At 41.6% G+C, this 144,179-nt stretch overlaps 2 long non-coding RNA genes across 3 annotated transcripts; one reads left to right on the top strand and one right to left on the bottom strand.

Annotated features, from left to right (window-relative positions):
* Positions 1-29,827: 29,827 nt before the first annotated feature.
* Positions 29,828-106,046, top strand: LOC106978237 (uncharacterized). 2 transcript variants are annotated; one of them, XR_008295289.1, is made up of 13 exons: positions 29,828-30,045; positions 35,616-35,705; positions 80,497-80,635; positions 82,635-83,676; positions 83,784-83,819; positions 83,897-83,964; positions 84,087-84,181; positions 85,380-85,457; positions 85,716-87,063; positions 87,261-87,379; positions 87,657-87,739; positions 89,221-89,358; positions 105,910-106,046. It is a non-coding gene; the product is annotated as an uncharacterized LOC106978237 (long non-coding RNA). The 2 variants fall into 2 exon arrangements; XR_008295288.1 differs by lacking the exon at positions 105,910-106,046 and adding an exon at positions 90,913-90,965 and having other exon boundaries at positions 82,635-82,691; positions 83,616-83,676; positions 83,784-84,181.
* Positions 64,574-106,022, bottom strand: LOC113598246 (uncharacterized). The gene is made up of 2 exons (XR_008295290.1): positions 105,889-106,022; positions 64,574-65,202 (listed from the first exon to the last, which is right to left on the bottom strand). It is a non-coding gene; the product is annotated as an uncharacterized LOC113598246 (long non-coding RNA).
* Positions 106,047-144,179: the final 38,133 nt, after the last annotated feature.

Here is a 144,179-nt window from a genome sequence, read left to right as displayed (position 1 = left end):
GCAGCATGAGCAGGCTAATGCAGAGTTCATCTAATACCAAAATGCCTAGAAAGCAAACCCTCAAATCAAAACCCTCAAACCCTCCAAAACAGACTTCTTCACAGTGATGCCTTCTTTTTCAGAGGACTTCATAGTTAAAGGGTTTTCATATGTAGTATGTTATCCTATCCTTTTAACAGTGCTGAGAGGTAGATAGGACAGCAGACATATTCATTGCCATTTTACAGCTGAGAACAGAGAAGCTGAGTGGTTTGTTCAAGGTTACGATTAGTTTGTGCTTAGGCTGGGCTTGGAACTCAGATTTGACAGATGCTTTGCCTGCTAAGTTTCTGTCAGTTTTTTTTTCTTCTTTTTCTTTATAATCTCTGGGCTCAGTGACCATAAATAGCACTTCTTCTCTGTGAATCCATCCATAGACAGCATCTCTCACATAATTCTCTATAAATACTGTTATTTTATTAATAAAGTATGCTTTGAAGCTACACATATAGTTATCTGAATATTATAACAACTGCAAGATATAACTTATTATCACCCTTTTTCTTTTCCTTTTTTTTTTATTGAGAGAGGGTGCAAATGAGCAAGGTAGGAGGGGGGTGGGGAGAGAGTGAGAGAATCCCACGAAGGGCAGAGAGAGGGAGAGAGAGACAGACAGAGAGAGAGAGAGAGAGAGAAGGAGGGAGAGAGAAAGAGGGAGAGAGAAAGAGAATGATGGGCAGAGAGAGAGAGAGAGAAGCAGGGCTCACCTAAAGTGGGGCTCTTGCTCACCAGAAGCCGGGGTCCTTATGAACCGTTTCTAATGAACCCCAGTGAGCTACAAATCTTATTGCTTGGTGAGTGCTTGGAAGAAGTGGGTCACAAACTCAAATGTAATAGTGAATTTTAATTATATTAGTATCCTGCATTGTATGTTATTAAAACTGCTTGTAAAAATTATTTTCTCCACAATAGCTATTTTACTTTGTGAAAGTAGCTTTTTTGTGTAGCTCCTTTCACATCTATTATTTCCAGCCAATCCTCACTGCATCTCTATGAGGTGGTCAGGACAGCTATGAAACCTAAGAGCATCTGGGCGCTCCAGCCTTTTGGGGTCCCCTTCCACTTGAGTATCCAAATAAAAGGGCTCCAGTCTCCCTTCTGTCTGGGGCCAGCAGGAATTCATGGTTCCATGAATTTCCAGGGGATGCAAGCTTGAGGCAGAGGATGGAGCAATGATGAGCCCCCCTTGGGGCCCCGGTGAGGGAGGTTTTACAGCCCCGGGTAAGCCCACACTGCTGGTGTGGGTGCTTCAGAGAGCTGCCTGACCCGTGGGGGTGCTGCCCTTCAGCAGCCTTTCTTCATCCTGACCATTCACCGCTCATTCCAGATTGCCATGTGTTGCAGACTTTATTGAAGTTTGGGGGGAAATGGAAGGTAATTACACCACAGGCAAAAAACCACTTCAAATTCCATTCAGATGTTCTTGTTCATCTGAATGAAATATAGTGCTCAGAAATATACTGAGCACTTTTCACCACAGGGAAATTCCTTATTCAGCCTCTGCATATTGTCGGAACCTTCTTGCTGCCTTTGTGGACTCCATCTTTCCTTTCTCTCACTTCTGATGACTCTCTGCCCCTTTGCTCTGGGCTTAAATTTTCTCTAACTTTGATTTTCTTCAACCTTTTTTTTTTTTTCAGACCATGCTTTGGAGGGGCCTGGCTTTATTCTCAAAGAAGCTTATAAGGTATTTTCCTTAATAAAGAACTATCTTCCCAGATTTGAATTCCTAATTTCACAAAAGTGTCTGTAGGGGTGCCTAGGTGGCTCAGTCGGTTGAGCGTCCGACTCTGGCTCAGGTCATGATCTCACGGTTTGTGGGTTCGAGCCCCACGTCGGGCTCTGTGTTGACAGGTCAGAGCCTGGAGCCTGCTTCGGATTCTGTGTCTCCCTCTCTCTCTGCCCCTCCCCTGCTTGCCCTCTGTCTCTCTGTCTCTCTGTCTCTCTCTCAAAAATAAATATTAAAAAAAAAGTGGCTGCAGCTGGTTCTTACACTAATTTTTTAAATGTTTATTTATTTTTGAAAGAGAGACAGAGCATGAACAGGGGAGGGGCAGAGAGAGAGGGAGACAGAGAATCCGAAGCAGGCTCCAGGCTCTGAGCTGTCAGCACAGAGCCCTAGTCGGGGCTTGAACCCACAGACCGCGAGATCATGAACTGAGCCAGAGTAGGATGCTCAACCGACTGAGCCACCCAGGCATCCCAGCCATTTCTTACATTAATTCTGATTTTTCCTTTCCTTTTCATGGGTAATTATTTCCATTTTAAAGATGAGCAAACTGAGACTCTGAGTCTTTAGTTGGCTTGTATGAGTGCCAGAGTTAGTGATGGGTGGTACCAAGACCTTGTTCTGAGGCTTTTCCCTCTATCCTTGTATTTTTAAAGAGACTTCAGTGTTAATAGTGTTTGTTGTAATGATATCAAGCCGTATCTTAATTTACTTTTCTCCATTATAAGTGATTACCTCAAAGCACACTTTGCATTGACTTTCCACTGCTCAGAATTCAAGGAACTAAATCTTGATGCTAAGGAGCAACACATATCAGGGCTGCTGTTAACACAGCCAAGTCAGGCTGTTTATATTCTTGTAAAAATAATTGTCTCATTAATCTTCACCGTAACCACCTTGTCCTGTTGCCAAGGTCAAGTTAAAGAAGTGGGTGAATTGCAAATATGTCACCAGGCACACAACACTTGATCCCTACGCCAGGGCCATTTGAAGTGGCAATGAGTGTTGAGGGGTCAGAAGCTGGATGGAGATGAGAGAGATAGAGAGAGGTCCACCCTCAGTGAACATGCAAAGTGGACCAATTCTCAGCAACACCAGAAACATGTCATATATGTTAACCAGGCACAGAAAAGCTTTCCCAGCAAGGGAGGTCTAATTTCCTGTAGAATTCAGTTCTACAAAATCAGCTCACTTGTGAATTAAATGGTAAACTTTTACTCCCCTTGTAGGCAAACATTTCTCTTTTAGTGCACAGCCTGCTGTCATGAAGACAGTGACTTAAACACAGGAGAATCCATGCAGACAACAGCTTTTGCTCCGATGCACAAATTACATCACTGGAAAGTAACTGCAAAAGAATGTATCATGGCAGGTCATTAATTTATGAGCTAAGCTTAGGAGAAAGAAATGAAGAAAAGGACCCTTAGAGGTGATTATACATTTTTAGGAGCGAGGAACACTGTGTCTCTAATTTGATTGTCTTATTCAGTAGTTATTTACTGGGCAAGTACGGTGCTAGATACAGTAGAAACAATGGTAAACAAGGCACTGAGCCTATTTTTAGGAGCTGACAGTAAATGGGAGAATAAAGCAGGACTGCCCAGATGTGACAGGTGCTGTGAGAGAGGTAATAATCCAGGGAGCTGTGAGAACACAGAGAAGCAGTCTTGTGGTCAGAGAGCTTGCGTGAGGAAGTAAGCTGATACCTGCAGGATGAGAAAGAGTGCTTCAGGCAGAGAAAGGAGTAGGGGTTACTCCAAGCAAATGGAAGATCAGCGAAGTTCAGAGGTTGGAAGGAGAGAGATATGTGAGGGCAGCTAGGGGTGGTGTTCTAGAGAAGGGAGGAGAGAAAATGCGGGGTACACTTCAGACATGTTGAGGCTGTGGTATTTGGGAGAATCTAAGTAGAGATGCTCAGGAGAAAAACGGAGCAGCTTAGAGATGAAAATGTAGTGTGGGGAGTCATGAGCACTCAGCCTGGGAAGCACTGGGTATTGAAGCAAGCACCCAGGGTGCGTTGTGTAGACTGGGATGTGGAGGACCCCGAGAAAGCCCAAAATTTATGAAATGGGCAGAAGAAGTGCAGCCCCCCAAGGAGCCTGGGCAAACAGGTCACAGAGGTGGGAAGGAATGTGGCATGATGGTAGTCTGTCTGTTTTTCCCTCGGGGGAATGTGTGCTGCATCACCATAGTGAAGACCTTCAGACTGGCTAACCTGGGAGAATGCCATCAGACTCACGGGCTGGGAAGCCTAGGGGAAAGTCTGGGGACACAGCAGCTGCCACAGTCAGCATGTCTGCTAGTCAGATCCAGCTTCAGGTCTGCTGGTTTGAGACCCCTAAACTAAATCAGTTTGTCAGGTTTACATGAAGAAGTCAACAACGTGTTGTTTGGTGACTTGCTGGATGACTTCTCTTTGGTTATTGTCAAAATGGAGGCAGAATACGCCAGTCCAGGGCTTTTTACCATACACCATACAGCTTCAAGTTTGAGTAGACATCTGCAACCTGCAAATTCTGTGCTAGGTTTTATGTGTTGTGGGGGAGTACCAGATGTTCATTTTTCTGTAGGGATAAAGTCATGAAAACCCTCCGTGCTCTACTTAAAAAATGAGAGTTTTCATGCACCCCCTTTTATTTCTTTTGTAAACAGAGGACAGTGGTTTCCACAGCTGGAATCCTTTGATCACACAAGATCCTAAAAGTAGAAAGAGAGTAGCATTCCATTCAAGCCCACTAGCATCTTATCTGCTATGGCCTAGCACCGGGCAAAAAGTGTTTGTAGCGTGTGTTTTCCATTCCTTTTCACGTAAATCCTAGAGATAGAAGTTGGCGACGTGCTCAATACTAGGGCAGGAATGATACCAACTTATCTTTCACATCCTTAAAACTTTCTTTAGAAGCCACCACAGCTCTGGAGTAAATAGTATTTCTCTCCAAGCTTGTGCAGCGCAGCTGGGCTGCAGGCACCCCGTGAGGGAGGGGCAGCAAACAGAGCATTCGGCACCTGGGAAACATGAGTGGATGTAGTCAGTTCCTTCACTCTTTCATGCTTTGGATAACAAAGATTTCACGGTAGGGAGTTGCTAAACCTGGCTCACATGACAAAAATCTTTCATTAACTGGATTTCCCTCTGGCTCAGGCAGCACAAGTCCATTCCTCATGCTGCCCTGGGCACATTAAGCAAAGGGCGTTAGTCATTCCTTGTGTTTTCTCATCCTTTCTGAGTTCTGTCTGGTTCTTGTGCAGTTGGGCTTGGCCAAGAGGAACTAGGGGCATGAGGGTTCTAGGGAGAACCCTCACCTAGAAATGAGTATGTACATGGAAGCCATCACTTACTTTTCTTATGTGTATTTGAAAATAGCTTTGCTTCCCCCCCTCTCCCTCCCTCCCTCCCTCTTCCCCTCTCTCCCCCCTCCCTCCCTCCCTTTTTCCCATCCTCCTGTCCTATCCTTGCTTCCCTCTCATCACTTCCATTTCTACCTTCCCTTTCTTCTCACTACCCCTTTTCTCACTTCCTGTTCTCACTTCTCTATTACTGCTTCCATTTTCTTTCCTCCCTTACTTCGCAATTTTTCTTACTTCTCTTTTCATTCTTGCCTTTTCTTGCTAAACTTTCCTATGTACTTCCTTCTTTCCCTTTTTCCATTTTTTCTATTTTTTCCTTTTCCTTTGACCTCTTTTTTTCTTCTCCATTTCCCCTCTCCTTGTCTCCATTTTCATTGATTTTCTGTCTTTCTTTTCCTTTTCTTGCTGTTTGCCCTTTATTTTTATCCCTTTTCTTTCCTTCCTTTCTTTTCCTTATTTGTTTACTTCCTTCTCTCTCAGTCTTCCCTCTTCCTCTCTTTCCCCATCCTTTTTCCTTCTCCTCCTCTTCCTCCCCTTCTTCTTCATCTTTGTCTTTTTCAAGTTTACAATTGTGATAACTACAGGATTCCTAGCTACTGAAAGAGCATACACTTCCCAGTAAGCTAAACCAAACTTCACCTCCTATCTCTACCTCCTTTTTAAATTTTTTATTTTATATTTAGTTATTTTTGAGAGACAGAGAGAGACAGAACACAAGCGAGAGAGGGGCAGAGAGGGAAGGAGACAGAGAATCTGAAGCAGGCTCCAGGCTCCGAGCTGTCAGCCTAGAGCTGGACGCGGAGCTCAAAACCAACAACCATGAGATCATGATCTGAGGCCAAGTCGGACGCCCAACCAACTGAGCCACCAGGGCACCCCTTCCTTTTTTTTTTTAATATATTTTTGAGAGATAGAGAGTGTGTGCAAGTGGGGGAGGGGCAGAGAGAGAGGGGGACAGAGGTTCCCAAGCCAGCTTTATGCTGACAGCAGAGAGCCAGATGTGGGGCTTGAACTCACGAATCGTGAGATCATGACCTGAGCTGAAGGCAGCGGCTCAACCGATTGAGCCACCCAGGTGCTTGGTCTCTACCACTTTTTAACCATGTGAGCATGGGCAGATCACTCCATCCCTCTGAGCACAGTGTCCTCATCTTTAGGTCATCTAGTTGCCAGTTGAGTCACTCTGTGTAGGAGCGCTGACAGCATGGACTCCATACCTGGCCCTCCATCTTGTTCATGCCCACACAATGACCTCCCTCAAGGCTATGTGTTCCAGGCCCCTTGGAGGTTAATTATGCCCTGAATGAAATGCGGGAGGGCTTGTTCTGATCTTCCCTAATGTGGCATACAAGGGCCTTACTTTAGGTAACTACCCTGTGATCTCACCATCATGCTCCCTCACTCTACAGATGCTATGGGTTAAGGTCTAGGCTGGGTGGAGAATGGCTGCATGGTGGCTGGGTCATTGTCTACACTATTCCCCCACTGTCAGCAAGTTACCTTGAATAAAGCTGTGTGAAGGGTATGGAGTGTCTTGCTTCATTTATCCATCTTAAAGTGACTTCTCAGTCTGGAAGCTACTTTGCTGACCCTCCTCCCCGTTCTAATACCTTGCCTTCCAAATAAAATTGGCTGGAACCTCATCTGAAGGGCAGCGGGGGGGGGGGGCACATCTCTCCAGATTTTAGGGGAGACAGTTGCTTTGGCTTTCCCAGTGGATTCTGAGCTCCTGTGCCTGCCACACAGTTCAAGAGAGGAGTCTTACAGTCCCACACTCTCTATTTATTCTTCAAGTGTTTCTTCTGCTTTCCTCTGCAGACATCTCTCACACACAGTGTTTGTTTGTAGCAGTGCTTGTTTGTACTGGATTGCGGCCAATGAGGGGTTTTGCATCTCCTTGTTGCTGTTTGCATTTGGTCTCTCTCCGAAGTGGAGGTGGCAAGTTTGTGGCCAACAAGCTGAATCTGGCCAGAAAACAAAGGCAATCCATAGAAGTACTGTTTAGCTGGCCCAGTGTTGTACACAAACCTTTCCATTTGTTGCTAGCATTTGAAAATCAGGATTTCACATGAAGATTTAGCTTTCTGGCTGCTCTTGAAAAATGGAAGATCAGGTCATGCTGCATGACTGGGTGCAATGGTATTGTTTGCTCCCTTAGAGGAGCCTAGCCATCCAGTCTCCCTCACTACCCTGGTCTCTTCACTCAGGATGGTACCTGCCTGGTGCCTGGAGGCATTGTGGGGACAGAGGCTGTTCTCTTTACTAATGCTTCTTCAAAACATCTTGTTTACGATCCAAATCCTCTCAGATCCACTAAATACTTCCTTCCTGACATTATCGCCCTTGCAGCAATGAACCCATGACAGGCTATATCTCCTTAAATGGAGAGGAGGGAATCAGTTTATCAGGATTAAAAAATTATTAGGAAAAAAACCATTTTGCCCTGAATTATTCTTCGAAATAACAATTTAATTTTTTCATGTTTTTTTTTTTTTTAAGGGGGATAAAGTTTCCTTTTATTCTCATATCTTGTCAGGACAAAGTGATGTTTTGGGGTATGATACAAAGTCAGGTTAAATACAGTTCTTAAAGTACTTAATTTTTTTGTTAAAATGTTTAGCTTTGCCAACTTTGATATACTTTGGATTCTCTCTAAATATTATGGCATGTTAAATAAAGCCTTGCTGCCTTCATCCAGTTAGTCAAAATTTTTCTCCATGAATTTCCTGACATTTTTTTGATTTGGGGATTTTCCTTTTTCCTGTTATAGCCTGATGGTCACACGCTGCAGAAAGACAACCAGTCCTTCCTTGGCCATGTTATATCAGATTGAATCCCTGGCGTTCTCTGTTCTCCTCTCCTTCACCTTTGTCCCTTTCTCTATAGCACTTGTTGTGTATCTTTTATTGTCTGTCTCCCTTCATTGGATGCAAAACCCGTGAATGCAGTATGTTTTGCTGTTTTGTTTACCACCACATCCTGGTGGTGTCCTCTGTAGGCTCTCAGTAGAATTGTAGGATTGTTGTAGAATTGTAGAAATCTTGTAGAATTGTTGGCTCCTGAGCCAGGAAGGGAGGTGGCCTCTCCCTGTCTCTAGAAGAACACCCAGCTCTGTCAGGCAGAGTCCCATCAGGAAGCCTCCAGCACTTCAGTCTGGGTGATGTATGGAAAGTTTAAATGAAGGGGGCCTGTGGGCAGGGCTGAAGGAGATTAACAAGGTATAATGTGAAACTAGCAACAGCCATACCACCCCTATACCTGAAGGGAGCGGGGGACAGGAGCCACCCCCAGAATCCTAAAGGATAGCTACCCACAGATGTCTGCTTGACATGAGTGTGACCTGTTGACAAGGGCCTCAGACAGCTGAGGAAAGGCTCTGGTCCCCTGCCCTCCCTGCCAAGTTGATCAAACCTAATGGAATCAGAAGACAAAATTGCCCATCAGTGTGGTCCATCAAGTCAGCCCCTGGGACACATGGTCTGGTGCAGAGTATGGAGGGTAACCCTGGAAGGACCAATGGAGCATCCAGCATAAAAGCTCTCCTGCTGTGCTTCTTGATCAAGCATAACTATAATTAGCAACTAGCAGAGGAATTGTTGGGATGCTAGAAGGGGGGCCTCTTGCATCTAGATAGCAGTCAGTCTGGAGACAGTTAAGTAACCAAAAGTCAGAGTGCATAACTAGATGGCTGTCCAAAGACTATGTAAATAGCAAATTTGGGGGCAGTCTACAGAAGCCTAGTAAAAGTAGGAATAAAAGGATAAAGGTAAAATGAGGAACCTAGAACCTATAAACCATCTGCAACATGGGGTTCAGGGCACAGGACTCCATGGGCTTTCCCAGCCACAGGCCTGCCCACGAGCTGATGGCCAGGCAGCTTCCCTGCTTTTACCTGGTGCTTCTCGCTCCTCAGCCTGAGATTTTCTGATGTGTTGCAGCTAAAAGGTGGAGCTGTGAATGTGGATGTGGGTGGGGCTGGCAAATATGTTTTTGACTGGAAATCTACTGAGAAAAAAGGATGTTCTCTTTTGTGGAAAGGAGGCTGGGGATTCACATCAAAGAACCCTCCTTTGATTTGGAAGTGAGTTTGGTCCTCTTGGTCCACTGCTCCTACTCTCTCAGCTCTTAAGTCACTTTTTCTCTGAATAACATTCTCAGACCTAGTCCTATTTCCTCTTCTTAAGTTTGAATCAGTGGTTCCTTCATCTGTGATGACTTTGCTCTGGGAGTATTCTTATGTTAGGGCACTTTTTTCTTTGTTTAAAGTTTCTTTATATTTTATTTATTTTGAGAGAGAGAGAGAGGGAACTCATGTGGGAGAGGGGCAGAGAGACAGGGAGAGAGAGAATTTCAAGCAGGATCTGTGTGGTCAGTACAGAGCCCAATGAGGGACTCAATCTCACAAACCATGAGATCATGACCTGAGCTGAGATCAAGAGTCAGATGCTTAACCAACTGAGCCACCCAGGCACCACTAGAGCACTTTCACTTTGTAATATATCTGGTTGTTAGTTGATTTGTTTCCTCTCCTACACAGTCACACACGTGCGTGTTCACACACACACACACACACACACACAGGCCACACCTTCTTTGAGGGCTTTGTTCATCTCCATATTCCCATACATAGTGCCTTAAACATGGTAAAAATGTCAGTAATGTTTTTTGCATGAATAAATTACTAAATGAGAGTTGACCTACCTAGGATTGCCTTCCTCTGTGTTCACAGTGTTCTAGTTCCTACCTGTGTCCTCTCTGTCATGAAAGTTTACCCCCATGTTCCATTGTTTCTTCAAAGCCCTGCTAGATGACCGGCTAATTTGAAATTCCAAACCATGACAATGCAAGAGTGTGTATAACTGGTTATATGTTACCTTCTACTGGAAATTTTGTAGACAAGTGTCTTCATTTCTTGATCCAAATGGAATGATTCCCCCATGTGTGCCCTTTTAGCAATCTAGTTGTTGAGTAATGTTTCTGGTTGAGGGCACTCATAGCAGTCTCTTGAGTGACATGCCCATAATTAGTTGCCTACTTTGTATGATTATGGTATCTCCCTGATTTTACCTCCTACTGTGTATGTCTGTTCATCTCTCCTTTTATTCCACCTTTCTTAACACTGCCCCATTTCCCAAACCATAGCAGGTGCCTGGGACATGGTAGTTTTGTACTGAGCTTCCTTTCTTGTGTTTGCGTGAATGGAGGCTGAAGTTTCAACACCCCTGAAAACATTGGAAAGGGCCTTCTGGCATCTCTGAAGGTGGTGTGGGAGAAATGAATGTGTTTTTGTGCTTATGTATTAAACCTAAGCAACCTGTGTTCTAAAATTTTGAATGTGACCAAAGGAGTGAGCTCAGCATATGGAGAACAAAATAAATGAGTTAATGATTTCCTTTCTGAAATGATATCAACTTCAGAGTTCATCTGAATCAGTTTCATTTTGCTCACCCAGTTAACCAGAATTCTAAGACCTATAGCTGGTAATTCAGAATCTGCTGATTTGGAGACAGCTTGTGGCTACAGACATTTTAACCCACTCACTGTGGGTAGCTGGTAGCTCCTCTGCTCAGGTATAATCCCCCACAGGAGCCATCAGCCCTACAAGTGCTACGTTTTTGACAAGCCATTTTTGTGCATACAGGATTAAATTATTTCACAGGGGAAAGGAAGGAGCTAAGGATGGGAACATTGAATGCTGCAGGAAAGGGGAAAACAATGTCATAGCAGCCGCTTTTTCTCTTCAGGATGCTACGGGAATCCCTATGAATTTGCTGGTTTATAAAAATGACTCTGGTGTATTTGATCATTTTCCTACTGTCTTGTTCAAAGATCACAAGCCTGAAGGTTTGAACCAAAAGGAGAGCAATACAGTGTTTGACTGCTGGAAAATTCTGAGATAGTTGAAATCCTCCTCTGGTTCTCACAGCACCTTATGGGTCAAAGCACTTAGCCTGTTTATTTCTTGTTTGGGTTATGAGTTGTGTCCTCTAAACTTTAGATTTTTTGAAGACAGTGATTTGATTCCCTTCATTACTGTGATGAACTGTGGTTAACTGTATCTGCTACATAGCAAGTACTCAACGTTCCTTAGCTATAAGTGCAGTGATGAAATGTGTAGGTCAGGGTACTGACATACTTGCATTTTTAAGATGCTCTTCTAATACAAAGAAAATAGGGGTAAAATACACAGTGCCAGCATGGAGAAGAACAACACAAGAGGAGAACCTGGACTGCCTAAGGGTTTACATGTAAGGGAAATAGTGTGTGGCTGAGGCAAGTAGACACTGGCCAGGACATGCCCTGTTTTAGAAGCTTGTTGAGCACAGGAGGATACAGCAAAGCAAGTTATAACCTAACCTATGCTGAGAATACCACTCTGGTGTATAGTGGTCTAGGTGTTCAAGAGCATTGTCAAGGTAAATCACCACTGATATGTGTGGGACCAGTGTTCATTCATTGACTATATTCAAAATGGTGGTGGTGGTGGACAAATGGAACCTTATAGCTATCTCACTATTTGGCATTGGACGTCACATTGACCCTTGGGGTCTAGACATAGACCTCATACTTTTTGCCAAAAAATCTAAGTGACTCTGGGTTTGGAAACACATTTTTAGATATGATATAAAAAAAATCCATGAAAAAAAATGTTAGGCTTTGTGAAAAGAGAATCTTTTCACTGAGACATTTGTTAAGAGAATGAGGAGGCCAAATCACAAATTGGGAGAAAATATTTGCAAAACATTTATCTGAGAATGGACTTGTACTGAAAGCATACAAAAAACCCCTCTGCTCAACAATATTTCTCATAAGGGAAGTGCAAATTAAAACAATGAGATGCCACCATATAACTACTGGCATGACAAAAATCCAGAAAACTGTCAATACCAAATGCTGGTGAGGATGTGGAACAACAAGAACTCCTATTCATTGCTGGTGGGAATTCAAGATGATGCAGTCACTTCAGAAGATAGTTTTGCATCTTCTTACAAAACTAAACCTAGTTTCACCATATGATCTAGCAATCACACCTCTAGATATTTATGCAATTGAGTTGGAAACTGCATGCAAATATTTATGGCATCTTTATTTACAACTTCCAAAAACTGAAAGCAGCCAAGAGGTTCTCCAACAATTGAATGGAGAAATAAACTGTGGTACATCCCTAAAATGGAATATTATTCAGGGATAGGAAATGAGCTAGGGGTGCATGAATGGCTCTGTCGGTTGAGTGTCTGAGTCTTGGTTTTGACTCAGGTCATGATCTCGCAGTTGATGAGTTCAAGCCCCACATCTGGCTCTGTGCTGACAGTGCAGAGCCTGCTTGGAATTTTCTCTCTCCCTCTCTCTCTGCCCCTCCTCTGCTCGTTCTCTCTCTCTCTCAAAATAAGTGAATAAACTTTAAAAAAAAGAAAAAAGAAATGAGGCATCAAATGACAAAAAGACATGGGGAAGTCTTTAAATGAATATCACAAAGTGAAAGAAGCCAGTCTGGAAGGGTTACAAACTGTATGATTCCAACTGTAGAAAGTCTGGAAAAGGCAAATAAAGAAGGTAAAAAGATCAGTGATTGCCCAGAGTGAAAGGGGAGAGGTGAAGTATAGGAGATTTTTAGGAGGATTGAAAAATTCTGTATGATTTTGTAATTTTGTACATGACATTATGCATGTGCCAGAACCCATAGAAATTATAGCACAAAGAATGAACCTTAGTGCACACCAATTAAAAACTAGTTTAGGAAGTTCGCAGATTCTAATAAAGAATGTATACTGTAACAAAAGAATATAATTGCATTAGAAATGTACAAAATAATCCACTGAAAGGGATGGGGGAAAAGATGCTGACCTAAATAACTTTGGAAATTAATGTGGTTTGTAGATCAAAGGCAAAGGAACCACACATAAGAGATATAATCTAGTTGATAAAGTTGTTTTTCACAAGGAAACAGGTTGACATTCTGATACTACTATACAAATATACTGGAATTGAACAATTAAGCAAATGGATGGTGAATAGTGAGATCAAGGTTTCTCACTGTTGTAGTGGAAATTTACATACATGCAAGGGCAGAGGTTAGAATGACCTATGTGTGTGGTCAAAAGATGCAAAGTTCTAGTTGGAAAATAAATAAGTCCTTGGATGTTATGTACAGCATGGGGACTATAGTTAATAGTTACTATTGTTAATACTCTATTGTATATTTGAAAGTTGCTAAGAGAGTTGTCTTAAAAGTTTCATTACAAGAGAAAAAATGTAAATGTATGTTGTGATAGATGTTAACCAGATTTATTGTGGCATTTCGCAATACTCAGAAATATCGAATTGTTATGTTGTACACATGAAGCTATGATAGTGTTAAATGTCAATTATGTCTCAAAAAATTAAAAGAATAATCCATGTAAACTAGATTTGAAGATGGCAGTGGGAACTAATGTTTAACTTAATGTAGACATAAGTGGCTACATATAGAAAAGTTTACAGATAGTAGTATACATACATATATTTCTTTTTTAATTTAATTAATTTAATTTTAATTTCATTTTGAAATATACATCCAAATTAGTTAGCATATAGTGCAACAATGTTTCAGGAGTAGATTCCTTAATGCCCCTTAACCATTTAGCGCATCCCCCCTCCCACATCCCCTCTAGTAACCCTCTGTTCTAAATATTTAAGAGTCTCTTATGTTTTTCCCCCTCCTTGTTTTTATATTATTTTTGCTTCCCTTCCCTTGTGTTCACCTATTCTGTGTCTTAAAGTACTCATATGAGTGAAGTCATATGATATTTGTCTTTCTCTGACTGACTAATTTCGCTTAGCATAATACCTTCTAGTTCCATCCATGTAGTTGCAAATGGCAAGATTTCTTTCTTTTTGGTTGCCAAGTAATACTCCGTTGCAAATACATACCACATCTTCTTTATCCATTCATCCATCAATGGACATTTGGGCTCTTTCCATACTTTGGCTATTGTTGATAGGGCTGCTATAAACATTGGGGTGCATGTGCCCCTTTGGAACAGCATACCTGTATCTGTTGGATAAATACCTAGTAGTGCAATTGCTGTGTCATAGGGCAGTTCTATTTTTAATTTTTTGAGGAACCTCCATACTGTTTTCCAGAATGGCTGCACCAGTTTGCATTCCCACCAGCAGTGCAAAAGAGTTCCTCTTTCTTTGTACCCTCACCAACATCTGTGGTTGCCTGAGTTGTTAATGTTAGACATTTTGACAGAGGTGAGGGGGTATCTCTTTGTAGTTTTGATTTGTATTTCTCTGATGATGAGTGATGTTGAGCATTTTTTTATGTGTCAGTTGGCCATCTGGATGTCTTCCTTGGAGAAGTGTCTATTCATGTCTTTGCCCATTTCTTCAATGGATTATTTGTTTTGGGGGTGTTGAGTTTGAGTTGTTCTTTATAGATTTTGGATACTAACCCTTTATCTGATATGTCATTTGCAAATATCTTCTCCCATTCTGTCAGTTGCCTTTTAGTTTTGCTGATTATTTCCCTCGCTGTGCAGAAGTTTTTATTTTGATGAAGTCCCAATAGTTCATTTTTGTTTTTGTTTCCCTTGTCTCTGGAGATGTGTTGAGTAAGAAGTTGCTATGGCCAAGGTCAAAGAGGTTTTTGCCTGCTTTCTCCTTGAGGATTTTGATGGCTTCCTGTCTTACATTTAAGTCTTTCATCCATTTTGAGTGTCTTTTTGTGTATGCTGTGAGAAAGTGGTCTGGGCTCATTCTTATGCATGTCGCTGTCCGGTTTTCCCAGGATCACTTGCTGAGAAGACTGTCTTTATTTCATTGGATATTCTTTCCTGCTTTGTCAAAGGTTAGTTGGCCATATGTTTGTGGGTCCATTTCTGGGTTCTCTGTTCTGTCCCATTGATCTGAGTGTCTGTTCTTGTGCCAGTACCACACAGTGTTGATGATTACAGCTTTGTAATACAGCTTAAAGTCTGGGATTGTGATGCCTCCTGCTTTGGTTTTCTTTTTCAAGATTGCTTTGGCTATTTGGGGTCTTTTCTGGTTCCATACACATCGTAGGATTATTTGTTCTAGCTCTGTGAAGAATGCTCGTGTTATTTTGATAGGGATTGCATTGAATATATAGATTGCTTTGGGTAGTATTGACATTTTAACAAGATTTGTTCTTCCTATCCAGGAGCATGAAATATATTTCATTTTTTGTGTGTCATCTTCAATTTCTTTCATGAGCTTTCTATAGTTTTCAGTGTATAGATTTTTCACCTCTTTGGTTAGATTTATTCCTAGGTATTTTATAGGTTTCGGTGCAATTGTAAATGGGACCGATTCCTTGATTTCTCTTTCTATTGCTTCATTGCTGGTGTATAGGTATGGAACCGATTTCTGTGCATTGATTTTATATCCTGCCACTTTGCTGAATTCAAGGATAAAGTCTAGCGGTTTTTTTGTGGAATCTTTTGGGTTTTCCATATAGAGTTTCATGCCTTCTGCAAAGAGTGAAAGTTTGACCTCTTCCTGGCTGATTTGGATGCTTTTATTTCTTTGTGTTGTCTGATTGCTGAGGCCAAGACTTGCAATACTATGTTGAATAACAGCGGTGACAGTGGACATCCCTGTCTTGTTCCTGACCTTAGGGAGAAAGCTCTCAGTTTTTCCCCATTGAGGAGGATATTAGCGTTGGGTCTTTTGCATATGGCTTTTATGATCTTGAGGTATGATCCTTCTATTCCTACTTTCTTGAGGATTTTTATCAAGAAAGGATGCTGTATTTTGTCAAATGCTTTCTCTGCATCTATTGAGAGGATCATATGGTTCTTGTCCTTTCTTTTATTGATGTGATGAATCACATTGATTGTTTTGCAGATATTGAACCAGCCCTGCATCCCAGGTGTAAATCCCACTTGGTCATGGTGAATACTTTTTTTTAATGTATTGTTGGATCCGGTTGGCTAATATCTTGTTGAGGATTTTTGCATCCATGTTCATCAGGGAAATTGGTCTATAGTTCTCATTTTTAGTAGGGTCTTTGTCTGGTTTTGGCATCAAGGTAATGCTGGCCTCATAGAAAGTGTTTGGAAGTATTCCTTCAATTTCTATTTTTTGGAAGAGCTTCAAGAGAATAGCTGTTAACTCTTCCTTAAATGTTTGGTATAATTCCCCCTAGAAAGCTATCTGGCCCTGGACTCTTGTTTTTTTTTTTTTTTTTTTTTACATATTGTTGATTACTAATTTGATTTCCTTACTGGTTATGGGTCTGTTCAAATTTTCTATTTCTTCCTGTTTCAGTTTTGGTAGCGTATATGTTTCTAGGAATTTGTCCATTTCTTCCAGATTGCCCATTTTATTGGTGTATAATTGCTCATAATATTTTCTTATTATTGTTTTTATTTCTGCTGTGTTGGTTGTGATGGCTCCTCTTTCATTCTTGATTTTATTTATTTGGGTCCTTTCCTTTTTCTTTTTGATCAAACTGGCTAGTGGTTTATCAATTTTGTTAATTCTTTCAAAGAACCAGCTTCTGGCTTCATCAAACATACATTTTGCTGTATCCACTGAGAAGGCCTAGAAGTAATGACGCACCACTAACAGGGAACACACCTAGTACTGAGATCTTGGTTTCCAATATCATTCTCCAATGAGGTGCCAGGACTCTCACTGGAGAAAAGGCTAATTCTAGGACTGGGACAGAAAATTTACAAGATGAAGCTGGAGCGTCTTGTTCCAAAAAGTAAGGTAATGTACAAACAAAAAACAAAAAAAAATTGATGGGGTAAGTCAAAGAGACACAGGAGTGAACTGAAAAAGCTCCCAATGGCCAAACCTGGAAAAATTTGAGTAACAAAATAAAGTAATATTGGATTATAACTCAAAGTATTTCATGTATCCTCAAACTCAAAATTAATCGAATGCATTAATAAATTAAAAGAAGAAACTATTCTCCTATGTATACTTCCAGATAAATTATGTAGCTATTCCAGCTTCTAGGAGCATAATTCCCAACTCTTTAAATGTGGGTTATGCATTGTAAGTTCCTTCCAAAGAGTACAATATGGAAAGAGAAATAAAGGAGTAACTTTACTGTGTAAAAACCTGACAAACACCATCTCAGCCAGGTGATCAGGGTAAACATCAACAGTCATAAATTGTGTTGAGAATATATACCCTTGCAATGGCCCTTTACTTCTGTGGTCTTCCTCCCCCCAAATCCGTGACCTTAGTCTAATCATGAGAAAACATCAGATAGATCCCAATAGAGTGACTACAAAATCCTACAAAATCCCTGACTGTACTTCTGAAACTGCCAAAGTCATCGAAAAGAAAAGAAAAGAAAAGAAACAAAAGAAAAGAAAAGAAAAAAAAGAAAAGAAAAGAAAAGAAAAAAGAAAAAAAAGAAAAAGGAAAAGGAAAGGAAATTCTGAGAAACTCTAATAACCAAACAGAGCCTGAGGAGATATTACCACTAATGTAATGTGGTATCCTAGGTGGGATCCAGGAATAGAAAAAGAATATCAAGTAAAACTAAAGTTTGGAGGAAAAAAAAGAAATCTGGATCAAGTGTGGAATTTAGGTAATAATAACACATCATTAGTTCATTATTTTTACCAAATATTAATAAAAGGGGGAAACTAAGTACAGGATTATATGGAAACTCTGTACTATCTGCTCAGTCTCTCTGTAAATCTGTAACTATTCTAAAAAGTAATAGCTATTACTTAAAAAATAAAGCTATCAATTCTGTATGAATTGATGATCTTATCCCAAATGTGGGGAAGAACAAGTTAATATATCTTCAAGTTAGAAGACCCATATTCAACACCTTCCTTGCCATTAACTCTCGAGTGCTTTTATGGTGGTTATGAAATCTCTCTAAATCTCAGTTTATTTATTTATAAAATCATGGTAATACTATTATATTCATCAAGGTTCTTCAGAGAAAGACAACCAAAAGGATGTATTATATATATAATATATCATATATATTAAGTATAGTATATAATATTATAGGGTATATACATATACATGTATATATACATATATATATATAAATATAATACATATAAATAATACATCCTATTGGTTGTATATATGTATGTCGATTGTATAATATGTCATAAGAGATTAGCTCACACAATTATGGAGGCCAGCAAGTCTCAAGGTCTGCAAGGGTAAGTAGTTGGCAAGCTAGAGATCCAGAAAAGCTGATAGTATATTCCATTCTAAAGACTAACAGGCTTAAGATCCGGGAAGAACCAAAGGTTCGATCCAAAGGCATGAAAAAGCCAATGTCTCAGTTTGAAAGCAGCCAGGCAAGAGAAACTCTCTCTTATTCAAGGTATGACTAATCTTTTTGTTCAATTCAGGCCTTCCCACCCACATTAATGAGGCCCACCCACATTAGGGAGAGCAATCTACTTTACTCATTCTACCCAGTTAAATGTTAATCATATCCAAAAATGCCCTGAAATTGAAAGAAACATCAAGAATAATGTTTGATCAAATATCTTTGCAGCCTTTAGCCCAGTCAAGTTGACACACAACTATCTTGTCATGAACAGCTTTGTTATGACTAATAAATGGGATAATGTATGTTGTAGCACTTTGTAAAAACATGAAGTGATTAGCTATTGGTTTTGAATGACTATTCAGAATAATGGACAACTACTTAATTTGTTATCCCAAACTTTTTCCACTGATGTGTTTTAGGGATTTTAGATATTTCTCTATAATCATCCTTTTTTGTTGTTGCTATCTCATATTATTTTCCCATATCTGTGTAAAAAGCAACCTGATGAACCCATGAATTCCAAGGCCTTTGGGCTCCCCTGCCCTGTGTGATTGTCTAGGTCTCTCCTGTCCAAGCAGTTGATGGCCTTGGTTCCTAGTCACCCTCTGGTTCCCCTTGAGCCCCATCCATTTCATATTTATTTCCTGTGGGCCTATTTGTAACAAGTGCCCTCCTAGCCAATGTTTTGGTAGGCTCCTCCTGCCTTGAATACCCACATTGTTCTTTTATTTTAGCAGATCAATTCTGCCATTTTCCTTCTAGAGGGAAGAAAGAAAAAAAAAGGAAGAAAAGAATATTTGATCACTTGACCTCCCAGTAATTATGCTGCTGTGATGCTGGGTGTACCGGGCTCCCCATGCCCTCAGGCTTTCTCACACACCCCCCACCCCTGCATACATGGGAATCACCCTGAGGTCATGAATGAACACATGAGTAAGGGGGCTGCTCTGCTTCCAGGTCAGCAGTCTGCACATATCAGATACTGTTACAAAATAATTTCCTTCCCACTGACTGCTCTGGTTTTCAGGTAGGAAAAAGTTGTCACCCAAAGCAACTGACATTTGTGACTCTTCTTCTCAGACTGCATCTTTAAGAATGTTCCCATTCTAGCTTCAATTGGGTCTCAGCAGAATCCTGGAACTAATGGTCTGATACTGAAGACTAACAGCATAACTAATGTTGGTGTCTAATCAGTGGCCAGCTTCCCCAGTAGCTGTGCCTCCAAGTCCTTCTTTTAAGCTTAGGAGTCAGGCTCACTTTAGACCTCAGCTGGCTGCTCACATCTCTCGTAGCAGCTGCTAAGGGTGCAAATGAGACCCTTTCACGAAAATAGTTCTATGGCTATTATAGGCCCCTGCTCTTATCGCAGAGAGGAAATACTTATCTCTGAGTCTTATATAATTCAAATGAGAGAGCTGCATAATGTGGCTCTCTCCTTTAAACTACAGGGGATCAGTGGTCTGCTCCTCAGAAAGGTCCTCTCCCTCTGCCTGAATGAAAATGATCCAAAGTGGGGAATGTCTACTGATGCTTGTCACTAACAGGACGTTCAGCTCCTTACCAGGCAGGGTGGCCAGCAGGAGCCTCAGAAATTTCAGATATTTTTGCCGCTTGAGATCTCCTTCAGGTTCCTACATTAATTAGTCTATTCCTAACATTCATATCAGACAGATATTAGGGAGAAACACTTTGGTAAAAGGAGGGTTTTGGAATTGTCTCCAGTGAACGAGAAATTAGACTGAAATGCCCACCTGTTACCATTTGAGGATGAACCAGACTCTTTATGCAAAGAATATTACAAGAATGGCTGCTTTTCCACAGTATTTCCCAGCCTGAAGGCTACATATCAATTTGCAGGGATTTTAAAAATCTATGATTTTGGCTAGTTTGCTGATTTTTTTTCTGCTGTGCCTTCCAGAAGGATCATGACTTGGCTATACTTGTAAAACAGTTGTTAGGAACCTCAACATTGCTCAAGTGTTTTATGTCTGAATGCTGCTTAAAAAGCCAGTTACTAGTTATGTTTGTCGGGGGGGGGGGTAATTTTATTAACTTTCAAGTCACTACTGCAAGTCTATTGAATGTCACTGTTGGTGAACTACCCACTTCTAGGAACATCTTTATGGAAAGGTTTTATTTATAACTGATTTATTTATAACTGATATAAGTTAAGGGTAATCCATGCTTGGGATTTATATGAGGCTATCTCTCTAGGGGAAGAGCTTTGGGAAGGAGGAAGAAAAAAGAAAATCTATATGAAACTATGAGGGGCAGATGCTTTTCAAAAAAAAAAACTGAGATATAATTGATATATTTGATATATAATTTTGTATTTGTTTCAGGTGTACGACATAACAATTCCATATTTGTATGTCATGAAATGATCACGACAATAAGTCTAGTTAACATACATTACCACACATAGTTACTTTTTTTTATATTTTCTTGTGATGAGAACTTTTAAGATCTACTCTCTTAAACAAATGCTTTCTTGCAGTTCTCTTCTCAGGGTGCATTCTGGTATAGTTGGTAATATAATCCTGCTCTTGGAAAGGTGAACAAGAGTTGGTATGAGGTATGGGTAAGCAGGCCCTGAGTAGATTACTAATGTTGTGTCCACTCTAGGTAAACTGGTCACACCTCATGCTTCACATGCCTAGACAACTTACCAGGTAGATGAGCTTTGGTCCCAAAGCCCCGGCTAGTGTTTACAGAGCAGGGCTTTTCCTGGGATACTTTAGGTTTTTAGAGACAAGTTGTCTCTGACCATGGCAGAAAGCTTAGCAATAACAGGATTGTGGGCCTCAACCAGTAAAGGCTTACTATTTAATACCTCCTAATAAAGTGCCATATATTTACTAAGCTATGGGATAAGGTTTTGATGCTGAGGTGTAAAGTATGGGTTGAAATTCACATTCGCTGGTCCTCACTTTACCATGTGATCTTCTTGCTTGCCCTCCTTTCTGAATATTTATACAACCTTTTGATACTCATATTGGATAGAAATACTTGGTCTATATACCTCAACATGTTGATGGGGATAGTTTTCATACTTAAAACTCATGACAATTACATACTTTGTCTAAGTGCCATGTTTAGGAGCTCATCTATTTCAAATGAAGGGTATTCTTAGTTGCAAGCTGAAACACATAGTCTACCCTGTGGAGTGGCTACAAGTTCTTAATGTTGTAATGGGTTCCACTAGTAGATTAACTACCCTACACTATTAATTAACCTAATCCCAAGTTTCATGTGATTAAACAATCTGTGGAGCTAATTATTCAAAAGGTGTACATGTTGAAAACAATTTACTGAAAACAAAATTGAAAAAAAGGTTTGAAGATAGTAAATAGAGATCTTAGATAATTGACCCACAGCATCACGCAAGACCATTCAGAAGGATACTTTACAGGAGGGGAAGGAGTTAAGATAGAGGAATAGTAGGGGGACCCTGGGCTTTCCTCATCCCTCAAACACAGCTAGATCAACATCAAATCATTTTGAACACCTAGGAAATCGATCTGAGGATTAAGAGAACAATCTGCATAATTTGAGAGAGAGAGAAACTGACAGGTCTGAGGTGCAGAGACATGAATTGGGGAGAAAAGCCTTGGAGCAGTGGAGGGTAGGGGGCCCTTTCATGGAGAGAAGAAGAGAGGGGGAGAGGGAACATCACCTCCAGTTCATGCAAGAAAAGCACTCCCCCAAAACCGTTAACTGGGGAATTGGGAGGTGTGGAGTATCACAAATTTTTGCAAATAGTAGAGCTCAAATTACAAGATTTTGGAAGTCTTCTCCATTCACTAGAGTCAATCTGAGCATGTGGTGGTGCTCCTGGAAGGAAGGAACACAGAGGCCCTGGAGTGGACACTGTGGTGGGGGATCCCCTGGGTCAAACTGAGAGAGAATATTCCTTTTCCTAAATTGAATTTAGAAGAGAATATATTGCCTCTCCAAGGACAAAAGACCTGGATGGTACCTTTGAGAAGCCCTTCAACAGAGGTGTGTGCAGAGGGCAGATAAAGTGGTCACTGATTTTCATTGTGCTTCCCCATAAATTCCAAGCACATGTGTGGCTGTCCGACTGCTTTTCTGGGGCAAAATAGCACCAGAGACAGTCTACTGAAGAGGGGAATGGTTCTGTGCCATGCCAGCTCCTTTAAGATGTGAAGTTTTGAATCCCAGCTATGTGCCAGAGATGAAACACAGGAGAGCTATGGTGCCTGGCAGGCCAAAAGCCTGGACACAGACAGGGTGAAGGCAGTGATTTGAGGGAAGCCTGGGACACCAGAGGGAAGATTGTTTACTTTTATGTGAGGGATTCTTAAACAGTGCTGGGCATGAGCTCCCCTGTTCAGGGATGATAGACCATGGTGATGCCTTTTCCCCCTGTCCTCCTAGGTTTGTGGGACCTCGGTGTGCAACACAGCACCCCTAATGCAGGCTAAAGGTATTTACACCAGCACCCCTCTTCCCAGTGTCCTACAGGTGCATCCTTATTAGGGCAGATCTGGTTATGAGCCCGCACGTGGGCCTCTCCCCCAGAAGGACCAGCAGAGCCCCAACCCCCACCGCATGCAGCAAGTCTACTGATCATATAATGCTTCAAAATGTCAGCTTCAGTTCTTTAGTTCTGGTGGAAATAAGACCAGGCTTTTGTTTTCTTTTTGAATCAGGCCTGTAATTTTTTGTTCATTCATTAGTTTTTTTTTTTCCCTTTCCTCTTTTGTTTTTTGGATCTGGCTTCTTTTCTTTTCTTTTCTTTTCTTCCCCCCTGTTTGGAATCAGGCTTATAGGTTTTTTGTTTTTGTTTTTTGTTTTTGGGGTTTTTTTTTTGGTTCCTTTTCCTTTTCTCTTTTTTGGATCAGACTTTGTTTTTTTAATCAGGTTTATTTTAACAAACAAATTCAAGCACACCTAGTTAAAGATCCAAATACACCCCACTGCAAGCAAGGAGGAATTCTGCAGAGGACTAACCTGTGGGAAGGAGCAGCCAAATCACAACAGCAGGATGCACACAGCATCCACCAGAAAGCACTTCCTGAAGCACCAGGTCCTGGATAGCATATGACCTCTTCTTAATTTAGCCATTAGCCTCAGGAACAATAAACATGACAAGCTTTCATAACACACATAGGACAGAAACCTAGACAAAATAACAAGAGAGAGGAATTCTCCCCCAAAATAAAGATCAAGAAGAAACCATAGGGATTTGCTCAAAACAGATTTAAGCAATATATCTGAACAAGAATTTAGAACAACAGTCATAAGAATACTAGCTGGGCTTGAAAAAAGCATAGAAGACACCAGAGAAATCCTTGCTGCAGATCTAAAAACTAAAAACTAATCAGGCTGAAATAAAAATGCTATAACTGAGTTGCAAAACTGACTGTAATCACAATGAGGATGGAAGAAGCAGAGGAATGAATAGGAGATATAGAAGATAAAATTATGGAAAATAATAAAGCTGAAAAGAAGAGGGAAAGAAAAATGTTAGATCAAGAATATTGACTTAGGGAACTCAGCGATTCCATAAAGCACAGAAGGAAACATTATATGGGGTGCCTGGGTGGCTCAGTGTCTGACTCTTGATTTTGGCTCAGGTCATAATCTCACAGTTTGTGGGTTTGAGCCCCACATTGGGCTCTGTGGTAATGCCATGGAGCCTGCTTAAGATTCTGTCTCCTTCTCTCTTTGCCCCTCCACTGCTTGCTCTCTCTCTTAAAATATATAAATATTAGAAAATATTTTAAGAAGGAAAGCCTATAAATAGGGCATCTCCCATGTTCCTTTGCAACCTCCAGGAATCCTTTCTCAGACAGAATGGACTATGGGTCTGGATATCAGTATCCATCTGGTTAAGCGACATCCAGATGGCCAACAGGCACATGAAAAGATGCTCAACATCGCTCCTCATCAGGGAAATACAAATCAAAACCACACTCAGATATCACCTCACGCCAGTCAGAGTGGCCAAAATGAACAAATCAGGAGACTATAGATGCTGGAGAGGATGTGGAGAAACGGGAACCCTCTTGCACTGTTGGTGGGAATGCAAATTGGTGCAGCCACTCTGGAAAACAGTGTGGAGGTTCCTCAAAAAATTAAAAATAGACCTACCCTATGACCCAGCAGTAGCACTGCTAGGAATTTACCCAAGGGATACAGGAGTACTGATGCATAGGGGCACTTGTACCCCAATGTTTATAGCAGCACGCTCAACAATAGCCAAATTGTGGAAAGAGCCTAAATGTCCATCAACTGATGAATGGATAGAGAAATTGTGGTTTATATACACAATGGAGTACTAGGTGGCAATGAGAAAGAATGAAATATGGCCCTTTGTAGTAACGTGGATGGAACTGGAGAGTGTTATGCTAAGTGAAATAAGCCATACAGAGAAAGACAGATACCATATGTTTTCACTCTTATGTAGATCCTGAGAAACTTAATAGAAACCCATGGGGGAGGGGAAGGAAAAAAAGAAAAAAAAGAGGTTAGAGTGGGGGAGAGAGCCAAAGCATAAGACTCTTAAAAACTGAGAACAAACTGAGGGTTGATGGGGGGGTGGGAGGGAGGGTAGGGTAGGTGATGGGCATTGAAGAGTGCATCTTTTGGGATGAGCACTGGGTGTTGTATGGAAACTAATTTGACAATAAATTTCATATAATAAAAAAAATTTGAAAAATTAGTTCATATATGCTAACCTATTATATATGTTTATATACAAATATACATATATATAGTGTTTATAATTGTGTCATGGCATATGATATTTGCTAATATTATTCAGTATTTATCTGTGTTTCATTTTGACAATATAGTAATCTTTTTTACACATTTTTAAAAAGTTTTGCTAAAATTCATGTGCTATTTAAAGTGACTTCTTCCAACTTAACAGAAACCCATGGAGCAAGGGAAGGAAAAAAAAAGAGGTTAGAGTGGGAGAGAGCCAAAGCATAAGAGACTCTTAAAAACTGAGAACGAACTGAGGGTTGATGGGGGGGGGTGGGTGATGGGTATTGAGGAGGGCACCTTTTGGGATGAGCACTGGGAGTTGTATAGAAATCAATTTGACAATAAATTTCATATATTGAAAAAAAAAATAAAGTGACTTTTTCCAGGGTGCCTCAGGGTGGCTTAGTCGGTTAAGCTACCGACTCTTGATTTCAGCTCAGGTCATGATCTCACGGTTTGTGGGTTCGAGCCCTGCATCAGGCTCCACACTATCAGTGCTTGATATTCTCTCTCTCTCTCTCTCTCTCCTTCTCTCTGCCCCCTCAGCGTGCACACACATACTCTCTCTCAAAATAAATAAATATATATATAAAATTTAAAAGTAAAGTGGCTTCTTACCAAACACAGTTTATTCTGCCAGATCACTTTTGTGCTGTGTTATTTAAGAGTTCCCCACACTGCATTTTGTATTCCTCTACATTTAGTGGACATGTTTTTTATTCTTACCTTCCAAGTTAAAGGTGAAAATGTTCAGCAGGACCAGGCTTTTGCTATACATATCTTGTACTTTATCAAGTGGAAAAGTACTTTGATTAAGTGGAAAGTAAGTAACTGAAAAAACAGTGAAATAAAATATCAAGCAGTTGAGGACATCCCAATATTGGAAATTGGGAATACATAATGGAGAAAGAGATGCTGATAGTTAATAAAACTATGGGCACCTGCTGAAAACCAACAAAGCAAAACAAAGAATCAACCATATATTTTCATCTTGGAGAATGATTAAGAGCTCTGAAAGTAAGTTCCGTCACTACAAAAAGTTGTTTTCTCTTTCTTGCTCATTGGTGATGCCTATCCATTAAAGCTTGTATTATATAATATAAACTTTTTTGTATGGCTCCCTGTATCTCAGTTAAGCTTTAGCAGCCCACAATAAAGCCTAAAGCAAGCTGAAAGTTTTCCTTTTATTCCTTTATCTTTACTGGGCACCAACCTAAGCCATCTATCAGTGCTTTATACTCAGTTCCTGAATAGACATGTGTTACCTACAACATCTTCCTCAATCTCCCAGAGTTTTCAAAACATTCACTGCCCCCTTGAAATACTTTTAAGTCTAAAAATATAGACCTTTCAGCCCAAACTGATACTGCTACAATGGAACTATTGATTGCCTGGGTTTTTATTTCTGAAATATCATCAGACAATGGATTTGAACAGAAATGGGAAATTCATCCAACTTATCAGGTTTAGCTTCATGATGTATTGTTATTTAATAGGTATGTGTAGCAGCACAGAATCAAAAGGCATCAGAAGCCCTGAGACTAGAGGGAGAGTCACTGCTGAGATTTTATTGCTTTAGATCAACTTTGGGTGAGTTGATGATAATAGAGAAATAATAATAAAGCTAGAAATAAAACTTGAAGTTATTTGGAGATAGGATGATAGATGGGGATTTGAAAAACAGGTTATCTGTGCTCTGGTGCCATGTCTTTACATAAGTATTCCAGGTCTCATTTTCCTCATCTGTAGGAGTCCCAAGTGTCTGTTGAGCCAAAAGGGGGGAAAAAAAAGTTTTTCCCATGTAGGATCCAATTCAGGATCACCCTTTTCATTTTGTTGTCACATTTCTTTGGACTCATTTAACATGGAACACTTATTCCATCTTTCCTTGTCTTTGATGATCTTAACAGTTTGAAGAATAAAGGGAATTTGTTTTATGGGTACTTTTCAATTTGTTCCTAATGTTTCCTCATGATTAGACTCAGGTTTTGCATATTTCCACAAATCTGCCCCATGACCTCTGTAAATTAGTTGCCACAGCTGTTGCTGTTGTCTCTGTCTCTCAGGCCTCCATTCCTAAAGAAGAATCTGATTGGCTGAGCTTATCTGTTGGAATCAGACCTTACAAGTCATAGGTAACTGTCCAGCCTGCTATGGAAGGTTTTGTCAGATGACCACACTTGGTCCAGTCAGCTGTGGCTGGGGTGGGCAGAAAACTTCACACAGTACAACACATGGTTTTGGGGGGAGTAGGGTTTTAGAGCAGTTTCTCCTGGAGGGGTATGGAGCTGATGAGCAGACAAGTAATGGCCATCATGTCAGTCAGGGCCCCAGCAAGACAAAATGGTCCCAGCTGAGGAGCGTTTCATAAAGGGATTATTTCAAAGGTGTGAACAGGGTATAGGGAAACCGTGGGGGAAGAGTAATTCCTGGGGCTGGAAAGGCTGAAGGAGTGAGGCAGTGAGCAGTTACCAGAACTCAGAGACAGTGAGAGCTCCCAGAGCTGTTACTCTCTGCAGGTGGAGGGAGGAATCTGCTTGCAATGACTCTGCTAGGCAAGGACAGAGGAATATATAGATTCCCTGGCCTTTCTTTCCTTCTTTGCTCTCCTGACACGGCTCTCAATAGCTAAACACAGCTGCAGCAAGGAAACCATTGGTTCCTTCCATGTGATCAGACTGCCAGGACAGGGAAGAAGATCGAGACATGGAGCGTGGCTGTGATGGGCAAATTGAGACATGTAGCACAAAAGGCCTCCCCAGTTTGAGAGGACAGTTAAAGGTAAGGATGCTGAGGCAAAGGACTTTCACAGTGACTCAGAGGCAGGACTCACAGCAGAACTCAAGTCTCTTATTATGCAGGGATTTTTTGAAAAGTGTAGGAGGAGTATTTTGTTGAAAACAGTCTCTGAAATATGTATGTGTTAATAACTTATCCTCAGATTATTGTAGATGTAACTGGAGTATCCTTAAATATATATAGTAAAATGTGAAATAGGTTTTCAAAGGCCACTGTCTCCCAACAGCATGCTGTTAACACTTGGAGTTGCTACCTTTATAGTCACACTTTTGATTTCAGGGAAAAATAATTCTACTTAAAAAAAAAATTGTGTGTGTACATATATATGTTTGCATATATGTGAAAATACATGCATACATATGTGGGTTTGTATATATATGTGGATTTGTATATATGTACATGTATACATATATGGGTGGATTAGCCATGGAAACCTTAGTAAGAGTTAATTTAACATTCCTATTACATGAAAAGCCCTCAAGAAATTTGAACATGAGGCTGGGCAAGCAGAGCACTGGTGGAGGGATGTAACGGGAATCATCTGAGGCACTGCACATGGAGAAAAGACATAGCAGAGAAGAGGAGAGCCTACCAGAGGAAGGGAGGCAGTGACAACATGGGGCTCCTTAGTATTTTGCTTGGGGCTTACTCTTGAACAAACCTTTACATAATCAGCTGGATACCAAGCCGCCCTAACAATTGTCTTCAGATTGTCCTTCTCACCTAAAAATGGTTTATTTTTCCTTTACTTGTCCAAAGCCCACTCACCCTGTGGGCATAGCTCAAACCCATGCCAGGAACCCCCCCCCCCCCGCCACCACCACCACCACTCATCTCCCTCAGATTCATGTAAATCCCCTGTATTCTCAACAGTGGCCATGCCTCACCGGGCAGTTACTTTGTGCCATGCACTGTGCTGAATACATGAATGATTATTGCCGTTTATCCTCATAATACTCCTATGAGGAAGGGATTCATAGTTCTGTGTCCCAAACAAGGAAAGTGAGGCTAGCCCCAGGCAGCTGGTGGTGGAGCGATACATATTCCTGGGCTTTGTGGTTCCACCCCTGGGTTCCCAACTCCATGCTTCCTGACTTAGTAGTGTGCGTTGAAGGTAAATCCTCATCACTATTATTGTAGTTATGTTGCTAGTGTCTAGTTGCTTTGAGGATAAGAATGTCTTACTCTCACACCATGTATCATGTTGCTAAGCACAGACCAGGTACCAAATAAAGATGAACTGACCAAAGGACTCTCTACCCTTTGCACCCACATGCATCTCTCCACCCATTACCACTCTTGCCAGCACCAGATTTGAAAACATGGGGTTTGAATGCAACATTCCCTGCCCATTTCACAAAGGGGAAGAGGTTGCTCCACCCAGAAATGATCAATGACATGTCATTTGGTAATGGACTTGGAGCTCTCTGGCTTTCCTGGTAAAGGGTGTTGATGATGGCTGTTCTCGGAAGCTGGAGATCTGTACCAGGAGGAGGGAGGGTGTTCACGCATGCGCACAGCCCCACACAGTGGAGGAGGTTGTTCACGCATGCACACAGTGCCCACTCACCGAGGGAGGGCGTTCACGCATGCACGCTGCTCCTCTCGGCGCGGGAGAATTTCACGCCTGCGCCCTGTCCCCTCTTTGGCACGAGACGGTGTTCACTCATGTGCCCCGGCCCCCTTCTGCGAGGGAGGGCGTTTCTGCATGCGCCCTATACCCCTCGGCGCAGGAGGGTGTTCAGGCATATGCACAGCACCCCACGGCGCGTGTGGGTTTCACGCATGCGTCCCGCCCCTCTCGGCGCTGGAGGGTGTTCACGCATGTGCACAACCCCCCACCCCCGTTCGCGCAAGCGCCCCCCCCCCCCACCCGCGCGGGAGGTGGTTAACCCATACACCCCGCCCCCCTCGGCACCAGAGAAAGTTCATGCTTGCGCCCTGGCCTTCTTTGGCACAGGAGGGAGTTCATGCACGCGCCTCGCCACCCCTCGGGATGGGAGGGGGTCACCCATGGGCTACGCCACCCCTCAGCGAGGGAGTAATGCCACTATTAAACCTGACATTTCATGAATGGCTCTTTCCACTTTCACAGCTGAAGAAGCAGGCATCTCTTAAGGTAAGGGTTATGGTTAAGATTACAGCAAGTGGCTAGGGTAAGGGTTAGGTCATACTTGCAACCCCTCAGGGAGATGGTTCACGCAAGTGTCTTGCCCCCGCCCCTGGCACTGGAGGGTTTTACGCAAGCGCCCCACCCACCCTAGGCCCAGGAGGGGGTTCACGCATGCGCCCCACCCGCCTCCGCCTCCCCCTCCCCTCCGCCTCCCCCCCCCCCCCCCCGCAATGTAGGATTTCACGCATGCCCACCCCCCAGGTGAGGGGGGCGGTCACCGTTGCACCATCGCCTTCGCGAGAGAGGGGTGGCACTCATGTGCTCTGCCCACCTCTGCGCGGGAGGAGGTCATGCATGTGCCCTATCTGCGCCCCTTCATCGGGGATGTAATGGTGATGTTTCTTTTTAAGTCAGACATTTTTTGTGGCGCCTGGGTGTCTCAGTGGGTTAAGCGTCCCACTTTGACTCAGCTCATGGTCTCACGGGTTATGGGTTCGAACCCTGGGACGGCCTCTGTGCTGATGGCTTTGAACCTGGAGCCTGCTTCAGATACTGTGTCTCCCTCTCTGCCCCTTCCCCACTTGTGTTCTTTCTCTCTCTCGCTCTCAAAAAAAAATGAAGCTAAAAACATTTTAAAACAGCTCCTTAGGGTCTTCTTGTCCTATTCCCGCATCTTCACAGGAAGGTCCATTTCACCCATTGGAAGAGACAGTAAAACCCTCGTGTGGCCATTCGTATGAGTCACTATTTAGGGAACAAGTGATTATGCTACCTTTGCATGATCAGGATACCACTGCCGTTTCACGAATGTCCCTGGGCAGGCAGGGCCTCTAATACTAGAAATGCTAGACATGATGTTACTGGTAAACAGGCAGGGCTTCTGTTTGCTGAGTTCCTTTTAGTTTTAATCTTTCCTTGATTGCCTATATGTGTTGGGTCAACAATTGGTTTGATACTGATTTTACAGTTAGGTTATTTTTATCTTATTGTTAACTATCCGTGGTCATCTGCTCTGATAGAAGCTTATGCAAGGACAAATACTTGTTACACATACTAGCATTATTGCTTGTATTATGAAATTCACCCGGTCATAACATAGGAGTTGGTTGTCTATTTTTGGTAGTCAGATCTTAAGATCATATACCAATGCCTGAGCCCTACTGTGAATGCTCATGGCCGCATCCCTAACAGCCGCCTACAGAACGCAAATCATATTTTTCACCCTTCTAGGACAGCCTTGATACACCTACATTGCGATGGAGAGGTGTCACACTTGCACCCCTTCTGTGCCCCTTCATCGGCCATGTAGATATGTCATGCCTGGACCCCTTCTTCAGCCATGTAGGGGCATCATGCCTGCACCCCTTCTTGGGCCATGTAGGGGTGAGCCGCCTGCGCCTCTTCATGGTCCATGTATGGATGCGTCACCTGTGCCCCTTCATGGGCCATTTCAGGTGTGCCGCCAGCACCCTTTCCTGGGCCATGTAGGAGTGAGCTGCCCGCGCCTCTTCATGGGCCAGGTAGGGGTGAGCCGCCTGCACCCTTTCCATGTAGGGGTGTGCTACCAGCACCCCTTCTTGGTCCATGTAGGGGTGTGCCACCAGCACCCCTTCATAGGCCATGGAGGGGTGAACCACCTGCACCCTTGCATCGGCGTCCTGTACCCTTTCATTGCCATTGTGGGGTGTGCCGCCTGCAAACACGCATGGGCGTCTTGCAACCTTTCATCGTAGATTTGCAGGTGTGCCGCTTGCCCCCTTCATTGGTGTTGTGGCGGTGTGCCACCAGCACCCCTTCATGGCCACTATAGTATTTGTACTGTCTGTGGTTTCAGGGATCCACCTGGGGTCTCCAGACATATCCCCATGGATAGCGGGGGGGCTTCTGTAGTCGTGTTCTTCTGTATCACATCTCCCCACATGACTCTCATCTCCTGATAAATCTCACAGGATCAGGAACCACTTTTTCTTGCACTTTCTTTTTAGTGGAAACATCTTGCCTTTGGTAAGCACGGCCGCTTTGCCCTCTCCGCCATCTGTTGGAGGCTCCCTTACCCTTGCAGCACTCTTCACTCACTGCTTTTGGGTGTGCAGTCTGTCTCCTGTTGCAGTCCTGCACAAATGGTAATTTGTACTGCGAGTGGCCACAGAAAACCGCCTGGAACTGGGACTCTGGGACTGGACTGCTCTTCTCTCTGGGGGACATACAAGTAGCTTCCTTGTTGGCAGAAGTGGATACTGGTCATTGGTGGCAGGAGGTGACTTCATATTTGTTCACATTACCACTAGTGCTGGTTCAGAGTGATGGAGGACAGCATGCTGAAGGATCGCAAGTGGAGTCCTCACTGTGGCCATGGGGGGCAGTTACAGAGACTGTCCAGGGTCAGTTTTGGGTGTCTGGGGTATACACAGGAAATAGGAGAGGTTGAAAGCAAGGGCGAAACATCAGAAAACATATGGCCTCATGAGGGGAGTATCTTGTGTTTTGTTGCCAAGAGAAGTAGCTCCCCCTGCCCCCGTCCAAGGGAAATAGTCTTACCCCACCCCCAGGACCCCTAGAGAAAAGGTTTCGATGGCTTCACCTAAGACAATACTGTCGTGACAGAGAGCAGTGATCTTCAGTCTCCATGTCTAGTATTCGTGTTTACTTCCTGGAAAATAACCGGATGCCAGTGTACTCCAAACGGAGGTACAGAATCAGGTCCACATGGGATCAGGTGCCCACGCAGGGGAGTTACCACTTCGCACTGGTAGGAGACTGGGGAGCGAGTATGGGAGTGGATTCAAAGAGTATTAAACCAAAGAGGGTGATGTACGATAGGCCAGACATAGATACACAGTTCCTCCCACAGGAAATGTAATTTAATGTGTTGCCTTGAGAACCGGGAATGGTCATAATAATGACTCAATGGCTGCCTGTAGTCAACTAGGTTGAAATGCCAGAGCTTCCCTGACTTTCTCAGGGAAGGAAGATTCCAAGGTCGGAGGGAGGTGGGAATGGGGACCTGTTGTGCGCACACCTGCTTGCTCTTATACCACAAACTTGGTGGCTTATGAGAACAAAACAGTGTTCTCTCACAGTTCTGGAGGCCAGGAACCCGAAATTCGCTTCACTGAGACTAAGGTGTCAGCAGGGCTGTACTTCCTCTGGAGACCCCAGGGCTCCGGGGGACAGTGTATCCCTTCTCTCTGGTAGCTCCCAGTAGCCACCAACCTCCCTTGGCTTGTGTCCACATCACCCCAGTCTGTCTCCATGGACACAGTCCCTCCTCTTTTGTCAAGTCTCCCTTTGCCTCTCTAAGGATGCTCGTGATTCCATCTAGGGCTCACTCAGACAACCCAGTCCTCAAGATCCTTAACTAGATCCCATCGATGGGAGTTAGATTCCAGGTATTAGGACTTGATTTCTTTGAGGGCCATTGTGCAGCCTAGTACAATGTGTCCTTCCATAGGGAGGCAGCAAAACCATGCTAGCCCCGTGCAGTGGGGTGCTCACCGGTGAGCAGTGCCAGGACACGTACTGCTGATAGGCACTGCAGCAGGACCGAATCTCCGGAGAATTATGCCCAGAGGGGAAAAAGCGAATCCTAAAAAGGTCACGTGCTTTTCGATTCCACTTGTAAAATATTCTCGAGGCAACAAAATCATAGAAATGGAGAGCAGATGAGGGCTTGCCAGACACCGCGGAGGTGATGGGGGCAGGAAGGAGGTGGGAATGTCTGCTGTAAGAGGACAAAACTGGGGTCCCTGTGGAGGGCTTGATGGCTCTGTTTCTCATGTGCATCACTTTCGAAATCCTGGCCGTGGTCCTGTTCTAGAGGCAGAGAGAACATAGGGCATCTTCACGGTGTTTCCCAGTCACACACAGTCCCAGCAACCTCACGGCCACCCACCTTGCTATGTCTGTCCCCACGGCTCTGGCTGGTGCCCCATTGCCACAGTTGAGCAGTGTTCCTAAGGGAGGAAGCCATCTTGCTAACGCGGCTCCTGCATCGCTTCACTCTCTCCTGCACACCTGGGGTTTCCTCGGACCGGCCATCCTGTGCACCTGCGGCTGTTTCTCCCAGCCCACGGGGAGCAATCACTTCCCATTCACCACCACCTGTTTTGTCTTCCTGAGTCCTAGCGTTGCAATTGTCGGCGCCTGCAGACCTTACCTCTGTCAGCTGAGTCTGAGTGGGCTTCCTCTCCCACTTGTCCCTAGTTCTCATCTCATTAATGAACGACACTCACATTGCTGAAGCTCACAGTGAAGTCTCAACCCCCAGTTTGCAGACTACGTGGCACCATTTTACAGATACACGTGATTACTCCCTTTCTGTAAAAATTACTTCCATCCTCCTCCCACTGCCCAGGCCGCTGCTCACCAGTGTCTGTGTTGGTTTGTCCTCATCTTCTTCCCACTTCCCATCAGCTTTCCACCCGTCCTTACTCTGGGATGATCTCAGCCAGCCTCAGGCTTCTATCTACCAGCAGCTGGGGCCTCCAGATCTTTATGCTCTGCCCCCAGCTTTTCCTGTCTCCAGACGCCTGACTCCAATTACACACCACACAGGTGCTACTCTCCCCAGCCTCTGGCCCCTCCCTGAAGGCATCTCCTCTTCCCCTCCCCTCGTTTACTGGCCACACCGGCCCCTCCCTGCTCCCTGAGCATGTCAGGCACACACTCCTGCTTCAGGTCTTTGCACTTGCTTTGTCTCTCTCTGTCCGGAATGTCCTCCCACATACCCACATGACACACTCCCTCATTTCTGTCATATCTTTGCTCTGACGTCACCTGCTCAGTGGGGTCTCTGCTAGCTCTCTATGTAAAACTGAAAACTGCTCCTTCTCCGACCCAAACACCTGATCTGCCTTCCCCGCCTTCTTTTTCTTCCCGGTCCTTGGCATCATCTGTTTTTCTTACTTGCTTGCTGTCTGTCGCCTGCTGCAGTCCCTGCCAGAATGTCGGCTCCATGGGGTTCAAAAACCAAACTAGCTTTGTTTAGGGCTGTTTCCTTAGGGCCCTAGAACAGTGCCTAACTCCTACAAAAGCTCAAACACCATTCGCTGCATGAGTAAGTGTTGGGATTTCATATCAGTTTGCTGGGTCTGCCATCACAAAGTACCACAGACTAGGTGGCTTAAGCAACAGAAATTGATTTATTTATTTTCTCACACTTTAGATCAAGGTGTGGCTAGGGTGGGTCTCCTCTCTCCGTGACTGGTGGACGACCTCCTTCCCACTGTCTTCACGTGGTCTTCCTTCTGGGTGTGTAGGTGCCCACTCTCTTCTTATAAGACACCAGTTATCAGATAGGGTCCCTGCCCCCAAGTGAGCTCATTCAACCTCCACTTTACCTTTCAAGATCTGGTATCCAAGTACAGTTACATGGGGTAGTTAGGACTTCAGCATATGGATTTTGGGGGCAAATCCATTCCATGACAGGTTTGTGTCTGTAGTACCTAGTCACTACCCACATGGGTTTGTTTGTTTGTTTTTTTTTCTGTATGCCCTTGTGCCATTATTTGCTCACCCAGTGCTAATCCCAGTTTGCCCTTACCCCAGGTTATAACTCTGTTTATTTATTTGTATAGGTTTGCGTCTTCCTTCTACCTCTGTACTCCAAGTTCCTGGTTGGCACTGGAATTACATCCTTAGCATGCACATCATAACCTCCAGGTGAGGTAAGTATGATTACTCTCATTTCGAAAATCTACAATCTGAGGCTCAAAAGAGAGTAGGTCATGTTTCTGAAATCACAGTATTAGTAAGTGCTGTCATTTTGATAACTTCGTTCTCATGGGCCCCAAAGCCCACATTCTTTCATCTACCACACTGTCCCCAGGATGAATGGGGAAAAGCCATACTTCAGCCTGATATAAGCAATGGTACCTGTAAAGCTGGTGTCACATCTCAGGAAATGGGATTAAGTTTAGAATCTGAGTAATTATACCTACAGGTTGAATTTGAATCTCATATCCTTTTTTTTTTCTTCTGCTGCAATTTCTGTTATCCTCAATGATTATCTAAATGTATTTTTCCCTTGGCAAAATTTAGCCACCAAGAGAGTTTGTTTCCTTTTTAAGAGGTCGGAATTATACAATGAATTCATAATGTCAAGGCAATAGCTGTTATTTTATCCTAAAATATACAGGAAAAGGTCATTGCCTTTGTTGTAAGAGTTTACCATGTGTTCTTGATAACATTCCTGAGCTCTATTGGTGAAAAACCATCGTAGACTTTGAAATTCAGTTATTTATAGTTAGGAAAGTATCGTTCTCTCTTTGGGTGCAGCTGATTGTTTAAAATAGAACTTTGGGTTTTTCTCCATAGATTTTATATTTTAGAGTGAGCTTTGCATTAAAAAGTATGTTATATTTGCATTCATACAAGTTGTGCAGTCATGAAATTGACAGGAAAGCAGCTGTTAATAGTTGTCATTTGGACATGTAGATGGAAATACTATAGGTCATGGTGTGACTCCTTATACCTGTTGAGCTCTGGTTTCATTTGGCATTTTCAAACCATTGCCCTGAGCTTATGGATGTTGATCAAGTGGCCATGTAAAGGTTGTTTTCAATTGGCATCAGGGGTGTAGAGATGGCTCTTAAGTTGTGTATGAAGAAGCTGTTGGTTCTCTGCTTCTATGTCTGTGTAGCTCCTAAAAATAGGAGACTAGAGCATTTTATAGAAATACATTTTGTTCAAAGTAAATGCACCTTGTGAATGGGCTAAAGGCTTAGATAATAATCAATACTTTTGGAGTCTGATATTAATTTGCAAATTTAAAATAGGTCTAGGGGCATCTGGGTGACTCAGTTGATTAAGCGTCTGACTTCGGCTCAGGTCATGATCTCACTGCTCGTGACTTCAAGCCCCATGTCAGGCTCTGTGCTGACAGCTGGGAGCCTGGAGCCTGCTTCAGATTCTGTGTCTCCCTCTCTCTGCCCCTCCCCTGCTCGTGCTCTGTGTCTCTCTCTCTCACATATGAACTAAAACATAGAAAATAGGTCTAGAATAAATCTGTAGACAGTAACATACTTATAATGACTGCTGATTAAAACAAAGAAATAGCCTGAATCTCCAAGCATAAATTACTGTTGTTTCCTGAGGCACCCATCATATATCAGGTTGACCATTAAGCTGAAAGAAAGCATCAATCTTTTAGTAACTTGGAAGAGATAGGCATACTATCTTAGCTAGTAAGGTTTGGTATGTATCATTGTTGTAGACCTGTTTTCTTTAATGATCAAAGAATTAATTTGAGGTCCCTTTCTTTTATTTGGGTATTCAGAATTAAGATAACTAACCCGAGGCAAATGAGTTAAGACCATTTTAGAACTGAGCTGGACTTAAAAAGCCAGATCCTGGAGTCATGATAAAGATAGTTTGAACATTCCATTTCATCAGTAAAAAAATATATATAGAGAAGGAGAGAGAGAGAGCTCCTGGATGACAATCATCAGGTTGGAGGAGAGTTTCTGGGGTTCCCAACACAAATGGTACATGATTTTGAGTCAAGGATACAGCCTCACTGACTGTACTTTTACTGAAATGATGGTTCAGATATAGACAATGTTGTCTGTTGGAATTGTCTTTTGCAAAACTGATATCCTTTCAGTTTTCAACATGATTAATTTACTAAAGAGAAAAAAATGTTTCCCTCTTTCTGAACCATAATCACATTTGTACTTAGGGTTATCATTGAAAATAGTATTTCTAAAAATGGTTAACAAATTAGAAGCAAACATAAATTTGCTTGTGAAGTTATAAAATGGAAAACTGTTCCCAAAGCAGTTATTTTACATTTTATAGGAAAACTAATCTTTTGTGTTCTTACTGCATTTATGTTATATCCTATTCACTTTTCTTTGATGCTGTTCATGTGTGTGTGTGTATGTGTGTGAAATGTGCAATATTTGGTCATTTAAAAAGCGTCACTAACTTACTCAAAGTTAGCCAGAAATAAATGCAATACATTATGTCAAAAGTAATCATGCAGATTTTCCATTGTGAGAAATAGTTGGTTTATCTCAAATGAATTTTTCCCTCTTTCTTTTCTTTTTAACAAGCCAAGTAATAGGAGAATATTTTCTTTTTGCTAACCTTGAGGCAGGGCAAGAGCAGATTTGTGTCAGAGCATATGGTCCGTATTTATGAGAAACTAGGGGAATTAAGAAAGCCACTTAGTTACAAAACTTAGTGGGGACTCATGACTGACTTGGAGTTTTCAACAATATTCTGTGGGGAAATCTTTTATTTACTGGGTTACTGTTTATTTTTTTAATTTTTACTTAATTTGTTTTTTAAATTTACATCAAAAGTTAGTTACCATAACGTGCAACTATGATTTCAGGAGTAGATTCCTTAATGCCCCTTACCCATTTAGCACATCACCCCTCCCACAATTCCTCCAGTAACCCTGTTTGTTCTCCACACTTAAGAGTTTCTTATGTTTTTGTCCCCCTCCCTTTTTTTATGTTATTTTTGCTTCCCTTCCCTTATGTTCATCTGTTTTGTGTCTTAAAGTCCTCATATGAGTGAAGTCCTATGATATTTGTCTTTCTCTAATTTCCCTTAGCATAATACTCTCTAGTTCCATCCATGTAGTTGCAAATGGCATGATATCATTCTTTTTGATTGCCAAAAAATATTCCATTGTGTATGTGTGTTTATGTATGTATGTATGTGTATATATATATACACATGTGTGTATGAGTATGTATGTGTGTGTATATATATGTGTGTGTGTATATGTGTGTATATGTACACACACACATATATATATACACACACACACATACATACCACATCTTCTTTATCCATTCATCCATCAATGGAATTTGGGCTTTTCCCATACTTTGGCTGTTGTTAATAGGGCTGCTATAAACATTGGGGTGCACATGCCCCTTCGAAACAGCATACCTGTATCCCTTGGATAAATACCTAGTAGTACACTTGCTGGGTTGTAGGGTAGTCCTCTTTTGAATTTTTTGAGGAACCTCCGTACTGTTTTCCAGAGTGGCTGCACCAGTTTGCATTCCCACCAGCAGTACAAAGAGTTCCTCTTTCTTCACATCTTCGCCAACATCTGTTGTTGCCTGAGTTGTTAATGTTAGCCATTCTGACAGAGGCGTGGGGATATCTCATTGTGGTTTTGATTTGTATTTCCCTGATGATGAGTGATGTTGAGCATTTTTTCATGTGTCAGTTGGCCATCTGGATGTCTTCCTTGGAGAAGTGCCTATTCATGTCTTTGCCCATTTCTTCAATGGATTATTTGTTTTGGGGGTGTTGAGTTTGAGTTGTTCTTTATAGATTTTGGATACTATCCCTTTATCTGATATGTCATTTGCAAATATCTTCTCCCATTCTGTCAGTTGCCTTTTAGTTTTGCTGATTGTTTCCTTCGCTGTGCGGAAGCTTTTTATTTTGATGAAGTCCCAATAGTTCATTTTTGTTTTTGTTTCCCTTGTCTCTGGAGATGTGTTGAGTAAGAAGTTGCTATGGCCAAGGTCAAAGAGGTTTTTGCCTGCTTTCTCCTTGAGGATTTTGATGGCTTCCTATCTTACATTTAGGTCTTTCATCCATTTTGAGTGTTTTTTTGCGTATGGTGTGAGAAAGTGGTCCGGGCTCGTTCTTCTGCGTGTCGCTGTCCAATTTTCCCAGTACCACTTGCTGAGAAGACTGTCTTTACTCCATTGGATATTCTTTCCTGCTTTGTCAAAGGTTAGTTGGCCATATGTTTGTGGGTCCATTTCTGGGTTCTCTATTCTGTTCCATTGATCTGAGTGTCTGTTCTTGTGCCAGTACTACACTGTGTTGATGATTACATCTTTGTAATACAGCTTGAAATCGGGGATTGTGATGCCTCCTGCTTTGGTTTTCTTTTTCAAGATTGCTTTGGCTATTTGGGGTCTTTTCTGGTTCCATACACATTGTAGGATTGTTTATTGTAGCTCTGTGAAGAATGCTGGTGTTATTTTGATAGGGATTGCATTGAATATGTAGATTCTTTGGGTAGTATTGACATTTTAACAAGATTTGTTCTTCCTATCCAGGAGCATGAAATATTTTTCATTCTTTGTGTGTCATCTTCAATTTCTTTCATAAGCTTTCCATAGTTTTCAGTGTATAGATTTTTCACCTCTTTGATTAGATTTATTCCTAGGTATTTTATGGTTTTTGGTGCAATTGTAAATGGGATCGATTCCTTGATTTCTCTTTCTGTTGCTTCATTGTTGGCATATAGGAATGCCACCGATTTCTGTGCATTGATTTTATATCCTGCCACTTTGCTGAATTCATGGATCAGTTCTAGCAGTTTTTTGATGGAATCTTTTGGGTTTTCCATATAGAGTTTCATGCCTTCTGCAAAAAGTGAAAGTTTGACCTCTTCCTGGCCGATTTGGATGCCTTTTATTTCTTTGTGTTGTCTGATTGCTGAGGCTAAGACTTCCAATACTATGTTGAATAACAGTGGCTAGAGTGGACATCCCTGTCTTGTTCCTGACCTTAGGTAGAAAGCTCTCAGTTTTTCCCCCATTGAGGAGAATATTAGCATTGGGTCTTTTGTATATGGCTTTTATGATCTCGAGGTATGATCCTTCTATTCCTACTTTCTTGAGGGTTTTTATCAAGAAAGGATGCTGTATTTTGTCAAATGCTTTCTCTGCATCTATTGAGAGGATCATATGGTTCTTGTCCTTTCTTTTATTGATGTGATGAATCACATTGATTGTTTTGCAGATATTGAACCAGCCCTGCATCCCAGGTATAAATCCCACTTGGTCATGGTGAATATTTTTTAATGTATTGTTGGATCCGGTTGGCTCATATCTTGTTGAGGATTTTTGCATCCATGTTCATCAGGGAAATTGATCTATAGTTCTCCTTTTTAGTGGGGTCTGGTTTTGAATCAAGGTAATGCTGGCTTCATAGAAAGAGGTTGGAAGTTTTTCCTCTATTTCTATTTTTTGGAACAGCTTCCAGAAAATAGGTGTTAACTCTTCCTTAAATGTCTGGTAGAGTTCCCCCTAGAAAGCCATCTGGACCTGGGCTCTTGGTTTTTGGGAGATTTTTGATTACTAATTTGATTTCCTTACTGGTTATGGGTCTGTTCAAATTTTCTATTGCTTCCTGTTTCAGTTTGGGTAGTTTATATATTTCTAGGGATTTGTCCATTTCTTCCAGATTGCCCATTTTATTGGAGTACAATTTCTCATAATATTCTCTTATTATTGGTTTTATTTCTGTGTTGGTTGTGATCTCTCCTCTTTCATTTTTGATTTTATTTATTTGGGTCCTTTCCTTTTTCTTTTCGATCAAACTGGCTAGTGGTTTATCAATTTTGTTAATTCTTTCAAAGAACCAGCTTCTGGTTTCCTTGATCTGTTCTACTGTTTTTTTGTTTTTTGTTTTTTGTTTTTTGTTTTGGTTTTTGGTTTTGTGTGTGTGTGTGTGTGTGTGTGTGTGTGTGTGTGTGTGTGTGTGTTTAGTTTCAATAGCATTGATTTTTGCTCTAATCTTTATCACTTCTTGTCTTCTGCTGGTTTGGGGTTTTATCTGCTGTTCTTTTTCCAGCTCTTTAAGGTGTAAGGTTAGGTTTTGTATCTGAGACCTTTCTTCCTTCTTTAGGAAGACCTGGATTGCTATATACTTCCCTTGTGTTACTACCTTTGCTGCTTTGCAGAGGTTTTGGCTGCAGTGTTACCATTTTCATTGGCTTCTATGGACCTTTTAATTTCCTCTTCAACTTCTTGGTTAGCCCATTCATTCTTTAGTAGAATGTTCTTTAGTCTCCAAGTACTTGCCATCTTTCCAATTTTTTTTCTGTGGTTGATTTCGAGTTTCACAGCATTGTGGTCTGAAAATATGCACGGTATGATCCGATATTTCTGTACTTGTTGAGGGCTGATTTGTGTCCCAGTATGTGATCTATTCTGCACAACATTCCATGTGCACTGGAGAAGAATGTATATTCTGCTGCTTTAGGATGAAATGTTCTGAATATATCTGTTAAGTCCATCTGGTCCAGTGTGTCATTCAAAGCCATTGTTTCCTTGTTGATTTTCTGTTTTGATGATCTTTCCATTGCTATAAGTGGGGTGTTGAAGTCCCCCACTATTATGGTATTATTATCAATGAGTTTCTGTATATTTGTGATTAATTGATTCATATATTTGGGTGCTTCAACATTTGGAGCATAATCGTTTACAATTGTTAAGTCTTCTTGGTGGATAGACCCCCTTAATTATGATATAACACCCTTCTTCATCTCTTGTTACAGTCTTTATTTTAAAGTCTAGATTATCTGATATGAGTATGGCTACTCCGGCTTTCTTTTGGTGACCATTAGCATGATAGATGGTTTTCCATCCCCTTACTTTCAATCTGAAGGTGTCTTTCAGTCTAATGTGGGTCTCTTATAAACAGCATATAGATGGGTCTTGTTTTCTTTTCCATTCTATTACCTATGTCTTTTGATTGCAGCATTTAGTCCATTGATGTTTACAGTGAGTACTGAAAGATAGTAGTTTGTTGCCATTATGTTTCTTTTAGAGTTGGAGTTTCTGGTGGTGTTTTCTGGTGCTTTCTAGTCTTTATTGCTTTTGGTATTTTTTTTTCTTTTTTTCATCTTTTCTCCCCTCAGAGAGTCCCCCTGAAAATTTCTCGAGGGCTCGTTTAGTGGTCACGAACTCCTTTAAGTTTTGTTTGGGAAACTTTTAATCTCTCCTTCTATTTTGAATGACAGCCTTGGTGGATAAGGAATTCTTGGCTGCATATTTTTCTGATTCAGCACATTGCATGTATCTTGCCACTCCTTTCTGGCCTGCCAAATTTCTTTGGATAGGTCTGCTGTGAAACTGTCCTGCCTTCCCTTGTAGGTTAAGGACTTTTTTCCCTTGTTGCTTTCATGGTTCTTTCCTTGCCTGAGTATTTTGTGAATTTGACTATGATATTCCTTGTTGATGGTCGGTTTTTTGTTGAATCTTATGGGAGTCCTCTATGCTTCCTGGATTTTGATGTCTGTGTCTTTCCCCAGGTTAGGAAAGTTATCTGCAATGATTTGCTCACAGAACCCTACTACCCCTTTTCTCTCTCTTCATCTTCTGGGACCCTCATGATTCTGATGTTGTTCCTTTTTAATGAGTCACCGATTTCTCTAATTCCTAAATTGTGCTCTTTTGCCTTAGTCTCCCTCTTTTTTTCTGCTTCAGTATTCTCCATAAGTTTGTCCTCTCTATTGCTGATTTCCTGCTCTGCCTTATCCATGGCATACATTCGAGATGCAGCTCAGTTATAGCATTTTTTATTTCATCCTGACTAGCTTTTTTCTTTTATCTCCACAGAGAGGGATTCTAACCTATTTTCAACCCCAGCTAGTATTCTTATTATCGTGATTTTAAATTCTGGTTCAGACATCTTGCTTGTATCTGTGTTGATTATGTCCCTGACTGTTGTTTGTTCCTGCTGTTTCTTTTGCGGTGAATTCCTGTTTCATCATTTTTAAGGAAAAAAGGTATTAATAAGGTAAAAAAAAATTAAAATTAAAAAATTAAAAGCAACACACACAAATCAAATAAATGATTTTTAGATCCTGGTGTGTTTTGGTCTAGCTATTGAAAGGAGCTTGATAGATTAGATAAAAAAGGGGGGGAAAAAAGGAAAATGTTTGAAAATTTGAGAAAATGAATACAATGAAATAGAATAAAATGAAATAATGGAAGTAAAATAGAATTTGAAAACATTACAAAAAAGTAAAAAATTTAGAAGAAAAAATAAAGAAAAATATTTTTAATAAAAATTGACAGTAAAAATCGATTTTTCTCTTTCTGTATTCAAGAAAAAAAAGAAATAAAAAAATTGAATACATGGACCAGCGAACAGACTGAAATACGATTGAAATTACATTGCTTTCCCCTAGAAGTCAAACTATGAAGCACTTTGTAGTCCGTAAACTAAGCAGGCAGAGAGATTTGTGGTGTTCCTGAAGAGTGAGTTTGGCCCAGTCAGGTGGGGCTTAATGTAAGGGCTCTGTTCTCCACTAGATGGCGCTGCTTAGCTTACTAGGGTTGAATGTTGTGGCGCTTGTTGGTGTGTATGCGCATGCACGGGAATGGTGAAAATGGCATCACCCAGCCTCCCAGTCTCTAGTATAGGAACTCTGTGCTCTCCCAGACCAGCAATTGCACACCCATCCTTTGTCTCTGGTTTCTGTCCATTCCCCGCTTTAACACTGTCCATGACCAAGCCATCAAGTTGCCAGGCTCCACTTCCCTCCTGAGTTTTATCTCAGATGCGGCTGTGTTTCCCGACCCCTCACTTCTGAGGGACTGCAGCTTTGACCTACTCAGATCCTCTGGGGTTGGGTCTCAATGAACCATGGCCGGGTGCCAGCCTCACCCAGGACCATGCTGCTGTTGATGCCCAGAGACTGCAGCTGGGTGCCACAGAAAAAGTTCACGTGATCCTGTAGGAGCAGCATTTCAGGGATTATGGCAAATCACAACCCACATCTGGCACCAGACTTCACCTTCAATGACCCTATTCCAGCACCAGCGAATGTGGTTGTTCTCTGGGGTCTGCTGGGACCAGGTGGCCATACAGCCTCTACCAAATGTCCTTCTAGCAGTGAAACTGCTTCTCCCTGGGTGGCCTGAGGACCTTCCAGACCCCACTCTGCTCCTGGGGATTCACCCTTCCCACCAGAGCACCACCAGTTATTGAGCGTTGGAGTTTCAGACTCTGCACTCCCCCTGTTTATAGAGTCTTAATGGAATTTAAACCCTCTCCTTTCTCCCTTTTTAGTTCAGTCCCTGCGACTGTTTCCACTATTCCAGTTTCTTTCTGGCTGCTTTTGAGGGGGCTGCTTTTCTCATACTCTCCTCCCCGTCTCTGTCCTCTCTCTGCAAGCAAAAACAGCTCCCAGCCTTCTGCAGCTTCTGTCCCCTGTTTACCTCTTTGTGCTGTGTACCTGCTGAGTTCTGTGGTTCAGGTTATGCAGATTGTTGTGTTAATCTTCAAATAAGTTTTCTAGATGTATAGGATGGTTTAGGGTTGATCTCGCTGTATTTCATGGATGTGAGATGCAAAAACAACTTCCATGCTGTTCCGCCATCTTGGCTCCCCCACCTACTGGGTTAGTTTTATAGAGCAAACTCTATTTTTTTTTTTTTTTTTTTGGTTATAAGAAGGAGTTTTAGATACCACAAAGACCATATCTCCACTAAAATCTTTTAGCCCATCATGTTCTTGCTGACCAGAATTTTCTCTCTGGCAAGCCCTCTTAAATTATGCCATTGCCCTGCTTGACAAGCAGGATTAGCTTCCCTTTATCTTGTAGGTTGGAGTATAAAATCCTTAATAGGGTTTTTATACTGTTTACCAAACCCTCCAACTCTTCACTCTCACCTCTTCTGTCTCTGCCTTTTCCAGCTGCTTGGTCTCATTGAAATTCCTAAGTGCTAATATTAAACGGGTGGTAGTGCCACCCTGCCATCCTACTGCGTTTCTCTGGTCCACTCACCTGCAGGACTGCTCCATAGCTTTCCTTCACTCCTCCAATCTCTAATACATCAGTCTTTTTTTTTTAAATTTTTAAATGTTGATTTGTTATTTTTGAGAGAGAGAGAGAGAGAGAGAGAGCACAAGCAGGAGAGGGGCAGAGAGAGAGGAAGACACAGAATTTGAAGCGGGCTCCAGGCTCTGGGCTTGAACTCATGGACCATGAGCTCACGACTTAAGCTGAAGTCGGACGCTTAACCTACTGAGCCACCCAGGCGCCCCTCTAATACATCAGTCTTGATCATTCATCGCAGCTGATTGCTTTGTTCTCTATTCCACTGAAAAAGCGGAATTAGTTAGGAGATATATCTTTCTGCTCCTAGAGAGGAATTGTCCATGCTCCTGCCTGAAGCCAGCCCCTCCAGCCTTACATTAGATCCAATTAGATTCACTACATTCAGTTCCTTCCCCCTTACTTAGGATGTTGGCAACTCTCACCTCCTTGGCATGTCAATTTCCCCCTCTTGACTATCATCCCCCAAAGTATATAAACATGTTGCTTTCCCCTAAGAAAAATATTCCTCTCCTGATCCCATTGGTCAGTCTTAGATACCATTCCATGTTTCTGTTCCCCTTTTGCTGCTGACACCAGAAATACATTAATTTTTTCCAGTTTCTCTCATCCATGACCTCTAGAAGCTACTCAAATCAGGCTTCTTTTTTTCAAGGTCACCAAAGACCTCCATACTGCTAAGTCCCTTGGGCAATACTAGACTTATTTCTTTATTCTTAGTCTTCATATTACTTGACCTATCAATAATATTTAGATTAATGCAAATATTCACTGTTAGGGACTGAATGTTTATGTCCTACCCTAAATTTATATGTTAAAACTCTATTCCTCAATATGATGGTATTAGGAGGTGGGACATTCAGGAAGTAATTAGATTAGATGCAGTCATGAGGATGATGTCCTTAAGGAAGGGATTAGTGCCCTTGTAATGAGTCATGAGAGAGCCTGCCTCCTTTCTCTGCTTCTGCCACATGAGGATACAAAGAGAAATCTGCACCCCAGAAGAGAGCTCTCACCAGAACTTGACCATGATGCTCCTTGATCTTGGACTTCTAGACTCCAGAACTTTGAGAAATAAGTTTGTATTGTTTATAAGCCACCCATGTGTGGTATTCTGTTATATTAATCAGAACTAAGACACTCTCCTTGATACAGCTTCATCACTTGGCTTGCAATATACCACATCGTTCAAGTCTCTTCTTCCTCAGTGTTTTCTTTGCTGGTTCCTGTTGTCTCCCCAAACCCTAAATATTGGAGGCTCCACATCTCAATCCTTACATCTCTTCCTTTCACTGTTATCACTCTCCTAAATACCTTTTCCCCTGATGATCTTCAAATTTAAATCACCAGCCCAGACCTCCCCCAAACTCCCATCTCCTATTTCTCCACTTGATGCCCTTGCTTGTATGTCTAACAAACGTCTCAAACACATTATATTCAAAACTAAAATTGTGATCCTCTTACAACCTTCTCATTCCACAGTCCTTTTCCCATAGTAAATATAAATTCTGGGGCACCTGAGTGGCTCACTTGGTTAGGCGTCCGACTTCAGCTCAGGTCATGATCTCGTGGTCTGTGAGTTCAAGCCCCACATTGGGCTCTGTGCTGATAGCTCAGAGCCTGGAACCTGCTTTGGAGTCTGTGTCTCCATCTCTCTGCATCTCCCCCACTTGCACTCTGTCTCTCTTTCTCTCTCTCAAAAATAAATAAATACTAAAATTTTTTAAAATATATAATTTCTATTTTTCTAGGTGTTGGGTTTTAATTTCTTGGAGTTTTTTTTTTGACTCCCCACTTTATTTTATACCCTACGCTCATATCCAGTCTGTCAGCAGGTACTGTTGGCCTTACCTTTAAATATATCTAAACCAGACTCCTTTTCATCCTCTCTGATATTACCACCCTGGTCCAAGCTACCATGATTCTTCATCTAGAACATTGTAGCCGCCTTCTCATTGGTATCCTGCTTTCTCCCTCTTTGACTCATAATTTTATTATTATTATTTTTAACACAGAAGCCAAAATGGTCCTTTAAAAACTGAAGTGTGACTATATGACTCTTCCATTCACAATTCTGCATTATCTTCCAGCTCTCTCAGAGTAAAACCCAGAGTCATTACCCTGTGGCTTACGAGATCTTATATTATCTGCCCCCATCCTTGCTAGTGTTTGACCTTATCTTCTACCAGTCTCTCCTTCCCTTACTCTGCTCCACCTATATTGACCTCTTTGCTGTTTTTCAAACACACCAAGTTTTTATCTCAGAAACTTTGCAAGAAACATGGAAAGAATTTCCTCAACTATACCCATGGATTGCAGCCTTCCCTCCTTCTGGCCCTAAAGCAAATGCTATCTTGTCAATAAAGCTTTCCCAACCACCCTAACTAAATTACACCATCTTTCCCAACTTTGAATTCTCATACCCATTTATTTTTTTTCCATAATACTCATCCTGAGCTCATATATTATATCATTTTGCCTATGTTTTTGGTAAATTATCTGTTCCCCAACCCCCCCATTCCCCCCATTGAGTATTAGCTCCATGAGGACAGAGAATGGGGTCTTTTTTGTGAATGCCTATATCACTGGTGCTTTGAACAGGGCTTCAATAAATACATGTTCAGAGATCAAATACCTTCGTATCTTTATATGAACTCTTTCCTCTGAGATGTCCTGAATGCTGTTTATTTGGCAATTTTTTAATCTTTTTGTAATACAGCATCCTGTCAGATTTTCCTCTCTCATGAAAACAGCTTCTAGTTGCATTTACTAAAATAATAATCACTAGTGTTTATATTATGCTGACTCTGATCTAAATGCTTTATCTATTTTATAGGTACCATAACAACCCCATGAAGTAGGAGCTATTGTAATGTCTATTTTACAAATGGTTGACACAAGACATTTAAATTTACACAGGTAGTAAGTAGTGGAGCCAGGATATTTTAAACTCAAGGAATATGGCTCTAAAGGCTGTGCTTTCAACCATTGTGTTACGCTGCTTACAGATAGAAGTTGTTTTAAGGAGGTCTGCAGAAAAGGTGAATAGAGACTTTCATTTGACTTATGGAAGCCAGCCAGTTCCTCTTAGTGATGGCATCTGAGTGTTCTTAAAAAGGATTGGATAAATTGGCATAAAGGAGTCTGTGGATATTTTAGGAAGAAAGCTTGAGTTATGACTTCATTTCTGGTACGTTACGGTGTTAGAGAAGGTGACAACTCTTATTATCATGGTGAGACATGGGATCAGAAATAGTTCTGAGTTGTGGCAAGAAGCAAAGAGAGTACTCTGTTTCTATGATGTGGCAAGCCCTGGAACTAGTCCTAACCCAGCCAGCTAGCTCTCCTGTAAGCAACTGGGCAGGTGAACTGAAAAACTGACTCAGAGAAGCCTTGAAAACTGGTCCCATTAGGGCAAGACATCATCTCAACCAAACCCTATAGCTGTCCTCATAGGGCCTTTGGGAAAAGTTTCCTATGCAGGAGCACAGCCCCCTACAGTCTTCTGTTCAGTTCTTGCCATTATTCCTAAAAAAATGTTCGTCTTACAGCCTGAACTCCATAATCACTAACCCTTGAGGTGACAGGCACTCTGTAATCACCTGACTTGACCTCACCACTCTGGGGCTGCCTTATGCCTTGCAAGTATGCATAGGCGAGGGAATGACAGAGCATTGATCCTCAGAGTCCTGGCCTCTTCTCTGAGCATAATGTTGGGGAGTGTGTTCTTCCATCCTCAGAATCTTTATGACTGTGAATAGATGCTGCCTTACTCCTTGAGATAACTTCTGAACCCCCAGTACCATGCTTCCAACACAGCCTTCTGATGCCAGGTTTTAAATCTCCACTTAGCAAACTGGGTTAGGGCAAAACTGAATCCCACTGCTGTTTTGGTGTATGAAAGAGAAGAGAATTTTAGAGATTCCGAATGAGTGAACTTTCTGTTACAGTACGTGATGGTTGGTAACTCCGAGCATAGCAGAGTAGCATCCCATTAATTGCACTCAAACCTTAAAGAAAGATGACCAGGTGTACTTCCAAATCCATCACAAATGTTCTCTTATTGACTACCTTCAAGCTAAATGTTAAACTGCTGTTTCAGCATTTCTTTGCCTTGGTCATAATGCTATTAGTCATTAGTTGATATTTCTGTCTCTCCCCATTAGCCAGTACATTCCTCAAGGGTAGGAACCATGTCTGGTTGATCTACTTACCCTTAGACTTAGTTGTGCCTGACATGGTAAGACTCTTACTATATCCTTGATAATTGACTGGACAAATGAATGAGTCATGGGTGGACAAAGAATTTCTCTTTTCAGATTGTTATTGTATACAGGGTATACATTTTGCTTTAACAAAAACTTTATCAAGAGACCATGTCATAGCGAAGGAGGGATTTGTGGCAGATATTTTGGGACAGCTGTGTTGTTACAAACATTATGCTTCAAAAGATGTTTCCTTTATACAAAGTTGGTATCTAATATACATATGTTAAATCACCTGAACTGAATTTATGGAACAGTAGAAAGAGCAGATCTGGTTATAGTCCCATTTTTGCCACTGACCTTGAACAAGGAGGTTGACTTCTTAAGTCCCTTCTGGCTCTTTTGTTCTACAGCTTTGTGAATTTATATGTGGAAGTAAACTATTCATTTGTTTCCTAGTAAAATTAGTGAAAAGGCAGATAAAAACACCCAGCCCCCCTCAAAGCAGAGCCTACTTCTCTGATAAGAAAAGAATGTAAGGAATTCTCTCTGTTAGGCTCCATTGGGTATGGATTATTTTGCATTTGTGGCACTAATCTCCGAAAAAGCTATTGTTTGAACATTTGACTCATGATAGATATAAATAGAAACCCATATACTTTCTGTTGTTCAAATGGATGTAATTCTAACACCTTCAGAAAACCTCATAGATTGTTGGAAAAGTTCCATGAGACCAACAATGAAAGTATAACATCTGTTATGTGATTTGGAGGGCTTTATAGCTCCATTGCTAAGAGAATAGAATAATATCTTGGTAAACTGGCATCTATGAGGATCACTAATTGTTAATTAACCTCTACATTGTTATAAATTTACTGAAAATACCATAATAGTATTGCTTTGATTGATCAGAAAAATTCTACCACATATGTTCAATAGGTACTGCATATAACTTACTACCACAAAATCTTGTATTGATTCACTTACCGATATTAATGACCGCATAATGACATATATGTATATTTTCTGCAGCTCTGCTGTTAGGTTTAAACAGATTCAAGCCCATAGACCTGTGCTCTGAAGCAAATTGGATACTGCTAGTGCAGAGGGAAGAGGACAGGTGTGATGTAATCAGAAGGGCTTAGAGTCTTAATCAAATAAACCAGTGAATGTTTGGGTTATCTCCACTTTGAAGTGATTTTCAAAGCAAAAATGTGCTTTGCAATAATAAGATTTGGGGTTAAAAAGTCATGTATAATTGGGCCATTAGGTTTGCATCAGAGAAAAAAATCTCCAGTTCTAAGAACTGTCAGGAAAGAGGGGAAAATAGCCCCAGCCCCCAAGAGTAGAATCTGGGACTTTGACAATAAACTGGGGGTAGAGAAGCCATGGTCAAATGTCAGGAAACATATGGGAACCTTGCAAAAGTTGCACCTGCTTAGAGACTCAGATTTAATAGGGCTTGTTTGGCATGGGCTTTAGGAATCTGAGTTTTTAACAAGCACCCTACCAAATAGAAAATTCCTTACAAGTGAGGAGTATTCCCATGTAAAACATATCAGTCATTTACGTAAAGAGTTATTTTTCCCAGAAGAATAAACAGATTTTTTTTTTTATTGTGTTCATTGCCTCAGACTTTAGGGCATAATGTATGTAGGCATAGCGACCTCAGGATATGTTACAACCTCTTGTTTCCCTCTTGGTTTTTAAAAAAGTTATACCTTGTCAGCTCAAATAGAATTAAAATTTTTTTTTAATGTTTATCTATTTTTGAGACACAGAGCACAAGCAGGGGAGGGGTAGGGAAAGAGAGGGAGACACAGAATCTGAAGCAGGCTCCAGGCTCTGAGCTGTCAGCACAGATCCCCACACAGGGCTCCGTCCAAGAACCGCGAGATCACCACGCGAGCCAAAGTTGGACACCTAACCGACAGAGCCACCCAGGTGCCCCTCAAATAGAATTTTTAAAGCATGCTTGAGAAGTTTGAGCCAAATTTCCCACATCTGTTTTTTTTCAGTTTGAATTTTTATTGGAGAAGCAAAGTTTATTTATTAATTTCCCATTGATAATTTAATTTTTCCCATTTATTATCTAATTATGTCAAGCTGTATTTTAGTCATGAAAGGTATAATGATGAATAAAATTGTCCCTGTCCTCAAAGAGCTTATAATCTATTAGTGGGTGATAGGCGTATAGGTAAATAAGTGTAATAAAATGTGATTAGTGTTATTATCAGAACATATTCCATAGTATGGTTGGAACAGAAGAACTGAGTCAACTCTCACTAGATGGGAAAAGGGTCCCAGAAAGGCTGTATAAGGAAGTAGATGCTTGACCTGATTTTTTTTCTTGCTTTATTGAGATATAATTAACAAATAACATTATGTAAGTTCAAGATGTACAATGTGATGATTTGGTACACATGTGTATTATGAAATTATTGCCACAGTAAGGTTGGTCAACACATCCAACACCTCACATTGTTACCTGTTTGTGTATGTGGGGTTGGGGGTGGCAAAAATACTCTGTTAGCAACTCTCAAGTATACAATACAGTAAGTATTGTTAACCATTGTCACCATGCTGCACAATCCCCAGAACTTACTTATCTTATACTTGAAGGTTTGTGTACTTTGACCAACATCTTTCCATCCCTAGCCCTTGGCAGTCACCAATTTGCTCTTGGTTTCTATGAGTGAATTTGACTTTCTTAGATTCATAAATAAGTGGTATTATGTAAGATTTGTCTTTCTCTTTCTGACTTATTTCACTTAGCATAATCCTCTCAAGGTCCATCCATGTTGTCACATATGGGAGGATTTCCTTTGTTATGGCTGAATAATATTTCATGTGTATTATATTCATATATCATATATCCATCTATATATATATATAAATCACATCTTCTTTATCCATTTATTTGTCAGTGGATACTTTGGTTGTTTCCATGTCTTGGCTATTTTGAATAATGCTGCAATGAACATGTAGGGGCAGATATCTCTTTGAGGTAGTAATTTGGTTTCCTTTGGTTGTATATCCAGAGTGGGTTTGCTGGATCATATGGTAGTTCTGTTTTTTTTAAGTTTGTTTGTTTGTTTGTTTGTTTGTTTGTTTGTTACACCCAGTGTGGGACTCAAACTCATGACCCTAAGATCAAGAGTTGGATGCTCCACTGGCCTAGTCAGCCAAGTGCCCTGGTAGTTCTATTTTCAATATTTTGAGGATCATCCATACTGTTTGCCGTAGTGGGCATACTAATTTATATTCTTACCAGCAGTGCACAAAGATTCCCTTTTCTGTACATTCTCACCAACACTTGTTATCACTTATCTTTTTTATAATAAGAATTCTAACAGGTGTGAGACAGTTATCTCATTATGATTTTGATTTGCACTTCCCTGGTGTTAGTGATATTAAGCACCTTTCGTGTACCTGTAGGCCATTGTGTGTCTTTGGAAAAATCTTTGGGAAAATGTCTATTTAAGTTCTTTGCCCATTTTTAAATTGGATTATTTGTGGGTTCTGCTATTGAGTGATAGGAGTTCTTTAAATATTTTGGATATTAACCCCGTATCGGATATATGATTTGCAAATATTTTCTGTCGTTCTGTAGGTTCATATTTGATTTTATTGACAATTTCCTTTGCTGTGAGATGCTTCTTAGTTTCATGTAGTTCCACTTGTTTAATTTTCATTGCTTGTGCTTTTAGTATCACATCCAAAAAATGTTGTCAAGACCAATATTAAGGGGCTTTTCCTGTTGGTTTTCTTCTGGGACTTTCACAGTTTCATGTACAACATTTAAGTATGTTGAGTTAATTTGTGTGACTAGTATAAAATATGATTTCAATTTCATTCTTCTGCATGTAGCTACTCAGTTTTTCCAGCACCATTTATGGAAGAGACTGTCCTTTACCCATTGTATATTCTTGCCTTCTTGGTTATAAATTAATTGACCACATATGCATGGATTTATTTTTGGGATCTTTATTCTATTGGCCTATGTGTCTTTTTTTATGCCAGTACCATAATGTTTTGATTGCTGTAACCTTGTGATGCAATTTCAGTCAGGAAGTATGAGGCCTCTAGCTTTATATACTTCCTCAGATTGCTTTGGCTATTTGAAATCTTTTGTGGTTCCATACAAATTTTAGGGTTGTTTTTTTTTCCACTTCTGTGAAAATGCCATTGGAATCTTGATAGAGATTGTATTGACCTATAGATGGTTTTAGGTAATATGGACATTTCAATGGTATTAATTCTTGTGATCCATGAACATAGGATATCTTTTCATTTGTTTCTGTTTTCTTTAATTTTTCATATAAGTTTTATAATTTTCCGTGTACAGCCCACTGTCTCCAGAAATGTAGGTGCTACTGGGTCCTATAGAATATGTAGATTCTTCAAATGCCCCCACTCTTATTCGTGTTGTGGCCTCTGTGGCCTATAGAGGAAATGGAAGAAATTCCCTCTGATGCCTAATATACAGACAGGTCTACTTGGGGAAACCCACACAGAGGAACTCAAGTTGCTATTCAACCCAATACTGACACCATCTGGGTGGAAACAGGAACAAGCTAAGCAGTCACTGGGCTGAACTCAGAAAGGTTTCACTGGTGAGCACTCATGAGCTATAGCCATTAACCCTTTGCACTGACAGGTGGGCTATTCTAAAGACATAAGCCTAGAATTTAGACACTGGGAAGCCAAAGGGCAGATTATCATAACTAAGCCCTATGGTATCAGGACATTTGGCTCACCTGCAAGAGCCTGAGGTGATCCTCACTGTTTTCCATGTCCTGGCTCATAAAGCACTGGTTGGTAGAAAGGAAAAATGGAATATTAAAGCAGCAGATTAAATTATTAACAGGGAAAACCACCTTGGCCCAGTGACTAATGTGCTGTCACAGGCTTTAATGCATTTGAACGATCAAACAGTAGGGTCTGTGGCCCCATATGCCAGACTGGGGACCCCTGCTGAGGCACCCAATACTATAAAGGTATAGAAGTCTAGGGAGACAGTTATGGCCCCAACTCTCACTGTGGATTCATATGCTGTGCTGCTGAGAACACCAAAAGGTGTTGTCTACTGGAATTTGCACTGGGATGTCCTATAGGTTAGGTGAGTTACTCTGTACCCCTGGGTGAGAGGATCTAGTCAATCTCCATTGTGATTCTGTTGTTCTGCTGAAAGTATACCTGTGGAAATGCACTATACCTGGAATGGAGCACACCCCATCGAAAGAGGAGAGAACATGGGGGTCCTGGTATGGCATTCTGCCCCAATCTATCGCCTCATGCCTGACAGTGCTGCTTCCCCCTGCCAACATGCATGGCATGCACAATCAGGTTAAGTTACTAAAGCTGCTGGTCTCCCTCTCCTTCAAGGCCATAAGGCACTGACACACCCCTGGCAATCAGGCTGATCCCTAGCCTGAGTATAAGCCCTAGCAACTGACTTTGCAGTACATACAGCAGATTAAGTACAGTTACTGTAGAGCCTTGGAATGGATGGAATGGCATATTGCCAGGATTTGCCCTTAAAATACAGTGACTTGGTAAATGTAGTGACAACATGTACTATGTTCGTTTGTTTGCTTCTTTCTTTTTTGGTGGAGGTTTTGGGTTTTCTCTATATAATAAGATCATGTTATTTGCAAATGGGTGATTTTACAACTTCCTTCCTGATTTGGAAGCTTTTTATTTCTTTTTCTTGCCTGATTGCTGTTGTAGGACTTCCAATACTACGTTGAATAGAAGTTGAGAGAGTGGACACCCTTGTCTTGCTGTGGATATTATAGCAAACACTTTCAACTTTGACTACTGAATGTGATATTCACTGTGGGCTTGTCATATATGGCCTTTAATTATGTTGAAATAAATTCCTTTTATACCAAATTTATTGAGAGTTTTGAATTTTAAGTTCCTTTGCATCTAAGTCCTCCAAATCCCTGCGTAAGTGCTCAAATGTGGCCTGGGCAAGAAAACACTGACAGCAGCAGCTAAGGTAACCTCGTGTTGTGCTTTTATTCTGTGAATGAACTGGAATTAAATGCTGTCCCTGCATAATTCTCCCCAAGTCCCATAAGAGAAGTTTCCAGGGCTAGATTCTCCCTCCTGGTTCCAGGGGCCCTGGGTGACTCCTTATGCCCGTTCAACAACTAGGACACAGAGGTCAGGGGGACACTCCTGTGGCCTCAGATGTCCGTCTCTGCCTGGTTTGCCCATGCCCTGCTGGAGGTGATGCCAGGGCCAGAGCTAGTAAGGTGTCTGGGGAAGGGAGAAGGGGCCGAGGGCAGCCCAGCGTGGTGACCCCACTTGCTTGTAAGACTATGGCTCACTGCTCCATCCACCATCCCATGGATCTGCTGCTTCTGCTGCCTCTGAATGCTGCTGCTGCTTCCCGGCCCCAGCCTGTGCCAGCACAGGTGAGTGAGGGATCTGCCCCTTGGGGACTCATGAGTCCTGCAGGACTCCTCCAGCTCTTTCCCGGGATGCCCAATCCTGCCTTCCTTCCGTGGGTCCCAGGAGCTCTGTTTCCCCAGCCCTCCCTTGGGGTCATCACTCACTTACCCTTCCCAGGGTCCAGGAATAGTATTCTCAGCCTCACCAGGGGCCCAGAGCCCCCACTCCACCCCCACTTTATCACCTCCTCCTGCCATCTGCAGCTCTCCCAGCTGCTGGCCTGTGATCCTGAGCTGACCCTTCACTCTGTCCATCCTTGGGGACTAAGATGGCACCACAAGGGTGGGGGGTGAGGGGAACACCGGAGGATGAGAGAAAAATGGGCAGAGGGAGCTGAGCCTGAGGGTGGGGAAAGCACATATTGTCTCTTGCTCATCCACCCCAGGAGTCACCCTTGAAGGGCCCCCTCTGCAGCTGCTTATTTCTGAGCTGCACAGACACACATGTGCAGAGGAAGAAACAGACACCACAAACACAGAGACACACAGGCATGGAACCACCCACAGCCTCATCTGGGGACTCAGGTATGGGGCTCATAGGCTCACACACAGACCCACACAGCAGATTTAGACACCCTGAGGGGAATACACACACACATACACACACACACACACACACACACACACACACACACACACACACACACACACACCAGGCATAGCCAATGACACCCTGAGGGGAATACACACACATACACACACACACACACTCAGGGCTACGTGAATCAGCCCCATAAAGCAAACTCTACACATACTAGACATACACACAGAAAACACACACACATACCCACAGCTATGTTCAAGAACAGTCAAAGGGGCCTCAAATTCACACATAGGACCAATTCACACACAGACATGAAAGAGATACACACAGATACTCCTACAGGGACACACATACCCGAGAGATACAGATAATACAGTCACGGACACAGAGATTTGCACAGTGGATATATGCTCATTCACAGACAGACACAGATACACATGCACACACATAAACATGAGTAAAACATGAAAACAACCAAAAAGAGGAAACTCATGTCCATAGTCAATATACTCACAGAAACAGAACTCAGGCTCACAGGGGCATACTGTAGATTCACACACACACACACACACACACACACACACCACATTCCACATAACTCTGGCACTCCATTGAAGGCCAGCACAGGCAGATGGAATGCACAGACCCTGGCATGACCTGTTCCATCTAAGTTGTCATGGAAGAAGGCATTTTCCTGGTTCCAACCCTGTGCCGGGCATCTGTCCCATGCCAGTGGCTTATGGAGGGTTTTGCCCAGACCTGGATTCCAGAAAGGGTAGAATGGCCATGAGGACAGGGGTACATGGTAGGGACAGGGTACACTTAGAGCGGGGGTGTTTCACAGGGCCAGGTCAAGTGCGGGAGACAGGCGAGCCTCCCCAGGATCCCTCCTCCTGTTTCTCTACCACCTGGGGTACGGCCTTCATATTAGGCTCACATACCATCCTTGGTGCCTCTGGCAGCACTGGCTTCTTCTATCCTCATCGTCAAGGAGCAAAGAATACCCCCTTGGACTTACACCACTTACTTCAGATTTGCAGCTGTGGCCCCAGGTAAAAATTGACCATGGGGAACAAACTGATTGACTTTTTAGTGGCCCCAGGTGGAATATATATGGTATTTAAGCTACATTTGTTGGTTTAATGAAGATGGACGTGTCTTTGGAGTTGTCAGCATTACATATAAAACTTTTATTCTACTTGGGGCGCCTGGGTGGCGCAGTCGGTTAAGCGTCCGACTTCAGCCAGGTCACGATCTCGCGGTCCGTGAGTTCGAGCCCCGCGTCGGGCTCTGGGCTGATGGCTCAGAGCCTGGAGCCTGTTTCAGATTCTGTGTCTCCCTCTCTCTCTGCCCCTCCCCCGTTCATGCTCTGTCTCTCTGTCCCAAAAATAAATAAATGTTGAGGAGAAAAAAAAAAAACTTTTATTCTACCAAGGTGTGCAGAAAGTCAAATAAGCTTGTGTTATTTCTGTTGCAGTTTGTTAGCAAAAAGATGACTTAAAATGATTCTTAATTTTGTCTGTCTCAGAGTTTTCTTGGATAATTGTTAAAATAGCTTTCAAAGTCTTGAACTTGAAAGTTTTGCTTGAATGATGAATAGAATTGAATTCATTGGCCATCTATGCCTTTTCCAAATAGGACTGAGTGCTGTAGCATTGATTACTGAACATAGATTTGTGCTTTTGGCTTCTTACTGCAGAGAAGCTGAGGGTATTTGGGTCTATTGGTAAATATGCGTTGTGATTTATTAAAAGATTGTACTATGGAAAAATATGGTTTTTTAATTATAAGATATAATTATAAATTTTAGATCTAGAAAAATTCTGGTATAACAGACAGTTCACAATTGATTACTACTTAGTTTTCACTGGAGACGTAGGTTTCTAACAGTTAAAATTTTTCTGCTAAATGTAATTAGGACTGACAGAAATAAGGAAAGTAACTCTGAATGTAGAAAAGGAAGAGATGTGTAAGCAAGATGTGAGGAATAAGAATACATTTCTGTTGAGGTAGAAGAAAGTAATTTTCTCCTAAAATGAGATTGGTTGTTTGGAAAGAAAGGGCTTGGGAGAAAATCTGAATGCTAAAGAAAGTTGTAGAAGGTTTGTGAAGAAAAGACTTTGGACAGCAATTTTATATGTGGTCAAGACAGAATAAGATTGAAATGAATGGATTTTATTTATTTTGTATTTGAGTGTGTGTGTGTGTGTGTGTGTGTGTGTGTGTGTGTACATGTGGGGGAGGGGCAGAGAGAGAGAATCTCAAGCAGGCTCCACGCCCAGTGCATAGCCTGACTTAGGGTTTGATTCCATGACCTGAGCCAAAATCAAGAGTGGGACGCTCAACCAAGTGAGCTACCCAGGCACCCCCAAATGAATGGATTTTAAAAGTTCACTGTTAGAAGATTGAAATTCTGCTCTCTCTCTTCTAAAAAAAGACAAAGTTTTCTTGGATTGCTAGTTTGCACTTGATAAGAAAATGTAAACAAAGTTTTTTTCTCTTTTCTTTTCCTTGCCCAGAAAAATCAGTTTCTGTGTTTTGTCTTTATCAGGTCTTTGGTTTGTTAAGAAAGTTAAAACTTCTCAATGTTAAAGGAGCTAAGTTTTACTAACAAGTATATTACCCTATCTATTCACCTTTGTAACGTTGGTTAAATAAATAATTAAATTTCAAGTTTTATAATGATCCATAATCCTTTTTAGGCATGAAGTTTAAAATTTTACCACGATTTGAATTGTAAATGAAGTCTTTTTGACCAACCACGCTTGTTTATTTGGTATGTTAAGTTACATGGAAAGTACAAACAAATAATGATAAACCTTAGGTTGTATTGCTTGGGTGAATGCTATAACTGTTCATATAAGGAGAAAGATAGATATGGATATAGATAGATATGAAATTCCTGACATTTTAATATCATTTGATATTCTGATTATTGAAGTGTTCTGTGTCACAGAAATAACTGAATTTTCTTATCAATTGGATTATGGTCTTTTGTCATTTGCAAAATGAGTTTCATCTTAAACCAGATTCATAAAAAGGACTTTTTTTTTTTTAACAAATGCAGGGTTTTGATATCTTTAAAATCATAAAACTGGGGTGCCTAGGTGACTCAGTCAATTAGGCGTCTGACTTTTGGTTTGATTCAGGTCACGAACTGATGCTTCATGAGATTGAACACTGTGTGGGGCTCTGCACTGACAGTGTGGAGTCTGCTTGGGATTCTTCCTTTCCCTCTCTCTGCCCTTCCCCACTCGTGCTTTCTCTATCTCTCTCAAACAAATAAACTTAAAAAAAATCATAAAGCTGAAATGGGGAAGAATTTCCAGAACTAATGAAAAGCTACATTCAAACTGAACAAGAATTAGTAACATGGAACTAAATGAACTGAAGAAGATGATTATAGTATTTGTGACTCTTATTTGAAACATTGCTTGTTCTCTGATATTTGCTTTTCCAGATTAAGAAGCTTTCTCTTAAGATGACTCTCTCTGACTTACAGAAACATGGTAAGATATTCATTTGTGAACAAATTGAAGCATCTAACTTTCCTCCCTAGCTGAACCCTTTGAGATTCAAAAGCTCTCAGTGAATATCCTTTCTTTCAAGGCAATTACAGTTGTTTGCATAAGTTCAATAAGAATCTGTTCTCAGGGGTGCCTGGGTGGCTCAGTCAGTTGAGCGTCCAGCTTCAGCTCAGGTCATGATCTCATGGTTCGTGGGTTCGAGCCCTGCATCGGGCTCTGTGCTGACAGCTCAGAGCCTGAAGCCTGCTTCCGATTCTGTGTCTCCTCCTCTCTCTACCCCTCCCCCGCTCAAGCTCTATCTCTCTCTCTCCTTCAAAAATAAATAAAAACATTTAAAAAATTAAAAAAAAAAGAGTCTGTTCTCCTTGTAACAGGACACCATTGGAAATATTGGTTATTTTACCAAAGCTTTGACTGGAATGTCATATTTCAGAGAGACATACATAGATGTCAGATATGACCATACAGCTTTAAGGAACCAAGGTTGCTTTTATGAAACAAAAAGCCAATGGACCCCTGGGTGGCTCAGTCACTTAAGCGTCCAACTTCAGCTCAAGTCATGATCTCACAGTTTGTGAGTTCGAACCCCACATCAGACTCTGCACTGTCAGTACAGAGCCTTCAAGGATCTTCTCTCTCCCTCTCTCTCTGACCCTCCCCTACTCATCCCCCCCCATATTTCTCTCAAAAATAAACATTTTAAAAAAATGAAACTTAAGCCAGCAAAGCCCCTTTGAACTGTTGGCCTGATACCTTGCTTACAGATTTCCCAGCAGCCTTACCAGGTGAGTAAAGAATATCACTTCATGGCTGGTGTAGGAACCTCAGGATATTTGGGGAACCTTAAGAAGAGGAATTCACCCACATCTACAGGTACTGCAGGCATGTCTGATGGCAAGTATTTGGCTTGGACTTTGGCCTAGAGCAGCTACTAAAAGTTCAATCAACTTTCTTTAAAAAAAGTTCCAGCAAAGCAAATTTGTCTAGCAAAGATCTATATGACCAGTCACTATTCTTGCTGAGCCTATGTAAATAATTTGGCCAAGTTTGTTAAAACCAAACTTGTTTTTCAAATGAATTAGTTTTGATTTGGCTATCTCTGGAAATAGGGTGATTTTGGAGAGAAAATTATGTTTCAGTAACATATCTTTGCAGGTGTTAAACTCTAGTTCTGATTGTCTTTGAATGTCTGTTGTTTGCCTAAGCTAGACAACTTGATGTAAACTTCAGAGAAATTGCCACAGTAGCTCATGTATAGAGAATCTTCTTGCTTGTTATTATCTGGGCATAATAATAGGACTCCATGGGCATATGATTATTTGAACAGCTGGAAAATGGGATGGATTCCCGCAGTGGTAAACTCAGCTATCACCTTGACCAATTCTGTGTGGCTGGGATGACAAAACCAGAGTGTGTCCCAGTCCTTGGGGTCAACTATGCTTGTGGAGATAATGGATGGCCCCACTTCCTTATACCTGGATTGGATAATACACTTGGGGAAGCCCTTATCTCCTGAGGCAAGTTTTCTCCCACTTGCCAGTGATTCCTCATAATTAGGATATTGTTAAATTTAGACATCAAACAAACAGGACTTCTTGGTGGTTTTATCCCTTAGCCATATTCACCCCAGGGGCCACCTCTTTTGATGTAAAATTGCAAATAGAGGCTTTAGCCAGGCATACGGTAGCCATCTTAAAAGACCCAGCTCAGTTTAAAAAGTGGCCCTCCAAAACTGAATGGCCCTTGATATTCTGACTGCAACCCAAGGAGGCACCTATGCTTCATTAAAGCAAAGTGGTAGGTTTGTACTCCAGATTTTCACAAAAATAAGGCAGGATTACCACCTGACACTTATGCTCAAATTAAGGGTCTACAAAATTCTTCCCTCTCTTTCAAGGACTGGTTAAGTTCCTGGTTCACAGGAGGACTATGGTCAACTATTATGGGTCTCTTTGTTGGACTTCTCACTCTTATAGCCATACTAATCCTCATATGTTGCCTTTTCCAAAGTTTCTCTGCTTAGTGCCAAGACTCCATCACTACAATAACTTCAGGTTGACAGATGGTCCTTACCACCCACAGAGATACTTCTTTGATGTCCACATTGGACTTGTCTGCCTCCACTTTTCCTAATTCCCCTATACGTTCCTGACTAATCAATGTTGACCCATTAGGTAGGGACATCTCTAGGTCTCTATTCAGCAGGAAGATGCTACAGAAGATGAGGCCTTCCACCTGGCTTCAACAGTCTTAAAGATTTAAGGGTCAGAATTGTTCAGAGGACAGGGGGGCACCTTGGTGGCTCAGTCAGTTAAGGCTCTGATTCTTGATTTCAGCGTGGGCCATGATCTCATGGTGTGAGTTCAACCCTGCATTGGGCTCAGCAATATGAGAGTGGATGCTGCTTGGGATTCTCTCTTTCCCGCTCTCTCTGCCCATCTCCTGCTCACTCTCTGTGTCTTTCTCTCAAAATAAAGAAACTTAAAAAATTGTTTGGGGTGGGGGAATGAGGAGAACAAAGGGAAGAGAATAATAATCAAAATTATATTTTCTCACAACTTGCAGCCCACTGATAAATCCCTGAGACATGCAGAGCGTGACCCTGCCCAAGGCACTCATGTCTGCCTTAATGGTGATGTTTTGCTAGAGACTGAAAGCAAACCTGTCTTCACAACAGCCAGAACTCCAGGATCCCATGACTCTTCTTTAACATGCACAAATCGCTTTAGAGACTTAGATTAACTTTACCCTCCACACACCCCCAAACTTAAAAGTATACAATCATTCCTCACCTTTCAAGTACAACTCTTTGTGCCAATGGGTCCTGTCCCTGTGGTATAATTAAAACACCTTTTTGCACGATGCGATATCTCAATTCATTCATGACCATTGGGCTTGATGATCCTGCATCACATGGAGATGGTGATGCTAATGTGCACAGGTGCTCAAGGCATGGCTTCTTCCTGTCCACAGCACAGTTATAGACACAGGCATGGACACGGAAGGACACCATTTTACTGAAAGAAACCAGTCCAGGGTCACACAGCTGGTAAGCAGCACAGCTGGATCTCAAACTCTAGGCTCCTGGCCCTGTCCCCAGGGGCCACAAAGGGCTCTCCAGATGGGAAGCTGATACTGGCTTTGGGGACACTACTTTACCTCCATGAATGATCTCACCTGTTTGAGGCCCCCAGTCTCTGTTCACTGCTGCTTCTTTCCCTGATCTCTGCTCCAGTTATAATTGGGGTGACCCTGACCACCTGCTAGGCCCTCCCTGCCCAGCACACCTAGTGCTGCCAACAATATGGGTGTTGTCCCAGGGCTCCCAGGAGATAAGCTGATGAAGTATTTCTCTTAAAATGCTCTCATTCCTGCAGATCCCAGGAGATCCCATGAGAGTCATCTTGGATTATTCCTCCTCTGGGATTCATAATGTAAAGTCCATCCTAATGGGTAGGAGGGTCATATAGACAAGTGACAGATCGACTACTATTTGGGGTATTAAAAGGTCTAGGTCAGTTAGAGATGATTTGGGGACCAGACAATCTTCTCACACCAATATTTCAGGATATTCCAGGTCTGGAGACATATTTGATATAATTTTATCATGCTCATACCATTCAGTCAAATATAGCTCTTTTTCTTTGGGATTTCTGTATTCATATTTATGAAGGTACTTCTCAATTACTAAACATACGGGAATTTCTAGTTAGGTTTTCAGCAGCTATTTCTAGCACATTAAATTACCAAAAGATATTCTGTGTGTTTCATTCCTCTGGAATATATTGAAATTTCACGGATGGCCAAAATAGTGTGAATTTTTGTATCTGCATCCTATGTGCTTAAAGTTAATGTGTCCTCAACAGTGTTATATGTAGATGTGCACACATAAATGGATATTGCTGTAGGATTTAGATGGTTGCTATCAAGATCTATATCTTATGTATGTTCTATCTTCTTTGGGTTATTTAGAGAGGGTTGAAGATGCTCACTCTGCTTATGTATTTCATTGGAGTTCTGAAAGGAAGGAGAGAGCTCCAAGAAGAGGGAAAAGGGACCTGGGTTGGGAGGGACCAGAAACCAGAAGGTCTGCCAGTGTTCCAGAGAGCAACAGTCATTGGGATGGCACATGGTGATGTGGCAGGTGAGAAGTGGCTTTTTAAAAAATTAAGTCACGCTGGGTGTCTGTGTTGATCTATCAGGGGTGAAGGCAGCTGATTGGTCGAGAGAGAGAGAGAGAGAGAGTATAAATGTTACAGGCTGTTAAAGCAATGCTCAGAGAGTTGAAGGCTTGAAGATAGATGGATCCTCCTCTGCTCCAGCTGCTACTTGTGTCCTGCTCACCTAGTGATTTGTTGACCTGCTGACCAACTAACCTGTCTGAACCCCCCTTCCTCCACTCAAGAACTTGATCTGATCTTGGTACTGTCCCTCACCCCCTTCTTCTCCTGACACACACCCTCCCCAATCCCACCCTTACTGAAACACCACCTCCAGCCCCAATTATCACCCCACTCCATTCCCACCCCCACTTCCTCCCTGGTGCCCCCTGATAACAACCAGGACACGAAGGTGCAGAGGGTGTTTTTCTGTCTACTCATGCTCTGGTGTCCCAGTTACTCAAACCCAAATGTGAGTAAACATGGGACATAGGTGGATTCTTCCTTCCTATTGGGTTCATTCATACTGTGGTTAAACAACAGCTTTTTCATGGGGTTCTTGATGGGAAATTCAGAAGAACTTCAGTTCTTCCTGAAGACTGAAGACCACAGGCCAGGTTTCTCCACAGCTGTCCACATCCAATTCTGGGTTCGGTTTGTGCTGCTTGGTCCAAAAAGATCAGCATTGACAGGATGGAAACCTAAAAACAGTATATTTATAGTGTCAACAAGGAAGGATTTATGAAGATACTAAAAGCCACTGAGATCTTAGTCTTCAATAGGGGCTTATATGATATGTGAATTATATCTCATTAAAATTGTTTTCAAAAATGTAAGAAACTTATTTAATAGCATCTATGGATATTAGATTGACTCCTGGAAGCCCTGTCAAGATCCTGATTCAAGCCTTGTAAGTTTAGGGTCCATCTTAGATGTGATTTGTTTTCCTGTCAGCACACTGTTCATATTTGTGAAGTTTGCTAGCCCTGGGAACAGTGGTATCTGAAGCATTGGTGTTCACACTAGAGGGTTAAAAAGTGAAATGTCCTTTGTGCTCTGTGCTTCCTTGTTTGTTGACTTTTAAGAACTTCTGATCAGCCCATTCTTTGTGGTTTTGGAGGCTGCCCCTAGGGACTCTGTCCCATAACATTGATGGGAGTTCTGAGCAGCCCAGCAGAAACTAGCTGCATCCTGCTGGGACATGTACAATAGGAAAATCACTAGGAGTCACATGATCAGGAAGTGAAGGAATTTGTCCTTTCTTTAACCATGTATGTGCAGAGGGTTGATTTACCCAAAGCAAAAAGTTCCCAAATGTCTTTAGGATTATTCGAATATAAAGATATACCTAGATCCCGATGTGAATGTTTCACTTACTCATGAAAAGGCAAACCCATAGGGTACCTGGGTGGCTCAATCAGTTAAGTGTGTGACTTTTGATTTTGGCTCATGTCATGATCTCACGGTTTGTGAGATTGAGCCCCATGTTGGGCTTTTCACTGACAGCTCAGAGCCTGCTCGGGACTCTTTATGTCCCTCTCTCTCTGCCCCTCCCCCACTTGCATGGTCCCTCTTTCTCAAAAAATACATAAACATTTTTAAACATCAAAATCTGTACCCCCCAGGGGAGAGAGACAGGGAATACCCATAGAAATAAGTAGATTTCTTTAGATTGGCAGGCACCAGATTCATAGAGCTGGATCTGGAAAGCCCCAGTAGTCTGGAACAACCCTTGTATTGAGGCATAATCATCCCCCATGAATAACTCTAGTCAAAATAGAATCTATTCTGTTTCTTTTGAGACTACAAAGGAGGAAATTTCTTGGTCGTCTTTATTAGAATTTTCCTTCTCTACCTGGGTTGCATCTCATAGATCAGTTCAGCTCTCTCTCCTACCTCATCTCTGAGTTTTGCATAAACTAACTTTTGTTGTATTTCCCACCTGCCCCTGTTAATGGCCATTGTCTGTGAGAATGTAGTGAAGAGACTGTACAGCAAAATGCAGAAGAATGAAACTGGACCACTTTCTTACACCATACTCAAAAATAAACTCAAAATGAATGAAATACCTAAATGTGAGACAGGAAACCATCAAAACCGTAGAGGAGAAAACAGGCAACAACCTCTTTGACCTCAACCACAGCAATTTCTTGCTCCACACATCTCTGAAGGCAAGGGAAATAGGAGCAAAAATGAACAATTGGGACCTCATGAAGATAAAAAGCTTCTGCACTGCAAAGGAAACAATCAACAAAACTAAAAGGCAACTGACACAATGGGAGAAGATATTTGCAAATGACAGATAAAGAGTTAGTATCCAAAATCTATAAAAAGACTTACCAAACTCAACACCCAAAAAGAAATAATCTAGTGAAGAAATGGGCAGAAGACATGAATAGACACTTCTCCAAAGAAGACATCCGGATGGCTGACAGACACTGCTCAACATCACTCATCATCAGGGAAATACAAATCAAAACCACACTGAGATACCACCCACCAGTCAGAGTGGCTAAAACTGACAACTCAGGAAACAGATGTTGGCGAGAATGTGGAGAAACAGGAACCCTCTTGCATTGTCAGTGGGAATGCAAACTGGTGCAGCCACTCTGGAAGACAGTGTGGAGGTTCCTCAAAAAATTAAAAATAGAACCACCCTATGACCCACCAATAGCGCTACTAGGAATTTATCCAAATGATACAGGAGAGCTGATTCATAGGGGCACATATATCCTTTATACCATTTATAGCAATGCTTTCAACAATAGCCAAATTATGGAAAGAGCCCAAATGTCCATCAACTGATGAATGCATAAAGATGTGGATTATACATACAAGAGAAAACTACTTGGCAATGAGAAAGAATGAAATCCTGCCATTTGCAACAATATGGATGGAATTGGAGGGTATAGTCAGAGACAGATTATCATGTTTTCACTCACATGCGGAATTTGAGAAACTTAATGGAAGACCATGGGGTAAGAGAAGAGGAAAAAATAGTTTCAGAGAGGGAGGCAAACCATAAGAGATTCTTGAAAACAAACAGGGTTGATGGGGGGGGATGGGAGAGGGAGGAAATAGATGATGGGCATTGAGGAGGGCACTTGCAGGGATGAGCACTGGGTGTCATATATATGCTATGAATCACGGAATCTACCCCCAAAACCAAGAGCACACTGTATACACTGTATGTTAGCTAACTTGACAATAATTTTTTTTTTTAAAAAAGGGGTCAATTACTAATATTAGCAGCTAGACAGCTGCCAGATGTTTCAAGAGTACCCAAGACTGAGGATGGTTTACATTCATATCAATATGGCCCATTTTTGGTGCATTTGATCCCCATGATCATTGTGCTGACAGCACCTGCTCTCTTTCAGACAGTGGCCACTCAAAGACGGTGTACATTTCCAACCAGCACACATTTTAGTGACCTCAGTTCTGAGAGCTGAAGAAACAAATGGTACACATTGTGGAGGCTACTTTCTAGAAAGGTTGTTGCACAAAATTACAGCTTCGTTTGTGAATTCGTGTGAATTGCATTGTGTGTGTATTTGCTCCTAAAATACTGGTAAGTCTAGTTTTTGTAAAATGATATGTGTTCTTTTGTTTTGATGACCATATCCAGGAATTTTGTATTCTTTTAGAAATTAATTTTCATAGTTGTTATTGATTGATTTAGGTACAATACTGTGAAACAGGAATGTGAAATCCTTTCATTGGCTATTTGACGGGTGTGTTCAGAGGAACTTAAAATCTCATAGATATCATCAGAATATACAAGATCATCTGATTATGCAAATCTTTATTTACTTCAGAAATCTGACATTTTGGGCTATGATTTGGTATCAAACATTAAAAGAAAATGTCAATGGGTTTAGGAAGTGAAAAAGAAGTATAATTTGCTTGGAATAATAATCTCATATTTATAATAGCAACTACCCATCTCTCTCAGTTATATCCCTATCTGTAAACATCTATCTGTCTAACATTCTCATTTGTATCTCTAGTACATTTTTTATTGTTACTTTCTCCCATTCTTCCAAAAATTTTGGGCATATTTTTGGGGATATTTCAAAGGAGTTTATTTAGGTACTTTAAGAATGTACAATAGAAGTCATTGACTTCTTATCTACCATATGTTTGCATTACATATTTTTCTATTTTAAGTTTGTTTATAAATTCTTAACTATTTAGAAAGTATTTGGAATGTGTTTGTCAGCAAAATAAAATTCCTAAGTGTTGTTGCCTGTTAGAGTTTTCCTATAGCTTCAGTGTGGTGTAATTTATGTATAGTAACACCTTTTTAAAGGAAATGATTTGTTGATATTTGACATATGTAAGGAGTAATGAAGCTATCACCACAGTAAGAGAGTAAACACACTCCATCACTCCCAAAAGTTTGCTCCTGCTGCTTTCTAAGCCGTCTGTCCTCCTCCTTTGACGAGGCATTTGAAAGCCTCCTGGAGATTGGTTGAGAGTTTGTAAAGATGATTCTTTGTTACAGATATATTGTAAATGTCTTTGATGGATTCCTTGGTGTCTCCAATATTATTTCAGCTTCTCCATATTTTAGCATACCATTTCTCTCTTGGCTCTGATGTGTTTGGAATTCTGTGGAATCATAACATTATTACTGCCTCCCTGGGAATTTGTGCATTTCTAATTTACCTCTTCAGAACTGTACTTGCTGTGAGTATACTAAAGTACCTTATATTTTTTAAATCATAAATAAGCAGAAAATTTTATACTCACTGTGCCTTTATATGCTCTCAGTATTACAAATTTCCCTCTAATCTGTTCAATTGTCACTATCATTTAGATTGAACTATATAAAAATTTCTGTAGAAATGTCTTCTTTGACACATACATATTTTTTTAAGTTCAAGTATAATGTACATACAATGTAATATTAGATTCAGGTGTACATTATGATTCTGCAATTCTTTACATTTCTCAGTGCTCATCACCATAAATGTACTCTTGATCCCCTTGACCTCTTTTGCCCATCCCCCCACAAACCTCCCCTCTAACAGACCATGTGTTCTTTAGAAGCTTATTTAATCTACAATGTTTTTGTCATTTTTCCAGATATCTTTCTGTTCGTGAGGTCTAATTTGACTCATTTGTGGTCTGAGAACATAGTTCCTATGATTTCTGTTATTGTGGCTGTCCAGATGTATCTTATGGCCGCAAATATGGCCTATCTCAGTGAATGTTCTGTGAACTTGACAGGAATATATAATTTTCTGTTGGATGAAGTGTTCTACAGATGGTAATGGATCCAGTTGATTGGTGATACTGTTCAGGTCATCTGTGATCTTACTGAATATCTGTATGCTGGATCTGTCAGTGACTGATAGAGGGTATTGAATTCTCCAGCTGTAGTAATGGATTCAGCTCTTTCTACCAGCAGTTCTGTCAATGTTGGCCTTATGTATCTTGACACATCTCTTGCTAATGCATGCACATTAGAAACTGTTGTGCCTTTTTGGAGAACTGACTTCTTTACCATTGAAGTAATGCCAGTCATTATCTCTGACAATTTTCCTTACTCTGTAGTGTGTTTGAAGGATAATTTCACTGGTTAGATAGTTTGATGTTTCTTTTAACACTTGAAATATTCCATTCTTCTTGATTGCATGGTTTATGAAAAGAAATCTCAGGTATTTCTTATCCTTGTTCCTCTTGGGTAAGGTGTTCTTACCCCTGTCTCCTCACACCCACAACCCCTGCTCCATATTTCCAAGGCTGTTTTAATTATCCATAGTTGAATATATTAAGCATAGTTGGTGGGTTTTTTGTTCTTGTTATTAGTCATTTGTATGTTTGTCTTGGGTATTTGTCCTGCTTTTGATTTTTTGAGCATCCTGGATCTGTGATTTGGTGACTATTTATTTGGGAAAATCCTCAGTCATTATTGCTTCAAATAACTCTCTTCTCCATTGTCCTGGTATTCCTAATGTGTGTATTACACATTTTGCAATTGTCCCACTGGTCTTGGGTTTTCTGTGCCATATTTTTTTTATTTTTTTTCTCTGTGTTTCCTTTTTGGAAGGTGCTACTGGCATTTCTTTAGGCTCAATGATTCTTTCCTCAGCTATGTTGAGTCTGTTAACCCATCAAAGGCATTTTTTATTTCTGTTATGGTGCTCTTGATATCTCGAATCACTTTAAAATCTTAGGGGTTCATGGTTACTAAGACTATTATGGTAATTAGGAATATAAGGAGATATTTTAAAAAATAGGTTAATGTATGGATCTGCGTGTATGTATCATATTGAAAATTCTACAATTGACCATGTAACGAAGAGTGCTACAGGTACAAAAATAATTGAGAAATAGTCTAGTTTAAAGCTTAGTGGTAGTTTAAGAGTTTGGATCGATAGTCAATGTCAGTTTGAGATGATTGCTTCTTGTCTGGAGGAAATAAATATTATGGTCGGGACCATGCTAATAGCAAAGGCATAGGAAATTGTGGTTTTTACATAGTGTGGATATAGATTATTTTTGTATAGCTGAGTATTAGATATGATAATGGGTAGTAGTATGATGAATGTTGCAGTTAGTATAGATGAGGCAAATAAGTTTATTACTTTTATTTGGAGTTGCACCAATTTTTTGGTTCCTAAGACCAATGGTTACTTCTATCCTATAAAAGTTGAAAAAGCCACGTTTTTATACGCAGAGGCATGAATTAGCAGTTCTTGCATACTTTTTCAGTAAATAGGAAGGTTTACACTTCTATTATTAGATTCACAATCTAATGTTTTTGTTAAACTATATATACAGTGAATAGGACCCAGTATGATTTTAGGATTAAGCGATAGGAGAAAGAGTGGGAGTAGGTGGAAAGTTATTAGAGCATTTTCTCGTGTAAATGATGGGTTGTTTTTAATATGGTGTGTATACTTACCTCGTTGGGTTGTAATAAGTATGTAAGGAGAGTATAGGGCTGTGGTGATAATATTTGTACCTATGAGAATAATGGTAATGTTAGATCATGAGAAGGATGCTATTACTACAAATAGCTCTCTGATTAAGTTAATTGTAGGGGGCAGGGCTAGGTTTGCAAGACTAGCTAGTAGTCATCAGACAGCTATTAGGGGAAGAATAGTTTGTAATCCTCATGCTAGGATTATTGTTCGGCTATATACTCGTTCATAGTTTGAGTTTGCGAGGCAGAATAGTATTGATGAAGTTAGTCTGTGGGCGATTATGAGAGCTGTTGCTCCTATATAGCTTCATGGTGTTTGGATTAGTACTGCTACAATTACTAGAGCTATGTGACTTACAGATGAGTATGCAATTAGAGATTTTAGGTCTGTTTGGTGTAGGCAGATAGAGCTTGTTATAACTATTCCTCATAGGGATAGCATTATGAAGGGGTATGCTATTTGGTTTGTTACAGGGTTAAGTAAGACTGTAATACGTATCATTCCGTATCCGCCTAGTTTCAATAATATGGCGGCAAGAACTATTGATCCAGCAATAGGAGCTTCAACGTGTGCTTTTGGTAGTCAGAGATGGAGTCCGTACAGAGGTATTTTTACTATAAATGCTATTATGCATGCTAATAAGAGAAAAATATTGGATCAAGTGGTTGAAATTGGCTTGGCTCAGTATTGAATAATTAGGAAATTTAAGGATCCTGTTGTGTTTTGGATATATAATAGTGCGATCAGTAGAGGTAGTGAGCCTATTAGGGTGTAGAATAAGAAATATAGGCCGGCATTTAATCGTTCTGTTTGGTTACTCCATCGGGTAATGATGATTAGGGTAGGGATTAATGTGGCTTCAAATAGAATGTAGAATATAATTAATTCTGTGGCAGTAAATGTTATAATTAAGAGAAGCTGCAGGAGAATGAGTATTGTAATATATAGTTTTTTTCGGGTTAGGGGTTTTTTTGATAGGTGTGATTGGCTGGCTATAAGTATTAATTGTAGGAGTCATGTTGTTAGTACCAATAGGGGTGCAGAGAGTGAGTCTGAGGAAAATAATAGTGAGAAGTTAAGACTATTCTTTCCTAGTTGGTTGAGGTATGTAAGGCTAATGAGGCTAACTAACAGGCTGTAGGCTGTTGAGTTGATTCAGATTATGTTGGGTTTTGATAGTCATGTTAGTGGTATGAGTATTGCAGTAGGGATAATAATTTTTAGCATTGTAGGAGGTTTGAGTTTTGTACGTAGTCAGTACCGTATGTGTTTGATACTATTACTAGTAAGAATAGGCCCAATGCTGCTTCACAGGCTGTGAATACTAGTAAGATAATAGGGGTTATGCTAGCTAGTGTGAAATGGCTATTTAGGATTGCTATGGTTATTATAATGAATAGAGATAGCATTATACCTTCTAGGCATAAGAGGGAGGATATTAGATGGGACTGATATATTAGTCCTATAAATAACATAATGAAAGCTAGAAAGATATTAATATAGACTATAGACATTTGATAATTATAAGGCAAACTACAATCTAATGAGTCGAAATCATGTTTTAATTTAAACTTATCATATTCAGTTCACTCTAGTCCTTTTTGGGTTCATTCATACGCTAGGCTTGCGGCTAATAGTGAGATTAGTAGAAGAGCCATGGTGAGCATAGTCGATAGGTTATTTGTGAGGCTCAAGGGAGGGGTAGTAACAATGCAATTTCTAGGTCAAACAACAGAAATGTGATGGCTACTAAGAAAAATTTCATGGAGGAGGGTAAATGAGCAGACCCTATAGGGTCAGATTCACACTCATATGGGCTTGCTTTTTCTGCATAGATATTTAGTTGAGGTCATCAGAATGCGATCAATACAAGTAGTGTGGATAGGAGTGTGTTGGTGAGTAGAGTAAGTATTACATTTATTATTCCTTTTCGGACTATACTGAAACTGGTTGATTGGAAGTCAACTGTACTTGTTAATACTAAAGGAATAGGATCCTCATCGATAAACAGAAACGCATAGGAATAGTCAGACCATGTCTACGAAATGTCAGTATCAAGCAGCGGCTTCAAATCTGAAGTGATGATTTGATGTGAAATGATATTTCAGTTGACACAAGAAGCATACAGTTAGGAAAGTAGAGCCAATGATTACATGTAGTCCGTGGAATCCTGTGGCTATAAAGAAAGTGGATCCATAAACTCCATCTGAGATTGTGAATGATGTTTCATAGTATTCTGAGGCTTGAAGGAGTGTGAAGTACACTCCCAGGGAAATTGTAATAAATAGGGCCTGGAGTATGTGTTTTCGATTACCTTCTATTAGGCTATGGTTAGCTCAAGTAATGGATACTCCGGAGGCTAGAAGTACTGAGGTATTAAGTAATGGGACCTCTAGGGGGTTAAGAGGGGTAATACCTGTAGGTGGTCAGCAGCCTCCTAATTCGGGAATTGGGGCTAGGCTTGAGTGGTAGAAAGGTCAGAAGAAGCCTGCAAAATAGAACACTTCTGAGACAATGAAGAGAATTATTCTGTATTGCAGACCTTTTTGAACAATAGGTGTGTGGTGACCTTGGAATGTATTCTCGGATAATGTCTCGCCATCATTGGTATATGGTTAATATGTTGGTAATTATTCCTAAAGTTAGTAGTAATGTTGAGTTATAGTGAAATCATATGGCTAGACCTTTAAGTTATTAGGAGGGCTGAAAGGGCTCCTGTAAGTGGTCATGGGCTAGGGTTGACTATGATATGCATGGGTTTGGTGGGTCATTAGGTATTGTCATGTAGGTATAGGCTTACTAGTAGGGTAAAAACATAAGCTTGAATTAGGGCTAGGGCAAACTCAAGGATTGTTAGTAAAATAAGAATAATAAAGGTAACTAGAGCAACAGAGGTGCTAATGTTTGTTAGCTTACATTCACCATCTCTTTTTGCATGTTCACTTTTTTCATTGTCTGCATTATCATAGGAATGGAAGTGGTTTTAAGTTCCCAGACTGATAATCCCTACATCTCTGCCATAGGAAGTGTGATTCTAATGGTTCCTGTCTGTGTTCAAACTGTGTGGTTTTTACTTTACTATGCCTTGTAAGTTGTGTTGAAAGGTAAATGTTATGTGCTGGTAAAGAAACTGAGGTAAATAGGACATGAGTGTGAGGTTTATATATTTATCTGGCTAGGAGTTAGGCTGAATTTACTCCCAGGTGAGATAGGAAGGAGAGAGCCCTGGAGTCGAGTATTTTCCCTCACCTGTATTGCTTACTCTTTGGGAAATCCCCAGTTAGGCTCTTAGTTCCTTTTGAGGGCAGATCTTTTCTGGAAGAACAGAATACTTTGGAATTTATTTCTAAATGAGTATTTGCCCCTCTCCCTGCCACTGTAGAAAACTTGCCTTCACAAAGAAACACACATATTAAGTATTTGGTGTGTTCATATTCCTTTTCATTTCCCCTGCCCATGGGGCTGGGTGACACAGGGAAGCTCAGAGTTTCCTAAGTGGCTTTTTGATAGCATGATGATATTCCAATATCCTGGCAGGAGTTTGGGGCTGGCCTCAGCCTTTCATCATCCTTTAAAACTTTAGAATGGGGAAATACGTTAATGGTGTCAAAACTGGGTCATGCCTAGATTTGATTGAGCTAGAATTTGTCAGGGGTGACTGACGTCTGAGAGCACTTTTTGCTCTTTTTTTAAACATCAGCTGTCAGGAAGAGAGAGATCGTGGAAGATGGTGGTGTAGGAGGACACTGGGCTCACTGTGTCCTGCTGATTGCTTAGATTCCACCCACATCTGCCTAAATAACCCAGAAAAATGCCAGGAGACTAGCAGAACAGACTCTCCAGAGCCAAGTGTAGACAAGAGGCCCACAGAAGAGGGTAGGAAGGGCAGAGAGGTCATGCGTGCTACACAGACTGGCAGGAGGGAGCCGGGGCAGTGGAGGGGCAGCCTGCCTGGCAAGGCACAGCCCCCGAGTCTGGCTTGCAAAAGCGGAGGGGCCAGACTGCATGAGTTCTGACAGCCAGCGGGACTTAACCTGGAATGTTATAAGTCAGCAGCTCTGCTCAGAGAGCAGGAGGGCTAAAGGACAATGGAAGGGAGAGTTGTTGAGCCCCAGAGGACAGAGCTCAGCTTGGCGGGGAACAAAGGCCAGTGCCATCTCCCTCGCCCATCCCCTAGCCAAAATCCCAAAGGGAACCAGTTCCCATCATGGAACTTGCTTGCACTGCGCAAACACCCAACACTGTGCTTCTTGTGGATCCATCCCTCCAATGGGTCTGCCTCCCTCCCGGTGCCACAGGGCCCCTCCAGAAGCAGACCACCAAAGGCAAAGCGAGCTGAGTCTGCCCCTCCCGCCCCTGTGCACCTTGTGGATCCACCCCGGCTAAAATGCCAGATCCCATCGAAGCAGCACCAAAAGCCTGGCAGTGTGCAAGTAGCCCAGACAGGGGCCACACCACTCCACAGTGAGTCCTGCCCCTGGGAGAGGGAAAGATAAGGTACACACCAGTCTGACTGTGGCCCCAGTGGTGAGCTGGGGGCAGACATCAGGTCTGACTGTGGTCCCGCCCATCAACACAAGCTACTCCGGACAACACAGGGGAAGTGCCCTGCAGTTTGGAGCAACTGCAGGGACCACCCAAAATGACGAAACGGAAGAATTCTCCTCAAAAGAAACTCCAGGAAGTAGCAACAGCTAATGAATTTATCAAAAACGATTTAAGCAATATAACAGAACAAGAATTTAGAATAATAGTCATAAAATTAATCGCTGGGCTTGGAAAAAGCATAGGGGACAGCAGAGAAAGACCCTGAATAGCCAAAGTAATGTTGAAAAAGAAAAACAAAGCTGGAGACATCACAATTCTGGACTTCATGGTATATTACAAAGCTGCAATCATCAATACAGTGTGGTATGGGCACAAAAACAGACACATGGATCAGTGGAACAGAATAAGGAACCCAGAAGTGGACCCTCAAACATATGGCCGATTAATCTTTGACAAAGCAAGAAAGAATATCTAATGGAAAAAAAGTCTCTTCAGCAAGTGGTACTGGGAAAACTGGACAGTGAGAAGAATGAACGTGGACCATGTTCTGACACACACACACACACACACACACACACACTCAAAATGGATGAAAGATCTAATGTAAGACAGGAAACCATCAAAATCCTAGAGGAGAAAACAGGCAACCTACCTCTTTGAAGAAGTTGGCTGCAGCAACTTCTTGCTGTAAATTAATTATGCAAAATAAAATTATTGTAATTTCATTGGATTACTTACTATTTTGCTATTTATCAGGAACTATAGGTTTTTACTAATAATATGTTTTGACAACAAATTTAATTTTGTTTTTTCCCCTCTTAGAGCCTCAAGAGTATCATGGTAAGAATTTAAGCTTTAGTTTTCTTTGCAATATTTTCTCAGTACTGGTGTTTGATGGCTTTTTTTTTTTTTAATGTTTGAGTGAGAGAGACAGAATGTGAGTGGGGGAGGGAGACACAGAGTCCAAAGTGGGCTCCAGGCTCCTACTTATCACCACAGAGGCCGATGGGATAGTAGAACCCATGAACCGTGAGGTCATGACCTGAGCCAAGGTCAGACATGCAACCAATTGAGCCACCTAGGTGCCCCTTGATGTGCGTTTTAATTCACCTAAGGATAAATATGGTGACTTCTGATGTCTAATTGACTTGTTAACTCTTGATTCATCTTTCTCTTCCCTGTTTGGAGCCTACGTGATAATGTGGAGGGAGTTGCCATCTCTTAAGACATCAGGAGGAGGAACATGTCACCAGAGTAGAGGGAATGAAATGAGTGTAATTTTACATAGAAATGGTTAGGAAACAAGTGATGATATGAGTGTGAGGTTTGGAGTGAGTACTTTGCTATGACCTGGTTCTTGGTGAAATGTGAGAATGAGAAAACACTCTATCTACAAGCCTATCAAGAAGCCTAAGCTTAGAGACGAAGCCAGATATTGCCAGGCAGGGTGTGTGTCACAAGAGAGGTTTAAACTATGGTTTTGAGTCTGAGGTGGAAGGAGCCATTCATGCCAGGGGAGAATGAGTGGAAATGAATTTGTTGCAAATGGGGGTAATGTATTCTGCATGGGCTTAATAGACTGTGGTGATTCTGTGGTGCTGTCTGTTGACAGCCAGGGTGGATGCCTGACACTTAGCAAGCCCTCAAAGGCTGGTGTTCATCCCTTTGAATGCAGCAGTGGTGGCGGGGAAGAGTGATCTCAGAGCATGAGAGCTCTCACACTGGGCCAACAGAAGAGAAGTTTGCACTTCATGGTCAGATGACAGAAATAATCCCTGTTGGAGGAGTCTGTTCTAGAGCTTACATGTGTTGCCTGTAATTGGGTCCTTCGTGTGTGTTGAATAATACCTGTAAGGTTGGAGGGTAGCATTCTCACATTGGGATGAAAAAAGTTTGTCTTCTGGGAATTGCCATTAATCCAGATCCTCCAGCCACTAAGTGTAAAGCTGAGATGGTACCCGTATGTTTGATTCCAAAGACCTTGTCCTCCAGGGCCCCCAGCCTCGGGTTCATGAACGGCAATCTGTGAGCAGCAGGAAGTCATCCAAGGCCTTTGAGTAGTCAATCAGTCAGCGGTTTGAGCTTTCCTTGTGTGGAATTCCAAATAGCACCTGGGGGTGTAAGTGGCTCAAATCAAGACTAAATGATGGTTTTTTGTTTTTGTTTGTTCCTTTATTTGCAGGGACCTATCTATGTACCTTAATACTTGGAAGAGAGAAATGTAAGTTGATAGGATTTGATTTTTGTTTCATCTCTGGTGGTGACATAAGTATTTGAAGTGATTGAATTTTCCAAGAAGGATGCTTCCAGATGGGAGAGAAATTAGAAGATATTTTATTGTGTTTCTCCATTTTGGACAATATTTTAAATAGGAATCTCATTGAAATAAGGTTTTCTTAGGTTTAGAATGTGCTAAAACTTGATTTCTTCAGGCACAACAGGAAAGCTAAAATGTTAGTTACACCCACCTGTCAGATCATGTGTGCTGCTAATACACTGGGATTATTTGATGTCACTGGTTTGGTAACAGCCTTAGAACATGTTTTGTCTCCTTTTAGTTAGTTTACAGCAAATAATTGAGAAGGTCAATACTTTTAAGAAAGAAAACAAAGAACATCATTGCTGAAAAAACATCCATTTGGGAACAGCAGGTAGCATTGCCCTTTCAAATATTTTTTTGTGATTTCATTGTGGTTACTTCCACTCTGGTAGATCATCCTACTGACCTATTTCACGTGTTCTATAAACAGTACCAATTCAAGACAAGCTTCACAAATGTAAAGAGCTACCTCTTTATTTGTGAAAGGAGTCACACATTAGAAGATAGGTTTATCTAGCATTATGCTTTTTTTTTAATTCTGATTCCTTTTTCGTGTTTTACACAACAATGAATTAAGGAAGTGTCTTCAGGAAACTAAGAGAGAAAGTAAATTTCTCTCTGATGAAGCTCAAATTGATGGTAAGAATCCCTTCTTTGCCTGGATTGCATTCTAAAAACACAAGTAAAAGTAATGAACTATTATTACTCATTAAACATGTTTTGTTGAAGGAGAACATCAAAATAGTGGAGCACTTTAATGAAATTTTTAAAAAATAGTGTTTATTAATTTTTTGAGAGATAGAGACAGAGCACAAGCAGGGAAGGGTATAGAGAGAGAGGGAAACACAGAATCCAAAACAGGCTCCAGGCTCTGAATTGTCAGCACAGAGTCCGACACAGGGCTCAAACTCCCAAACCATGAGATGACAACCTGAGCTGAAGTCAGATGCTTAACTGACTGAGCCACCCAGGGACCCACTTTAATGAAAATTTAAATGATACCCTTCAAAGTGCGCTTACTACCTTGCAAACTCAGAGAGAGAGAGAGGAATGTGAAGAATCAGGAAGTGGTAAGAGTTGGCTGCTGAGTTTTACTGTAATTTGGCTTTGGAGGCTTTTTGTTCATTGGGTGAAGTGAGCACAGCATATTTGCTTGCCGTTTACCACAGTAGAGAGTGGGCCTCTGGGAGCCAAACCTCTTTCTGAACAATGAGCTGGAATTTCACTAGGACCACCAAGATGAGTTTTGCTATTTCAAGGACTAGGTGTTATCTTTTATTTTCACAACTAGGTAATTATCACATCATTCAATTCTGCCCTCCAAGATATGTAGAAAATACCCAAATATAGTTGGGAGAGAAAGGGTGATAGCCACAGTGTATAATCCTTTACTTTAAAAAAATATTTTTAAATAATTCTTTATGAATTTTTTTTTTAAATTTTAGTGAAAGAGGGCATGTGAGTTGGGAAGAGGGGCAGAGGGAAAGAGAGAATCTTAAGCAGGATCCACACTCCGTGTGTGTGCAGCCCAACACAGGTCTGGATTGCATGATCCTAGAATCACGACCTGACCCAAAATCAAGAGTCTTATGCTCAGCTGACTGAGCCACCCAGGTGCTCCATAGTCTCTTTCTCTCTTAATGTTGAACAGTGAATTTTCAACATGAATGGGGGAGGGGGATACACACGTGTGTGTGTGTGTGTGTGTGTGTGTGTGTACACACACACACACACACACATTTGTATACCACTAAGAAAGCCATTTATGAGTTTTAAGACATGAACTATTTTCCACCATCTTTGTCTTCTAGTTATATTTATGCCTCAAGGTCTTTGTTTATTGTAATGCACAATCCTGCTGTGTGAGGTACACTCAAACTGTTCAATCAGTTTTCTATGAAAGTCTTTTCTCATATCTGTCTTAACTACAAGATGCAAATGTTGAATTCGAGGATGTAGAGCTAAGAGCCTTGAGGTCCAATAACTGTCAACTGGAAGGTATATTTTCTGTTGGGGAGAAATCCCCATATGGTGGCAATGACTTTGCATTGGAAAGGGAAAGAATACCTTCATACCTTCATAGTTCTTGCCCTTTTTCTGTCTCACCAAAATCAAGACTCAGGTCATGTGCACATTTATAAAGAAAACACCTTTTTTGTTTGTTTGTTTGTTTGTTTGTTTGTTTACAGAAAATAAAAAGACCCTGGAAGACAAGTGTCATGCATTGAGGTCTGTGAAAGCCACAAAGGAAGCAAAAGTCAAACAGCTGAAGGAAAAAGCACATAACCTGGAAGAATTCTATGAACAAAGAAAAGTGGCTACAGAAAAGTAAGATGTTCATGTGAGAACTGTCACAAGGACTGCATTGTATGAAAGAATGTGGCAGACAGTAGAGATAATTCTATTTCTTTTGGAACTGGGTCCAGAGTGTTTTTGCCAAATGCACTCAGTAGAATTGGGCCTGCCCTTCATACCTTGCTTTCTGTAACATAGCCTGCATTTTCCTTTCTGTCCTAAGTGCTTGTCACACATTGCGTCATGTATTTGGGGGTGGAAGAGGGAAGGTACTCTGGATTGTCCTGTAGGTTTCAATCCCATCACACTGTTTTGTCATCCAGCAATTAGGTCATTTTTGTTCAGGACCAGACATGGGTCAAATATGTGTGGGGAAAAAACTGAATTATCTTGCTGCAGAAACAATAGATGTTGCTTTCTGGAAAGTGGGTAGGGATGCCAGCAGTACTGGATCCCTGCATCCATTCTGCCAGTGAGATTATTCACTGTAGGCCCAATCCCTAAGAAAGTGAAGTTGTTTCCTGTCCCCTGAGTTTTTAAGTATAACTCTTCTGAGTCTTGATCAAAGTCTGCAGCTTCACTAGGGCTCATCTTTGCTGGCCGCCCCTGAACTACACTTGTTTACTTCTAAGTCTGTGCCCATAAAGTTGTTCAGCTTCTTTGCCGTTCAGATGTATGCCGCCCCCCCCCCCCCATCAATGATGAGTCCTAGGGAGATTGGGTCCAACTGCCAGGCTGGCTTTGTCCTGGGCTTCCTTCTTCTCCTTCTTGGTCTTGTGTGTCTTTGTGGAGTTGTTAGATATTTGGTGCATTCACTCACATGCTTCCTCCTTTGTACAGATTTCCTTTTGTTCTCAAGAGGAGATCAGGGACTTTAGAGTCCCTCATTCATGTTGGAAAGTGAAGTCTTCCTTCTCTTCCCTGGAGACTCAGCTTTATGTTAGTCCTTCCCACACCTGGGGTTAGGGCCTGCTCTGTATCGCATCTTGTTTTTGTTAATTCATAAGCTCTTTCTGTGAGTGGGTGCAGCACCCTGACCACCTCTCTCTCTCCAGCCCCTTACAACAGAGCCACTACATGACAACCACTCCAGAAAACATTTGCTGAAGGACTCCCTGAGAGGCCAGAAGTAAATGCTTGTGCCTTTCTCTGTCTAGTGCTTTTGTGTCCGTTTCTAAGAGATTTTCAATTTTGCATGTGATTCTTGAGTACATCAAGTGTCAAGTTGAAACCAGATCAACACCACAAACAAAATAGTCTGAGGGCAACACAGCAAACCAGCCTTGCCAAGCATTGCCTGTTGCTGCTTTCACTATCAATGGAATCAGTCTTTTTAAAGTAGATTTGGTTCTATGAAGTTGAGAGTTTTCCATCTGAAATCTGTTTCCAGGAAGTAAACGCACACTGTGTGACCATTCATATCAGGTTGTACTTCAGGAGATGTTACTGCAAAGATTGGCCTTTTTCTCCACCAGGATCGGTGAAGGTGGAGGCAGGGATTGTAGTCCTGAACTCTAGCGATGTCTGGGAGTGAGCTGCAATGTTGGTGAAGCCATATCCTGGAAGGTCATCTTTCAGGGTGATTGTGTCATGGTACAACTTTTGGACTGAGAATCAGGTCTCCCCATGGAGGTGTAAGACTAGTGATGATCCCCTGCTTCATCCTAATGGGTACAGTTGGTCAGACATGGTTTTTCACATTGATGAAATGAGTCTTCACCATCTCAAACAAAAGACCAACTCTGGGAAGGCACAAAGTGCAATGTTATTTGATGACTTTATGATAAAGGAGAGGAAACAGAGAACTAGAAAGACAGTTCTGATAGCAGAGTTGTGGCAGCAGACAGAAGTTGAATTTTCTTTAACTTAAATGGGGTGTTCACTTCATTTCTCTGATTGTGTTGTCAGTCTGTGCATTTATGGGAGATATGGGGGAAGGGATATTTGCATAGGCCTTCAAGAGTGCTGGGAGGTACAAAGGGAGAATTTCTGGACGTTGGTCCTGACTGTGTATATATCTTTCCCATCTTAGGAAGCTGAAAATGACACTGTGAACTGGTGGCAAAGAAGAATCAGCTGGCAGCTGCAGGTAAAATTTGAAAATAGCTACAGAAGGGGTGCCTGGGTGGCTCAGTCGTTTAAGTGTCCAACTTTAGCTCAGGTCATAATTTCACAGTCCGTGAGTTCGAGCCCTGTGTCAGGCTCTGTGCTGATAGCTCAGAGCCTGGAGCCTGCTTTTGATTCTGTTACCTCTCTCTCTGTCCCTCCCCCGCTCATGGACGCGCTCACTCTCTCTCTCTGTCTCAAAAATAAACAAACATTAAAAAAAAGAAAATAGCTACAGAAGAAATAAACAAGTACAAGTGAGTTCAGCTACTGATTACCAGCAGCTCATGAAACATCTGTTCATTTTTTTGTTTTTAACCTTTTTACAGTGTTTAGACTCAACATAGTAATATAAGCAAAAATTCAGAGGACATATGCATAGAGTATTAACAGATAAAAAAAAAGGTAAGTTTTAGAACAAAACAATTAAGTTTCTAAACATTTGTGGATCTCAAGCAATGGCCAGACTGTGTGGAAACTTCGTCCATGCCAACATTCCTTGGGGGTGGTGTCAGTTGTCATAATCTATAGGAGAGCAGTGTGTCATATGATGAATCATACCCATCAACATGGTAGTGCCATTTCATGGCCCTTGTCTTTGCAACCCTGGGAAACATGGTGAGGATATAAGTTAAAGGAGAATAGAGCTTTATGATGAAAGACACTTGTCACATGATGAATTAGGCCAAGATTGAAAATGGGAAGGAATTCTATGAACTCTGAACCCTACAAGCATGGAATAATAAGGAAAGGATGTAACAATAGCTTTGATCCTACTGTACATTTATAATCATGTAAGAGTAAATTGTATCGGGGACAGATACGAGGTTGATGGGAACGTGGGCAGATTATTTAAAATCATACCCAATATTGGGCCTTATCTGACAAAAGCAATTGTGACTCAGAGGCAACAAATTGAACAAACACAAGAACAGCTGCAGCAGGCAGAGCTCACCTTCAGACACTAGGTAATCTGAGTTCTGCCTGACATACTGAACCCTAAGCACCTCATGCAGGTGAGTGTAGTGGCCCTTGGAATCCCTAAACACGGGCTTTTCATTGTTGGCTTTTTCAGATTGCAGTTCATGAGAAGAATGCTCAGCACAACTGGGTGCTTTCTTGTTTCCTCCTCTTTCTTTGGTGCACAGTCTGGCAAGACTGAAGGTGGATGTGTTTTTTCTCCCCCAGATCAAGACTCAGATCTGGGACAGGGAGGTGGCAGAGCAGAGCAGGGAGGTCGCCTACTTAAAATACAGGTGTGGCCATTTGACTGGCATTTTTATGGGTGTTTCGAGGGATACACCTGCACTGTTTGTTGTCTAGTAGAGGACGTATTGTTGGAACTCTTACAGAAGTCCATTCTTTTTCTGTATCCAAGACTGGATGTTATGGAAGGAAAGAGGCTGCCTGAGGGATACATGAGGCAGAAACCAATGCCTGGAAGACCAGAGATGCAGAACCCTCCAAGGAGAGGTAAGGAGCATGTTGTGACATACAGTGGCCTAATTTCTGCTGTGCAGCCTGTTCCTGTGGGTGATCATCGTGTGGTCTGGAAAGAATCACGGGCACTAAGGACAGCAGGTGGTCTGAAGGGGTGATAGGAGGGTGTTCTCCTCTGGTGCCGCAGGCAGTGGGGCACTTGTCCCTGTGACTGGTGGACACATGCCCCTCCTCTGTGACCCTCCCACCTCCTCTAGCATTCCCCTGTCTGAAGAGCCTGGAAAGGATGACAGGACATGGGCCTCATCCTTCTTCCCACCTGGACTCAATGTGAAGACTTTAGTTTATTTGAGGAGAAGGTCATTTATTTACTATTTTTAATGTTCTTTATTTTTGTTTGGTTTTGTGAACTGTAGCCCTACATGCCTAAATTCAAGTTCCATATAGCTTAGTCCTCTGATGTTATCAGTTCAACTCTGCAGTTTAACTGCTAAATTCTCATAGTTTTCATTTTCTCAATAGTGTAAAATTAGTCTTTACTTATATAATAACTTCTCACATGTGGAAGGCAGCTTATAGATAAGCTGAAAGATTGAACAATTCGCCTTAAGTCTGAAGAAACGCACCCTTCTTAAGGATTCATTGAGGATATACACCAAACCGGTATTCTCAATTTTATTCTTTTTTTAAAGTTTATTTATTTTGAGAGAGACAGAGTATGTCTGGGAGGCATAGAGTGAGAGGCAGAGACAGAATCCCCAGCAGGCTCCACACTGTCATTGAGGACCCAATGCTGGGCTCGAATTCACAAGCTGTGAGATCATGACCTGAGCCAAAGTCAAGAGTCAGATGCTTAACCCAAGCGTTAGCATTGAGCCACCCAAACGTCCTCATATTTATTCTTAATCTGTAATGAAATGGTGATTTCCCATGATGTATACTGAGAAACCTGTTTTATTGATGAATTCTAAATTGCTAGTTGAGCCTGACCTGTCCACAGTTATTTAATTATGAAACAACATGGACTAGGGCACCATGAGGTCTTAATCAAAGTGAGGGGATGGTTCTCCCCCTTATCCTTGGGGGTCACCTGAGGCATGTAGGATACCCTCTGCCTCTGGTCAGGGACCTGAGTGTAGGGAAAAGTTTAAGATACTTGAGCAATCAGAAGAGGGATTGTTTTCATTCCGCACAGTCCTCTAAAAGCAGAATAAACCTCTGTCCCTTCTAGGGTCTTTAGTAGATCCAGAAACTCTGAAACCTCTGTGAGTTACAGCAGCTCTGTACCAAGAATGCAGACAAGGACAAGGTAAATGCTGGGGCCATTCTCAGTTATAAGTCTTTCAGGAAAATCTCCTCTTTTCTGTAGAGCACACTCTCCTGGCCTTGTCATGCCATTTTGCATGTTGTGTGGTATGTCTGTTTAATTCTTTGTTTTCCAAACGCACACTCATAACCCAGGAGCCCACAGGCGTGTCAATTTGTAGTGTGTCAGCTTTCTGTGGTAAGTTTAGAAGCCAAAAGTGCTTAGAGACTGAGTACCTTAAGGTCTTTCCATGTGTTTCAGGAAATAACGAGAGGAGGATGACCCCACACTCCAAACAGAAGTCTCCTGGCCTGGGTGACCCCTTCCAACCTCACCTCTGTGGGAACAGTGTGGCTGCTGTGTCTTCCTTTCTTGATTCTGGCTAGGAGATTAACCTGTTAGAAAGTCTGCCATATTGTTTAAAATTCAAAAGTGCAAAAAGACATCATGACTCCAACTTTATATGTTGTGCCCTGTGCTATTTAGAGTGGTCTTTGATAAAGTCAATGTCACCAGTCATCACCTTCCCGTCTTTGTTGGTAAATGAGTTGTCTGGAATCCTTCCAGCTATACCTGAGGTATAAATAGTTTGAATACCGTGTCCTTCAGTTATGTTTACATGAGCAGTTTCTGGTTGTGTCCCCAGTCACTGTTAGAGCTGATACAGTCTCATGACACATACCAGGAGTTTTATACCAAAACACTTGCATTAAATCTGTTATGTGAATTTCTACCTCTTTTTTCTGTTGGACATAATTACTGTGTCCTGTAATATGCTTAAAGTCGGAATTCCCTATGAATTAAGATGAACACATCTGAGCTTTGTAGACATTTACAAGTAACTTGTTCTTCACAGAAGACTATCATTCCCCTGCAAGATTCCAGGCATCCTCCACTCTCCAGAGGTCTCAGAGGCCTTTGACAACACTTCAAGAGGGAAGACTCCTTTGTAAGGGAGAAGAGCAGAGGAGGCAAAGTGAGGGTCCGGCTGCAGAACTTTTCGCCAGGAGTGGCTGTGATTCAATGAGCAGAATATGAGCTGTTTATTCCCATTTTTTTGTGTTCTTAATATACCAAAAACAGAGCATGTGGAGTTGTTGTAGAGGAGAATGCAGGGTGAACCTGGACATCGATGTCTGCCTGTCTGGGGAATGCTACTTCATTAGTCTGTAATTACTTCTGTTAACCCTGTAGGACAGGACCCTTGTCATTTTACTTCTGCAGACATGGGCAGTGATGTGTGAGGACAGTAGTTTCACCTCTGGCATCTACTACCCCAAGCTGTAGGTGTTATCCAGTGGCAGGGACAGAGTTTTCAGGTACTGATGCTACTCTCTTGGATCCTGGTGGCAGAGAAGGTGGCAGGTGCTGACACGTTCTTCTCTGAGTTACAGCTGCTTTTGGTATTGGTTCTCTTGTCTGGCATACGAATGTAGCTGTCACTTCTGTTCTGCAGGGCAGTCTGGATTCTGGGGACCTCCTCCATTAATGGACGATTCTACCTGCCCTACCCTAGAGGCACCCTGCCCCCATGGACTATTAGGCACATCCACCTCCTGAATCTTGGTGGCCCTGGGGCTACCCTGAACCCCTCCACCTGCAACTCTTGGTAAGATGATGTGAGCACTAGAAGTTGACTTGTAAAACACACTCATATTTTTGTTGCTGTTAGGTCTTTGGCCAAGGTGCAGAGGCAGTACTACAGACCATTGTGATGCAAGGGGAATGTGTCTGCTGCCATTACCACATTCCTCAAGTTTCTCATGATCTCATCTTTGTCATTTCCCCCACCATGTGTTGGTACAGGTGTCTCTTGTGGAGAAGGAATGGAGCTGTGTGCAGAAAAGCAGACATAGCGCTTCTGCAGAAATGCCCTGTACACATTCCACATGCTGGGATCTGTGAGGCATAAGGCACAGCCTAACGTATGTCCATCTAGTCGGGCCCCAGCCATCCATAGTTGTTCGATGAGTGATGAATAGATCTGAATCAGGGCTTTTAGGAGTCTTCATCAAGTTATAAGGGATGGTTCTTCAAGTTCTTCTCGGGGATCACCTGGGGCATGTGGGATACCCTCTGCATGTGATTTGAGATCTGACTGGGGCAAATAGTTTAAGTTGTTGGAAGAATGAGGGGAGGGTGTTTTTGTTTTTGATCTCCAAACAGTCTACTCAAATCAGAATAAACCTCCAACCCTTCTAGGGCTCTTTGCAGATCCAGAAGTAGGTGTCACTCCCAAGAGTAACATCAACACTGGCTCTGCCAAAACTGCCAAGAAGCACAAGGTAAATGCTGTGGCCATTTTCAGTTCTATGTCTTTAGGGACAGCCGCATCTTTCTGTACAGCACACTCTCCTGCCATCGTCTCTGGTTTGTGTGTCGTATGGTATGCCTGCTGTTCTTGTTTTTTTTGTTTTTTCCAAATGCAAAACCTTTACCCCTGAGTCTACGGGCTTCCCTGTTTTCCACCTGGCATCTCTTTGTGGTAACTTTAGAAGCTAAGCGTGCTTAAGGGTGAGGACCATAGGGCTTTTCTAATGTGTTCCTGGAGTAAATCAAGGAGGATGACACCACACTCCACTTGGAAGTCTCCTACCTTGCCTCATTCTTCCTGGATCTCCTCAGTGTGTAATCGTTGCTCTTGCTGTTTCTTCCTCTCCTATTTCTATCAAGGGTTTTAATGTGTTCAGAAAAATCTGTGGGTATCCTTACAATCTGAAAATGCAAAATGCCTTCACTCCAACTTCTATTTTTGTATGTGTCATTTAGAATGGTCTTAGACAAAGTAAATTTCATACCCATCAGCATTTTGGTAAACTTGCTGTCCAGAATCCCTTTAGATGTGCCCTGGGTGTAAATACTCTGAACTATAAGAGGTGACATATTTGTCATAGAAAACATGCACTGAAATTTAAGTTGTGAAGAGAAAAAAATCCAAGATTACCTGTGTGGCAAGTCCCCACCGTGTCCTTCACTTGTGTTCACATGAGCACGTTCTCTTGTGTCCCGTGTCACAGGTACAGCTAACACATGGAAACTTACACCAGAAATCAAAGTGCATTTGTGTTAATTTTGTCTGTTAGAATTTCAGCTCATTTTTCCAGAGGACACAATTACCTTGCAAATTGTACTGTACTTAAACTGAGAAGTACCTCTGAATTAAAATAAATTAGCTGAACCCAACTAACATGTATAGGTTACCTGTTTCTCTAAGAGCATGCTTTTCCAGGTCCTCTGCAGGACCTCAGGATCCCCATCTCCCCATTGTCAGGAGAGAAGTAGATTGGGCACAGGCAGGGGCTTAGAGGCAGAGCTTTGAGCCACGAGGGCTATGATTCCAGTGTGGACACTGGCATTGTCATTCCTTCTCATTCTATAGTTCTTCACATACACATAAGCAGCCTCTGTGGTGGAGGGGGATGAAGGATGGAGGTTGATTCTGGACATAGATACCTTCCTATCTGAAATATGCTACTTTGCTAATTTGGTATTCAGTCTATAAATCTAGGAAAAGAGCCCTTGCTGTTTCTACATTTCCAGACACATGGAGATGCTAGTTTATCCCAATAACATCTATTCCCCACCCAAAGCTGTAAGTGGAACCCAAAGTATGGGTAGAGTTCTTTTGATGTCGATGCTGCCTGCTTGGAACCCGGTGGTAGGAAACCTAGTAGGATATGAGCACTACTCCTTTAGGTTTTTGCTTTTTGCCAGTGTCGGTGCTTGGTTCTGTCCTATGAACACAGCTTTCGTTTCTGTTCCACAGGCCATTATGTATGCAAGAGGGCCTGGCCCTTTCCTAGGTTCGCCTTGCAGGCTGTACCCCATGGATCACCCTTCATAACCAGTCATGGGCTATGGGCCACTTCCCCTCCTCCACCAGCTCCTCCACATACTCAGTTTGGTAAGACGACCTGAACGGGATGAGTGACTGATAAAGCGTATTCATCTTCTTCATGATTGACTTTGTGGGAATGATGTCGAGATGGTTGTGAGTGTTGGCAATCCAACTGCAACCTGCCTGAGGACACGGTAGCATATCTCAAGTTTCTCAGGACATACATACAGTGGGCAGTGTCACTTCCCTGTAATACAGTGAGCTATAGGTTTCTCTTGTCAAAATGAAAGAGGATTTTTTTTACGCAAAAGCAGACATATCAGCAGTACTGTTGTGTATTTTGGAGACACAATGTTTTGGGTTCTGTGAAGAATGAGGCTCACCCCTAACTTTTAGAGCATCAGGTGTCCTGTGTGAAAGAGGGACATGCATTAAATGACACAGACCTTGTGATCACCATAATGGAAACACCAGTGAAGGATCCGGTGCAGAAATGGGGGAAACTTGAACCACACAGGAATAGAAGGGAAGTTGAAGATGGTACACAGAGTTTGAGGAGGTGCAGAGGGGAGGGTGTTGGGATCAGTGAGATGCAGTTGGAGATCATTCCTGGCCACAGCCTGAGCAGGGAGTGTGAAGTCCACACAGAGCTGCTAAGTGGGATCACTCTCAGTGCACAATGCAGTGTTCATCTCCAAAATGTCAGTGTGTTGCCAAAGTGCATGTAGGTAATCATCTAAAAGGACTGTTGTCTCCCTGGGTTTTCCTGAAGGTTCTGGAAATTTGTGGGGGAGAAAATGCCCTGGATATATGGGGAATTTAACTTGGTCTTATGGAAATGCTTGCATGCCCAAGTTCATATCCCTCAGTGAGACTAAAAGTAGAGACAGGATCTAGATCAGCTCAGTGCCTACATTGGCCTTCAGCCTAAGTCTGACTCAGACCCACTTAGTGGGTCAACCTACAATCTAGGGTTGGCCAGAAGCCGCCCCCACTGGACCCCTGTCATCACCCTGACTACAGCTTTGCATCTCCTCAAACTTCTCTCACAATATCCTGAGGCTTTGCCTGTGTTCCTGCTGTCTCAGCCCTAATACCAGTTCTCAGTGGGACCTACACAGAGCCTCAGCTGTGTTATCGGTGAAAACAGGGGTAATATTTGTTTCTAAGAACATTATAAGAAGAAGACATTAAATACATAAAGCATCTACAAAATCTCTGGGAAGTGTCCACTCACCCTTCTCACAGTTTCAATTAAGATATCTCCACACAATGATCATCCAAAAAAGATGGTCACAGGAGTTCATTAAACTAAGACCATTAACAACTCAGCCCAGGGATTGGGAATCACTGTTTTAAACAGTAAGACAGGGTCCCTCATTTTTCTATTAAAATTCAGGCCCTACCAGACAAAGAAAGAAAAGATAATTATGAGAATGTGTACCTTCAGAGATCTAGATCTGAAGACAATCATTTTCCATTACATATAGACTCACAGATGCAGCCACACACTAAAGTGTTCATCTATGGCCACAGCCACAGATAAACTACAGAAGACAGAATGCATGTAGGAAAACATAAGATCAGAGGGAAATAAACCAAAATCTCTTTGCATTATAGGACAACTATTTTGAAATTTGAAGAGGACTGTGCGCAGTGACAGACTATGGTGATTATATATATTTATATATATATATATATATATATATATATATATATATATATTTAAGAAGGTGTCAGATCTGCCAGAATGCTTTCCCTGGCCATCCTGTCCCCTCCACTTTGTCTTTCCTACTCTCCCCTAATACACCTTTCATCGTTCTCTCTCTGTGTCAGCGTCTGCTTCTAGGACCATCTACCCTCACTCCCCATTGAGTGTACACAGTGGGGTTCCTGTACACACAGGTAACAAACTGGCAGCAATGGTGGTGATGGAAGAGAGAAGCCCGAGGGAGTTTTCCGGGGTGATGGTAACTTCCTATATCTAGATTTATGGGGTGCTTATTTTAGAAATATTCACTGACTCCCTGGTGCCTTGGGTCAGATAGACAGGTATCTGTCCCTAGGAAATGGCTGAGTTCTAATGGTGGGGAAGGATGAGGGACCAGCAGTGACTGTGGGAGAGGAGTGAGGAGGCCACACATGGAGTCAGACCCTCACCCAGTATGCCAGGTCTCCACAGACAGCACCATGTGTAGGAGGTCTCTGAGGAGCACAGATTTCTTGATCAGACCCGTGAACTACAGAATCCTCCTTCAGTTTCCTCACTGAGGGATGGCCAGAGCAGAGGCCAGCAGCTAGCAGACACCCTGATCATGGCTGGAGTGGAGCAGTGGACCTGGGGGATTGAGTCAGAGAAAGGGACAGGCAGAAGGTAGGGACAGGGAGTTTGAGAGACAAAGGGAAGAGAAGAGAAAGGACCTTTCTCTGCTGACTTCACCTACATTTCTGTGTGAACGAAAGGAGATTCTTGTCTCCAAGGGTAGGGAAGAGGGCTGGCAAAAAGAAAGAGTGACATTCTCAGCTCAAGTGCCCAGGGTATCTGCCTTGCTCTTGAGTACCTAACACAGGAAGCCCGTGCTTTCTGTCATAATTGGAACTGCAGCTCATACCATTTAGTGAAAATCAATCCAATTATGAATCCCTCAACATTAAAGTACTGCAACAAAATTAAGTGAACAGACTGAAAGATACAACACAGGATAAAGTCCAAAGGTAGACCCACTGCAATACTTATGGGAATACAGTCTATCAGAAAAGGAAGTACCCCAGTGCAGGCATTCAGACACCTGGGAAATATCCGAAAACGTGTAAAAAAAAATGTAGTCCTTACTTCCAAAGCAACATTAGTACTAGACACAAAGGGATCGTGATGTAAGGTTTAGAGAGAAACCATGTGACTTCATGGTGCTATACCCATGAGATCAAGTCTCATCAAATTATACCCTTTAACTTGAGGCTATTTGTTATATGTAAATTGCACCTCATTAAAGAGAGTTTCAAACATAAAATACTGAAGAAAATGTGGGAAAGTTCCTTTCTAATCCTGAAGTGCATGGGTGATAGGAGTCTGTCTGACCATATCTCAACAATCCAAAAAATGAAGACATTTAAAAAATTAATAATAGCAGAGTTAGGAGGACCCTGAGCTCATCCTGTCCCATGTTTTCAACTACATAACATCCACATCCAAGTCCATAAACCACAGAGCAATCCAAAGAGTGGCAGAACAAACTCCACAACTAAATAGAAGCTGTATCTGAAAGGTGAGGAATGTCAGAAAGGTGGAGGGCAGCTGCCTGCAGGAAGGGCAGAGAAAGTGAGCCCTCACACCAGGGAGCTCACACAGGGAAGACTAATCCCCAGAACATTTGGCTTTAAAACCAGAGGGGCTGAATTCCCTTGAATTTGGATCCTGGAGCTTTGGAGGTCAGTTGGCCCAGCACTGGGTGATCCAGGAGGATGAGAGATGAGCAGGTCCCTGCCTGTGTAGAGAGGCAATGGAAACATGGCATTTTACACAATGCCAAGGCAACAGGAGACAGATCTGTTCATGCTGACTTCTGGGTGGTTGGGGGACTTTTCCAACAATGAGGGAGCTCACAGTCACCATTTTTCTCCCCCACCCCCAGATTAAGCATGGAGGCACCTACCAGGGAGTGGACCTGCAAAGACACTTGCTACCTAACGTGCTAGCTGTGTGCCAGTCCCAAGAGTTCTCTGGGGGACTCACCCACTCCAAGCCTGCTGGCCTCAGGGCAAACTTTGTCAAAACTGCATGGACACCCTGTCTGGCCAGCTGCAGGCAAAGCTGCCACTGCACACTGTGCCCATCTGCACCGCACCCAGCTGTGCACCCCCAGCTACCCTCATCTGTCTCACCCAGCCACATGTCCCCAGCCACTGACATACTCTGTGCACAGCCTTGAGCCCCTGGTTGCCCTGGTACATAGCCCCCAGCCACCAAAGGACAGCTACAGATTTGTCAACAGAATCTTGGCAAGCCAGATGGCTTGGAAGTGACATGACATATTCAAAGTGCTGAATGGAAAAATCAGCAGCCAAGAATACTCTATCCAGTAAGGCTGTCATTCAGAATAGAAGGGAGACATAGAGCTTCCCAAACAAAAACTAAAGGAGTTTGCACCACTAAGTCAGTCCAGCAAGAAATACTAAGAGGGACTCTTTGAGTGGAAAGGAGAGACCAAAAGTGACAATGGAGAGGTAGAAAACACAAATCCAGTAGAAATGAATATTTCTGTAAAAAATCAATTGAGGAACTCACAAAAATGGATATAAAATATAGTAACATGTACCAAAACATAAGGAGGAGAAAATAATGGGTTCAAAGGTAAATGACCATGAACTTAATACAAATAGCTAAAAGCAAAGAAATTCTGTAAAAACCTAATGGTCACCATATATCAAAAACCACTTATAAATATGCAAAGAATAAGGAGAAAGAAATCAAAATATATCACTAAAGTAAATCAGCAAAACATGAAAGAGAGAAAGACAAGAAAGGATCGAGAAAATCATTAGACACCACAACAAAACAGGTAATAAAATGGCAATACATACATATAAATCAATAATTCCTTTGAAGGTAAATGGAATGACTGCTCCAATAAAAAGACATAGGGTGTAAAAATGGATGAAAAAACAAAACAGATTTATATGTTGTCTACAAGTGACCCATTTTAGACCTCAAGCCACCTACAGAATGAAAATCAGAGGATGTCAAGAAACATCACGTAAATGAATGTCAAAAGAAAGCCAGGGTAGCAATGCTTGTATCAGATAGAAAAAAAAGAGAAAGGACTCAAAATCACAAATTAGGAGAAATCACAACCAACACCTCAGAAATACAAAGAATCATAAGATAGTATTATGAAAACTTATAAGTCAAAAATTTGGACAATTTACAAGAAACAGAAAAATTCCTAGAAACATATAAGTTGCATAAACTGAAACAGAAAGAAAGAAAACATGAACAGAACAATAGGCAGCAAACAAATTGAGTCAGTAATCTAAAAACTCTCAACAATCAAAAGTCTAGGACCAGATGACTTCACAAGTGAATTCCACCAAACAGTTAAAACAGGGTTAAGACCTCATATTCTTAAGCTATTCCAAAATATGAAAAATGATGGAAAACTTCCAAATTCATTCTATGAGGCCAGCATTACCCTGATACCAAAACCAGATAAAGAGTCCACTAAAAAAGAGAACCCCAGGCCAATATCCCTGATGAACATGGATGCAAAAAATTCTCAAATACTACCAACCAAATTCAAAAATACCTTAAAAAATCATTCACCACAATTAAGTGGATTTGTTCCAAAGCTGCAAGGTGGTTACATATTCACAAATCAATCACTGTAATGCATTACATCACTGGGAAAAAGGGTAAGAACCATATGATCGGGGCTCCTGGGTGGCTCATTCCTTCAAGCGTCCGACCTTGGCTCAAGTCATAACCATATGGTTCATGACTCAAGCCTTTCATTGGGCTCTCTGCTGACAGCTCAGAGCCTGGAGCCTGCTTCAAATTCGGTGTCTCCCTCTCTCTCTGCCCCTACCCCACTCACCTTCTGTCTCTGTGTTTCAAAAATGAATGTTTCAAAAAAAAAAAAAACCCACAGTCATATCAATACATGCAGAAAAAAGCATTTGACAAAGGACAACATCCATTCATAATTATAACCCCCTAAAGTAGGTTTATAGGGAACATACATCAATATAATGAAGGTTATCTGTGAAAACCCCGCAGTTAGCATAATCCTTAGTGGGGAAAATCTGAGAACTTTTCCTCTAAGGTCAGGAAGAAGACAAGGATATTTACTCTCACCACTTTTAATAAACATAGTACTGAAAGTCCAGGCCAGAGCAATCAGACAAAACATAACAAATCCAAATCTGGAAGAAGTGAAACTTTCATACTTTGCAGATTACATGACAGTATATATAGAAAACCCTAAAGAGTCCACCCAATAACTGCTAGAACTGATAAATGAATTCAGCAATGTCACAGGATACAAAATCATACAGAAATCTGTAGCATTTCTAGACAACAATGAAGCAGTAGAAAGAAATTAAGAAGACCATCCCATTTACAGTTGCACACCAAATAAGATACCTATGAATAAATCTGACCAAAGTGGTGAGTGACCTATACTCTGAAAACTATAAAACAGTGATGAAAGAAATTCAAGATGACACAAAGAAATGGAAGGACATTCCATGCTCATAGATCGGAAGTAGAAATATTGTGAAAATGTCTATACTTCCCAAAGCAATTGACACAATTAATGCAATCTCCATCAAAATACCAGCAGCATTTTTCACAGAACTAGAACAGCCCTAAAATTTGTATGGAACCACAAAAGACCCCAGTCTTCAGAGTAAACATCCTTTATGTGAAGTGATAATTATGGATGGCATGATGCCTCTGGATCTTCTGCTCCAAAACACATTAACTCTGGCCTAAGCATATGAACAAACGTTAGACATATCCCAACCAAGGATCATTCTACAAAATACATTCTACAGATGTACCCTCAAAACTTTGCAGATTATGAAAAATATGGAAAATCTATAAATAGTCATAACCAGGTGGAGCCTAAGGAGACAGGATGATTGAATGTAATGTGCCAGCTGGGATGAGTCTAGAACAGAAGAGGTTAAAACCAAAGAAATCTGAGTAAACATATAAACTTTAGTTAATAATACCGTATCTCTTCGGGATATTGATTGTGATAATGTACCAACTCATATAACATCAATATTCAGAAAATAGTCTGATGTATGTGGAGATCTCAGTACTATCTTCTCATTTTTTTTTTGTAACTAGAAACCCATCATGAATGAAAAGATTAGTAATCATGGTTTTACTTTTTCAACACATAATATTATATAACTAGTTCTAGTATTAGTTGCTAGTGATTGACATTTACCTATTCTTGTTGTTCTTACTATTGTTTAAGTAATAGCATTCATGTTACGGAAAACCGAATGCACAATGAGATACAATTCAAAGAAACATCGACTTTACATATTTTAAGGTAATAACATATGTATATACCACTGTATTATGTGGTATGTAAATTAAGTGTTTTTTCTGATCTTGAATGAGCATGTCATTGAATGGCTTTCTGTAAAGGTGGTTATCCTAGATAATGAATGATACCCAGATTTTACAGGATGTACTTCACATCATGCCTGAACATTAAAAAAAAAAAATGTACAAACGGCCAGATGAATCATTGTGACTGGCTCACTTATCCTAAAGAATCCTTGCTTTAATATTTTCATGCATATTTTTAGCAGGAATACAACAGAATCAAATATTTCCAAATCAAAGAGATATTCAAAGACTAGAACAATGATAGGAAGTTCAAGGGGTTTCAGAAGGAAAAGATGTGACCATGAAGTGGCAGTCACAGGCAAGCAGCTTTCTCTGGGCCACTTTGACAGGTTTGCATGAGGATATGTGACTTGCCAAAGGGCAAGACCCACAAGTACAAGAGGGAAAGGCAATGCTTCAGGGAGAGGTGACATGGAAAGGGTGCTTCTGTGCCTAAGTGATGGCTCAGCAACCTGGCTGTGGTCCCTGTGTCAAAGATTTCAAAAGTCCATCAGTAACTTAGACTCACAAAGATCTTAGTAACATAGATCAAAGTAACTTAGACCCACAATGATCTTAGAGCCACAGAGTTGATCTTCATCTATGATTAGCAAATGGTCACAGTTTCACAGGATATGAAAATCGGGCTGGCAGTAGATGGCTAAAATATTATTTAGGGCTATCTTTCTAATAAAAAATGGATGTGTAAAAATTTGGGTTTGGAAGGTTAAGAAAAATCACAGGCCCATCATGGAGTTACTTATGTTAAGGTTCCATGTCACCAAACCTATTTTCATTCCTGCAGGAATGTAACCTTTAACCAGTCAACAAAGAATTTCCTAGTCAGTGTTGGAAATTTAACTGATAGACCCCTGCCATTCCCCTCAGGGAAGCAATATTGCCTAAATAAGGTATTTTGTACCACTAATTTTTTTAAAGTTTATTTATTTTGAGAGAGACAGAGAGCACATGCAAGGGATGGACAGGAAGACAGGGAGAGAGAGAACCCCACGACCACGAGGTCATGATCTGAGCCAGGATCAAGAGTCAAACACTGAGGGCCCTGAGGGCACTGGCCTACTTCTGGAGAGAAGGCAGCAAACTACTTGCAGGCAGGTGGCATAGAAACTAATCTGTACAGTGGCTGGTGCACACAGTGGGGAGATTATATGCTCATCTTGGAGAGCATCCCTGAGAGGCAGTGTTCACAAAGAGGGGACAAAGGAGCTGGGACAGAGGAGCTGGGTGGTGCCATTTCCCTCCTCTGCCCCCCACTGTACACACAGAGCCACTTGCTGGAAACAAGGCAATTCCCACACTGGCTGCCGCCAGGCCCTGGACACTAGATGACCTCCTCTTCATAAAGCCATTCATCTCACAGGCAGGTAACATAATGAGCTTTTGTAACACAGAGAAGGCAAATACTCAGCCAAAATGCCAAGACAAGAGGAATGCATCCCAAATGAAAGAACAAGATAAGGTCATGGCCAGAAAAATGGAAGGAACACTTCCAAACTCATTCTATGAAGCCAGCATGGCCTTGAGTCCAAACTGGACAAAGACCCCACTAAAAAGGAAAACTACAGACCAATTTCCCTGATGAAACTGGATGTAAAAATTCTCAACAAAAATCAGCAAACCGGATCCAACAATACATAAAAAGAATTAATCCCCACAATGAGGTGGGGTTTATTCCTGGGATGCACAAATGATTCAATGTCTGCAAATCAATGGATGTGATACATCACATTGATAAAAGAAAGGATAAGAACCACATGATCCTCTCAATAGATGCAGAAAAACCATTTGACAAAATACAGCATCCTTTCTTGATGAAAAAAACCCTCATGAAAGGAGGGATAGAAGGATTGTGCCTCAACATCATAATGTCCAGATATGAAAGTCCCACAGCTAATATCATCTTCAATGGGGAAAAACTGAGAGCTTTCCCCTTAAGGTTAGGAACATGACAGGGATGTCCACTCTCACCACTGTTATGCAACATACTGTTGGAAGTCCTAGCCTCAGCAATCAGACAACAAAAAGAAACACAAGGTGTCCAAATTGGCAAGGAGGAGTCAAACTTTCCCTCCTTGCAGACATGAACTCTCCATGGAAAATCCAAAAGACTCCACCAAAAAACCTCTAGGACTCATACAGGAATTCAGGAAAGCCTCAGGATATAAAATCAATATACAGAATTTGATTGCATTTCTATATGCCAATAATGAAGCAGCAGAAAGAGAAATCAAGGAATTGATCTCATTTACAGTTGCACTGAAAACCATAAAATACCTAGGGATAAACCTAACCAAAGAGGTAAAATACAGTACACTGAAAAAAACAGGGGGGCGCCTGGGTGGCTCAGTCGGTTAAGCGCCAACTTCAGCTCAGGTCATGATCCCCCAGTTTGTGGGTTCTAGCCCCATGCCGGGCTTTGTGCTGACAGCTCGGAGCCTGGAGCCTGTTTCAGGTTCTGTGTCTCCCTCTCTCTCTGCCCCTCCCCTTGCTCATGCACGCTCTCTCTCTCTCAAAAATAAACATTAAAAAAATTAACAGAAAATCTATGAAAGAAAGTGAAGAAGACCCAAAGAAATGGAAAAACATCCCATGCTCATGGATTGGAAGAAAAATGTCAATACTACCCAAAGCAATCAACACATTCAATGCAATCCCTATGAAAATAACACCAGCAGTCTTCACAGAGCTAGAACAAACAATCCTAAAATTTGTATGGAACCAGAAAAGACCCCGAATAGCCAAAGTAATGTTGAAAAAGAAAAACAAAGCTGGAGACATCACAATTCTGGACTTCATGGTGTATTACAAAGCTGCAATCATCAAGACAGTGTGGTATGGGCACAAAAACAGACACATGAATCAATGGAACAGAATAGGGAGCCCAGAAGCGGACCCTCAAACATATGGCCAACTAATCTTTGACAAAACAGGAAAGAATATCCAATAGAAAAAAAAGAGTCTCTTCAGCAAGTGGTACTGGGAAAACTGGACAGTGAGAAGAATGAACGTGGACCATGTTCTGAAACCATACACACACACACACACACACACACACACTCAAAAAGGATGAAAGATCTAATGGAAGACAGGAAACCATCAAAATCCTAGAGGAGAAAACAGGCAACCTACCTCTTTGATCCTGGCTGCAGCAACTTCTTGCTTGTCATGTCTCCAGAAGCAAGGGAAACAAAAACAAAAATGAACTATTGGGACTTCAAGATAAAAAGCTTCTGCACAGCAGAGGACACAATCAGCAAAACTAAAAGGCAACTGAATGGAATGGGATAAGATATTTGCAAGTGACATATCAGATAAAGGGTTAGTATCCAAAATCTATAAAGAACTTATCAAACTCAACACCCAAAAACCAAATAATCCAGTGAAGAAATGGGCAAAAGACATGAAGATAACATGTTAACAAAGATAACATCCAGATTGGTCACACATGAAAAAATGCTCAACCTCACTCGTCATCACTGGCCACAATGAGATCATCAAAACCACAATGAGATATCCCCTCACACCTATCAGAATGTCTAAAATTAACATCTCAGGAAAAAAAAAGGTGTTGGCAAGGATGCAGAGAAAAGGAACCCTTTTGCAATGCTGGTGGGAATGCAAACTGGTGTAGCCACTCTGGAAAATAGTATGGAGATTTATCACAAAGACTAAAAATAGAACTACACAATGACCCAACAATTGCACTACCAGGTATTTATCCAAAGGATACACAAACGTTGACTCGAAGTGGCACATGCACTCCAATGTTTAAAGCAGCATTATCAAAAATAGCTAAGTTATGCAAAGAGCCCAAATGACCATTGACTGATGAATGGATAAAGAAGATGAGGTATATTTATACAATGGAATATTACTTGGCGATCAAAAAGAATGAACTCTTGCTATTTGCAACAACATGGATGGAACCGGATTCTATTATGCTAACTAAGCAAAGTATGTCAGAGAAAGACACACATCATATGATTTCTCTTGTCTGTGGAATTTAAGAAATAAAACTGATGAACATAGTGAAAGGAAAGCAAAAATAAGATACAGAGAGGGAGCCAAACAATAAGAGACTCTTAAATACAGAGAACAAACTCAGGGTTCCTGGAGGGTTACTGAATAGGGGAATGGGTTAAATGGGTGACGGGCACTGGCCGGGGGGGTGGGGTACTTGGGATGAGTACTGGGTATTTTTTGTACTTGATGAATCACTAAATTCTTCTCTGGAAACTGTATTCCACTATAAGATAACTAACTTGAGCTTAAATTAAAAAAAAAAAAGAAATATTAAAAATAAATAAATAAGTGTAATACCAGTCAAAAGAAAAGAATATTTAAATTGGACTCTTTGAGTGGAAATGAAAGACCAAAAGTGATAGAGACAACAAAGGATCAGAGAAAACATCAAGAAACAATGGCAAAACAACTAATAAAATGGCATTAAGTGTATATCTATAAATAGTTACTCTGAATGTAAATGGACTAAATGCTCCAATCAAAAGACATTGGGTAGGGTGTCAGAATGGACAAAAGAAAAAAAAGAAAAACAAACAAACAAACAAACAAAGCAAGACCCGTCTAGATGCTGTGTACAAAGCCTTATTTGGACCTAAAGTCACCTGCAGATTTAAAGTGAGGGAATGAAGAAACATTTCTCATGCCAATAATGTCAAAAGAAAGCCAGGAGCAATTCTTATATCAGGCAAAATAAACTTTAAAACCAAGACTGTATTTTTGTACCCTTTGGGTAAATACCGAATAGTGAAATTACATGCACCCAATATTTATACCAGCATTATCAACAATAGCTAAACTATGAAGAAAGCCCAAATATCCATCAACTGATGAAGGTATAAAGAAAGTATGGGGTATGTGTGTGTGTGTATGTATACACATACATACATATATATGTATATACATACATAAAATGGATTACTGAGCCATCAAAAAGAATGAAATCTTGCCACTTGCAGTGGTGTGGATAGAGCTAGAATGTATTATGCTAAGTGAAATATGTCAATCAGAGAAAGAAAAATATATTATTTCACTCATGTGGAATTTAAGAAACAAAATAGATGAAAACACGGGAAGAGGGCAGGAAAAGAGAAGAGTGGTAACAAACCATTTGAGTCTCTTAATTATAGAGAAAAAACAGGGTTGATGGAGGGAGATGGGTGGGAGATGGGTATTAAGGAGGGCACTTGTGATGAGCACTGGGTGTTGTATGTACCTCATGAATCCCTGAATTCTGCTCCCGAACCCAATAATGCACTGTATGTCAACTAAAACTTAAATTAAAAAAAATAAATAAAGCTGTAATAAGAGATGAAGATGGACATGATCTCATAATAAAGGGGACAACCAAACAGGAAGGTCCAACGATTGTAAACTTTTATGCACCCAACATGGCAATCACCAAATATATAAAACAATTAACAACATAAAGGAACTCATTTCTAATAATGTAAGGATAGTAGAGGACTTTAACACATCACTCACATCAATGGAAAGAACCTCTGAACAGAAAATCAATAAGAAAACAATGGCTTTGAATGACACACTGGACCAGATGGGTTTAACAGATATATTCAGAACACTCCATACTAAAATGACAGAATGCACATTCTTTTCAAGTGCACATGGGGCATTCTCCAGAATCAATCACATTCTAGGTCACAAATCAGGCCTCAACAGGTACCCAAAGACAGAGATTAGACCAGGCATCTTTTCTGACCACAAATCTAGGAAACTTGAAGTCAACCACAAAAAAAAAAAAAAAAAAAAGCAAGAAAGAAAGCAAGTAAGAAAGAAAGGCTACAAATAAAGGAAGGTTAAGCAACATGCTACTAAATGAATGGGTCAACCAGGAAATCAGTGAGAAAATACACTGAAACAAATAAAAATGAAAACCAAAACTGAAACGATACATAAAATTTGAAACCAGAAAGAAATTGAATCAGTAATAAAAAAAATATCTCCCCAACACAAGAAGAGTTCAGGGCAAGCTGGCTTCACTGATGAATTCTACCAAACATTTAAACAAGAGGTAATATCTATTCTTCTCGAATTATTACGAAAAATAAAAAAGAAGGAAAACTTACAAATTCATGCTATCAGGCCATCATTACCCTGATACCAAAACCAGATAAAGACTCCACTAAAACTGAAAACTGCAGGGGCGCCTGGGTGGCTCAGTCGGTTGACTGTCCAACTCTTAGCTTCGGATTAGGTCATTATCCTGGGTCCAAGCCCCACATTGGACCCTGTGCTGACAGTGTGGAGCATGCTCAGGAATCTCTCTCTCCCATCCCTCTGCCCTCCCTCACCTTTATGTACTCTAAGTAAATGAATAAACATTTAAAAATATATTAAAAAAATTTTTTTAAATAAAATTGCAGACCAATAGCTCGATGACTATGTATGTAGAAATTCTCATTAAAATACATTCAAATTAAAGTCAACAATACATTAATAGAATCATTTACCATAATCAAGTGGGATATATTCCTGGGCTGCAAGGGTGGTTCCACATTCACAGATCAATCAACATGATGCACCACAGTAATAGAAGAAAGGATAAGAACAATATGATGCTTTCAACAGATGCAGGAAAAGCATTTGACAAAATGTCACATTCATTCATGATAAAAATCCTCAGCAAAGTAGATTGAGACTCAACATACCTGCACATAATAAAGGCCATCTATGAAAAACCCACAGCTAATCTCATCTTCAATGGGGAAAAACTGAAAGCTTTTCCTCTAAGGTCAGGAACAAGGCAGGGATGACCCCTCTCACCACTGTTACTCCACACAGTACTGGAATTCCTAGCCACAGCAATCAGACAACAAAAGAAATAAGAGGCATCCAAATCAGCAAGGAAGAAGTAGAACTCTCGCTATTAGTAACTGACATGATTCTCTCTATAGAAAACATGAAAGATTCCCATAAAAATCGCTAGAAGTGATATATGAATTCGACAAGTCACAATATACAGAAATCAATGTACAGAAATTGATTGTGTTTCTATAGACGAATCATTAATTAAAAGAAAGTAAGGAATCAATCCCATTGACAGGTGCACCAAATACCACAACCTACCAGGAAGAAACCTAACCAAAGAGGTGAAAGACCTATACTCTAAAGGCTATGAAACACCTATACTCTAAAGGCTATGAAACACTGATGAAAGAAATGGAAGAGGACACAAATGAAAATACATTTCATGTTCATGGATGGGAAGAACAAATACTGTTAAAATGTCTACACTCCTCAAAACAATCTACACATGTAATGAAATCCCTATCACACTAAGAAAACATTTGTCACAGAACTAGAACAAGTAATCCCAAAATTTGTATGCAATGACAAAAGACCCCAAACAGCCAAAACAAACTTGAAGAAGAAAAGCAAAGCTGGAGACATCACGATTCCAGACTTTATATTATTATAAAGCTGTAGTGATCAGAACAGTATGGTACTGGCAAAAAAAAAGAAAAAGAAAAAAACGCACAGACACATTGATCAATAGAATGGAACCCAGAAATGAACTCACACCTATATGGTCAATTAATCCTCAACAAAGCAGGAAAGAATATCCAATGGAAAAAAAGATAGTCTTGGGGCACATGGGTGTCTCAGTCACTGAAGCATCTAATCGTGGATTCAGCTCAGGTCATGATCTCAGGGTTCATCAGTTTGAAACCCGTGTAGGCCTCTGCACTGACAATGTAGAGCCTGCATGGGATTCTCTCTCTCCATTTCTCTCTGCCCCTCTTCTGCATACTCTGTCTCTCTCTCAAAAATAAATAAATACACTTAAAGTCTCCTCAATATATGGTTTTGGAAAAACTAGACAGCAACCTGCAAAACAAAACAAAACAACAACAGACCACTTTCTTACAACATACACAAAAATAAATCCAACATGGATAAAGACCTATGTGGTAAACCTGAAACCATTAAAGTCCCAGAGGATAACACAGGCAGTATCTTATTTGACATTGGCTGTACAAACGTCTTTGTAGATCTATCTCCTGAGGTAAGGGAAACACAAGCAAAAATAACGGGACTTCGTAAAAATAAAAAGCTTCTGTCACCAAAGAAATAATCAACAAAACTAAAACACAACCTACAGCATGATGATATTTGCAAATGACATCTGATAAAGGGTTAGTGTCCAAAATATATAAAGTTATACACACCCCAAAAATGAGAAATCCAATTAAAAATGGGCAGAGGACACGAATAGATATTTTCCCAAAGAAGACATACAGATAGCCAAGAGACACATGAAAAGATGCTCAGCAATACTGATCTTCAGGGAAATACAATTCAAAAGTACAATAAGATAACTCATCACATCTGTCAGAATGACTCAAATCAATGGATGATGAAACAGCAGGTGTTGCCAAGGATGTGGGGAAAAAGGAAACCTCCTGCACTATTGGTAGGAATGCAAACTGGTGCAACCACTCTGGAAAACATCATGGAGATTCCTAAAAAAATTGAAAATAGAACTAGCTTATGATCCAGCAATTTCACTACAAGGTATTTACACAGAGAATACAAAAATAATATTTCAAAGGGATACATGCACCCTGATGTTTACAGCATCATTTTCTACAACAGCCAAGTTACGGAAACTGCCTAAGTTTCCATCAACTGATGAATAAACTGAGATGTAGTATATGGAATGGAATATTATTTGGCCATAAAAACATGAAATCTTGTCATTTGCCATGAGGTGGATGGAGCGCGAGAATGTTATGCTGGGTGAAATAAGCCTGTCAGAGAAAAACAAGTACCAGATGATTTCACTAACACATGGAAATGAAACAAAACAAAGGGGGGCGGGGAGGGAAAGGAGACAGTGACAAACAGACTTTTTTTTTTTAACTGAGTTGAATCCTCAGCAGCTTTTTTTTTTTTTTTAAGTTTATTTATTTTTGAGACAGAGAGAGACAGAGCATGAACGGGGGAGGGGCAGAGAGAGAGGGAGACACAGAATCTGAAGCAGGCTCTAGGCTCTGAGCCATCAGCCCAGAGCCCGACGCGGGGCTCGAACTCACGCACCACGAGATCCTGACCTGAGCTGAAGTCCGACGCTTAACCGACTGAGCCACCCAGGCGCCCCAAACAGACTCTTAACTAGGAAACAAACTGAGGGTTTCCACAGTGGTGTGGGGGATGGGTGAAACAGGTGATGGGGATTAAGACATGCACCTGGGGTAAGTACCGGGTGATGTGTGAAAGTGTTGCTCTATATTGTACACCTGAAACTAATATTACACTCTATCTTTACTAACCGGAATTTAAATTAAAAAATAACATAAGGTGAATGACACCTACCTACCAGGTTTTCTGTAGTTGTCCATCACTTCACTAGGTTTGGGAAAAAAACATGAAATTTTTTAAAAGCATGTATGATTTTGTGCCCTTACCTCGGTCTCTGGTTCCAGCAGGACTCGGAAAGTGGCTACCAGCTCATTCTTCTACAAGGTCCTGAGACAAACGGGCATTTCATGCCTTCACGTCCTAACTGAATGCAGCTCCGTTCTTCTGAATTTCTGTCAGGATTTCTCCGCGGAAACAAGCCTGAATCTGGAACAAACCATCCACAGCATCTATGATGTGATGTCATGAGACCCCTCAATCCACGGGTCCTTTAGTAAAATACGTCTTGCTCAAATACTGTCTGGGAAAGTGAGGAATGAAACACGGGAACAGCCCAGAAAATGCAAGGGCCTGTGCTGCTGACCAACCAGCGCACCCCAGGGAAGCCACCCAGCGCCCCTTCCTCAACACTCAGTGCAACAAGGCAGCTTCTCTCTGGCGACTCAGGAGACACCAAGTTGCTGCAAGGCTCCCAAGGTCTCCCCTGGGTCGGGTTTCAGAACCTGCTGGAAACGCAGCTCTGGTCTCTGTCCTGAGGCAGCAGCAAAGGCCCTAAGTCCTCTGGGGGCGACAGAAGCCCTTCCTGCTCTGAGGTGCCCTGGGTCAGAAAAGCTGATGGGGCGCCCTCTGCTGGCCATCACCGCACACCCAGAGGAACCGGCCCCTCCTAGTTTGTGGTGGTCGAGCACTCTCTGCTGGCCACCATGGGAATTCCTGCAATGTTGAGGCCCTGGTCGCTCAGCTGAGGGATAGAAGGTGTTCTGGGCAACTAAGCCTGTTCTCCACATTGGGAAGGGTCTTGGTGACAGGGCCTGGGAAACTAAGAAATCTTTTCCTTCTTTCTAGTGAGTGAAAAATGAAACCACATTTATTTATGTAATGACATCATTTGTAATGCTTTAAGCAATGTTCACAGAAAAATAGCCTGCCAATTTACACATACTGAACAAGAGGTAATTGTGTTTACCACCAAAATACTTAGGTTAGATAAAGAATTGACACCTTTGAGAGAGAGATACCGGCTTCCAGCTATGGAGTAAGTCCAAGGGATACAAGGTACAGCCAATGGAATAGAGTCAATCCTGTAATAATAATGTTGCATGCTTTCACATGATAGCTACACTTGTAGTTAGGTACACACAATTTATAGTCATATGGAATAATACGATGTATGCCTAAAACTAATACAACAAATGTGTGAACAATATTTCAATTAAAAATCGACATCCTTTACACTATTTTTAGTTTCTCCTTCTTTGCCATTAAAAAATCATTCCTGGGGTGCCTGGGTGGCTTAGTCGGTTAAGCGTCCAACCTCGACTCAGGTCATGGACTTGCAATCCATGAGTTTGAGCCCCACGTCCCGCTCTGTGCTGACAGCTCAGAGCCTGGAGCCTGCCTCAGATTCGGTGTCTCCCTCTCTCTCCCCGCTCCCCAGCGGGGAGCTCTCTTGAAAAAAGAAAAAAGTAAACATTAAAAAATCATTCTGGGGCGCCTGGGTGGCTCAGTCGGGTGAGCGTCTGGCTTCAGCTCGGGTTGTGATCTCACAGTTCGTGAGTTCTGGCCCCGCATTGGGCTCCGTGCTGTCAGCTCAGAGCCTGGAGCCTGCTTTGGATTCTGTGTCACCCTCTCTCTCTGCCCCTCCCTCACTCGTGCTCTGTCCCTGCCTCTCAAAAATAAGTAAAACTAATAAAAAATCATTCCTTATTTAGAATCTATGAAATTCCATTTCTACCAGATTCTCTAACATCACCATCTTGATGTTGAGAGCTTGTCTGAAAAGTCACTAATAATGTCTTTGATGGACACATAGATGACAAGGTCAGAATGCAACTTACAGGGAGCTATACATCTGTTATGGATTACTGTAAGTATCCTTGGCTAATATTTTCAATGAAATGGGCTTTAGAGATATAGATGAATCAAACAATGTCCATCAGTCTTATAGGTCAATTTCCTATAGGACCATTATGCCTTCAATTACTAATCGCCATCTCTTCAGAATTAAAAAGCTAGGGGAAGAAAATGTCTTTGAATTTGATGTAAGAGAAGACTATGGTGTTTTGAAGGGTTCACCTACCATCTGGCATCCTCAGATTGGCAGTGGACAGGAGGATAGCAACCCACTATCTTGATGCACGTTGCTAGTTCCAGAGGGAGAATATGGACCTTATTGTCAAACACTTTTTATCAATATCAGCAGTCCACCTCTGCCAGGTCCAGCCTGCAGGACTTGGGGGCAACACAATGCCTGATGCCTGGGCTCAGAACATGAGGAAGGCCAGCTGGAGGTGGGGGTGGGACTGCAGCAGGGCCTGGGGCAGTGAGGGAGATGGCTCAGGGTCACCTCCCCACAGGGCAGGCTCTGGAGTTTACCTGCCAAAGAGCAGCACATTCTCCCTCAAGACATTTCTCTCCATGACAGAACATGGGCTGAGCCCCACAATTCCAGGAGAAATGAGGGACACCCATCTTTTCAAATGCAATGGCCTCTGCAGAGCTTGGCCCCTGAGAAGTTGGAGTCTTGGAGTCATGGAACTCTGATGCCCATGATACCAGCCTTTTCTGCCCCATCACTCAGAGCCACTTTATACATCCCCTCTCCCCTGGCCCATGTCACGCTGTCCATGTACCTGGACCAGGTCCCTAATTTCCTCCTTGTACTTCCTCTTTGTTTCTCTCTAACCCCATCTCTCTCTGTTTCTTCCTTTTACTCCCTAGGACTTTCCCAATTCCCCCATTACTCATCCAGTGTCTCTCTTCCTGCCTATCTCTTTCTCCACCTTTCCCCAGGCTTCAGGCTATCTGCTCTGTGCATGCAGCCCTCTCCAGGAGCACAGGGCACTCCTGTCTCTCCCTCTCTCCTGTCATGTTTGGTCCCAGGCCCTGATCACAATAGAGGAGAATCTCCCCCCACCCCCCATACAGCAGCTGCTTATGTTGACATTTGCTATACCAATGCTGGCAGCATGTAGACAACCAGACATCTACCCTTGGTGGCCCAGCCATAACCCGAAAGCTGCTGGAAGTCTGGCTGCTTCCCTAAGCTGGGAGGAAAAAGGGGCTCACAGGGTTCAAAGTCTCTGGGGGCAAAGTGGATTGGATTGGCCTATGCAGAAGGAGCCATATCTTACACCCAACTCTCCTGGGTTGTGTTGAAGGAACCTATCTCATACCATTGACCTCTGCCCTCCCCATGCCTCAATAAGGCAACAGGGGGAGGTTTACGGGACATCCTGTGACTCACCACAAAAATTGCTGCCATTTGCCCCCTTGGAGGCCACCTGGATTGGTGCTACTGGGGGCAGCTGGTAAGGTGCACAAGGGCACAAGAGCTGGATTAATGCAGAGCTTCCTTACTGGTCTCCTGAATCCATTCCTCACCATCAGAATAGACCCTTTCCTGGAAACAGATACCTGCCCTGCTCATCAGCACAAACCCCATAAACTAGCAGGTGCCGTATGCTCATGAGTATCTATCTACAAAATTAACCACCACCACCAGAGCTTCCTAAAGTATGTGTCCAACTCCTAGATGGAACTACAGGTCCTTTCCAGGCAATACAACCCCAAAGAACGGTCTGTCTTCTTCCACCAATACTATACATTCTACCTATTGGTTAACTGTGTGTACAGGAACCCCAAAGGGTACACCTGATGGGGAATGAGTGTCGATTTTCCTGGAAGCAGATGCTGACACAGAGACACAACTGTGACAAGTGTATTAGGGGACACTAGGAAGGACAAAGTGGAAGGGATGGGGTGGGCAGGGAAAGCATTCAGACCAAGGGGCAGATTAGATACCTTCTCTAAATATATAATAACCACAGCTGGTTTGTAATGGTTCACTGTCCATTTCAAATTTCAGACTGATTGTCCTCTATGTCAAAGTGATTTTGAGTTATTGAAATGGGATCTTCTGTTCTCCTCTATGCATTTTGTCTTCTATGATATATGTGTGGCCTGGGACAAGTACTTAATTGTGTGGCTGCATTTGTGTGTCTACCTGTAATGGAAGATTACTTTCAGATCTTAGAGGTAGATCCCTGGATGTACACATTCTCATACTTATCTTTTCCTTCTTTGTAAAGTAGGACCTGAATTTTCATAGAAAACACACAGGCGTCTTTGTTGGATCTTTTGAAACAGGAATTGCCAATCTCCCAGCCTCAGGCATTATACCCTTAGTTTCATGAAATTGAATGAACATCTGTTGATGATCTTCTGTGTGCAGATACATTCGTTTCCACCCTGAGAAGGGTGAATGCCCATTCGTCCTATACATTTTACAAATTCCTTATGTGCTTAACCACCTCTTCATCACACTGACCTCAGAGACCAACACTGTCCCTGCTTCTCAGATTACAAAGCTGAGGCTCTGAGATGGCCCCATTGAGAGCGGGTATTAGGGCTGAGACAGCAGGAACACAGGCAAATCCTCAGGAAATTGTGAGGGAAGTTTTGGAGATGCAAACCTTCAGGCAGCGTGGTGACAGCAGTGCAGGGGTGCGATGACAGGAGTCCAGCAGGGGCGGTTCCTTGGTCAACCCTGAATTTCCCGCTAACAGTCTGACTCAGGCTGAAGGCCAAGGAAGCCGCACAGCTGATCTACAACCTTCCGTCACATTTAGTCTCACAGAGGCACACAAACTTAGGCAGACAAGCATCCCATAAGAACCAATTTAAACTACAAATCTCCAGGGCATTCTTTCACACAGAACCAAGGGAAACAACAGTCTTTATTTAGATAATGAGCTAGGTGCACTTTGGCCACAATGACATTTCAGAGATGACACCTGCATGAACTGTGCTTGAATCCATGCAGCAGCTCTGTGTGGACCTCACGCTGCACTCACTCTCACTGCCCAGGTTGTGGGCCCTGCCAGAAATGGCCTCCAGCTCCATCTCACTGAGTCCATCATCCTCCCCTCTGCACCATCTCAGCTCTTCCTTCTCGCCCACAGCCTCCAATTCATTCTCATGAGATTCACATCTCTGTCTCTTGTACTTGAGGACCCATTACTGGAGCTTCCACTATTGTAAATCAGAAGCTCCATGTCATTTAATGCATGTGACTCTCTCCCCGTTAGGACACCTGAAGCCCTTGATGGTAGGGGTATGCCTCATCTCTCATAGACCCAGGAACATGGACTCTGTACGAGGAACATGAGCAGAACTGATATGCCTGCTTTTCTACGAAAACACCCTTTCCTTCTCCACAAGAGACACCTGCAGCCAAGCTCAGTAAGGGAAAATGACATAGCCTAACATACATATGTCCCGAGAAACCTGAGGGATCTTAACAGTGTCCTCAGCCAGCAGCACCCTTGCATTGCAAAGCCTGTGAGGCCATCTCTGCGTCTTCCCAAAGACTCAACAAGGCAGAAGCTGAATGTGCTGAACACGTCCACTCATACTGTTCAGATTATCTTACAAATAGTTGAGGTGGAAGTGGTGGGTCCTGTCCCTGAGGACATCCAGGATTTGGAGGCAGCTCACAGAGCCTATGAACAGTGATAAAAGGGGGTCTGTGGGGAAGGGCCTGCAGGGTGGACCTGGTAAAGGAGGAGGTCTTCTTGCATCCACAGGGACCTACACAACAGAAGTGACGGGTATGTTGGTATGACAGACAGAAGCACAATGCCCACAGGAGCTGAAACCCAGTGGAAGCAGGTGTCAGCACCTGGCCTCTTGTTCATTCACAGGTTCTAGAACAGAGCATCAGTGCCAGAAAACTCTACCTTCCCACAAGATCCCACCTACAGCCTGAAGGTACCGGATGCTACAAGGAGAAACTACTGTTGCCACACGTCACTGCCCGTGTTTATAAATGCGGAAAGCCAAGGCTTCCTATTCTAGAAGATTGATGGCAGTAATGCCAGTCTAATAAAGGAGAATATTCCAGAGAGGCAGACATCTGTGTCCAGGAACCCTCTGGTGTCCTCTTCCACCGCATCTGCAGGCTTTTTATTTGCACGTTGAGAATAGACAGAACATGAAGGAATGAAAGAAAAGCCCAGCACCACACAGAAATTCAGGGCCACCCCAGGGTCAAAGCTCAGCCAGCCAGCCCGTGCCTGTCCTCACTCCGCTTCCCTCCCTGACAAAGGCATCTTCTCTGCACGGCCACAGAGACCTATGAGGAGATGGGGATTCCTGGAGTCGTGCAGGGGGCCTGGAAATGTGTTTTCTGAGAGAAACATGTTACCTGTACACATTCATTGGTCTCAGATATGTTTATGTTAATCCACAGATAATTCAGCTTTTAAGTACAATATGAGGTGCAGAGCTATTTTGTCCCATTGTAAAAGGGAGCAGAAATTCTACATAAAAGAATGAAGAGAAACAGGTCTCAATTTCAGCTGTGAAACTCCCATAAGGTATCATGAGACAAAGTGCCAGTTACAACTGCTCCTGGGACACAAGAGAACCTGCTCATATAAACACAACTGAAGGACTCTGTGAGGTACTGGCCCTACAGGTAATCACTGATTCTCTCCCTTCACGACTGTAGTTCCACGTACATTTTTGAGTACACGTGCTGCTTCTGATAATTCAGAGTATTTCCACCTAGGGGACAACTGGAGAAATTCTCTATCGCACATTTACCAACACAGAAGGATCAGTAATGAATTCTGAAATTTATCTAAGAACACTCAGGACTGCACAAAGCACAGAATATAAAGTTGGAAAGAGTTTTCATCTTTTCCAGTCATGAGGCTCATCGCAGACATTCTGAACAAGTTCATCGCCTACACTGAAATAGGAAAAAATGAAAATAATAACAAAATCCCATGTAAAGAAGGTGCGGAAGGAGTCAGCTGCTCCAGAAGACTTGAGGGTGCGGTGAAGTGTCATCCTCCTCAAGCTATTTCCACAAACACAAAGTGAGAGCCACGTGGTCCTCGGCCTCCACGCACTTGTGGCTTCCAGAGGTGCCAGCTAACATGAAGATCTTAAACTGGAGAAGCCTGGAGGCTTGTGAGGAAGTAAATAAAGACAGTAAAGACACCAGAGGACACAGAAAACCAGACAAGGCCACATAAAAGTTTCCAGAAATCATTGCAACTGAAATGGGCAACAGAATTTACCTTGTCTTACTCTGCCTCCTTGGTAGAGACACAACTGATGTTCCCCCATGGGAGCTGTGCCACATCCTGGGTCTCATAAAGGCTGGAGGTGGATGGAAGTTGATTCTGACTTGCATAGACTGTGCAGAAGAAAAGCAAACCCTCCACACCATGTCTCATTATATTCAACTCTTTCCCATTCTCTGGTCCTTTACCAGGGGCAGCAGGTTTTTCAGGTGCCTCGGGTGACCGTTGAGAACAAGAAGGAGATCTGATCCTGTTCCTTGAGGACAGTTCACAGGGCCCTGGTTCAGGTGTTTTTATAACTGATCAAGCAGCTGTGAGCATTTCAGATCTCAAGTAGCTAGAAATAAAGTTAAGGGTGTGTCTGATCCTTTGGAGAGCCCAGCACATGGTCTCTGTACAAGCTACATCCTAGGGAGTGCTATGTCTGTCGGCCTGTATAAGGCCTCTTTCCTTCTCTATAAGAGACACATGTTGCCCAGCTCACTATGTGGAAATGACAACCTGTCTCATGCATGTCCTGAGAAACTTGAAGAACTTTGTAACATCCTCAGTCAGGCCGACCTGAAAGCCCTGTGGTGCCATCACTGCATCTTTTCCAAACACACAAGTAAAAAGACAAAAAGTGTTTTATAAGTCAACTCATACTGTTCAGATCATCTTTCCAGATGGTGGAGGTGGAGGGTGAGGTCCCAGAGGCCACCAGGTTGGAGAAGGTGGGGTGGCCCAAAGCCCATGGATGGTGATAAAGGGCAGCCCACAGGGTACAACATGGAGGGCACTTCTAGGAAAGGAGGAAACGCTCTGGCAGCCACGTTGACCTGTAGGATAGAAATTAAACTTTTGAGCTGTATTAGGGTACAAGGTGAAAAATCCAACAACAACACCAACACTAACATAGCTGAACCGCAGTGAAGCAGGAACAGTGCCTGTCTCCTTCCCCTCCACCTGGTTTCAACAGGGCAGCAGCAGTGCCACAAAACTCCACCCTTCCCACCAGGTCCCACCTAGAGCTTCTAGGAGTTTGAGGAGACAATGCAGTGCATTGCTTGCAGCATGCATGGTACTAGCTGTGTCTGCAAATGTAGGGAAGGAAGTGGCTAGTCTTAAAGGATCAGAAGGATAATTCCAGACTACTAAAGAAAGTCTGTTCCACACACACAGAGGCTTCTATTTCCAGGACTACTCTCCACCCAGCCCTTCACCACCTCAACAGCTCCGTCTTGGCATAAGAAGAGCTGAAATGATGAGGAAGAATTATGTTTTCATATCATACATTTACATCTTTAATGCATTTCAAGTTCATACTTGTCAGTGGTGTAACATAAGGATGTAAGCTTTATTCTTATGCATGTAAATATCCAATTTTCCCAGCACCAGTTATTCAAGAGACTACTTTTCTCCACTGTGTATTCTGGACACCCTTGTCAAATACTAGTTGACTGTGCATGCATGGGTTTAGTTTGGGCTCTCAATTTCTGTTCCATTGTCTTGTGTGTGTGCTTATGCCAGTGACATAACTGATTTCTTTCGTGTCAGAATGCAGCTTGAAACAAGAAGTGTGATGCCTCCTATCTTGTTCTTTCTTGCTTTGGCTACTTGGGGTGTTTTTGTGGTTCCAAATATATTTTAGGATATGTTTTTCTAATTGCATAAAAATTGCATTGGAGTATTGATAGAGATTGCATTGAGTCTCTAGATGGCTTTGGGTAGTATGGATATTGTATCTATATTAATTCCTCCAAAAGATGGACATGGATGGCTTTTTACTGACTTGTGTGTTCTTCGTTTCTTTCATCCAAACTGAATTTCTTCCATTTCTCCACACAGGTTTTATAGTTTTATGTAGAGAGATCTTTCACTTCCTTGGCTAAATTTATTCCTATATATTTTATTGTTTTCGATGCTATTGTAAATGGGATTCTTTTCTTTACTTCTTTTTAGATAATGTGGTTAGTGGATAGGAATGCTATAGAATTTGGTATGGCGACTTTCTATTTTGCAACTTTACTGCATTTCTTGATTAGATATTAACAGGCTCTTTTACATTAAACTTTTTATTTCATTCCTTCACCTTACTAAAAAAATCATTTTATTTGGGAATAGCTGACACACTATGTTACATTAGTTTCAGAGGAACAACATAGTGATTGGGCAAGTATATACATTCTGCTACACTAACACAGGTGTAGCTATCATGTGTCACCATGCATCTATACCAGTACCATTCAGTATGTTCCCTATGCTGTATCTTCTATCTGTGATTTATTCATTACATAACCAGAAGCCCGCATCACCCAATCCCCTTCACATAACTAGGGCATCCTTGTCTTGTGCCTGATCTTAAAGGAAAGTCTTTCACAATATCACTATTGAGTATGATGTTAGCTGCGGGCTTCACATACATGGCCTTTCTTATGTTGAGATATGTTCCTTCTACACCGGATTTTTAAAGAGTTTTTTAGCACAAATGGATACCAAATTTTCTCAAATCTTTTTTCTGTGTCTATTGACATGGTCATATGAGTTTTCTTTTTAATTTTTAAAATTTATTTATTTTTACTTTAAATTTTTAACAATTTATTTATTTATGTATTTATTTAGTATGTATTTTTCAAGTTTTTACTTAAATTCCAGTTGGTTAACATACAGTGCAATACTAGTTTTGGGTATAGAATTTAGTCATCCATCTGGCCAACAGGCACATGGAAAGATGCTCAACGTCGCTCCTCATCAGGGAAATACAAATCAAAACCACACTCAGATATCACCTCACGCCAGTAAGAGTGGCCAAAATGAACCAATCAGGAGACTATAGATGCTGGAGAGGATGTGGAGAAACGGGAACCCTCTTGCACTGTTGGTGGGAATGCAAATTGGTGCAGCCACTCTGGAAAACAGTGTGGAGGTTCCCCAAAAAATTAAAAATAGACCTACCCTATGACCCAGCAATAGCACTGCTAGGAATTTACCCAAGGGATACAGGAGTACTGATGCATAGGGGCACTTGTACCCCAATGTTTATAGCAGCACTCTCAACAATAACCAAATTATGGAAAGAGCCTAAATGTCCATCAACTGATGAATGGATAAAAAAATTGTGGTTTATATACACAATGGAGTACTACGTGGCAATGAGAAAGAATGAAATATGGCCCTTTGTAGCAACGTGGATGGAACTGGAGAGTGTTATGCTAAGTGAAATAAGCCATACGGAGAAAGACAGATACCATATGGTTTCACTCTTATGTGGATCCTGAGAAACTTAACAGAAGACCATGGGGGAGGGGAAAAAAAAAAAAAAGAGGTGAGAGTGGAAGAGAGCCAAAGCATAAGAGACTCTTAAAAACTGAGAACAAACTGAGGGTTGATGGGGCGCAGGAGGGAGGGGAGGGTGGGTGATGGGTATTGAGGAGGGAACCTTTTGGGATGAGCACTGGGTGTTGTATGGAAACCAATTTGACAATAAACTTCATATATTGAAAAAAAAAGAATTTAGTCATCCATCACTTACATACAACACCCAGTGTTCCTCAATACCCGTGTCCTCCTTAGCCCATCACCCATTTAACCCATCCCCCTGCCCACCTCCCTTCTAGTAACCCTCAGTTTGCTATTTATAGTTAAGAGTCTGGTTTCTGCTTGATTTTTCTTTCATTCAAGTATGTGAGGGGTCACATTTATTGATTTGCATTGCTGAACATCCTTCCTTTACAGGGAAAAAAAGACCCTTCATCACGGTCAATGATCCTTTTAATGTGCTACTGAATTTGGTTTGCCTGTGTATTATTGGAAATTTTTCATCTATATTGATCACGGGGATACTGGCCTATAGTCTTCTGTTCAGGTAGTATCCTTTTCTGGCTTCCTAACAGGGTAATTCCAATCTCATGAAATGAGTTTGGTGGTGTTCATTCCTCTTTAATCGGTGAGAGGGCTGCTGTTAGGTTTCTTCTACAAACTTTTGCTCAAATTCACCAGTGAATCCACCTGGTCCTGGGCTTTTCTTCACTGGAAGATTTTCAATTACTGATTCAAATTACTTGCATTGGTTATCTTCTGGTATTGATACAGTCTTCCTTTAATTGGTCTGTAAAAACCTTCTATTCCTTCCTGATACAGTCTTGGTAGGTTGTGTGTTTCTCAGAACCTATCCATTTCTTCTAGGTAGTCAGTTTGTTGGCATCTAATTTGGCCATAGTTGCCTCTTTGTCTCCTTTATGTTTCTGTGCTATCAGATGTAATGTCTTCTCTCTTACTTATAATTCTTTTGATTTGGGTCCTCTCTCTGTCTTAGCATAGTCTATGTACAGGCTTGTCAATTTTGTTTAACTTTTCAGAAAACCGACTGTTGGTCTTCTTCATATTTTCTACTGATTTCATGGTCTCAGTTTCATTTGTTTCCACTCTCATATGTATTACTTTCTCCCTTCTGAGAACATTGGACTTAGATTGTTGTTTTCTTCTAGTTCTTTGAAGTTAGTTAGGTTGCTCACTTGAGTCCCAAATCTATCCTCCATGCATGCAAATCCAGTGACTCATCAGAGAACCTTCAACAGGTCTTTCCTGTCCTATCTCTGATTCTCAGAACTCTGAGAAAAAGAACCAGAAAATTTACTTGAAGACACAACAGATGGAAAACTTCCCTATGCGGGGAAGGAAACAGATCCAGAAGCAGGAGGCACAAAGAACCCCCAATATATTCAACAGAAGCATATCCACACCAAGTCATATAATAAAACCCAAAATGTCATTATAAAGAAAAATTTTAACAGCAGGAAAACAAAAGATGACAGTTACCTACAAGGGAAACCCTATAAGATTATCACTGGATTTTTTTTCAGAAGAAACTTTGAAACAGTAAGTGAGCAGCATGGTATGTTAAAGGTGCTGAATGGAAAACATCTGCAGCCAAAAAGAGTCTATCCAGCACACTATCATTCAGATGGAAGGAGAGATCAAGAGGTTCCCAAATAAAAACTAAGCACGTTCACAACCAACAAACCACCCTGGCAAGAAATGTTAAAGGGGAATCTTTGAGTGGAAAAGAAACACCTAAAGTGACAGTATTAAAGTGCAAAACGCTAAAGCAATAAAAACGAGTATTTCTGTAAAACATCAGTCAAGGTATTCATGATATAAAAGATTTTGAAATATGACACTACATATCTACAACACAGGGAGGAGAGGAGTAAAGAACTGGTTCAAACTTAAACAACAATCAACTGCATATAGACCTCTATATGCAGAAGTGGTTAGGTACGAACCTAATAATAACCACAAACCAAACACCAGTAATACATGTGGAGAGAATAAAGACAAGCAATTTCAAATGTGTTACTAAAGAAACCCAGCAAACCATAAAAAAGAGAAATAGAAGAAAGGATCAGAAAGATTAAGAAACAACCAAAATCAAGTAATAAAATGACAAGTACATGTCTATCAATTACTTTGAGTGGAAACAGAATAAATGCTCAAATCAAAGGCACTGGGTGACAGATAGGGGCACCTGGATGGCTCAATTGCTTGAGATTTCGCCTCTTGATTTGGGTTCAGGCTGTGATCCCAGGATCATGGGACTGAGCCCCATGTCGGGTTCTGCACTGAGCATGGAACTTGCTTAAGATTCATTCTCATTCTCATTCTCTTTCTCTCTCTCTCTCTCTCTCTCTCTCTTCCCACTCCCCCCACCCCACCCTCCCACGCCTGTGCTCTCTCTCTCTTAATAATAAAAGGCACTGGGTGATAGAATGGATAAAAATATAGGACCTATCTATCTTCTACCTACAAGAGACTAATTATAGAACTAAAGTATCAAAAGAAAACTGCAGTAGCAATACCCATATCAGACAAAATAGATTTAAAAATAAAACTGTAACAAGAGACAAAGGACACTTAATAATAAAAAGTACAATCCAACAAAAAGAACAATTGTAAACATATATGCACTCAACCTGAGAGCATCCAAATACACAAAACAGTCAAAAACAAAAGTAAAGGAATTGATAGTCATACAATCCTAGTAGGGCACTTTTACACCCCAATGGCATCAATGGAGAGATCATTCAATCATAAAATCAACAAGGAAGTGGTGATGTTGAATGATAGAGTAGACCAGATGGACTTAACCGATATATTTAGGACATTCCATCCTAAAACAGCACAATACACTTTCTTTTCAGGTGCACATGGAACGTTCTTCACACTAGATAAAATATTAGGTCATAAAACAAGCCTAAACAAAATCAAACAGATCGAAGTCATACCATGTGTCTTTTCAGACCACAGTGCTATGAAAGTAGAAGTCTACAACAAGAAAAAAATCTGGAAAAAGCACAAAAACATGGAAGTTAAATAACATGCTCCTAAACAATCAATGGGTCAGCCAAGAAATCAAAGAAGAAATCCAAAAGGACATGGAAACAAATGAAGATGAAAACACAACAATCCAAACTTTTGTAAAGCAGGAAAAGTGGTTCTAACAGGGAAGTTTATTGCAATATAGGTCTGCCGCAGGGGGAAAACAACAACAACAAAAACCTGAAGTAAATTCCAAAACCTTATGACAATAAAAGCTAGACAAAGGACAACAAACAAAACCCCCAAATAGCAGAATGAAGAAAGTAATTAAAAGCAGAGGAGAAATAAATGATACAAAAGTTAAAACTACAGTAGAACAAGGTAAATGAAATTAGGAGGTGCTTCCATGAAAAGATCAATAAAATTGATAACCCCTAGCCGCACTAATCAGAAAACAGAAACAACACGTATAAATAACAATGACGGAGAAGAACAACCAACACCAGAGAAATACAAAGAATTGTAACAGAATACTATGAAAAACTATATGCCAACAAGCTGGACAAACTGGAATATACGGATCAATTCCTAGAAACATGGAACCTACCAAAACTGAAGCAGGATGAAATAGAAAATTTGAACAGATTGTTTACTAGCAAGAAGACAGACTCAGTAATCAAAAATCACCTAACAGAAAACAGTCCAGGACCAGGGGACTTCACAAGCACATTCTATCAACCATCTGAAGAAAAGTTGATGCCTGTACTTGTCAAACTATACCAGAAAACAGAACAGGAAACAAAATACCCAAATTACTTACATGAGACCAGCATTACCCTGATACTAAAACCAAATAAAGACACCATGGAAAAACAAAACTACAGGTCCATATCATTCATGCACACAGATGCAGAAGTCCTCAACGAAGATTTAGCAAACAGAATCCAACAACACATTCAAAAAATAGTCCACCAGCATAAAGTGGGATATTTTCCAGAATGCAAGGGTAGTTCCATATTCAAAAATCAATCAACCTGTAATATCACAGTAATAATTGAAAGGATAAAATATATATCATTTCTACAGACACAGAAAAAATTATTTGACAAAGTAAAACTCTCATCCATGATAAAAACCCTCTAAAAACAGGTTTAGAGGGAACATACTTCAGCTTAATATAGTCTATCTATGTAAGCCCACAGCAGACATCGTACTCAGTGGAGAAAACAGAAAGCTTTCCTCCAAGGTCAGTAAAAAGTAAAAATCTCCACTCTTACCACTTATATTCAACATAGTACTGGCAGTCCTAGTCACAGCACTTAGCCAACAAAAAGAAATGAAAGGCATTTCACATAGTGAAAGTACAATTTCACTATGTACACATGATGTGATACTCTATATAGAAAATCCAATAGACTCCACCAAAAATCTACCAGAACTGAAACTTGAATTTAGTAATGTCACAGGATGGAAAATCAATGTGCAGAAATCAGTAGCATTTCTATTATAATAAAGCAATAAAAGGGAAATTAAGGAAACAATCCCAATTACATTTACACACACACAAAAAATAATAAGATACCTAGGAATAAACCTAAGCAAATAAGTGCAAGACCTTTACTCTGACCACTGTGAAACACTGATGAAAGAAACTGAAGACAACACAAATAAATGGAAAGGCATTCCATGCTCATGCACAGAAAGAACCAGGGGTGCCTGGGTGTCTCAGTTGATTAAGCGTCCGACTTCAGCTCAGTTCATGATCTCATGTTTGTGGGTTTGAGGTCTGCGTCGGGCTCTGTATGGATAGCTCAGAACCTGGAATCTGCTTGGGATTCTGTGTCTCCCTCTCTCTCTGCCCCTCCCCCACTCATGCTCTGTCTCAGTCTCTCGAAAATAAATAAGACATTAAAAAATTTTTTTTTAGGGGCACCTAGGTGGCTCAGTCGGTTAAGCGTCTGACTTTGGATCAGGTCATGATCTTGCAGTCCATGAGTTCGAGCCCCGCATCAGGCTCTGTGCTGACAGCTCAGACCCTGGAGCCTGTTTCAGACTCTGTCTCTCTCTCTCTCTCTCTGACCCTCCCCTGTTCATGCTCTGTCTCTCTCTGTCTCAAAAATAAAAATAAATGTTAAAAAAAATTTTTTTTAAAAGAAAAGCACCTGGCTGGCTCAGTTGGTTAAGTGTCCGACTTCAGTTTGGGTCATGATCTCACAGTTCATGCATTTGAGCCCCACGTTGGGCCATATGCTGAATGACAGCCCAGAGTGTGGAGGCTGGAGTATTCTATGCTTCCATCTCTTCCTGCCCCTCCCCCACTCATGTTCTATTTCTCTCTCTCTCTCAAAAATAAATAAACATAAAAAAATTTTTCAGTAAATAAATAAAAAAGAACCAATATTTTTGAAATGTCTACACTACCCAAAGCAATCCACAGATTTAATGTAATCTCTATCAAAGTACCAACAGCATTTTTTCACACAACTAAAACAAAAATCCTAAGTATATATGGAACCAGCAAAGATCCCAAATTACCAAAGAAGCTTTGGAAAACAAAAGCAAAGCTGGAGGGATCACAATTCACGACTTCAAGTTCTAGTCCAAGGCAGTAGGCAGTAAAACAGTATGGTCCTGGCACAAAAATAAATACATACATTGAGGGAACAGAACAAAATATTCAGAAATAAACCTACAATTTTATGTTCAATTAATCCTCAACAAAGCAGGAAGGAATATCCAATAGGAAAAATCAGACTCTTCAACAAATGGTGCTGGAAAAACTAGTCAGCTATAAGCAAAAGAATAAAATTGGACCACTTTCTTATACTATACACAAAAATAAATTCAAAATGGATTAAGGACCTAATGTGACACATGAATCCATAAACATCCCAGAACAGAGAACAGGCAGTAATGTCTCTAGTAACTACCATAGCAACATTTTTCTAGATATGTCCCCTGAGGCAAGGGAAATAAAAGCAAAAATAAACTATTGGGACTTCATCAAAATAAAAAGCTTCTGCATAGCAAAAGAAACAATCAGCAAAGCTAAAAGGCAACCTACAGAACGGGAGAAGATATTTGCAAATGACATATCCGAAACAGGGTTAGTATCCCAAATATATAAAGAATTTGTGCAAATAAACCCACACAAAAATATCCAATTAAAAAATGAGAAGAAATGAACAGATCTCTCTCCAAAGAAGATACAGAGATGGCCAACACACACATGAAAAGATGCTCAACATCTCCCCTCAGCAGGGAAATGCAAATCAAAAGTACAAGGAGACATCAATTTATACCTGTCAGAATGGCTACAATGAACAACAGAAGAAACAAGGGTAGAACGGGTTGCGCAGGAAAAGGAGCTCTTGTGCACTGTTGGTGGGAACGCCAACTGCTGCCACACTGTGGAAACAGTATGGAGGTTCCTCAACAAGCTTAAAAATGGAACTACCCGATGATCCAGCAATAGCACTACTGAGTATTTACCCCCAAAATACAAAAACACTCTTTCAAAGGGATACATGCACCCCATGTTTAGGCAGCAATATTTACAAGACAAATTATGGAAGAGCACAAGTGTCCCTAGATAGATGAATACATACAGACCTGGAAAATACACACACACACACACACACACACACACACACACACGTATACATGTATGTATACATGTGCAGACATACATACATGTATATATATATATACATACATATATATATACACACACACAATGGAATCATACCAGCCATAAAAAAGAATGAAATATTCCCATTTGCAATAACATGGATGGAGCTACAGAGTATACTTCTACGTGAAATAAATCAGTCAGAGAAAGACAAATACCCTATGACTTCACTCACATGTGGCATTTAAGAAACAAACGACCAAAGGAAAAAGAGAGAGAGAAGAGAGATGAGCCATGAAACAGACTCTTAACTATTGAGAACCGACGGTTACCAGAGGGGGTGGGGTGGGGTGGGGGATGGGTGGAATCACTGATGGGGATTAAGGAGTAGACTTATTGTGATGTGCATTGGTGATGAAGAAAATTGTTGAAACTAACAGAACACTGCATGTTAACTATTCAGCAAATAAAATATACTACAATAAATAATAGCTTTGAATATAAATGGACTAAATGCTCCAATCAAAACACACAGGTGCCTTAATGGATAAAAAAGCAAGACCCACCTATGTGCTACCTACAAGAGTCTCATTCCAGAACTAGAGACACATGTAGATCAAAAGTGAAATGATGGAAACACATTTATCAGGCAAATGGAAGTGAAAAGAAACGTGGGGTAGCAATACTCCAATCAGGCAAAATAGACTTTCAAACAAAGACTACATCAGGAGACCAAGAATGCTACATAGTGATAATGGGAACAATCTACAAGAAGACATACCAATTGTGAATATTCATGCAACCAACATGGAGCACTGAAATATATAATCAGCTAACAACAGACCTAAAAGAAGAAATTCAGAGCAATACTAATTAGTATAGGATTTTAACACCACCTTACAACAATGGACAGATCATCCAATCAGAAAATCAAAAAGAAAACAGTGGCTTTGAATGACACACTGGACCAGATGGATCTAATAAATATATTTCAAACATTCCATCCACAAACAGCAGAATACACATTCTCGTCAAATGCACATGGAACATTCTCCAGAGGAGATCACATGTTAGGCAACAAGTCTCAACAAATTCAAAAAGATGAATGCATCTCATGCATCTTTTCTAACCACATGGTAGGAAACCGGAAATCAATCACAGGAAAAGAATCAGGAAATGCAGGATAAATAACATGCTCCTAAGCAATGAATGGGTCAACCAAGAAATCAAAGAGGAAATCCAAAAATATAGAGAGACAAATGAAAAAGGAAACACCAGGGTCCAAAATCCTTGGGATGCTATGAATGATCTAAGAGGGATGATTACAACAAACCACGCCTCCCTCAAGAAGAAAAATCTCAAACAAACCACCTAAACTTACACATAAAGCAGTTAGAAAAAAGAATAAACAAACCCCAAAGATAACAGAAGGCTTCAATGAAACCAGAAGCTCATAGTTTCAAAGAATAAACAAAATTAATGCACCTTTAGCTACACTCATCCCCCTCCCCCCAAAAAGAGGACTAAACTAAAAGCAGAAATGAAAGAGGATAAATAATGACAGATATCACAGAAATACACAGATATTATAACAGAATATCATGAAAAATCATAGACCAACCAAATGGACAACCTAGAAGAAATGCATCAATTCCTAGAAACATCACATCCGAAACTGAACCTGAAAGAAATAGAAAATTTGAACAGACTGATGAATAGCAATCAAATTCAACCAGTAATCCAAAAACTCCCAACAAACAAAAGGCCAAGATCCAATGGCTTCAGAGCTGCATCCTTTCAACCATTTAAAGAGTTAATGCCTGAGGGGAGGGGCCAACATGGCAGAGAAGTAGGGGTATCCAAACTTCCCTCTTCTCCCAAACAAAGAAGTATTGAAGCCAAAGGACTTTGAATCCCAAGAGTCTTGGTGGAAAAGAGACAATCACGCTTCCAGGGACCCATGGGACAACCTGATGGGCCACAGGTGCGTGATTGTGACCTGGGAGAGATGAAATGAACAGAGGGAGGGATCCGCTTCTTCTGAGAGACAAAGGGAAGAGAAAGAGTGGCTGGGGAAGCAGAGGACTGTATCTGGACAAGAGAAAAATCTCAGGCCAGGACAGAGAAAGATCCAATCTCTAACTGTGGGGCTTGCTGTGAACTGGGGCCAGCTGCCCGGATCACAAACCTGGGGAGGAGGGGAGCCAGCCCCAGGCTCGGGGGCTAGGTCAGGGGCACAGTCCACACTAGGAAAAAGTGATCCCCTCCCTGGAGTGATCCCCCTCCCTGTGGGACAGGACAAAGCCTGCCTGCACCTGCCAGTCAGGGACCACATATCAGGTGGTGGGGAGAGATGCTTCCCGGGGCCCAGGGAGCAAGAGTTTAAATCCCAGCCAAATGCCAGGCACGGGAGTCGGGGGAGCGAGACAAACTGTCTCATTTGTATCCACGGCACAGTGAGGACAGATAGCTCAAACAGAGTGGTCTGCGGAGGAGAGACTGGGGGCGGGGGGGGGGGGCTGCCATTTTTCTCCCCACAACCACCAAGATGGGGCCTCAGGGATTGGACAGCAGGACCCACAGTGGATGCCCCCTTCTCCAGACCTGCACTGCTGCATTGCCTGGTTTAATTCTCAAACAATTCTAATTATATAGATACATTCTTCCTTCCTTTCTCCTTCTCTTCTCTTCCCTCCTCTAGTCTGGTTACTCTGGTTGTTGGTTTGTTTAAGCAGACATATTTAATCCATTCTCTTGATATATGTTCCAAACCTCCTTCTTTATTCTCCATTTTCTCTCTCTGGATTAAGCCCTACAGTTTCTCTGTCTGGACAACTTTATCTTCCTTCATTCTTCCCCACCTCCTTCTTCAGTTTCCTTTCTCTCTCTCTGGATTAAGCCAAAAAGTTTCTCTGGTCCATTTTTACTCTTTCTTTTCCCCACCCATGTCATGTCTCTCTTTGTATGGGATAAGGCCTCTTCTATCAGCACTACCTCCACCCTGTGATTTACTCATAGCTGGTGTTTCTGGTTTTTTTGTTCTAGGTTTTTTTGGTTTGTTTGCTTGCTTGTGTGTTTGCGTGTTTTTGTTTTCTGTTTGTTTTTTGTTTGTCTGTTTTCCTTTCCAGAGCTACTTCAATGAACAAGTCAAAGCACACCTGGTGGAGGGTCTAAAACATCAGTACCAGTTGGGAGAAAAGTACCCAAGGTCACAACAAGAGAGAGCTAGTAACATTCTCCAAAAAAACATCTCCTGAAGGGCCAGGCTCTGGATAGGGTATGGCCCGTCTTTAATATACAAGTGCTCGCAGGTGCAGGGCACATAACAAGCTTTTAAAACACATCACTATCCAAAATGATGAAATAGAAGAGTTCTCCTCAAAAGAAATTCCAGGATGAAATGACAGCTAAAGAATTGATCAAAATAGATATGCACAATATAACTGCACAAGAATTTAGAATAACAGTCATAAGATTAATCGCTGGGTTTGAGAAAAGCATGGAAGAAAGCAGAGAATCTATTGCTGCAGAGATCAAGGAACTAAACAATAGTAATGATGAATTTAAAAATGCTATAAATGAGGTGCAAAATAAAATAGAGGTGGTCACAGCGAAGACTGAAGAGGCAGAGGGGAGAATAGGTGAATTAGAAGATAATTATGGAAAAAGAGGAAGCTAAGGAAAAGAGAGATAAAAAAAATTCTGGATATGAGGGTAGATTTAGAGAACTAAGTGATGCAATCAAACAGAACAATATCCATATCATAGGAGTTCCAGAAGAAGAAGAGAGAAAAAGGGGCCAATGTACTTGAACAAAACATAGCTGAGAACTTCCCTAACCTGGAGAAGAAAACAAACATTGAAATCCAGGAGGCACAGAGAATCCCCTTTAGATGTAACTTGCATCAATCTTCTGTATGACATATCATACTGAAACTGTCAAAATACAAAGATAAATAGAGAATTCTGAAAGCAGCTAGGGATAAACAGGGCTTAACATATAAGGTAGACACATAAAGGTAGTAGCTGACCTATCCACTAAAACTTGGCAGGCCAGAAAGGAGTGGCAGGAAATTGTCAATATGGTGAACAGGAAAAATATGCAGCCAAGAATCCGTTATCCAGCAAGCCTGTCATTCAGAATAGAAGGAGGGAGAGATCAAGGTTTTCCCAAACAAACAAACAAAAACTGAAGGAATTCATCACCAATAAACCATCCCTACAAGAGATCCTAAGGGAGACTCTCTGAGTAAAATGATGCAAGGACCACTAAAGGACAAGAGACATCACCACAAGCATGAAACCTACATACAATATAATGACTCTAAACCCATGTCTTTCAATAACAACACTGAATGCAAATGAAGTAAATGCTCCAATCAAAAGACGTAGGGTATCAGAATGGATTAAAAAAAAACAAGACCCATCTATTTGCTGCCTTCAAGAAACCCATTTTAGACCTGAGGACATCTTCAGATTGAAACTGAAGGGATGGAGAACATCTACCATGCTACTGGAAGTCAAAAGAAAGCTGGAGTAGCCATACTTCTATCAGACAAAATAGATTTTAAAGTAAAGGCTGTAACAAGAGATAAAGAAGGGCATTATATAATAATTATTAGGTCTATCCATCAAGAAGAGCTAACAATTATAAATGTCTATGCACCGAATTCAGAAGCACCCAAATATATAAAACAATTAATCACAACCATAAACAACTTTATTGACAAGAATGTGGTAATTGCAGGGGCTTTAACACTCCACTTACAACAATGGACAGGTCATCTAGACAGAAAATCAATAAAGAAACAATGGCCCTGAAAGATACACTGGACCAGATGGACTTGACAGATACATTTAGAACTTTTCATCCTACAGCAGTGGAATACACATTCTTCTCGAGTGCATAGGGAACATCCTCCAAGATAGATCACATACTGAGTCACAAAACAGCCCTCAATAAATATGAAAGAATTTAGATCATACCTTGCACACTTTCAGACCACAACGCTATGAAACTTGAAATTAATCACAGGACAAAGTTTGGAAAACTTCCAAATGCATGGAGGTTAAAGAACATTCTACTAAAGAAAGAATAGGTCAACCAGGCAATTAAAGAAGAAATTAAAAAATATATGGAAACAAATGAAAATGAAAACACAACAATCCAAACCTTTGGGATGCAGCAAAGGCAGTCCTAAGAGGAAAATACATTGCAATCCAGCCTATCTCAAGAAACAAGAAAAATCCCAAATACAAAATCTAACAGCACACCTAAAGGAACTAGAAGCAGAACAGCAAAGAAACCCCAAACCCAGAAGAAGAAGAGAATTAATAAAGATCAGAGCACAAACAATACAGAACCCCCACCCCCAAAAAAATAGAACAGATCAATGAAACCAAGATTTGGTTTTTTGAAAAAATAAACAAAATTGATAAACCTCTAGCCAGGCTTGTCAAAAAGAAAAGAGAGAGGACCCAAGTAGATAAAATCACGAATGAAAAGGGATTTCTTGCAGCCAATCCCTCAGAAATACAAGCAATTATCCAAAAATACTATGAAAAATTCTATGCCAACAAACTGGACAACCAGGAAGAAATGGACAAAGTCCTAAACACCCACACACTATCAAAACTCAAATGGGAAGAAATAGAAAATTTGAACAGATCCATATCTAGTAAAGAAGTTGCATCAGTTATCAAAAATCTCTCAACAAATAAGAGTCCTGGACAAACATGGCTTCCCTGGGGAATTCTACCAGACATTTAAAGCAGAGTTCATATCAATCCTTCTCAAGATGTCCCCAAAATATAGAAATGGAAGGAAAACTTCAGGACTCATCCTATGAAGCCAGCATTACCTTGATTCACAAACCACACAGGGTCCCCACAAAAAAGGAGAACTACAGGCCAATATCCCTGATGAACATGGATGCAAAAATTCTCATGGATACTAGCAAATCGAATTCAATGACATATACAAAGAATTATTCACCATCATCAAGTGGGATTCATTCTTGGGCTGCAGGGTTGGTTCAATATTCACAAATCAATCAATGTGATTCATCACATTAATACAAGAAAGAAGAACCATATGATCCTCTCAATAGATGAAGAAAAAGCATTTGACAAAATACAGCATCCTTTCTAAATAAAAACTCGCAAGAAAGTCGGGATGGAAGGAACATACTTAAACATCATAAGAGCCATAGATGAAAAGCCCACAACTAATATCATCCTCAATGGGGAAAAATGGAGAGCTTTCCCCCTGAGATCAGGAACATGACAGGGATGTCCACTCTCACCACTGTTGTTCAACATAGTGTTGGAAGTCCTAGCATCAGCAGTCAGACAACAAAATGAAATAAAAGGCATCAAAATTGGCAAAGAAGAAGTCAAACTTTCACTTTTCGCAGACAACATGATACCCTACATGGAAAACCCGAAAGACTCCACCAAAAGACTGCTAGAACTGATACATGAATTCAGCAAAGTCGCAGGATACAAAATCAATGTACAGAAATCGGCTGCATTTTTATACACCAATAGTGAAACAACAGAAAGAGAAATAAAGAAACGGTTCCCATTTACAACTGCACCAAGAACCATAAAATGCCTAGGAATAAACCTAACCAAAAAGATGTAAAAGATCCGTATGCTGAAAACTATAGAAAGCTTATGGAAGAAACTGAAGAAGACACAAAGAAATGGAAAAATATTCCATGCTCATGGATTGGAAGACTATTGTTAAAATGTCAATACTACCCAAAGCAATCTACACATTCAATGCAATCCCAATCAAAATTGCACCAGCATTCTTCTCCAAGCTAGAAGAAACAATGCTAAAATTTGTATGGAGTCACAAAAGACCCCGAATAGCCAAAGTAATACTGAAGAAGAAAACCAAAGCAGGAGGCGTCACAATCCCAGATGTTAGCCTCTACTACAGAGCTGTAATCATCAAGACAGTATGGTATTGGCACAAAAACAGAGACATAGACCAATGGAATAGAATAGAGAACCCAGAAGTGGACACACAAATGGATGGCCAACAAATCTTTGACAAAGCAGGAAAGAGTATCCAATGGAAAAAAAAAAAAGACAGTCTCCTTAGCAAATGGTGCTGGGAGAACTGGACAGCAATATGTAGAAGAATAAAACTAGACCACTTTCTTATGCCGTACAAAAAATAAACTCAAAACGGATGAAAGACCTAAATGTGAGACAGGAAGTCATCAAAATCCTAGACGAAAAAGCAAGCAACAACCTCTTTGACCTCGGTCGTGGCAATTTCTTACTCGACACGTCTCCAAAGACAAGGGAATGAAAAGCAAAAATGAACTATCAGGACCTCATGAAGATAAAAACCTTCTGCGCTGCAAAGGAAACAATCAACAAAACTAAAAGGCAACTGACGGAATAGGAAAAGGTATTTGCAAATGACATATCAGATAAAGGGCTAGTATCCGAAACCTATAAAGAACTCACCAAGCTCCATACTTGAAAAACAGATAATCCAGTGAAGAAATGGGCAGAAGATACGAATAGACACTTTTCCAAAGAAGACATCCAGATGGCCAACAGACACATGAAATGATGCTCAATGTCACTCCTCATCAGGGAAATACAACTCAAAGCCACACTGAGATACCACCTCACAACGGTCAGAGTGGCTAAAATGAACAAATCAGGAAATTATAGATGCTGGCGAGGTTGTAGAGAAATGGGAACCATCTTGCACTGTTGGTGGGAATGCAAACTGGTGCAGCTGCTCTGGACAACAGAGTGGAGCTTCCTCAAAAAATTAAAACTACAAATACCCTATGACCCAGCAAGAGCACTGCTAGGAATTTACCCAAGGGATACAGGAGTGCTGATGCATACGGACACATGTACCCCTATGGTTACAGCAGTGCTTTCAACAATGGCCAAATTATGGAAAGAGCCTAAATGTCCATCAACTGATGAATGGATAAAGAAACTGGTTTATGTACACAATGGAATACTCCTTGGCAATGAGGAAGAATAAAATCATACCACTTGCAGCAATGTGGATGGAACTGGAGGGTGTCTTGCTAAGTGAAATAAGTCAGTCAGAGAAAGACAGATATCATATGTTTTCACTCATATGTGGATCTTGAAAAACTTAACAGAAGACCATGGGGGAAGAAAAGGGAGAAAAATAGTTACAAACAGAGAGGGAGGGAGGCAAACCATAAGAGACTCTTAAATACAGAGAACAAACTGAGGGTGGATGGGGGTGGGGGAGAGGGGAAAGTGGGTGATAGGCACTGAGGAGGGCACTTGTTGGGATGAGCAGTGGGTGTTGAATATAAGCCAATTTGAAAATAAATTATATTAAAAAATAAAGAGTTAATACCTATTCTTAAAATATTCTAAAATATGAAAGTGGAAGGCAAGTTTCCAAGTTCATTTTATGAGGCCATCAGTACCCTGATACCAAACCAGATAAAGACATTACAAACAATAGCAAAACAACAGGCCAATATCTCCGATGAACATAGATATAGTAATTGTCGAGAAAATATTTGCAACCCAAATCCAACAATGCATTTAAAAAGTCATTCACCTTAGGTGCCTGAGGGGCTCAGTCAGTTAAGCGTCTGACTCTGGGTTTGGGCTCAGGTCATGCTCTCGCAGTTCAGGAGTTCAAGCCCCCCATGAGGCTGTGCGCTGAAAGAAAAACACCATATGACATCACTTTATGTGGAATTTGGGAAACAAAACAAAGAAACAAAGAAAATGGAGAAAAGAAGACAGACCAAAAAAACAAAAAACAAAAAAACAGACTCTTAAATTTAGAGAGGAAATGGTGCTTGCCAGAGGGCAGGTGGGTGGGGGGTGGGTGAAATAGGGGAAGGAGATGAAGAATACACCCATGGTGAGAAGCATGGAGTCATACAAGAAGTGTTAAATCATTACACTGTACACCGTGAAGCAAACATAACCTGATGTTAATTACACTTGAATTTTAAAAATTACTACAAAATGGAAATACTCTCATAGCAACAGAAGATAAAAGTTTTACTTTTATAATCTTGGAATGAAAAATGATATACGTAGCTTATGAAATCATTAATGAATTGGAAAAATGGGACACTGTCATAAAATTGCTCATAAACACATATGTAATTGAGTAACTCCTGCAGACATGTGAAAACTACACACCATTCTTTTCCCCCTGAAATGGTTATTCTCCCCTTGCATCTTCCTCAGAAAATAACCCTAATTTCACTTGCAAAAATTCTACATTTATGAATTTAATATGCAAATCTTCTAATTTTCTGTATAGGATATACATTTTTCTTTCAAATTCAACTACGTGTGGGATTTTCTCAGGACTAAACCATCTAATGTATACACATACATAAAATATCCAGTGAAGAAACCCAGTATAACGAAATGAAATCATACTGGTGCACGTAGATTACATTTTTTATTTTCAACTGGGTGGGAAAAGTTAACAGAGACCTACACAACAAATCTTGAAGCTACAGAAACTTGCATGTGCATCAGGTCTGTCTTCTCTCTTACGGTGACAGAAAGGAGCCTTGCAAGTATGTGTGGTGAATGTAAAACTCGGGCAGGTCTATGAATCTCTGAATGAGAAAATGAGCAAAAAAGAAAAATTAAAAAACAGTGGAAATGTATCGAACAGGGGATCTGAGCATCAAGTTTCATAAAGACAGAATACCATGAGGCTTTTTCTTCTAAAATTGATTCACAATGTTTGCTTGCTACAGTCCTACCCACACTGAGAAGTGGCCTTGGTATGTCCTTTGACCAGCAGCAGTCACAGAGGGATCCCATGAATGAGTTTTTAGTAAAATCTGCAATCAATTTAAAAGTATTTCGGATGTTCACGAGTTCATGAGAAATTAGAAAACATGCCAAATCTCAACTAAAAAGGAGATAAGGTAACGAGTATGTTTTGAAGGTATTATTGAGGAGATTCCTTCCAACAAAGGCAAGAAAGGATAAGTGTAAGGAACTCTGTTGCAGGAATAATATTGAACATTCGAATAACGGGAGGTTCCTGGCACAACGTCCCTGTCAGGTTTTCAGTTGTTTTCAACGACGAGAACATTCTTGGGAAAAAATCCCCACTGAAAGTTAATAAAAGCATGTATGATGTGGAGGGCACATTGTGTTTTTACCTCGGGCTCTGGTTGCGGCAGGACTCGGAGAGTGGGTCCTAGCTCATTCTTCTAGAAGGTCCTGAGAGTCAACATTCGGCGTCTTCACTTCCCAACTGAATGCGGCTCCTGTTCCTCCGAATTTGTGTCAGGATTTCTCCCCCAAACAAGCCTGAACCTGGCACAAGCCAACCCCAGCCTCTCTGACACGGCGTGGCGGGACCCCCTGAATCCTTGGATCCTTGAGTGAAATACATCTTGTTCACAAAGCGGCAGGGGAAATGAGGAATAAGCCACGGAACAACCCAGAAAATGTAAGGGACTGTGCCACTCACTGACCATCTGGCCTTTCTGGGGAAGCTGCCCAGCACCCCTGCCCCCCCCTCCCCCCACCGGGGGCGGAACCTGCTGGACATGCAGCTCTGGCTCTTTGCCCACACTCAGAGGCACTGGGTCCTCAGAAGCAAGGAAGCCTTTCCAGCTCTGTGGCGCCCTGGATCAGAAAAGCCTAACGGGAGCCTTCTCTGGCCATCACTGCGCACGCAGACGCCCTGCCCCTCCCTGGGCGTGGTGCGTGCGCGCCCCCTGCCGGCCTTCGTGGGAATTCCTGCAATGCTCAAGGCCATGGCTGCTCAGCTGGAAGTACTGAGAGTGCAGCTGGTCCAGTGAAGCCTGTTCTCCAGATTGGGAAGGGTCTTAGTGAAGGGCCTGGGACCCAAAGAAATCTTTTCCTTCTCCTTTTTACTGAGTGAAGAACGAAACCGAATTTATTGATGTCATGATATCATTTGTAATGCTTTAAGCAGCATTCCCAGAAATACAGACGACAAATTGACACATGCTGAATGAACCACAGGCAGTGGTGTTTACCACGAAAATACTTGGGTTGAATAAAAAATTGACACCCTTGAGAAAGACATACAGGCTTCCAGCTATGGAATGAATATGTCATTGGGATACCAGGTACAGCCTATGGAATATAGTCAATCCTGTAAGAAAGTGTTGCATGCTTTCACATGATACCTACACTTGTATAGGTATCTGGAGAGCATAACGTATACACACGGAATCACTATTATATATGCCTGAAACTAATACAACATGGTGTGTCTACTACATTTCAATAAAATTGGACAATACTTTAAATTTGTCCTTCACCATTAAAAAATTATTTCTAATTGAGAACATATGAAATTCTATTTATACCACATTCTCTAATGTCACCATCTTGATGTTGAGAGCTTATTTTCACGTTGTCAATAATGTGTTTGATGACACAAATGTGACAAGGCCAGAATGCACATCTAAAGGAAGCTACACATCTGTTATGAATTTCCTGCCTGTATATGGGTAATATTTTCAATGAAAAGTGCTTTAGGGATGAAGATGGGTGAAATAATTTCCATCAGACTCATAGGTAGATAATTGTGCCTTCAAATAATAATTGCCATGTCTTGGGGCACCTGGGTGGCTCAGTCGGTTAAGCGTCCGACTTCAGCTCGGGTCAGAATCTCACAGTTTGTGCGTTCAAGCCCTGCGTCAGGCTCTGTGCTGACAGCTCGGAGCCTGGAGCCTGCTTTGGATTCTGTCACCTTCTCTCTCTGCCCCTCCCCACTTGTATTCTCTCTGTCTCTTGAGAATAAATAAATGAAAAAAAAATTAAAAAAATAATTGCCATGTCTTCACAATTAGAGGAAGGCTGGGTGAAGACAGGTTTCTCCTTTCATGTAAGAGAAGGCTGTGGTGTTTTAAACTGCTCACTTACAATCCAGAATCCAGAGATCAGCAGTAGATGTAAGAACAACAACGCACTATCATGTTGCACATAACTAGTTCCAGAAGGAGAATACAGACCTTATTCTCAAATACTTTTGGTTGAGATTAATAATCCATCCTTGCAAGTTCCAGACTGCTGGCTCTGGGGGCAGCACAATGCCTGACACCTGGTTTTGGAACATAAGGAAGGTCGTGCTCAAGCATGGGGGAATGGAGCAGGGACTGAGGGCAGTGAGGGAGAATGATGGTTACCTCCCCATGGAGCACACTCTGGACTTTACCTGCTAATGAGCTGCACACTCTGCCTCAAGCCATCTCTCTCCATGACCGATCCTAAGACTGGGCCCCCACACGCCAGGCAAAATGAGGGGGACCCATCTTCCCAGGGGGCAATGGCCTCTACAGAGCTTGCCCCAGTGAGGTTGGAGCTTTGCACTCAGGGAACTGTCATGCCCAGGTTTCCTACCCTTTCTGCCTCCAACACTAAGAGCATCTTCACAGAGCCCCTCCTGCATGGCCCATTGCCCCCTCCACACACTGTAACCAGCTCCATCCTTTCCTCCTTGCCTCCTCTTTGCCTCTGCTTCTCTCTCCTCCTGTCTCCCCCTGTTTCTTCCTCTCACTCTCTCGGACATGCCCAATACCCCCATCACTGACTCAGTGTCTCTCTCCCTGCCTGTCTCTTTGTCTGCCTCTCCCCAGGCCCTTGGCCTTCTACTCTATGCAGCCCTGTCCAGGAGGCAGGGCACCACATGTCCTGTGTCCCCCTCTCTCCTGTCATGTTTTAGCCCAGGCCCTGATCGCAGTGGATGAGAATCCTGTTTACAGAAGCTGCTCATGCTGACCTTTCCTGCAGCATTGCCGTTCTAAGCTACTCCTGGGAAGCATGTGGACAGCCAGACCTTGAGCCCTTGGTGGCCCAGCCATGACCTCAAAGTTGCTGGAGGGCTGGTTGCCTCCACAACCTGGGAGGAAGGAGGGCCCTGCAGGCATCAGGGGCTCGGGGACAGAATGCATGGCCTTTGAGGACCTGGAAAGAGCCAGATGCTTACAACCAACCCTGCCTTGGTGGTGAGGGAGGAGAGGGTATCATGTCATCGACCTCTGCCCTGCCCATCCCTCACTAAGGATAGTGGGAAGCCTGGGTGGCTCCGTCAGTTAAGTGTCTGACTTCGGCTCAGGTCGTGATCTCATGGGTTGTAAGTTTGAACCTCTTGTCAGGTTCTAGGCTGACAGCTCAGAGGCTGGAGACTGCTTGGGATTCTGTGTCTCCTTCTCTCTCTCTCTGCCCCTCTCTCGCTTGTGTTCTGTCTCTCTCTCCTGCTCAAAAAATAAACAAACATTGCAAAAAATTAAGGGAAAAAAAAGAAAACACTGGGAGGAATATGGGACATCAAAGTCTCACCCCAAAAACTACCACCATGAGTCTACCTCAGCTCCCACCTGGAATGGTGCTATTGTGAGGTAGCTGGTAGGTGGGAAGAGTCCACAACATCTGGATTAATGCAGGGTTTCCTCACTGTTCTACCAGAGACACTGCTGACCCCTCATCCATTTCTTGCAATCAGGAATTAGCCACTTCCTGGGGACTGATAGCTGCCCTGCTGATCACCACACACCACTGTGACTAGCAGGCGCTGTGTGCTTGCGAGTACCTATTGAGGAGTGAACACCACCATCACCAGATCTAGAGGAAGGTTGTGTCCACCACCCCAGAAGGAACCAGGGGGACATGTGCAGTCAATACAATTCAAATAGGGACTTATCTTCTGCCCCTATTACTGTAGATTCTACCTGTTTGTGACCATGTATACAGGAGTCACACTGTGTACATCAAAGTAGAATGACCATAGGTCCTCCTGGAAGCAGATACTGACACAGAGTCAGAACTGCGATGGGTTTATCAGGGGGAATGAGGAAAGACAAAATAGAGGGGACAGGATTGGTCAGGGAAAGAATTTAGTCAAATACGCATATCAGACAACTTTTCTAAATATATTACATCACCCAGCCCATTTGTCACAGTTCAGGGTCCTCTTCAAACTTCAAATTCTCCTGTAAGGCAAAGAGATTGTGGGTTATTGCAGTGGCATCTTCTGTTGTCCTCTATGCATTTTGTCTTCAACAATATATCTGTGGCCTTGGATGAACACTTAATTGTGTGGCCGCATCTGTGTGTCTACCTACAAGGGAAGATGACTGTCTTCAAATCTTATAGATCCCTGAATGTACACAGTATCATAGTTATCTTTTTCTTCTTTGTAAAGTAGGACCTGAATTTTCATAGAAAAAACACTGGGGTCCTTGCCGTATCTTTTGAAATTGTGATTGCCAAAATAGTGATTGCCAATCTCTCAGCCTCAGGCATTATACTCTTAGTTGCATGAAATTGAATGAACATCTGTTGATGATCTTCTGTGTGCAGATACATTCATTTCCACCCTGAGAAGGGTGAGTGCCCATTCGTCCCATACATTTTACAAATTCCTTATTGATTATCCCCTGTTCATCATACTGATCTCAGAAACCAACATTGTCCCTGTTTCTCAGATTACAAACCTGAGGCTCTGAGATGGCCCCACTGAGAGTGGGTATTAGGGCTGAGACAGCAGGAACACAGGAAAAGCCTCAGGAAATTGTGAGGGAAGTTCCGGAGATTCAAACCCACAGGCAGTGTGGTGACAGCAGATGCAGGGGTGTGGTGACCGGAGTTCAGCAGGGGAGGCTCCTCCTCAACCCTGAATTCCCCACCAAGAGTCTGACTCAGGCTGAAGGCCAAGGAAGCCGCTCAGCTGATCAACAACCTGTCTTCACATGTAGTATCACTGAGATACACAAACTTACGCAGACAAGCATTTCCTAAGACCAAGTTTAAATTACCAAATCTCCAGGACATTCTTTCATACATGTGCAGACCCTTCAGAAAACCAAGGGAAACAACAATCCTTTTTTTAGATTATGAACTGGGTGCACTGTGGTAACCTTGACATTCCAGAGATGATGACTAAATTGTACACTGTGCTTGAACCCATGAAGCAGTTCCTTACATATATCCTCATGCTCCCTGCCTAGGCTGTGGGCCCTGTCATGAAAGGCCTCCAAATCCATCCTACTCACCCCAACACCCTCCCCTCTGCACCTCTTCAAACTCTGATTGCCATCCACAACTTTCCTTCTATTCCTGTGTGATTCAAGTTTCCCTCATTCCTTCACTGCTGCTTCCATTATGATGACCACAAGTACTGTGTCATATAATGCATGTGCCCCATTTCACTCAGGACACCTGAAGCACCTAAAGTTAAGGGTGTGTCTCATCTGTCACAGAACCCACAACATTGTGTCTGTAAAATACGCACCAGTACTGCTGATATGTCTGCTTTTGTGTAAAAAATCCTCTTTCATTTTGACAAGAGAAACGTATAGCTCACCGCATTACAGGGAAATGACACTGCCCACTGTATGTATGTCCTGAGAAACTTGAGATATGCTACAGCGTCCTCAAGCAGGTCGCAGTTGGATTGCCAACACTCACAACCATCTCGACATCATTCCCACAAAGTCAATCATGAAGAAGATGAATACACTTTATCAGTCACTCATCCCTTTCAGGTCGTCTTACCAAACTGAGTATGTGGAGGAGCTGGTGGAGGAGGGGTAAGAGCTGGTGATGAAGGGCCATCCATGGGGTACAGCCTGCAAGGCGAACCTAGGAAAGGACCAGGCCCTCTTGCGTACATAATGGCCTGTGGAACAGAAATGAAAGCTGTGTTCATAGAACAGAACCAAGCACCAACACTGGCAAAAAGCAAAAACCTAAAGAAGTAGTGCTCATCTGCTACTAGCTTCCCCACAACTGGGTTCCAAGTGGGCAGCATCAGCATCAAAAGAACTCTACCCATACTTTGGGTTCCGCTGAGAGCTTTGGGGATGGGGAACAGAGGCTATGGGAAGAAACTAGTGTCCCCACATGTCTGCAAATGTAGAACAGCAAGGGCTCTTGTCCTAGAGAATTCATGGAGTGAATATGGAGTAAACTAAGAAAATAGCATATTCCTGATATGAAGGCATCTAAGTCCAGGATCAACCATCACCCCTTATCCTCCTCCACCACAGAGGCTGCTTATTTGTATGTGAAGAACTACAAAATAAGAAGGAATGACAAGGCCAGTGTCCACACATGGAATCATAGCCCTCAGGGCTCAAAGCTCTTCCTCTAAGCCCCCTCCTGTGCCCGATCTGCTTCTCTCCTGACAATGGGGTCTTCTCCTCTCTGGAAGTGTTATCCATGGGCACAGAGACACATGGGGTGATGGGGACCCTGAGGTCATGCAGAGAACCTGGAAAAGCATGTTTTAGAGAAACATGTTACCTATTCATTTTAGTTAGGCTTAGGTAATTTATTTTAATTCAGTGGTACTTCTCAGTTTAAGTACAGTACAATTTGCAGGGTAATCGTGTCCTCTGGAAAAATGAGCTGAAGTTCTAAATAACAGAATTAACACAAATACACTTTCGTTTCTGCTGTACATTTCCATGTTTCACCTGTAACCGTGACACAGGACACAAGACAACTCAGGTGAACACAATGAAGGACACAGTGGGGAATTACAATGCAGGTAATTGTACGGATTTTCTCTCTTCACCGCTCATGTTCCAATGGATGTTTTCTAGGACAAATATCTCATCTCTTATACTTCAGATATTTATACCCAGGGCACATCTGAAGGGATTCCAGACAGCACATTTACAAAAAAAAAAAAAAAAGGGCTTAATGTTGACGGGTATGAAATTTGCTTTGTCTAAGACCACTCTAAATGACACATACAAAAATAAAATTGGAGTGAAGGCATTTTGCATTTTCCTCCCATAACGATAACTGCAGATTTTCTGAGCATGTTAATCCCCTAGACAGAAACAGAACAGGAAGTAACAGCAAGAGCAATGATTCCACTTTGAGGAGGTCCAGAAAAAATGAGGCATGCCGGAAGACTTCCAGGTGGAGTGTGGTGTCATCCTCCTTGGGTTATTTCCAGGAACATACTGGAAAAGCCCTCAGGTCCTCATCCCTGACCATGTTTGACTTCTAAACTCACCACAAAGAGTTGACAGGATGAAAATAGACAAGCCCAGAGACACTCGAGTTAAGGTTGTGCATTTACAAAATAAGAAAAACAAGTAGACATATCATACAACACACAAAACAGACACAATGCCAGGAGAGAGTGCTGAAGGAAAATGAGGGTTTCCCAAAAGAGTTACAACTGAAAATGTCCATAGCACTTACCTTATCCTTCTTGGTCCTTTTGGTAGAGTCAGTGTTATTGTCAATCATGGGAGCAATATCTGGATCTGCAAAAGACCCTAGAAGGGATGGATGTTTATTTTGATTGGAGTAGATTGTTCAGAGACAAGACAAAAAAAATCACCTCATTCCTCAAACAACTTAAACTCTTTGGCCTAGTCATATCCCCAATCACATGCAGAGGGTATCCCACATGCTTCAGGTGATCCCAAGGTGAAGGGGAGAACCATCCCTTAAACTTTGATGAAGACCTGTTATGGCCCTGGTTCAGGTGTTTTCATGACTCATCAAACAACTGTGGATGTCTGGGGGCTCAACTGGATGGATATACGTTAGGCTGAGCCTCATGCCTCCCACCGCCCAGCACATGGACTGTGTATGGCACACATGTGCTGAAGTGCTATGCCTGCTTTTCTGTATACAGCCCCATTCCATCTCCACAAGAGACACCTGTACCAACACAGGGTGGGGAAAATGACACAAAGATGATCTATGGGTCATGAGACACTCGAGGAATGTGGTAATGGTGGCAGACACAATTCTCTTGCATTATAATGCCCTGTGGTAACACCTCTGCACCTCGTCCAAGACTCAACAACAACAAAAATTAGATGAATGTGCTTTGCAAGTCAACTCATACTCCTCAGATCATCTTACCAAGTGGTGCAGGTGGAGGGGTTTAGGGTGGTCCCCAGGGCCACCAAGGTTGAGGAGGTAGATGTGCCCAGGAGCCCATAGGGTGGCCTCTAGGGTAGGGTGTGCAGAATATTCCAGTTAACGGAGGAAGTCCCCACAGATCCACACTGCCCTGCAGTACAGAAGTGACAGCTACATTCATATGCCAGACAAGAGAACCAATACCAAAAGTAGCTGAAACCCAGAGAAGTACATGTCAGCACCTGGCATCTTCTCTGCCACTATGATCCAAGAGAGCAGCATCACTACCTGACAACTCTATCCCTCCCACTGGGTACCACCTACAGCCTAAGCAAATAAATGCAGGAGGTTAAACTACTGTCACCACATGTCCCTGCTCATGTCTGAGAATGTAGAACAAAGTGATCCCACCTTAGAGGATTAAAAGAAGTAACTCCAAATGAATGAAGTAGCATATTCCAGAAGGCCAACGTCTATGTCCAGGATCACCCTGCATCTCTCCACTACAGTGACTGTAGAAGCTCTGTTTTTGGCATCTTCAAGAATACACACACACACACACACACACACACACACACACAGACAACTGAGTGCAAATAAACAGCTCATGATCTGCACAAAAAAGCCACAGCTGCTACTGGGAAAAAGTTCTGCCTGCCAGCCCCTCACTTTGCCCCCTCTGCTTCCCTCCCTGAGAAAGGGGTCTTCCCCATCTCTGGAAGTGCTGTCAGAGGCCTAAGAGGCCACTGGGAGTTCAGGATGCCTGGAGTCTTGCAGGGGAAGTGAGAAAGTGTTCACTGTGACAAAAATATTACTTGTCAATGTCTACTAAGCCCATATGTGTTTATCCGAATTTATAAGGAATTGATTTTGAGCACACTACAAGACACAGAGGAATACATCATATGGGAAAAAAGAGGAAGAAATTTATGTAACCGAAATAATGTGAACGTGTTTTGATTTTGTTATCAATTCCCAGGGATGTGTCATGAGTGATGGTATCAGCTCTAACACTGATTGGAGACACATTAGAATCTGCTTGTGTGAACACAACTGAAGGATTTTGTGTTCTGAATATTTTTACCTAAGATACAGCTTGAAGGATTCTAAACAGCTCATTTACCAATGAAGATGTGAAGGTGGTGAGTTATAACAGTGACTTTGTCTAAGACCACTCTAAATTGTACAAGGCACACAACATAAAAATAGAGGGGCGTCTTTTCACATTTCCAATTAACAGATAGCGTTAATGCATCATCGCATGACCAGAAAGAGGAAAATAACAACACTGATCCCACAGAGAGGCAGTATGGTAGGAGTCAACAAACCTAGAGACTTTAGTATGGAGTGCAGTGTATCTTCCTGGTGTATTTCCAGAACACATGGGAAAAACCAAAGTGTCCTCAATCTCTAAGTTCCTTTGGCTACTAAACTTACCAGGAAAAGGTGACAGGCTGAAAAGAGAGAAGCCTGTAGACTCTTGGGTTAAGGCTGTGCATTTGGCAAATAGAAAGAGGCAGACATATCACACAACACACAAAACAGGGAAAAGGCTGGAGAGCATGCTGAATCACAAATGAGGGTGTCCTGACAGACGTACAACTGAAAATGGCCCAGCATTTACCTTGTCCTTCTTGGCATTTTTGGTAGAGTGCTTGTTGTTGTGACTCACGGGAGTGACACCAGCTTCTGGATTGGCTAAAGGCTCTACAAGGGATGGAGGTGTGTTCTGATTTTAGTAGACTGTGCAGAATTCAAACAAACACCACATCTTGTGACATCTTAAACTCTTCCTCACACTCAGGACCATGAAGAGAGGCAGAGAGTAACCCACAAGCCTCAGGTGACCCCAGCGAGATGGGGGAGATCCATCCCATCATCTTAATGAAGAAACCATAGGGCCCTGGTTCTTGTTCTTCATAATTAGTCAAATAACTTTCAACAGGTCAACTCAAATAGAAATCTGGAAATCGTCACTAAAACAGCCATTTCTTAATATACATTAGGGGTAATAAATCACCATCTCATTACAGATAAGAATTAAAATGAGAGTGTCAACTGGTAGATAACATCAATAAATCCTCAACAGAAGAGCATGGGTGTGTTTCTTCTGGCTCCAGGAGAACTGTTCAATCTTTCAGCTTATCTATAAGCTGCCTTCCACATGTGAGCAGGTATTATATAACTATTTCTGAATAGAAATGTCAGACTAATACTATAGTCAAGAGAAAAGATCTGACCCTGACCCTTGAGGAAGATTCCACAGGGCCCTGGTTCAGGTGTTTTCATAATTAATCAAGCAACTGTGAACAGCTCAGGTCTCAACTAGCTAGAAATAAATTTAGGGGTGTGTCTCATCCTTCAGAGAGTCCAACACGTGGTCTCTGTAACAAGCTGCATCCTAAGGAGTGCTATGTCTATCACCCTGTATAAGGCCTGTTTCTTCTCTATTAGAGACACTTGCTGCCCAGCTCACCATGTGGAAATGACAGCCCATTTCATGCATGTCCTGAGAATGTTGCAATGCCCTCAGTCAGGTTGACCTGAAAGCTCTGTGATGCCATCCCTGCATATTCCCCAAAGACTAAATAAGAAAAAAAGATGAAATGTGTTTTACAAGTCAACTACTACTATTCAGATCATCTTACCAAATGGTAGAGGTGGAGGTGGAGGGTGAGGTCCCAGAGGCCACCAGGGTGGAGAAGATGGTGGAGGCCCAGAGCCCATGAATGGTGATAAAGGGCAGCCCATGGGATAGTTTCCCTTTCTGGGAAAGAAGGAAATGCTCTGGCAGCCACGTTGTCCTGCAGGACAGATATTAAACTTTTGAGATGTGTTAGGGTAAAAGGTGAAAAATCCAACACCAACACCAACACTAACATAGCTGAACCGCAGTGAAGCAGGAACAGTGCCTGTCTCCTTCCCCTCCACCTGGTTTCAACAGGGCAGCATCAGTGCCACAAAACTCCACTCTTCCCACTGGGTCCCACCTAGACCTTCTAGGAGTTTGAGAAACCAAGACAGTAAATTTCTGACAGCATACATGGTACTGGCTATGTCTGCAAATGTAGGAAGGAAGTGGCCGGTCCTAGAGGATCAGAGAGATAATTCCAGACTATTAAAGAATGTCTGTTCCACACACACAGACATCTATTTCCAGGACTACTCTCCATGCAGCCCTTCACCACCTCAACAGCTCTGTCTTGGCATATTAAGAGCAGAAATAACAATGGGGAATTATGGTTTCATATCATTCACTGAAATCTTGAGTCTGTCTCCAGTTAATTCTTATGAGTTGTTTCATTCCGGAGACTCATGAGAGAACCTTCTACAGGCCTTTCATGCCCGAGCTCTGATTCTCAGAACTCTGCGAGGTAAGGATGACCAGCTACACTCTGCTCTAAATATAAGGAAATAGGCT

Source organism: Acinonyx jubatus, chromosome C1 (assembly GCF_027475565.1).
Source record: "Acinonyx jubatus isolate Ajub_Pintada_27869175 chromosome C1, VMU_Ajub_asm_v1.0, whole genome shotgun sequence".
In the NCBI taxonomy this organism is placed as follows: Eukaryota; Metazoa; Chordata; class Mammalia; order Carnivora; family Felidae; genus Acinonyx; species Acinonyx jubatus.
The sequence above is the reverse complement of the archived record's forward strand: the minus strand, read 5'-3'. Positions and strand labels throughout refer to the sequence as shown.